Genomic DNA, 144,179 nt, shown 5'->3' with positions numbered 1-144,179 from the left:
GGACTGGTTGGATCTCCTTGCAGTCCAAGGGACTCTCAAGAGTCTTCTCCAACACTACAGTTCAAAAGCATCAATTCTTTGGTGCTCAGCTTTCTTTATAGTCCAACTCTCACATCCATACATGACCACTGGAAAAACCGTAGCCTTGACTAGACGGACCTTTGTTGGCAAATGTCTCTGCTTTTTAATATGCTATCTAGGTTGGTCATAACTTTCCTTCCAAGGAGTAAGCATCTTTTAATTTCATGGCTACAATCACCATCTGCAGTGATTTTGGAGTCCAAAAAAATAAAGTCTGACACTGTTTCCAGTGTTTCCCCATCTATTTCCCATGAAGTCATCCTCAGACCACCCTACAAATTCGCAAAGTAGAGAGGCCCGCTCAGGCTCACCATGCAGAGAGTCTGGACCCCAACCCAAGTCATCTTACAGTCCGGCAATCTTCCAGTTACATCCTATCTTACTTAGGACGATGTCATTCTGCTGAATTAGCCTACATGACCCCTCCAGAATTTAAACTGGAAGCAAGGCCTGTGAAAAGGCAGGAGCTGAGAGACTCAATTCTGTTCCTTAAGTGGCAGCAGCTATTTCCAGTTTCCGAAGGTAACACCCAGTGTTGGGGACATCTGCAGGGTGGTCAGAAGTGGCAGCACGCCCGGGGTGGCAATAGTGGAATCTTTGCTACCTTACTTTTCTTGCACTTTTCATGAACATTGGTTCCAAGTGCATGGCCTACAATCCAGGTACTGCAAGTCTCCTGAAGTTATTTTGAACTACCCAATGTTCCTTCCCCCCCACCCCTTGGCCACATAGCATAGCATGTGGAATCTTTTTCTTTTTCTTTTAATTTTTTTTTAATTATGAAAGTATGATAACACATTAACAGGAGACTTAGAAAATACAGAACAAGATTACATATAGCTTCACTATATATTATAATTTTTTAAGTAGATAAATTATGATTTTTAGTTGGAGTTTCAGTATGAAACTCTCAAAAATTAATAGAATGAATATGCAGAGAAGTTAAAGGATATAGTAGAACTGCAAAGCACCAATTCAACATAATTAATATTCATACAGTTTTCACACAACAGTAGGACACAAATTCTACTCAAGTTTCCATAGACTGTAAACTAGGAGACACTGGAACATAAAACAAGGTGCAAAAACTTCATGGTCTAAAGGTATTGAAATCATCCAGAGTCTGTTCTCTTATCGCTGTGGAATTATGTTAGAAATCAATATCAAAAGATATTTGAAAATAAACCACATATTTTCAAGTGCAATGTGACATTTACCAAGAAAGATCTTCAACTTAGCCATTGAAAGCCTCAATAAAGTAGTTCCCCAACCAAGGATTGAACCTGTGCCCCTTGCATTGGGAGCATGGAGTCTTAACCACTGGACCACAAGGGAAGCTCTCCCCAGTGTTCCTTTTAATAAATTCCCTTTCTGCTTAAATTAAGGACATTTAACCCCTTTTGCCTAAAACTAAAATCTATGACTACTGCACTTACAAAAAGCTTTGTTCCCACTTACATAACATAGGCTAACTTTTCTACAGTAAAATAAAATCTTTAGTGGCTTAAAACAACAATGTTTTCTATCTTGATCACACTTCTTGTGCATCAACTTGGCTAGATTTCCCAAAAGAATTTTTAAAATATTTTGAACTGAATGAAAATAAGCTGTCTTATCAAAATTCGTGGAATGCAACAAAAGCAAGGTTTATAGAGAAAGTTGTAACATTGAATATATGTAACAGAAGAGAAGAAAGACCTAAAATCAATCACCAAGCATCCATACTTAGGAAGTTCAAGAAAAGAAAAAACACAAACCCAAAGAACCAGAATAGAAGAAATAGTGAAATTAGAACAGAAATCAGTAACATTGAAAACAAGAAATCAATTGAGAAAATCAACAAAACGAAAAGCTACTTCTTTCAAAAGATCAGCAAAGTTGATAAACCTCCAGTCAGGCTAACCAAGAAAAATAGACACAAATTAAAGATATCAGAAAGGAAAAGGGGGTTATCTCTCTTGATCCTAATAAACAGATATTATGAACAATTTTATTCCCACAAATTTGACAACTTATATGAAATGGACCAATTTCTTCAGAGATATAAACTACGAAAACTCACACAAGGAGAAATAGACAATTTGAATAGACTTACATATAAATGAAATATATTGAATAAATAATTAATAACCTTCCAAAAAAGAAAGCGCCGGGGCCAGATGGTCTCACTGGTGAATTCTACCAAACATTTAAGGAAGAAAAGGTACCAGCTCTCTATAATCTCTTCCAGAAAATAAAAACAGAAGGAATATTTTCTAACTCATGCTATGAGATCAGCATTGCTCTAATACCAAACCCAAGTATAAACGTCATAAAAAAGGAAGGCGCAATGGTTGGATGACATCTCTGATTCAATGGACATGAGTTTGAGCAAGCTCCAGGAGATGGTGAAGGATAGGGAAGCCTGGCGTGCTGCAGTCATAAAGAGTTGGACATGACTAAATGACTGAACATATATGCATAAGAAAGGAAAGCTAAAGACAAATATGACTCATGAACATAGATGCAAAAATATTCAAAAAGCAAATCCAAAACTGTAAGAAAGAATTATACACATAATCAAATGGAATTTACTCCAGATAGGAGAGCCTGGTTCAACATTTGAAAATCAAACAATGCAATCAACTAACATAAACATAAACAGACTAAAGGAGAAAAATTATATGATCATATCAATAGAAGCAAAATATGCATTTGACAAAAATCCAACACCCATTCAGAATAGAAAGCCTCAGCAAAGTAAAAAGAGAGGATAACTTCCTTAACTTGATAAAGAATATCTATCAATGTCTACAATTAATATTATACTTAACAGTAAGAGACTGGATGCTTTTCCCCTAAGATTAGGGACAAGAAAAGGATGTCTCCGTCTACCCCAATGTTCATTGCAGCACTGTTTATAATAGCCAGGGCATGGAAGCAACCTAGATGCCCATCAGCAGACGAATGGATAAGGAAGCTGTGGTACATATACACCATGGAATATTACTCAGCCATTAAAAAGAATACTTTTGAATCAGTTCTAATGAGATGGATAAAACTGGAGCCCATTATATAGAGTGAAGTAAGCCAGAAAGATAAAGACCAATACAGTATACTAACGTATATATGTGGAATTTAGAAAGATGGTAACGATAACCCTATATGCAAGACAGAAAAAGAGACACAGATGCATAGAACAGACTTTTGGACTCTAAGGGAGAAGGCGAGGGTGGGATGATCTGAGAGAATAGCATTGAAACATATATTATCAAGTGTGAAACAGATCACCAGTCCAGGTTGGATGCATGAGACAAGTGCTCAGGGCTGGTGCAGTGGGATGACCCAGAGGGATGGGATGGGGAGGGAGGCGGGAGGGGGGATCGGGATGGGGAACACATGTAAATCCATGGCTGATTCATGTCAATGTATGGCAAAAACCACTACAATATTGTAAAGTAATTAGCCTCCAACTAATAAAAATAAATGAAAAATAAGTAAATAAAAAGAAAAGGATGTCTCCTCTCACCACTCTATTCAGCATCATATTAGAAGTCACAGCTCATAAAATAAGTCAATAAAAGGACACCAGAGTTACAGAGAGAGAAAAGGAAGAAATAAAACTGTCATTGTTTGCAGTTGACATAATTGTCCATGTAGAAAATTCCAAAGAACCTGAAAAAATCCAAAAAACAAAACAAAAAAAAACTATCTCTGGAACTAGTAAGCAATCATAACCAGGGTTCAGGATACCAGGCTAATATACAAAAGTTGTTTCCCTATATACCAAGAAGGAAGAACTGAAATTTGAAATTCAAAGCAGAATATCATCTAAATAAGCATCAAAAAGTTTAAATACTTAGGTATAAATCTAACAAAATAAACACAGAACCTATACGTGCTGTGCTTAGTCGCTCAGTCATGTCTGACTCTTTGCAACCCAGGGACTGTAGCCCGCCAGGCTCCTCTGTCCATGGGGATTCTTCAGGTAAGAACACTGGAGTGGGTTGCCAGGCTCTCCTCTGGGTAGTCTTCCCAATCCAGGGTTTCCCACTTTGCAGGTAGATTCTTTACCATTTGAGCCACCAAGGCGGGGGGGTGTACTATAAAATCCTGATGAAATAAATCAAAGATGTAAATAAAGAGAGAAATATTCCATGTTCACAAACTGGAAGACTCAATATTGTTAAGATGTCAGTTCTTCCCAACTTGACCACAGTTTTAATGCAGTCCTCAAAATTTTAGCAAGCTATTTTGTGGATATCAATAAAATAATTATCAACAAAATGATTCTAAAGTTTATGCAGAAGACAAAGGAGGGACTTCCCTTCTGGTCCAATGATTAAGAATCCACCTTCCAATGCAGGGGATGCAGGTTTGATCCCTGGTGAGGGAACTAAGATCCCACATGCCACCACGCACGGTGAAACTACTGAGCCCACTCGCCACAAATAGGAGACACTCAAGTGTTGCAACAAAAGATTTCTCATGCTGCAGTGAAGATCCTGCATGCTGCAACTAAGACCTGATTCAGCCAAATAAATATGTAAATATTTTTTAAAAAAAGAAAACAAAAGACACAGAATAATCAACACAATATTGAAGAACAAAGTCAAAAGACTAATGTTATCTGACTTCAAGACTACTCTAAAGTTACAGTAATCAAGAAAGAGTAGTTCTGGAAGAAAAATAGACAATTAAATCAATGAAATGTAACAGAGTTCAGAAACAGGCCCAGACAAATATAGGCCAATGGTCTTTGACAAAGGAGCAAAGGAGATTCGATGAATGATAGTCTTTTCAACAAATGGTCCTGGAACAATTAGACATCCTTATGCAAAAATTTAAAAAGCAGAGACATCACTTTGCCAGCAAAGGTCCATATTGTCAAAGCTATGGTTTTTCCAGTAGCCATGGATGGAACTTGAGAGTTGAACCATAAAGAAGGCTGGGCACTGAAGAATTGATGCTCTCAAATTGTGGTCCTGGAGAAGACTCTTGAGAGTCCCTTGGACTACAAGGAGATCCAACCAGTCAATCCTAAAGGAAATCAACCCTGAATATTCATTGGAAGGATTGATGCTGAAGCTGAAGGTCCAATACTTTGACTACTTAATGGGAAGAGCCAACTGATTGAAAAAAATCCTACTGATTGGAAAAGACCCTGATGCTAGGAAAGACTGAAGGAAAAAGTAGAAGAGGGCAGCAGAGGATGAGATGGTTAGATAGCCTCACTGACTCAATGGACATGAATTTGAGCAAACTCCAAGAGATAGTGAAGGACAGGGAAACCTAGAATGCTGCAGTCCATGGGGTCGCAAAAGTCAAGTCCAAGTTAGTGACTGAACAACAATAACAATGCAAAAATTTATCTGATACAGACTTTCTACCTTTCACAAAAAATTAATTCAAAATGGATCATGAACCTAAATACAAAAGGTAAAACTATAAAACTTCTGGAGGGTAATATGGAAAAAAATCTAGGTGATCTTGGGTTTGGAAAAGAGCTTTCAGATACAATACCAAATGTACAATGCATTAAAGAAAAAAATTGACAAGTTGGACTTTATTAATACTAAGAGCTTCTGATCTGCAAAAGACACTGTTAAGAAATGGAAAGACAAGCCACAGACGGGAAGAATACATTTACAAAACACCATCTGATAAAGGCCTTGAATCCCAAATGGAAAACAAGCTCTTAAAGCTCAACAGTAAGAAAACAAACAACCCAGTTTAAAAATGGGTGAAAATCGCTTCTCGATCTTTTGGCTAAGATCAAGTGTAAAAATGGGCGAAAGATCTAAACAGACATCTCACCAAAGAAGACACACAGATGACAAACAAACATATGAATAGATGTTCAACATCATATGTCATTAGGGAACATTAAAACGATAATGAGATCCCAGTATACACCTATTATAAATCGCTAAAGTCTAAAAGAACCCTGGGGACTTCTCTGGTCCTGTGGTTAAGACTCTGTGATCCCAATGCAGAGGGCCCAGGTTCGATCCCTGGTCAGGATACTAGAGTCCACAAGCCACAGCTGAGAGCCCACAATCCACAATTAAAGATCACGCACTTGACAACAAAGATCCCACATGCCGCAACTAAGACCTGGAGCAATCAAATAAAAAGAAAAGAAACCTGAACAGGGAACTATATTCAACATCTTATAATAAAGTATAATGAAAAAGAAGTCTGAAATTACATATATATAGTTGAATATATATATAAGTGAATCACTATTCTGTACACCAGAAACTAGCATTGTAAATCAACTAAACTTCAGTAAATTTTTTAAACCACAATGTAAGTTACAAAAGAAAATAAATAAATAAACAAATGTTCATTAGCTTATCCACCCTGCCCCCCCACCAAAAAAAATAATACAACCAATCTGATTGACAGGTTAGCAGTTTCTTATTTTTTACAAAGCCAAACATAGTTTTACTATGTGATCCAGCAATTGCACTCCCAGGTATTTACCCAATTGAACTGAAAACTTATGTCCACACAAGACCTGGGCAAGAATGATTTTAGCAGCTTTACTTACAATAGCCAAAAACTGAAAGCAACCACAATGTCCTTCCATATTTGAATGGATAAGCAAACTGCATTCCACATGATGAAATATTACTCAGTGACTAAAAAAAAATAAGTGAGCTAAAAAGTCATGAAAAAATATGAAGGAAAGTTAAATGCATAGTGCTAAGTGAAAGAAGCTAGTCCGAAAGGACTACTTACTGTATGATTCCATCTCTATGCCATTCCGGAAAAGGAAAAACTACAGAGACACTAAAAACATCAAGGACTCGGGACTTCCCTGATGGTCCAGTGGTTAAGAATTTGCCTTCCAATGCAGCGGATGAAGGGGTTCAAGCCCTGGTCAGGGAACTAAAATCCCACATGCTTCAGGGCAATTAAGACCCTGCTACAAGACTACTCAGTACACAGGACGCAATGAAGATCCTGCGACAAAGATGCCTGTGTGCCACCAAAAAAGGCCCACAGAAACCAAATAAATCAGTAAGTACTAGTTTTTTAATGTCAAGGACTGCCAGGAGTTGAAGGGAAGGGAGGTAGGATAAATAGCTGAAGCATAGGGGTTTAGGGCTTCAAAACTCTTCTGTATGATAGTGTAATGACAGATACCTAACGTGCATTTGTCAGAATCCATAAAACTATACAACACAAAGAGTGGGTCCTAATGTAAAATAATGATGTATTGGTGTCATTCATTAACTGTAACAAATATACCACACTAATGTATGGTATTAATAACAGAGGAAATTGTGAAGGTGGAGGTGGTACATGGAACTCTTCGAACTAGCTTCTCAATTTTTTAAAACTAAAATGCTGAAAAAAGAGAAAAAAAAGCAATGGCTTAAAAAAAAAACAAAATATATATACATATATATACATATATATACATATATATATATATGTATATATATTTAACTTTTGGCCAACTTTTGGCCGAATTAACTTTTTGGGTTGGCCAAAAAGTTAATTTGGGTTTTCCCATACAATGTTATGGAAAATGTGAACAAACTTTTTGGCCAATCCTATCCCTTAAACCAACAATGTTTCTCTTCTTGCTCATACTTCATGTCCACATCAGCTTGACTGCATTTTCCTCACTGGGGACGGCCTGTTTGGTGGAGCCTGCTCATCTTGAGGACTTCTCTAGTGGCTCAGACACCAAAGAATTTGCCTGCAGTGTTGGAGACCTGGCTTTGATCCCTGGGTTGGGAAGATCCCATGGAGAAGGAAATGACAATCCACTCCAGTATTCTTGCCTGGAGAATTCCATGGACAGAGGAGCCTGGCAGGCTACTGTCCAAGGGGCCCATCCTGAATATTCACTAAGCACTATGGCAAGAATAATGTAGAAAATCGTGCAATGACTTTCACAGCTTTGCTCCAGAATGGGTCCATCAATTCTGCTCACATTTGACTGTGATCAAGTCATTTAGCCACACCCACCTTCAAGGGGTGGGTGATAAACTCTTACCATGAAGGGGCTTCCCAGGTGGTGCTAGTGGTAAAGAACTGCCTGTCAATACAGGAGTTGTAAGAAACTCAGGTTTGATCCCTGGGTCTGGAAGATCTGGAGGAAGGCATGGCAATCCTCTCCAGTATTATTGTGTGGAGAATTCCATGGACAGAGGAGCCTGGTGGGCTCCAGACCACAGGGTCAAAAAGAGTCGGACATGACTAAAGCAACTTAGCATAGTATGTATGTTCCTAGAAAAAGAAAAATCAGAATACCAGTCATGAGCCCTATTGACTACCATGCCCTGATTCCTATTCCCATCCCTGCCCGATGTCATCAAAAGGACACAGGGCAAAACCCTTGTGCACAGGGAACTTCAAGCCAGTGTGTAAGAAAACACTGATGCTCAAAGAAAGAGCTTCCACCAGCCCTCTAATCCCTGCTGGTGGCCTCCCTCTTCTTCAAGCAAGCTCCACCCACTTAATAGCTCCCACACTCTGAAACCTCTCCTGGAAAACCTAGGTCTTTATTATGAGGCTCTCCCTCAGCTTCATAGCCTCTGTGTCAATTTACAAGAGGGGAAAAGTCCAGAGAGAGACAGAAGGGAGGCCGAGAAGTGTGTTTCAAAAAGCCTTTGTCGGTGAGAAGATCAAGGACCTTGGCCCTGGATTTCACTCCACTGAGGACTGCTCAGCAAGCCGCTTGACCTGTCTCTTCACCTGCCGCCACCAAAGGAGATGACAGGTGACCAAAGGACACATTAGTTGTAAGGAACCGTGAAGTTTTGTTCTGTTCATGGTGGCCAAGAATGCGTTAAACATTCTAAACCCGAGATCAGTGGAAGAAAGGGTGGTAAAAGGGCTACTTGATGTGTGTGTGACAAAAATTTAATTCCAACCACTTTAAAAGAAAAAGGAATGAGCTGGTCTGTGCAACCAGAAATCTGAAAGGCAGGCCTCATTTCAGAAATGTCTAGATCCAAGGATTGGTTTGAAACCATTAGATTTCTCTCTCTTTCTCTGTCCTCTGACTTTGCATTTCTGTGTTGATTTCATTCTCAGGTCATTGTCTCCCATATGCTACAAAGTTGGGCTTCTAAACTTGCACCTCTAAACTCAGGGAGGTCAATCTACCTCAGACATTTCTGTCGGGACAAGAGAGAGACAGAGAATACTTCTTCCATGGTTCCAGCACAAGTACCAGAAAGATGTTGATTTGTCCAACCTAAGTCATATGGCTATTGCTGAGCCAGGCACCAAGGCCACTGTATTTCAGTCACACAGACTGATATGAAATAGACATTTCAAGCTCATGGATTGACATCAAATAAGCTTCTTGTTATAAAAAGTTCTCACCTTCCATGGGAGAAGACAAAGAGACTAATGCTTCACTACCTGAGCCTATCATAGAGGGGGAGACAGACTCAAGAAACACACACACACTCAGAGAGCCTTTCCATCCTCAAACTGCCCACCCTGAGAATGGGTCATGGCTCCAGGATCACCTAAGGCTGAAAACAAGACAGAATGACTCCTCCAGAGGTGGAGCCCTGCTCACATCTTCCATGACCATGGGACAAGCTGTGGACACTCTTTCAGCCTTTCCTTGGTTGAACAGCTTTGCAATATGCATACCCACCCCATGCCCCACCAAGAGCCCATGAGTATCTTGAGGAAAACGCTGGTCTCTATTTTTCTTTGCATTCCATCAGGTGGCTCAGGAATAGTCATTCAACCAATGTTGAATGGATGCCTGGATCTACAGATCCATGGATAGAGAGAATAAGGAGTTGCTAAGAAAGTAGAAGACATGATCCCTGACTCCAGATCTTTTTACTTTGTCAAGGAAAGTCAGAATATCTTTTAAGGGACTTCCCTGGCAGTCCAATGGTTAAGATTCCACACTTGCACTGCAAGAGTTGTGGGTTCGATCTCATGTTGGGATACTAAGATCCCACATGCCACATGTGGGATCTCTTTTCTGGTGTATGTTGGTCCTTTAATGGACCGGAACCTGGTGGTCCAGAGTCGACGATGAGAGAGTGAAAGAAATAAAGAGGCTAATATTCCCTGGATTACGCAGTCAGCTTCCACACTCCAGGGAATCGGCCAGAAATAGATAGAGAGAGATAGAGAGAGAAAGAAGAAAGAAAGACACAGGGACCAAAGCTCTGATGGAGCAAAGGTATTTTAATCAACATGGCGTGGGCATATATACTGTCTTACAAGGTAGTTATTCTCAGCAAAGATAAAGATTAAAATTCCAGATTTATAAAACACAAGGTGATTCCTATTAAAGAGAGAAGAGGGTACTTATCACAATAATGAGAAACTAACAAAGGAAATGCCTGGATTCTTCAGCCCCCGGAAAGGTGTGCCTCTCCTCTTAATTCCTGAATATTCAGGAATTAATAAGGGCCAGAGGATTCCTGACAGGTGTATCCAGAAAAAAGAATATCTTTTAACAGAGCAGATTTACAAGTAAAAACAGCAACAAGGGCAAATTAACCCCATTTGATTTGAGTCCGAGAGTGATCAAAGAATGCCAAGTGACAGAGAAAGCAAAGTTGGGTTTCCACAGTTATGGAGTTCAGTGAGAGACAGCTTTTGCTTCTTGTTTGTGTACAAAACTTAATCACCCCCAGTAATGTGATCCTCAAATGAGAGGGACACATGGTGGATGCAGAGAGCAGCTTGGATGGGAAGGGCCCGTGGCGCTTTGATTAGTACAGAGGAACAAGCCCCACGGTTCTAATTCCTGCCCAAGTCTGGAAGCGTCTACGTCTGCCTACCTTCCTTGGCCACCAGTGCCCTACTCATCTTAGCCGTCTTCCATCTGGGGTTAGGAAACTTCTCCATTGGCAGAGGGTGGAAGTCCCTCCAATCCTTCCTCCTCTGACATATGCAGTCTGCACATTAGCATGGTAATGTCTCGTGCCATTAGTGAGTAATGTGCTGAATAATTAGGCTATGAAAATCGAACGGCAGGGATTTTTGTTTTATTAGCAATTTTCCATCCTATTGTGTTAATTCCATCTTGTGTCAGCCGGCTTTCTGAGTAAACAATGATCACAAGCAGACATCATTTCCCAGCACATTGTGCTGCCGTGGGTGACTTAACAGACCAGAAAATGGCTAAAGTTGCCTTTTGTCTTGCAGTCTCTGCCTTCTGTTGATGTCACAATATCTGCAGTCCCTGGTTTTTTAAGGCCCTGGAATACTCATTTCCTTTTCATCCGCATGTATCTGCCTCTGCCTGTCTCAGTCTAGCTTTATGTCCATCCTTGGTTTTTTTTTTCTCCTTCCTCTTTCTACTATCTCCTCTCCTATACTTCTGTGTGTAGAAGTATCTGTAATGATATTCCACTTGTCCAGAATCTTATCCTATTTAAAGAGTTTTCACATCTCTCTTGCATTCTCTCCCCCTCCCCCTTCATTTTTTCCATACACCTTCTTTTATTTCTTTCACTTTCCTCCCCAGTTGATCTGCTATCTTCTCATCATTCCCTCCTCCTCCCTCCCTCCACTCTTCATTCTACCTAGCTCCTGAAATGCTATCTCTCAGCCTCTCATCACACTCTCCAATTCTTCCTCTCCTTCCTGCTCACTGAGATTCCTAGCTGACAGATGATTAATATTTGGCCCAGCCATGCTGGAAAGTTTAATGCTTTTTCTGTGCTATCCCCACAATCATCAAACATCTGCAAGTTTCTCCCAGAGCTGAGAAAAAGTTCTGTTACTTAGGACATTGTTGATGTCCAAGTTACAAAAGCAGCTGCCAAGTTCCCAAGAAGGATGGTGGCAAAAGATAAGGGCAGGATTTACCTGGGTCACCACAGGGGGCAGATCTGGTAGGGGAGGGGACATGCCTTTTGGTAGCCCTTCTTCCATTCTGCTGCTTTCTCTCTGGCTCCAAACGGATATATATCTGGACTCCTCCAAAGCAGGAGAGTGCTCACTGGCTTTACTCAAATATCCAGGTCAAAGAACTAAAACAACAAGGTCATATCTACTTTGTAAAAAAAATTTTACTGGAGTATAGTTGATTTAAAATGTTGTGTTAGTTTCTGCTGTACAACAAAATAAATCAGTTATATATATATATGTATGTCCACTCTTTTTTCAGCATCTTTTCACATATATGTCATTACAGAGTATTGAGAAGAGTTCCCTGTGCTACAGTGTAGGTCCTTATTTGTTATCTGTTTTATATATAGTAGCGACAGAGGATGAGATAGCTGGATGGCATCACCGACTCCATGGGCATGAATTTGAGTAAACTCTGGGAGTTGGTGATGGACAGGGAGGCCTGGCATGCTGCGATTCATGGGGTTGCAAAGAGTCGGACACGACTGAGTGACTGAACTGAACTGAACTGAAGTGTATATATGTCCATCTCAATCTACTTTTTTAAAAACACATAGTTAAATGCCAGTTACTCAAGGGCTTGATCTATGCATCCATAGAATGCCAGTAACGGCAGGCTGTCATCTGGGACAGCAGTTTGAGACAAGCCAAAGCAATTTATGGTTTTCATAATTAACCTAGAAAATGCAACACAGTTACTCTGCCAGCTAGAAGCATAAATCCTATCCTTTTTATTTTGCCCACTCTTGAATCCTCATCATTCAGCCCCATTTCATTTTCCCTCCTCTATAATGCCCAATATATACATGGCTATTTGACTTCTTAAAAAGTCAGCCTGCTTAAAATTTGAGATTTTAGCCCTACAAAGCCTGGCATGACTCTTGTGCAAAAGAAATCCAGGAAAGATAAAAGGAGCTTTTGAAAGACACCAAGACCAAAAAGGATCTGATATTTTTGTGAACCTCATATACCATATATGATTTTTGTGAATCATAGACCCAGAACTGTATAGTGAAGGTACAAAAGATATGAAAAATATCTTCTGCAGCCTCAAGAAAATGTCAATTAGCCAACAGACTAAGAACAGGTGACTGTTATAATGTGTGAAATAAGCTACTCATAAAATTGTACTTCCAAAAAGAAATAGTTATTGTGGCTTCAGGGAGTCAGTCTGGGATGACAGAAAAGGTAGCTTCGCTGATGCAAACACTAATCACTACTAGAAGGTAGGGAGGCTGGTGGGTGCTCCCAGTTGTGATCCTGGTACAGCTACCTAGCAAACATCAACCCAGGACTGGACCACAAAGATCTTTATGTTTAGTTCACCATAGGCCAATCTTAGAACCAGAAATGAGCTAGTCACCCCCTCACTCCTGCTACACCTTCTTTCTTTCAGCTCTCACCACCTGTCCACATCAAAATATATCCTGCATCAGGCACACAAACAGCCCCTATGCTGACCGCTGCCCCAGCTAAAATTACCAGTCACATAAAACATCCCCTAGCACCCAGAACATCAGCATTCAGCACCATGGCCAGCTCCCGAGGAAGGAGAAGGGAGAGAAACCCAGAAAGGGCAGTCAGGAAAATATAATCATTCTCTCACAGTCAGCCATGGTGCTCTGGTTCTTCCCTTTGTCTCTGATGCTTTTCCCTAGTGTCCACTCAGGACCACGGTGTCTGGGTGTCCGTGAAGACTGACTGCTATTCTAACATATTCACTGATTAACCAGTAGAGGAAGAGAAGGAAAGCTACATTGGTACACAGATTCCTCCCCTCTCTAAGAAGCTGATTGCATTTGACAACAGCCTCAAATCCCTCCTCACCCTCTTCCATTTGATGACTAAGAGAGCGGGTCCTGGAGTCAAGCTGTCTGGACTGTTTCTCCACCTTGAAGCTGTATAAGCTTGGGCAAGTTACATAACCTCCCTCTCCTGCAAAATGGAGGTGATAATAGTACCTATAGCATTGAATTAGTGAGGACTGAAAAATAAAGTGATTCTTTACCATCTGAGCCACCAGGGAAGCCCAAGGACCATACAGAGTACCCCATAAATGGCTTTGTCGTTGTTGTTCCTCTTGTTACTGTTCTTGGTTAAGCATATTCCTGCCTCAGAGCCCACTCATTTGCTATTTCCTAGGTTTAGAAACATTCTCCCAAAATCCTCATGTGGCTTGCTCCCTTGCATCTTTGAGTAAACAGTGAGGCCTTCCCTGATCACATCTTAAAACACAGTCCCACCCTTTCTGCTATACTCCTACCTTCCATTACCTGAAATATAGCACATTCTGACATTTTAATTATTACTGTTATGTTTTTATTTTTCTCTTTTCCTTTTTAAGACATGAGCTCCACAAAGGCATGGATTCTGTATCTCTAGAGACATTAAACAGGACTGGCAAGTCCACGCTCAAAACTACTTGTTGAATGCAACAGTATTAATAATATCAAGATGATTATTCAGGAATTTTTTTCTATTTTATATGGGAGCAAACTGAGACATTAAAAGAATGTGGCCCACCTATTTAAATCCAAGTCTCAATTCTCTTGATGAAGGTGAAAGAGGAGAGTGAAAAAGCTCGCTTAAAACTCAACAGTCAAAAAACTAAGATCATGGCATCTTGTCCTATTACTTTATGGCAAATAGATGGGGAAATGATGGAAATGGTAACAGACTATGTTGGGCTCCAAAATCACTGTGGATGGTGACTGCAGCCATGAAATTAAAAGATGCTTGCTCCTTGGAGGAAAAACTATGACAAACCTAAACAGCATATTAAGAAGCAAAGACATCACTTTGCAAACAAAGGTCCATATAGTCAAAGCTATGGTTTTTCCAGTAGTCATGTACAAATGAGAGAGTTGGACCAAAAAGAAGGTTGATTGCCAAAGAACTGATGCTTTTGAACTGTGGTGCTGGAAAAGACTCTTGAGAGTCCCTTGGACTGCAAGGAGATCCAACCAGTCCATCCTAAAGGAAATCAACCCTGAATAGTCATTGGAAGGACTGATGTTGAAGCTGAAGCTCCAATACTTGGGCCACCTGATGCGAAGAGCCAACTCACTGGAAAAGACTCTGATGTGGGGAAAGATTGAGGGCAGAAGAAGAAGAGGGTAAGAGAATGAGATGGTTGGATGTCATCACCAACTCAGTGGACATGAATTTGAGCAAACTCCAAGAGATAGCGAAGGACAGGGAAGTCTGGCATGCTGCAGTCCATGAGGTCACAAAGAGTCAAACACAATTTAGTGACTGAACAACAACTCAATTCTCAAATGAATCAAGAGCCAACTCTTCAATCTATTGCACCAGAACAATCCATAAGTCAATGTGGTGTTCAGACAGCTCAAGAACGCGAGTTCCTTTCCTCGGGGAGAGTCCTTGTTTAACAGTTCCTCATCTCCTCCATGCACACCCAGAGACCAGTCTGGGACTCTGGGGAGACTGCAGAAGGCTAGCAAAGCTCTAAGGACATCCCAAGAGGGACACTGTAGAATCCTGCATAGCAGGCTCTGCCTGGCTTCAGACCTTTGACATGGGGACTTGTCTAAGGCCAGACAGGGCCGAGCACTGAGAAAGCTGTGCCAGCAGGGTTCAGATACATCAGGGTTCCTCGTCTCCTCTTCTCCCACAACATTGTCTCCATGAACCATGGTGTCATGAACCTCTGTGCTGACCCTCTGCCCTCCAAGGAGGGACCGTGGATGAGAGACCCATGCTCCGCCCTCACCCAGCACATTGTCAACATGGAAGGCATAGGGAAGGCATCATTCTGAATCTCCCACAAAGGAGTCTGCTTCCAAAATGGCCAGAGTCTTCACTATAACCGTTTATGTAAGTCCTTGCATCAGAGCCAAGATGAAAGTGGAGACAGACTTGACAGGGAGGAACTGTCCTAGTTAAAAAGGGACTCAATGAGGATAGAAAAATCCAAATTTGGGCTGCTGTAGCCAACCTGGGCAGTTACTTTTTCCAAACTCTAAGCCTGGAGGGTGAGATAAGACCACTCAGGAAGGACAGGTCAAGGAACAGATGAGTGATGGATGCCCTGGTTCTGGTTTTGTTATGGGAAGGCCTTTAAAACCAGGCATGGTCCAGAAAAACTGAGTCCTGTGAGGAGCAGGAAAATTCACAACCCACCTCCCTCTCCCCATGCCAGGCACAAAAGACATCTTCCACTAATGAGGAAGTCAAAGGAGAATCCCCATGGTCCCAAAGTCAGGGGCTCCACCTCACAGGAAGGAAGACATGCTGTGGTTTGTTCAGCACCAACTCGAGAGCTTGTTCAAAATGCACACCAGGGCTTCCCCTGTGGTCTGGTGGTTAAGAATTCACTTCCAATGCAGGGGACACAGGTTCGATCCCTGGTCTGGGAAGATCCCACATGCCTCGGGGCAACTAAGCCCATGAGCCACAACTACTAAACACCTAGAAACTGTGCTTGGCAACAAGAGAAACCAGCACAGTGAGAAGCCTCCACACCACTCCTAGAGAGTATCCCCCACTCGCCGCAACTAGAGAAAGCCTGTATGCAGCAACGAAGACCCAGCGCAGCCAAAAAAAAAAGGGGGTAATAACTTAATTAATTTTATTAAAAAATTCTAATGCAAACCTGCTGAATCAGAATCTCTGGGGATGAACATTTGGATACCGCTCAGACAATTCTCCTACACCCTGCATTTTGGAAGCTTTGCCATAAATAGTCTACCCTGTTGAAGCAGAATAGTTGAAATTACTCTGGTCAACTTTTTGTGAGGCCTTTCATGCTCTGGACTCTGTGCAAGCAGCTGACCTTCCTGGTATATGCAGTTCAGGAAGCTGTGGGGTCACCTCGTGTGGCCTCCTATCCATACAGTGGCAGGCAGTAGACCCTGATCCATGAAGCATCAGCTGAGAAGCTGTTGCTTGATCCAGCAGAGCTGCCTCCAGAGTTAGAAACCAGCCTTGGCCTCGGCATCCAACTGGAGTTCATTCTCAGTGCCCGATGGGAGCAGCAGGGGGCAGAGAGGGAGGGCCCAGTCACCCTGGGAACACTCTCCTGCTCCCATATCTCACCCCATCCATCAATCTCCTATTTATCTCTCTCTCTCTCTCCCTTCTTACTCAAATACTTGCAGATTCACAGAAGCCCAGACACGCATGTGGAGAAGGGACATTAGCGGTCATCCAGCTCAGGTGCCACTTGATACAGTCCTGTTGTTCATTTCTCTGCTGTCTCCTTCTCTCTGCTACATTGTGAGGTCTGCTCAGGGTCATCCCCAAAAAGGCACATGCTTGTCTGCACTACTTGGCAGCTAAAAGCTTGTTGATCTACAATCCAGAGCCAGTAAAAACCACAGTGAGGATCTTATATATCCAAAACCTGGCACCTAAATGGTTGACAGAGTGGCCTCTACTTCCCCAGGAAGGACAAAAAAGATTCTAGGAAAGTCCAGCCTCCCCCGGAGAATATTGGCAGCATGTTGTCTTCCCTTACACTAGTTTGATGGTTTTCAATCTTGCTTTCAAACTTGTTTCCCCAAAGGCACTAATGCTGGAAGTAGAATTACTTCTAATTTCAGCTCATCACCTCTAACCACCCTCAGGAATCATAGAAAAGTAATTTCTCATGGTCCTATTTGGGGTAGGTATGGAGAGCGGGTGGTCAGAGATCGAAGCCCCTGGCCATCTCGTAAATCTTGGCCTTCATCACTGCAGGTATGTCTAACGTCCAAGTCATGTGCTGTTCTGTCCAGAGCACCCACTCATCAAGGGCAGGGCTTTGTCTGTTTAGGCCGTGGTTGGATCCTTTACAAATACTCAGTGAAGACAATATGCAAGAGCCTAAGAAGCAGAATTTGGCAGTCAGGCTCAGCAAACAGTGCAGATGCCATAGCTTAGAACAGCTTCGCACCTGAACCATGCATGAAAGACCTTGGGCTACCAGATTTGCTTCACGACTCTCACAGAAAACATCAACCAGCACTATCAGTAGCTTAGCAACCTTAGGAGGAAAGTGATGACCAACCTAGACAGTGTATTAAAAAGCAGAGACTTCACTTTGCCAACAAAGATCCATATAGTCAAAACTACAGTTTTTCCAATAGTCATGTATGGATATCAGAGTTAGACCATAAAGAAGGCTGTGTGCCAAAGAATTGATGCTTTCAAACTGTGGTGTTGGAGAAGATTCTTGAGAGTCCCTTGGACAGCATGGAGATCCAACCAGTGCATCCTAAAGGAAATCAACCCTGAATATTTTTTTTTTCAATTATTTTTATTGGTTGGAGGCTGATTACTTTGCAACATTGCAGTGGGTTTTGTCATACATTGACATGAATCAGCCATGGAGTTACATGTATTCCCCATCCCGACCCCCCCTCCCACCCACCCCCCACCCGATTCCCCTGGGTCCTCCCAGTGCACCTGGCCCGAGCACCTGTCTCATGCATCCCACCTGGGCCGGTGATCTGTTTCACCATAGATAATATACATGCTGTTCTCTCGAAACATCCCACCCTCACCTTCTCCCACAGAGTGCAAAAGTCTGTTCTGTACATCTGTGTCCCTTTTTCTGTTTTGCATATAGGGTTATCATTACCATCTTTTCTAAATTCCATATATATGTGTTAGTATGCTGTAATGATCTTTATCTTTCTGGCTTACTTCACTCTGTATAATGGGCTCCAGTTTCATCCAACTCATTAGAACTGATTCAAATGAATTCTTTTTAATGGCTGAGTAATATTCCATGGTGTATATGTACCACAGCTTCCTTATCCGTTCGTCTGCTGATGGGCATCTAGGTTGCTTCCATGTCCTGGCTATTATAAATAGTGCTGCGATGAACATTGGGGTGCACATGTCTCTTTCAGATCTGGTTTCCTCAGTGTGTATGCCCAAGAGTGGGATTGCTGGGTCATATGGCAGTTCTATTTCCAGTTTTTTAAGAAATCTCCACACTGTTTTCCATAGTGGCTGTACTAGTTTGCATTCCCACCAACAGTGTAAGAGGGTTCCCTTTTCTCCACACCCTCTCCAGCATTTATTGCTTGTAGACTTTTGGATAGCAGCCACCCTGACTGGCGTGTAATGGTACCTCATTGTAGTTTCGATTTGCATTTCTCTGATAATGAGTGATGTTGAGCATCTTTTCACGTGTTTGTTAGCCATCTAGGAAATCAACCTTGTATATTGACTGAAGAACTGATGCTGAAGCTCCACCACTTTGGCCACCTGATGCGAAGAGCCAGCTCATTGGAAAAGACCCTGATGATGGGAAAGACTGAGGGCAAGAGGAGATGAGAGCAACAAAGGATGAGATGGTTGGATGGCATCATTGACTCAGAGGACATGAGTTTGTTTAAACTCCAGGGGGTAGTGAAGGACAGGGAAGCCTGGCATACTGCAGTCCATCAGGTTGCAAAGAGTTGGACACAATTTAGAGACTGAACAACAACAAAAACAAATGAATAAGAATCATCTTCTGCCCATGCTAAGATGTCCTGGTAACAGAGTCTCTCAAAAAAGGCTTAAATTCAAGATCCTATTGAGTTAAAGAATTTCAATGAAGGAGCAATTGCTTGGAACCAGAAACTCGATTTCACTACTAACATGCTGTGATCTCCTTGGACTCTGTGTTTGAATCTGAAAAATAAGGGCTTGGTAGTGAGGATAAATGAACTCATGTCTTTACTGCTTATCAGAGCTTCCTGGAGAAATTACGCCCTGCATGCAAGGTCATGATATTAATGACATACTCAGGTGCTTCCTAAAGTTTGGAACTAATATTAAAGGGTAATGGCTAGCTGTTTCACCTCCTCCAGACCACATCAAGCAGAATGTCCTGGCATTAAAGGAATGACCTGCTCTCATCTTCTCTGTATTCTCACCATTCACACTGGCTTCCTGATGGCAGGAGATATTGCGAAGTCAGTTGGTCTCAAGGATATAAATTGACTTCCCAGTTTGGTGAGGCTCACTTTCTCTCTCTCTCTTCTCCTCTCCCCCTTGACTTTGTCCAGTCCATACAGGCAACACCTCAGTAGCTGTTGTCCCAACAGCCACAGTCGCAACAGACAACAGAGTCTCAGCAGCAGAAGAGGCAGCCAGTGAGCAGCACATCAGAAGCTTTCCCTTCTCTTCATTTCAGGAAGTGAGAAAAGCTTACGCCAAGTGATGGCGAGGGGCTTGGCTGCTTTAGAATCTCAGCCCTCCTCCAGGAGCCTGGCACTGGGCACAGAAGTCGCCATGAACACACACACCAGCAGGGCAGCCTCCAGCTGGCCTGGGGGGTAGCACCCTCAGCACTTTTGGGGGGAGCTGGGAAGGAAGGGGCCAGAGCCAGCTTCTGGCTAGAGTTGAGATGCAGCCATGACAAGAGGCGCGGCAGAGCTCAAAGCCATAAGCTAGCACCGTGAAGTTGGACAGAACTTCTAAAAAGGAAATCCATCTGTCTTTGAGACTCAGGGATGGAAAATCCTTTCCTGAAGGTCACATGGTGATGGAAAGGAAAGGCCAAACCTTTCCAAAGGAACCAGGAACGCTCTTCTTCAGAGCGTTGGAAACTGAGACAGTCAGTAAATAAACACAAGACACCAAAGTAACCAGGTTCTCTCAGCCCTCTGGCACTGCCAACCTAAGCCATGCTTCCGGACAAAGCACCCAGCCAATAATACATGTCCTCATAGTACCTAACGAGGCTTCCCTGGTGGCTCAGATGGTAAAGAATCTGCCTGCAATGGGAAACACGGGTTCGATCCCTAGGTTGGGAAGATCCCCTGGAGGAGGTCATGACAACCCACTCCAGTATTCTTGCCTGCAGAATCCCATGGACAGGGGAGTCTGGCGGGCTACAGTCCATGGGATGACAAAGAGTCGGACATGATAACACTTCACATATTGTACATAACATTTGGATAAGACATTAGATTTGCAAAAGCTTTTTAGGAAAAGCTTTATGTGTCAGGACCTTTGCTCAAGGTGGCAGGCCCTGCTCCCCATGGAAGCATCTCCTATCGCTGCAAGCCCTAACATCACTCTAGATCAAACTGCTTCTCCATTCCTTTCCCAGACATCACATCCCTGGGACTCTGGGCTCCAGGAGTGGGAACCCATCCCCACCCCTAACCCAATCCAGACTGAGATGCCTCCTCTGCTCTCCCAGAGGCACTCAGCCAAAACACCTGGGAAGCAAGCACCCAGAGCATGTGGAGGAAGGGGAAGAGAGAATGTGTCTCACAAGCCAGGGGACCAAGGCCATCGGATGGCCTGGACTCAGAGCCATTCCTACCAGTTACATATTCCTGCAAGGGTTTTAAACCTCTGTGCCTCAAATTTCTCACCCAGAAGACAAAGATGGATACATCAGCATTCCAGCCACTGGAATTCCAGAAGACAAAGATGGATACATCAGCATTCCAGCCACTGGAATTCCAGCCTGAGTCCTGAGGGACTCAGGAAAGAGAGTGAAGCGCAGAGCCTAGCAGGTGTCTGGCCCCTAGCAAATGTGTAGTAACCAATGGTACCATGATAAGGCGGCTGGGGAGGGAGGGTGGCATTTCCATAGGACAGGTGGAGTCTTACAGTCAAGGAGGCAATTTTATTTATTTGTTCTTACTGTTGTTGTTTAGTCATTAATTTAGTCGTTAAGTCTGTCTCTTTTGCAAACCCATGGATGGTAGCCCATCAGACTCCTCCGTCCATGGGATTTCCCAAGCAGGAATACTGGAGTGGGTTGCCATTTCCTTCTCCAGGGGGGTCTTCCCGACCCAGGGATCAGACCTGCATCTTTTGCATTGGCAGGCAGATTCTTTACCACTGAGCTACCAGGGAAGCCCATATTTTCTTTATGTATGTATGTATGTCTATATTTTGCTGTGCCTGGTCTTCCTTGCGGCATGTGGGATCTAACCTGACCAGGGATCGTTTCCTGACCGGGCATCGAACCCAGCCCCCTGCATTGGGAACCTGGAGTCTTAGCCACTGGACATACCAGGGAAGCCCCAAAAAGGCAATCTTGAACTACGTGAAGTGTAGGGCATAGGCCCTTCCTATGCCACTTGGTAAATTTCCTAAAAATTTACCTGTGGACACACAACTCCCACTGACTTGGGGTTCCCATTCCCTTATTGAAATGTCCCTTCTTCCTATGATCATCTTTTTTATTTTTTTAATTAATTTATTTATTTTAATTGGAGGCTAATTACTTTACAATATTATAGTGGTTTTTGCCAAACATCGACATGAATCAGCCACGGGCGCACATGTGTTCCCCATCCAGAACCCCCTTCCCACTTCCCTCCCCATCCCATCCCCCTGATCATCTTTTTTAAAGCCCCTGAATCCTAGGCTAGAGGGGCCCTCAGTAAGCCCTTGACCCCTGGGGTCCTTGGTGTAATCCTACTCCAAGAAGAGCAGGCGGGAGACACAGGTTGAGTTTCTCCTCTCCCACACCCTGAGCATCTTCCTCTCTCCTCTCCTGTGCCCTAAGCCTCTTCTTCCCCCAGGTCTCCGATACCTGTTGGGGTGAGCGCCAAGTCTTGCCAGTGCACCCCTCCTTCCATCCTGGGATCCCCCTCCAGAGCCCACACCTGTATTTGTTAATCAAGCCGTGGAGGATGCAGTAATTGCCCGGCAGAAAACACGGGTGCAGATGTTAGGGAGCGCCGGGGCAAAAGCACTAAATGAGATTCTTGTTTTCCAAACAGAGCCCGAGATTTAATTACAGGCTTTCCAAGTGCTTATTAAAAACCCTTCTTTTTTTTCCTTATTGTTTTCCTGCATGGCGCATATTGAATCAGCCACTGCTGTTGTCTTGTTTTTGGAGCGTTCATAAAAAGAACCGATGTGGAAAATTGCAAACACAGATTGTACCCAAACAATATCTTCTCCCTTTGCTGTTCTTTCTGGTCTTTCTTCCTGCTGAATAACAACACTGGAGGTTGTATGCAGCGAACATCCGAGCTCTTTCCCAACAGCCAAACCAGGGTCTTTTTGACACGCAGGCACCACCCCTGCACTTGCCTGAGAAAAGAGTGTGGAGGCGACTGAGCTTCGCTCTGAGGCCAGAAGGGGAAGATCACACACCCCGTCGGAAATGAGCAGAAGACCTGAGATTACAGACCATTAGAGTCAAAAGGGCCTTCGCAGGAGTGGCCATTACATCACCGGACAGGTATGGAAACATCTAGCCAAGAGGGGAAGTGATGGAGCCAAGACAAAGCCATTTCTCCTGCCCAAACAGACTGGAGAACTTTCCATTAAAATACACAGCCCCCTCTTGCTTCTTGGGAGCCTCATGTCCAGAGAGAGCCTTGGGCTCTCCTTTTCAGCCCATAAAGTTCCTCATCAGAAAATGTGGATGGTCTCTGGGTGCCTTTTCAAGGGGAATATCCCATCTCAAGAACCAACAGTGCACCCTGCAAGTCCCATCACTGTTCCAAAAGGAGCTGGTCAAGGTCGCAGCCAGACACACTACCATCAACGTGCTCCAAAGCGTAATTGCCACTCACCTCCGACTGAAGCCATCTTTAGAAAAACTAGCCTGTTCCTGGGCCTTTCTCCAAAAGTTCCCAGGGATAAAATCCTAAGGACACGCTGGGGAAAGAGACTGGATTCCCCCAGTGTCACCAGGTCTCCACCAGTGCCACCCCAGCCATCCTCTCCTGCTTTCCCCACTCACTGCCTCTTCTGATCTGGAGCCCAGCTTTCGAAGAAGCTGCGTCTCCTCACTCTCTGGCATCTTCCCTCCCTGCAGCTCCACTGACAGGCATGAGGAGGGAGGGAGTGTGCAATTAGTACCAATTTAGAGCAGCGATGCAGACACAGGGAAGTTTCTCATGAAGAATGAATAAAATTCTATTCCTTCGCCTGTGTCCCCTTCTCCTCATAACCCACCAGCAGCAGCAGCCAGCCTCCCATCCTCCTTTCTGCTCAATATCCCTTTCAGTGTCGGGACAGCAGGGGAGAGCCAGGGAATGGAGCTGGCCCCCTCCATCCTTGCTCCAGGCGAAGCCCTGCTGAGCTCAGCCTCTGCCCATTAGAGGGGACACCCCCCCCCCCAGCTGAGGAGGGGGCCATGTGACCTGAGACAAGGGCTGAAGCCTTGGCCATGTGACTCCAGAAGAGAGCTCTCGAGTTCTTCCTCAAGATCCTCCTGAACTCACTCCTCCAAATCCTATTTTTCAGCCTCACATGAGGGAGGGAGTTGGGGCAGGAGGAACCAAGGGAAGAGAAGGCGATTGGCAACTCCTAACCCATCCACTCCCAGCAGACCTCAAGGGGCATCCAAGCCCAGTGCCCTGACATGCAGGGCACCTCATCCCTTTAGAGCTGGGGGCCACTCAGGAGGCTGGGCGAAGTGTGGCAAAGCCAAGAACAACTTTGACAGTCTGGTGTCTCTGCTGATAATCTCGCCAGCAGAATCATGAACCGTGGAGAAAGAGGGCTGTGCTAGATGTTCTAGTTCATTCTCCATTGCCGTTTCATCCAGAGCTGGCGAAGCAAGAAACCACACTTCTCAGACCATCAGGTTCTGCCGATCAGATGCATTCCTGCCAGAGCTGGAAAGAGCCGCCCCCGGAGGCGGCCGCATCTCTGCAGAGTTGCAGTCAGGCAAGCAGGGCCAGGCAGACACAGGTGCTGGTGGTGGCTGGGCTCCAGGGCCCACGGTCACATCACCAAGTCAGGAGTAGGCTGGGCTGCGGCGGTGACAGGAAAGGCAACTCTGATGGGGCAGTTCTCCTGCCCAGAGCCTTCGACTTCCTTTAGCTCTTCCAAGGATTTTGTGAAGTCCTCATTCTCTGTATAAAATCCCTTTCTGCTTGAAATACCTAGAGTGGTTTCTGTTTCCTGCCTTAAAGGCTGACTGCAGCATTCCATACATATAGGGTCTCTAGAGGTCTCCATCAATCCTAAAGGAAATCAGTCCTGAATAAGCATTGGAAGGACTAATGCTGAAGCTGAAACTCCAATACTTTGGCCACCCAATGCGAAGAACTTACTCATCGAAATAAGACCCTGATGATGGGAAAGATTGAAGGCAGGAGGAGAAGGGGATGACAGAGGATGAGATGGTTGGATGGCATCACTGACTCAATGGACATGAGTTTAAGCAAGTTCTGGGAGTTAGTAAAGGACAGGGACACCTGGTGTGCTGCAGTCCATGGGGTTGCAAGGGGTCAGACACAACTGAGCCACTGACCTGAACTGAGAGGTCTCCGTATCCATTTTGCAGATGAAGCTCAGAGAGGTGAAGTGACTTCCCCGAGGACCCACAGCAACATCGAGGCAGGGCTGGGACTGGATTCAACCTTCCCCACTCTAACCCAGAGCTCATTTCAGCAGCAGGTGACAAGGAAAATAACTGTCCCTTTAACACAGACTTTTCTCTTTCCCCTAAGTCCTGTCTTCCCAGCTCCCATGGGTGTGTACATGTGAGTCCACGTGTAAATTCCCAGGCACAGCCACGCATCTGCCCTGGCACATCAACCCAGCACATGCAAACACTGAGGTATTTTGTCCCTGATGCCACCAAAAGTCCAAGTGACTCAGCTGCAACCTCAGGGCTGTGGTTCTATTAAAGCTCTTTCAGCGAACAAGCTTTCATTTCATGGACAATTCGGAATCTCCATTCAGAGGAAATTGATGTTTTGCCAGGCTTTTTCCCACTTGAGAGATGGTCAGAACTCAGGGTAAGAGCTGATAAAGACAATGTAAGTCACCAGCTTAGAACAACAAATAAAAAACCTGAACCGATGAGAAGAGTTCCTGAAAATGATGCAACTGAAAACGTGTGTCTCCCTGAGGAAACTGCTAACAGCCCCTCACCTGGGGCCCAGAGCAGTGATTTACCAGTCAAAGATACACGACAGACAGGGTCCTCATCGACCGGCTCCCAGGTGCTGTGGACGTGGGTTTATCAGTCAGGCTCTGCTGGAACTTTAGGCAGTTGTGGCCATGCCTTTGGCTTGGGCAGAGCTTCATTCCAAGAATGGAAAACTCTTGGACATTAGGGAGATGACCATGGCCACTGGAATACCAAACATGAGAAGGATACATGGAGGATGGGGGGGATGGAGAAGGATCCTGCCAGGGAGCAATATATTCGAACTTCAGGGAGTCCATTACTAGTCTCCCTTCTCCAGTTCTTCTTTTCTGATTCCAAGATGAGCTGCCTTGTAAGAATCACTGGCCTGTTACAGGGACGGAGTCCCAGCACTACAAACCCCCAAGAGGGGGGCAGGACAAGCTCTCCCCCATCTTTCTCCCTGCCCAACTGCCCCAGATTCCTTGGCTCCAAAACCAGTCTACAGACCAGGACCATCTCATGGAAGTGCTTTCATCAGATTTTATCAAAGTGAAAAAATAAAAATAAGGGTAATGCAGTATGTGAGTGTGTACAAGGATGCCAACTGTCCTTTTTGGGGCAGAGTTATCCTTCATTCTGAGATTATTCCCTTCCTGGGAAGAGTCCCTTTTTCCTGTTAAAATAGCCTTTCTTTCATGAATTGATCATAATAACAGCAGTTTTGTTGTTAAATCAGTGTTTCTTTTACTTCTTACTAGACAAAAGAAGTCAGTTTGCTCATATTAGCCCTGGATGGTGGGGTTTTTTGTCCACTGGTTTGTGCAGTGTAGAGGCCAACACCTCACCCTTCCTTGCAAGACTCAGGTGCAGAGGCTCCAGGCAGTTTCTGCCATTCTCTCCCCTTAGGGCCCCCCCCTTCCAATATAGCAGGGAGCTGGAACTAGGTGGCTAGTGACCCTAGACAACTTCCTAAGAAAATGATGAGACTGCATTACCCTCAGGGGGGCCCACCTCCCTGCCCACCTCTGCCATTTCCTGCTAGTTCATTGAAAATTATGTCACTTACTGCCCCCAGGGAAACCTCGAATTATCACAAAGGGCTAATGGTGAGTGTGTGAGATTTGAATCCATCTCAAAATCAAGCCTGTCCTCTCTTAAGAAGGCTCTCAATTCCAAGTGAGCACCTGCCCAGCACATATAACACTTATATGATTAGCCTCCGGTTTGCCTCTGCCCAGGCTCCACCACGGCCTGCAGGGTACCCTCTTCTGTTCCCAACTGCCCCCAGCTTTACCCCTGTTTGTAATTCAAATGCAAAATGAGCCAAAGAGAGAACCATCCTGCAGACACACACACACATACCCCTCCCAGCATAGGCTGCAGCCCCAGTCTCTGCAGGTCTCCAGCCAGACTGTGCTCACCCATCACCCCAGGCCACAGGAATGGGCTCTCCATACAGAGGGGTCCCCAGAAACTCAGAAACTGAGTTTTTCCCACCTTCACCCTGCAGCCAACCACTCCAGCAAGCTACAGGGTCACCTCCTACAAAAGGACACTGAGGAAGGAGGCGAACTCCCCATGGGTTGAAAGGAGGAAGAGATTGGGGACTTTGGCGGAGGGGTTCTAACCACTGTCTGCTTCTTTCCCCCAGGTTTTGAAACGCTGTTGGGAAGAAGACTTCCCACCACGATGTCAGCACAGCCAGACAAGGGGCTTGATGACCCACAGGGGGACAAAGGGAGAAGGACCCAGGCAGAAGTCCAGCCTCGCCAGCACCAGCACGGCTGGAGCAGAGTGCAGCACGAGAAGAAAGGGAGATGGGCAGCCCAGGAGGGAAGGCAGGGAGGACATCCATCCCAGAAGTTCACCGCGGAAGCAGCAGATGACTCAGGAGACCCCGCAGAGCCGGGGCCCCGGGGTGACGATGACGTGACCAGTGGGGAGCACTGGAGTGCCCCTCACAAACTCCCCAGCCCCTCCCAGAACACTCTCCCCTGCCTCTGGAGACAGCACTTCCATCTGTCACCCGTCTGCTGCCCTGGGCAGCTTCAGCACCCACGCTGCCCTTCAGCTCTCAGATCACAGACCGCCATGTGTATCCACAGGTCCAGGAGGGCCTGGGCTCACTCTCCATGGTGTCATGCACTCCCGGTTACCATAGTTACCACCACCCCTCCCAACACCTCCCGCAGGTCAGAACTCAGACCTGGCTTTTCTCTCAAGCGGCCTGGCCTCCCTGTCCAGCCAGGCAGGTCGTTGCTAGGCATACAGAACAATTCCAGCCTGTGTTAGGGCGGACTCAGAGCCAAAACTCTTCTGCTTATCGCAGCATCTTTTGCCTCCATCACTCACCTTCAATTTGCCAGGCCAAACCCAAACTTGCTCTGGGTTGCCATGGTAACTCATCTTACAGTCACATATGCCCTGACCCCAGAGCTAAGGGACTAGGCTTTTAAATGTTTGGGATTGCTGTGGAGGAGGACAAAAGGTGTGCTGGACAGTAAAGTAAGAGCACAAATGGAGGGGCTCTTTCTATAGTAAAAAAGGAAAACAAGCAAATAAGAAATAAGACGCTTCTTGAATCTGCCTACTTCCCTCTGGTCCTGACTGGCCCTAGTCTAGTCAACCAGCTCTCTCCCATGGAGTAGGCTAATAGCAAGTAAGACTAGAAAAGCATGGGAGCAGGCTCCTAGCAGGCTCCAGGAGAGGCCCCTGAATCCATTCTCCACCTGCAGCCAAGGGCTGTTTTCTAACTGGGAAGTGTGTTGTGTCAGCCCCTGCTGGATAGCCTCCGGGGATTGCCTCTTGCCCTCTGGTCCCCTCCTGGAGCCAGGCCCTTCATGATCAAGCTCCAGCCACCACTCTGGCCTTCATCCTTGAGCCCCCAATCCCTCCCCTGCTCTCTATAATCCAGCCACCTTGAATTTCCTGTAATTCCCCAAACCTACCTTTCTCTGTTCTCTGAGCCTTTTGTGTATGCTATTCTTTCTGCCTAGAATGCTGATCCCCTTTGTCTAGCTACTTTCTATTCAGCCTTCAGGATGCACCTTAGTTACCACTTACTCCAGAAAGCCTTCCCTGATACTCACCAACTAAGCTGGGTGCCCCTGCATGTTCTCCCATGGCCCTTTATCCTTCCTCTCTTTTTTGAGGGGTCAGGCAGAGTGGGAAGTTGCATTTCACAGCCTGTGGGATTTTAGTTCCCCAACCAGGGGATTGAACCCAGGTCCAACAGAGTCCTAACCACCGGATGGCCAGAGAAGTCTCTATCCTTCCCCTCCTTGAAGATTATCACATGTATTAGCTGGTCTACCTCCCCACCTGACTCGAAGCTTTCCAAAGGCAAGGGTGATGGTGTTTATTCATATCTGTGTCCCTAACACTAAGTACATTGCAGAACACAAGAGCCAAGAAACTCAAGGTGTGAATGAATGAAAGAATGAGTGACATGAAGATGGGAGGGAAGTTTCTGCATGTGTGACTGTCAATATATCACGATTACAGAAAGCTAATGTAAGATTTGCTGACTGATCCCTCTCCAGTTGCCTTGGCTTGCAGAATCACAGCTAAGGCCTTAAACCTGAAAATAATAGACATGAAGTTACTTCCTACATTCTTACAGAACCTTCCAGAAATGTATGAGAAGGCTCTGTCTCCAACTACTCTCACCCCTTCTTCCCTAAACACAAGCAGAAGACAAGAGAGACATCCAGATAACTTTCAGAAATATAGAGTTAAAGACCTGGAGTGAAGAACACTGTGGATTTTTCCTCTCTTTCCCTTTGGGGAGGGGAGGAAGATGTTTCTCTGAATCTGAGTCAAGACAAGGCGGCTCCAAGAGAATCAACTGTGGAGACTGGAAGTGGCTGCAAGAAGAAGATGCTACATCTCGTTCACCCCCAGCAGAAGAAGGGCTGGGTCGTCCCTGGTCTGTTTGGACACCTCTTGCCCCTCCCCCAAGCCCCTAGGTCAGGGACAGCCCAGAGTGCTCTCCTATAGCACCACTAAGGACGATGACTTCTGCTCCTAAAAGAGCAACCCGGCCCCCACCACTGCTCCAACATCTCTGGAGGAGGGCAGGGGAGCGCTGACCCAGATGGCTGGTGAAGAGATGAACTCTACACCAGACCAGACCTGGAGCCCTTTATTTCCACCAAGGGGATGGGAAAGCCAGGGCTCTGTCTGAGATGTCACTAGGGGATGGGAGGGGAGACTTCCTGTATCCTTCTTTGTATCCCTCTCAGTTCAGACTATTCAATAAACTAGTTCCATCAGAAGAGGGTAATTTGTACAACCTTTGGGTCTGGAGACATAAGGGCACTGGGAAGAATGATGATGGAAAAGTCCCTCCCCATGGCTGCAAATGAGCTTCTAGGCTCCCTCTTCCCATGTTTTTTCTTTTTTCTTTCTTTTTTCCATGTTATTTCCATTATAAAACATTCAGCTTCTGAATGAAGGTTCAGCACTGAGGTCAGTCATGCAAATGCGGAATCTACACCAAATGCTGCTCTCAGCCAGCCAGAGAAGACAGAATGGGTGCAGCGTCAGGCCAGGATACTTCCTCCATCATTTACTGAAATGTGTGCTTTGGCATCCTGATGGCGAAGCGTGCAAGCAAATGCAGAATGAACCCGACTCAGCCAGCGCACATGGTACCCCCAGCTCCACTCAGCTTTGGACAAGAACATGGCTCACAGCTGTGAATCTTGAAGTCGCATTTCTGCCCAACCAGCCCCGATCCAAGAGGAAAATTTCATCCCCTTTGGTTTCTAAAATGATCTGTTCTTCTCACTCCCCTCTTTCTGCCTCCAGCTCCTTTGGTCTAAATATTTATGACGTCATGATTCATTAACATTCCTCCCAGGATATCTTTAATAAATACGCCGAGGGGTGAAAGCTCCGGCTTGAATATTAAATATTAAATTTATAAGACATATAATCCTCCTAATTAAGTTGAATTTAGTCTTGTGCATTAGATTAAGAGAGAGAGAGTGAAAAATCGAGCTGCGGCCACCAAAAAGCCCAGGGACTTGGCAGGTGGCAGAGCTGAGTTTTGCCATTTTAAATTCTAGCAGTTCCATCCTCTGCTCCTTGGGACACAGCCCCGGAGCATCTCTGGGGCCAGAGCCAGGTAACCAGGCAAGGCTCAGAGAGCATTTCTTCTTCTCTGTCATCCCTGGTCTCTGCACACAGGTCAGACTCCGATTCTTGCTGCCCATTCAGAGTAACGGGTTCATCTTGCGATGGAATTTGCCTAAAGCATTTTCACTGCTGTTAAGGTCTGTTCCTCTTTGGCCTGTTCATTATCCCCTGAAAAGAATAGTCCCTCCCACAGTACCCCTTCCCACCTCTCAGACCTCCTGGGGCAGTGTGTGCGCCTGCCCTTCTTTGTAGAAAGAGTCACATCCTGTCTGTCACTCGCTCACTAATCACTGTGTAAGGAGGCCCCATACATGTTGAGTCATCGTTCAGATTCTACAAGGAATAAAATAGGCCCTCTAAGGGCTGACTGTCCACAGGCTGCCTCCAGAGTTGAAAAAACTGGGTGACCCGCTCAGAGAATTACTGTGCCGAGTGCAAGCTACACGGTCAGTGGAGGACCAGAGAGAAGCCTTCAAAAGCAAGGCCTGGAGCGGGGGCTTCTGGTTACCTGGCTCCCCGGGGTGGTGCTGTTGGGGGTTATCTGTGCTGAAGGAATTCAGAGTGAAGGGTCAGGAGGAGTTAGGGCAGGCTTCTAGAGAGAGGAATATGCATGGGGGAGGGGGGTAGGTAGGACCTAGAGAGACAAAGAGGATGGAAAGATTCGAAACGGGGTCAGCAGGCATGGAGGGAGACACCTTCCTCGGGCACACTCACTCGCGGGAGGCTTTTATTCCTCCCTAGGGAGAGCCAAGGGGTCGAGGACCAGGGCGGAAGGACTGGAGTACACTTCCTTCTGCATCTTCCAGCGCTTTCGCCCTGCTGGAAAAGAGTGACTCTAAAGAAAACCCCTCACCTCTCTGTGCCCTCGTGTGACATTGCCGGTCTGGCGGCGGCTTTCCTTGCAATCGATGAGAAGCGGCTGCTGGTATAAGCTAGCTTTCACCGGTAATGGGAGAGAAAACAGCCTCTGGCCCTTTCTGCAAAGGAAAAAAGCAGCAGAGTGCTCTGAATTCCAAGTGGAAAAGCAGATCAGAAGAAACTGAGGTGTCCCTGAGACTTTCCGTCTCTGCTTCCTGGGACATGGGATCCAAGAGATCCTTGCTGCTCAGAGCCCGGTGGGGACGACAATGCTGCACTCAGAATAAAACCGGGGAATAGAAGAGCCACCAGCCCTGGGTGGTTCGGGAGTGAGTGCAGGCGGAACTCAGCCTCGATAAGGGCCTGAAGCTGATAAAACCCAAAGAAAATACGGAGTTCTCAATGCAGCAGGGTAAGCAGGATCCCATCTGGGATGGCGCCAGCTGTGACCAGCTGGACAATATTCTAGGAGCTGAGGCTTCTCTGCCCAAGACTTGCAGAAGGATGCCTCTTTCTTGGGCACCTGTTAACGCCCACCCAGAAGCAGCTTAGGTGAAAAGTGGAATCGAGAGTCTGATCACAGCAATGTTTGATAAATATGCATGAAAAGAATGGGATGGAAACACTGCTAAGTGTTTACCATGGTTATCTCCAAGTCATAGACTTTTGGGTGATTTTTATGTATCTTCCCCATCAGCCCTCCCCCTTAATTACTCTATTATTCTTAAGCGTCTGACTGCCATAAATCCTTACGCCTGCGGGCTCTTGTTGCATTTTAAATGACCAGTCTGAAAGCATGTTGTCAATAACTTCCTATGAGAGAGAAAGAAGCAGACAGAAACAGACTGCGACCGCAGGAAGCAGCTCCAGACAGACCCACAGGAGACAAGAGGCTGGTGGCTGGACGCAGGGTCAGCTGGTCAATACCCTTGGAGCCGGGCCCAGCGCTCTCTACCTGCAAGACCGCAGGTGGAAATCACATCAAGAAAGGAAGCCTTTGCCAATAACGGGGAGGAGCCAAGAAGGCCAGGAAAGCAAAACATTGATCTTGAGAAATTCTGCTTGAGGAGCTGAGCTCAGTCTAGAATGGGAATCTGACGTACGGGGGAGGGGAGCAGAAAGGTACAGAATGAGGGTGCATGTGCAGAAGAGTGGGGTGCACCCAGGCGTGGTGGGGTACCCAGCAATTAACCCTGGGAGAGGAAAGCAGAATACGGGGGTGGGAAGGCCTGAGGCAGAGCTGGGCCATTCTCCAGTTCATCCGTCAGGACGTGCTTGCTTGAACCGGGCCACGTGGAGGGCTGGCGAAGCCACCCGAGCCCTTCTGGCATTTCCTCTGACATCCGCATCCATTATGTCTGCTGATGTTCTCAGGAATTGGATTTTAGACTCCTGGGCGGGAAAGGACAGGGATAACAGGATTACAGCATTTCCTGTGACTTCAACACACACACGCCACACAGAGACTCACAGCCGGTGAGTGAGCTCCAAAAGCAGCCGGCTCAGGGCAGCAGCTGAGCCCTCCTTGCCCAGAGTCTCTCCACCGGGGACACGTGAGTGGCCACCCTGCAGCTGTGGCCTCTGCAGTCACCCTGCGGGGCTCCTGGCTCCTCGCAGCAACACACCCCCCAACTTCCAGCCCCCAAGAAGCAGCTGCAACATATAATGAAGGGGGATTGGGGAGTGCCAGGGTTCTCCCTCACCACATATGTTAACTCAGCACTACAGGCTTGGTCTGAATCAAACCCGCGTCTCCCGCATTGGCAGGCAGATTCTTTACTTCTGAGCCACGGGGAAGCCTCAGAAAGCTCAAGATCTAACACTAAATCTATTATTTGGGGCAGAGTCGTCCTAGGAGAAAATGCTCATGTTTTAGGGACCAGCAGAAAGAGTTCTCATGTCCGCAAACAAGCACCATATCTCAGGGACCAAACAACCTCAGACAGAAGTCCAAAAATTAGTGAGCAAAGGAAAGTCAGAGGCAGAAATAGCGATGTTCTAGGGAAAGCAGGGTACAACCTGGGACTCTTGCTTGGGAGATTCTCTGCAGTCAGAAAAGCAGTATGAAGTGGAAAAGGGTCCAACAGAAAACCACTAGTGACCTGAGATTGGAGCTCCTCAGGAAATCCTCGGGGTCTCTTCAATACTGACTTACTCAACCCTACAAGGAGCGAAGATGTCCTTCTGTCTGTGTCACAAGGAGCCCTCACCCAGACTGATGAGGGCTGATGACACCATCAGGCCTGGGGGCTGTCGGGGGTGGGGAGTTGCAATGTGATGTGGGAAAAGGTAAAATACTGGCCCTTGAAATTCTGACGCTCATTCTTGAGCACATCAGAGTCTGAGCTTCCCGGCCTCTCCTTTAAGATGATTATCTGCACTTTCTTGACCCTCGGCCTGCCAAGAGGGATGCCAAAATGAGCCCAGGACTCCCCCTAATTCCTATTCCCATGCTCACTCCCTAGAACCCTAAACAGGAACCAAGATAGGGCCAAGAGAAAGAAGACGTGAGCAGGAGAGCACAGGCTTGAAAGCGAGGGAACCGACACCCCACTGTGGTCAGGCTTGTTCTCCTAGGACCAGAGTTCTCAGAGGGGGTTAGGGCATAATACCTTCTAGCGACCAACAGTGCAGATTTATGGGTTATATAGTCAACACAGAGCTCCCTACTGAACCGGCATCTGGCCAGCTCTCTCTAGAGTTACCACTCATGCTTGCAGGATAAGGCATGACCTGTGTTTGGCCTGCCAACGATCTCATTAGAAAACTAGACAATGGAGAATGGGTCTGCAGTCTTTGACTGTCTGACAGTCATGGCCACATCCATTTGCACTGGTTTAAACTCTCCTCTGAAGCACCAAATGCAGATATACAGACACTGGAAACCACAGCTACCGGGAGTCCGTCTGCCTCTGTGAGTTAGCAGTAGCCCCCCACGTTCACTCCCAGCACCATCCGCAGAGAAGATGCCACGTCCCTTTGCTCCTACTCTCAGCTCTAAGGTTCACCTCCCCTAGCCAACTCCCATCTCTCCATCCTCCACTTGCTGCTTTTTGGGTTGCCCAGGGAAACACCATCACATCCAGAGACCGCCTCAAAATCTCCATCTTGGGACTTCCCTGACGGTCCAGTGATTAAAACCCCGCACTTCCAGGGGAGGGAGCATGGATCTGATCACTGGTCAGGGAACTAAGATCCCACAGGCTGCACAGTGAGGTCAAAAAACAAACGAAAAAAAAAAAAAAAACAGTAAAAGCAACAACAATAAAATGGTCTGCTCTGGATGTCAGAAAAATCTCTCGAGCATCCTAGAGAGGGCAGGCGGGTAGGGGATTATGTCTGGCAGCTGCTTGCCCTGTTTTCTCTCAAATCTCCACTCCAGCTGCCTGGGAAATCTCTGATTAACTCCCACATTGGTTGGCAATTAACCAGTGAGGCCTGGCAGAGCCTCGGTACTGGAGGCTCTGGGATGTCATCTTGCTCTGCTGGGCAGGGGAGGGAACTCACAGGAGGGGGTTTCAGGAAAGCAAGAAGGCCTGTGTTCCCAGCAACGCCTTCCTTCTGGGCACCAAATGCCTAAAGACTGCTGTGATTATTTTTTCTGAGACGTAGCACGTGTCTGATATACTATATGTGTATATGTGTGCATTCAAACATGTGAGCTCACAGACAGAGGAGGGGCATGGAGCATTGTTATTAATACTGTTTGCTGTAATCACATTGCACTGTTATCCAGTCTACAAATAATGATGGAATTAAAATGCCCACAGGTAGATGTGGCCCAGGAGAGAGGTTACCAAAATGGATGGAAACAGCCTTGCTAGTCACCTGATTTTTTACCTATATGCCAACATTCGTTTGGATGCAGGGAAAGCCTTCACACTCACAAAGTCAAAAGAAACCTTTTTGTGAACAAATAAAAGCACTCTAGGGCTTCCCAGGTGGCTCAATGGTAAAGAACGCACCTGACAATGCAGGAGACATGGGTTTGATCCCTGGGTTGGAAAGATCCCTCAGAAAAGGAAATGGCAACCCACTCCAGTATTCCTGCTTGGAAAATCCCATGGACAGAGGAGGATGGTGGGCTACTATGGTCCATGGGGTCGCAAAGAGTCAGACACGACTTAGCAACTAAACAAATAAAGCAAAAGCATTCTAATCAGATGTCTGCTTAATAACAGTTTTTACATTGGCTGAGATGTTTTATTTAAGAATGTTTAGAAGTAAGCACTGGAGAAGGCAATGGCACCCCACTCCAGTACTCTTGCCTGGAAAATCCCACGGATGGAGGAGCCTGGTAGGCTGCAGTCCATGGGGTCGCTAAGAGTCGGACACAACTGAGCAACTTCACTTTCACTTTTCACTTTCATGCATTGGAGAAGGAAATGGCAATCCACTCCAGTGTTCTTGCCTGGAGAATCCCAGGGACGGGGGAACCTGGTGGGCTGCCGTCTATGGGGTCGCACAGAGTCAGACACGACTGAAGTGACTTAGCAGCAGCAGAAGCAAGCACAGTCTTGAAAGAATAGCAGATGATATGCTATAGATAAACTTCCTATTTCATTTTTGAAACAATTATTGGTACTTTATACCTAGACAAGAGAAATATAAATATGATGAGGTCCTTTCGCTATTTTCAGCTTTCAAAAATAACAGTCAAAACTTTTTTTTTAAGTTTTCAAATCAGATATTGAACACCATGCAGATTCTCCCTAAAAAAAAAAAAAAAGAAAAGAAAGAATGAATTAATATCAATTTCCAACAACGTGGCAGATAAGATAGCTGAAAAGTCTCCTGTTAACCAACTACTTAGAAATGCTGGATAAAATAAAACATTGTTGAAATGCTTGGCTGACCTCATAAGAAAGCAAGGAAAATCACCAGAAGAGGAAAAACAAAAGAGGAAGCTGAAAACCAGAGTGGGAAGTGTGCTGAGGCTGTAGCTGCACTTGGAGCATTTCCGGGTCTTGATTACGGGGAAAAAAATAAAGAACTTTGGGCTTGCATAGCCATCAAGGTACAAGGGACAAAGTCACGGGCCAGGATGAGATGTGGAATCATATCTGAAAAATCATAACACTTGGAGAGCTATGTCTCTGTGCAAGGATGAACTAGAAAAAAATCTATGCACTGTCAAAGGAAAATGGCGCAGAGTCTATCTCTCGGGTCCTGGGGACTGGGTATCCAAAAAGTATCTTCATTTTCTTTATGTAATTTTATTTATTTATTGGGCTATACTGGGTCTTCGTTGCTGCGTGGGCTTTTTCTTTAGTAGCAGTTAGGGGAAGTTACTCCCTAGTTGTGGTGTGCAGGCTTCTCATTGCCGCAGCTTCTCTTGGTGCAGAACGCAGGTTCTAGAAACGAGGGTTTCAGTAGCTGTAGCTCCCGGGCTCTAGAGCACAAGCTCAAAGATGTGGCACACAGGCTTAGTTGCTCCACAGCGTGTGGGATCTTCCTGGACCAGGGACTGAACCCGTGTCTCCTGCATTGGCAGGCAGATTCTTTACCACTGAGCCGTCAGGGAAGCCCCCCAAAAATGTCTTTTTTAAAATTTCATAGCCACAGGCTCATCTTACACTAACTACCGTCTCAGAACCGCCCAACTGAGGAAGTCACATAGAAGCGGCCCCTTCTGGCAATGTCCTGAGCGTATGATACAAACAAGTGTAAACCATCTCTAAAAGGAGACACTCTGATATACACCGCACGGGATACCACTGATAAAGCTCCATGACATAAAAGCTGATCAGTCCAAATCACAAAACACAGCAGGAAACGAGAACGCAAACAGGAATCACTGGAAACAGCAACCAGCAGAACCTGACCCTCAGGTGTTTTCGTTCATAGAATGATTCAATACGGCCTGCAAAATTAAAAATTCAAGTTCATTTATAGTGCAAAATAAAGTGTCGAAAGCAAGAAAGGAATCAGGTAATGTTTTCAAGTGGTGTGGGATTTCTAGAAATAAATTTGCTGTCACTAAATTTTAAAACAGTGAAGCCTACTACTTCCAGTATAAGAACTTGCAGAATTGTTGGATAGATTTTTCAACTGAAAAGGAAAAAAACTAAATGTTAGATGCATTTTTTTAAATTTCCTTAAAAATCTCAAAGAGCTGGCAGCTAAGGAATGATGAGATCAAAATCTATGTGACAAAGGGAATCAAGAATCCTGAAGTTACATTTGTCCTAATGGCATTTGCCAAAGTAAGAGAACCTGAATCTAAAGTATGCTCAAATTCACAAAGCTTAGAAGATGAAAGACAAAGCCCAAGACCTCCCAACATGGAAAGTCCAAGAGTGAACCTCTTTCCATAAAGTTAGGAAGCCAAAAGGTTATACACCCAAAGAAAGTAGGGATAAGCCCAGCTTACCCTCATACTCCTAGCGCCTGTAAGAAAAGTTGCCTTGGCACAAAGGAAAGCAGGAGGAAAAAAATGAACTATCATTGAAAACCTGTAACCAGAAGTCAGATTTGCAGCCCACTTGGATTGCTTAATAACCTCAAACAATTAATTCAGTTTAAATAGGTTAGTACCAATAGAACCCACTGGCATATGAAAGAAGTAAACAAAGTCATCTCTGGAAGAATAGACCTTTATTCTGGGGACTCAAAGAAATAACACAAATAATTACCCATAAAAGTATTGCAGCTTACACAATGTAAGTACACAATGGAGCAAAACACTACAAACAAAAATAAGCAGACACAATATACAGCAGGAACAGCCCTACAAAGGCATCATGTATTGAAACTATAGTGCTACATTATAAAAAAATATATATATATATATATGTATTCTTTAAATAAATAAAAGGCTAGCTTGAAAAATTCTGCAGGCTAACAGAAAACTATCTTCCAAATGACCAAGCAGATTTGAGAAAGAACCAAATTGGAACTGTAGAATTAAAGATATGGTTATATGGCTAAGTCGCTTCAGTAGTGTCCAACCCTTTGCAACCCCATGGACTCCATGGAACCACCGGACTTCTCTGTCCATGGAATCCTCCAGGCAAGAATACTGGAGTGGGTTGCCATTTCCTTCTCCAAGAATTAAAGATAAGTTAGAATTGAAAACGCAGTGGAGGACTTTAACAGCAATGTAGACAATCTAAAAAGGGAATTAGTAAAAGAGAAGATATATTTGAAGAAAGCAACCCCATGGAACAATGGAATCAAGATATAAACAGTTTACAGAGAAAAAAAAACAAAAAGTTGGAGAAAACATCCCACACTTACTATCAAAAATCGCCTGACAATCTGCAAATTGACTATTTTTGTTGAGCCTATCAGAGAGTTGAGGTTCCAGGGAAAAGGAGAGTGTAAGAAACAGGAAGAACCCGGTAAAAGGGTAAAAATTTTCAGTTATAACATGAATTACATCTGAAAAGCTAATGCATAACATGACTATAATTAATAATACTGTATTGTGTAATTGAAATTTGCTGAGAGAGTAGAACTTAAGTATTCTCACCAAAAAATAAAAAGATAAACATGTGAAGTAATAAATTTAGTAATTAACTTAAATGTGGGAAACCTTTCATTGTATGCACATATTAAACATTACAATTTTATTTCCCAATTATATCTCAGTAAAGTTGAAAAACCAAAATATTTTTAAATAAAATAATTTGAAATGAAAAAAATTTTTGACAATGACAACATTACAAATCAAAATTTCTGGACACCGCCAGGGGGACATTTCTAGTCTTAATTGCATGTATTAGATAAGAAAGGATGAAATTTTCATAACCACAAAATTGAAAGCTTAAATAAAACGAATAATCTTTTAGCAAAACTTTTAATAGCTGACCCAAGGAAAATAGAATATACACTAGTTGTTAAAGTAATTAAATCAGTGGTTAAAATCCATTTTGAGGGTGGGTGAATCCCTGGGTCAGATTGTTTCATAAGCATATTCTACCAAATCCTCAAGAATAAATTTCAACCTTATTCAAAAAGTTTTTAACAGGATAAAAAGGAATAAAACTCATTAATTTATGAGGCTTCCAAAACTTTGATTCCAAAATCAAACAAGGATAATACAAGAAAGAAACATTTCAAGTGAAACTCATTCACGAAAAGAGATGTAAAAATGTTGAATAAAATTTTAACAAACTGAATCAAATAATGTTTAAAATCATAATACATCACAACTATGTAAATTTCCTCACAAAGGCAAGGAAAATTCAATACTAGAAGATCTACCAACATAATAAATCACATTAAGAGAAGGCAGAAAAAGTACATAATCAATGGAATAAAGACAGGTTATCTTTTGATTAAAAAAGCATTAGGTACTTCAAAAATCATATCAAGTAGACACAGAAAGGATCTTCTTAATAGCCACCAAAAACTTTATCAAACATTGTACTTATGGGGAAATAGAAGAATTTCTTTTTAAAATAAGGAACATAGTAAGAATACCATATTCATTGTCTCTATTGAGCATTTCACTAATGGTATAAAACTGTAAATCTTCACAAATAATATGACTTCCATATAGAAGATCTAAGACTTTTTAAAATAATTAAACTTAATAGGAGAATTCAGCAAAGTTTGGGGATATAAAATTATTATACAAAAATCAGTCATAATCCCACACATCAACATAAAAAAGTTAGAACATTTAATTTAAGAAACACAACTTACAATGGCAAATAAAAGTAAAAAGTATCTAAGACTAAATCTAATAAGGTGTGTAAGATCATTTTTTTAACATGTATTTATTTGTTTGGCTGTGCCGAGTCTTAGTTTCAGCACCCGGGATCTTCGATCTTTGTAGCAGTACGCAGAATTCTTAATTGTGGCATACGGGATTCTAGTTCCCAGACCAGGGATTGAACCTGGGCTCCCTGCAGTGGGCGTGCAGAGACTTAGCCACCAGACCCAGGGAAGTTCCTGCAAGACTCTTTTAGACAAATTATAAAGCACATTTCACACTATTAAAGATGATCTAAAAATGTAAAAAGTACAAAAGGATGAGAAGACTAAATACCATTAAAAATGATTTTCCTCAAACAAAAGTATAATTTAGTGAGAGTCCAATCAAAAGTCCATAGAAACTGACAAGTTCTAGGAGAAGCAAATAACCAAGAACAGCCAAAAATCTGAAAAAGAGAAATCATGTGGGTGGACTTGCCCTCTCTAAAATCAAGGCTACTAATATGGTTATAGGAATCAAGACACTGTTGGCATAGGGAGGATCATCAGGTTAACCAGGGGCAGTCGAGGGTCCAAAGAGAGACTTGTGCCTATAAAAATAACTTGATATATGACAGAGGTGGCATTGCAGATCAGCAGGGGTTAAGAATGCAATATTCAAATCAGAGGTCCTGGGACAATTATCCATATGGAAATATAACTGATCTGGTTGCTGCCTCACATCTTACACACCTACACACAAACAGTTGCAAGTAGATTAAGACCTACTTATGAAAAGCAAAACTTTAAAGCCTTTAGAAATGTTTAAACTATGGGTAAACATCTTGTGACCTATAGTCTGGAAAGAAATTTCTTAGTAGGACACAAAAAGGGCAGGGTGCTGAAGAAAAGACTGATAAGTTCAACCAGGACAAAATTAAAACTTTCAGGGCATCAGATAAACATAATTAACATACAAGTCATAGATATCAAGAAGTTACTTGCAATGCACCTCAAAAATATAGACATTCTATCCATAATAAGAAACTCCTAAAAATAATAAGACAAACCACCCAACATACAAACAGACAAAGAATGAGTAGAGATTCATTAAAGGATATGCCAAAATGCTCAAAAAGCATATTTTTTTTATAAAGTTCAACAACACCAGAAGACAAAGAACACAAATTCAAACCACAGTAAAATTCCATTTCATACCCATCATATTGGCAAAAACTGCGACACTACTGGAGGTGGAGGTGATGTAGCACAATAGGAATTCTGTTATGGTCCTAGGAAAACCACTCTGAAGTACAACTGGGCAACACCAATTATTACACACTAAAGATGTATATAACCCATACCCATGGCCCAGCAATTCCACTCCAAAATATATCCCCTAAAACTCTTCTACATATGTCCAAGAAGACTTTTATTAAATGATTATTGTAACATTGGCTATAGTAAGGAAAAATTGAAATATCCTAAATGTCCATCAAAGAAATGGATAATTGTAGCAAATTAATTCAGTAGAATATGTCACCATTTAAAATGATTAAACTAAAGCGATATATACCATTTGACAAATCTAAAAAAACATATTTCGAGTGAAAAAAAAGCAAGTTGTAGGATCTGCACAATTTGATAGCATGACATCATTTATATAGTTCTAAAATATGTAAAACAATATGTCACATTATTTAAGGATACATTCTATATATAATAGCTTACATCTGCTAACCCCAACCTCTCATTCCATCCTTTCCCCAACACCCTCCTGTCTTGGCGATCACAAGTCTGTGAGTTTGTTTCTTTTTTCATAGATAGGTTTATTTGTGTCATATTTTAAGACTGTGAATTTTACATTCACATATAAGTGATGTCATATAGTACTTCTATTTCTTTCTCTCTTACTTCACTTAGTATGATAATCTCTAGGTCCATCCACATTGCTGCAAATGGCACTATTTCATTCTTTTTATGGCTGAGTAATATTCCATTGCATATATACACTACATCTTCTTTATCCATTCATCTGTTAATGGACATTTAGTTTTCTTCCATGTCTTGGCTGATGTAAGCAGTTCTGCTATGAATTTGGGGTACATGAATCTTTTTGATTACAGTTTTTTCCGATATCTGCCCAGGAATGGGGTTCCTATATCCTATGGCAACTCTGTTTTTAGCCTTTTGAGGCTGTTTTCATAGTGGCTGCACCAATATATTTAATTTTTAAGAAACTGTCAGATTACATTCCAGAGTGGTCCTTTTCCTTATTCATCAGAAGTGTATGATAGACCCAGGTTCTCCACATTCTCAGCAGCATCTAAATTTGTCATTATTTTTTTTTTCTATTTTAGTTTTCCTGACAGGTATGTAGAGATATCTCATCATGGCCTTAACAGCATTTCCCTGACAATTACTGATGCTGAACATGTTTTCATGTACTTACTTGCCACCTCTGTTTCCTCCTTAATGAAATGTCTCACCATATTTTTTGTCCATTTTTTAATTCTATTCCTTGGCTTTTTTGTGTTGTTTCAAGATTTCTTTCTATACTCTGGGCTTCCCTTGTGGCTCAGCTGGTAAAGAATCTGCCTGCAATGCAGGAGACCTGGGTTCAATCCCTGGTTTGGGAAGATTTCCCTGGAGAAAGGAAAGGCTACCCACTCCAGTATTCTGACCTGGAGAATTCCATGGACTGTAGAGTCCATGGGGTCACAAAGAGTCGGACACGACTGAGCAACTTTCACTTTCACTTTATATACTCTAGACATAAGTTCTTTATCAGACATGGGGTTTGCAAATATTTTCTCCCAGTCTGTAATTTATCTTTTCATTCTCTTAACAAGATCTTACACAAAGCAAAAGATTTTAATTTTGATGAAGTTCAATTTATCAATTTTTTTTCTTTTATATATAATGCTTTGGTGTCTTTTCTAAGAACTCTTTGCCAGGTTCTATATTTTCTTCTAAATGTTTTGCAGTTTTATCTTTTACATTTAAATCTATATGTTCCACTTATTTATTATAATTATAGCTAATTTTTGCATAAGGTGTAATAATAAGTCGATTCCTTCTTTTCTTTTTTTTTTTTTTTTTTTGCCTATGAATATCCAATTACCCCACCACATTTTGTTGAAAAGACTATACTTTCTCCATTGAAATATTTTTGCACCTTTGTCAGAAATCAGTTGGCCGCACTTGTGTGGGCCTATTTCTGGTTCTCTACCCCATTCTGTTGGCCTGTGTGTCTATCTCTGTACCAGACTGCATGGCCTTGGTTACTGTGCTATGTGTGGGCTCAGTCACTTGGTCGTGTCTGACTCTTTGCAATTCATGGACTGTAGCCCTCCGGACTTCTCTGTCCGTGGGATTTCTGATGCAAGAATCCTGAAGTGGGTGGCCATTTCCTATTCCAGGGGATCTTCCCTGACCAGGGATGGAACCCACATCTCCTGCATTAGCAGGCAGATTCTTTACCACTGAGCCACCTGGGAAACCCTACGGTGCTATACAGTAAGTCTAAATATATATGACTGGTTTAATATTTTAAAAATCAATCAAACAGTGAAATTTACATACAAACAGACTAAAGAAGAAAAATCATACGTTCACTGATATTGATTCAGGGAAAACACTGACAAATTCAGCACATTTATGATTAAAAACTTTCAGAAAACTAGAAACAGAGGGGCATTTCCTCAACATCTACAAAAAAGATACAATCAACATATATAATAGTGAAAGACTGAATGCATTCCTTCTAAAATCAGAAAGCAAGGCTGACCACCCCCACCACTGCTATTCAACACAATACCAAAACTTTTAGGTAGCACACTAAGGCAAGAAAGGAAATAAAAGCCATGCAGATCACAAAAAGAGAAATTAAACTCTCCCTATGTGCAGCGACGTGACATGATCATCTGGGCAGAAAATTACAGAATCTACTGAAAAGAAAGAAGAAAAGAATTCCTAGAACTAATGAGTTCAGCACAATCAGAGGATACAAGATCAAAATGTGAAATCAACTGTATTTCTACATACCAGCAATGAACACATGGAAATCAAAATTGATATTTTATATATGCCATTTATAATCACTCATAAAGAAATGAAATAGGTATAAATCTTTCAAAGGTGTACAAAATTTACATATTATACACTACAAAACACTCATGAAAGAAATCAAAGCTCTAATTAAGTGACAGTCCTGGGTGTTCATTGGAAGGACTGATGTTGAAGCTGAAACTCCAATACTTTGGCCACATGATGCAAAGAGCTGACTCATTTGAAAAGACCCTGATGCTAGGAAAGATTGAGGGCAGGAGGAGAAGGGGACGACAGACGATGACAGGTTTGATGGCATCACCGACTCAATGGACATGGGTCTGGGTAAACTCCAGGAGTTGGTGATGGACAGGGAGGCCTGGCGTGCTGCAGTTCATGGGGTTGCAAAGAGTCAGACATGACTGAGCAACTGAACTGAACTGAACTGTGTTCATGGATTAGAAGACTCAACATAGCAAGGATGTTGATTCTCCCCAAATTGACACTCAGATTAAATACAATTTCTACCAAAATCCCAGCAAGATTTTTTTGTCAATGTTTATAATTTTTTTTAAATGTCCTAGATCAACCAGTTTTTACAGATTTTGACTGAAAGGATGAGTATCTGTGTGCATGTGTGCACATGTATGTGTATGATTAGGCCTTAATTAGGGAAATACAACTCATTGTTGTGGTTGGCTATTTATGAAGGGCAGGTGGGGCTGGGAGTTAAAAATGTCCTCCTCCCCAGTGAAGCTCAAATTAGATGAAATACAAACCAGAATCACAGGTGAAATAAGGAGGTACATGGACCCCTGGATGTTACAGCTTGAGTTCAGAAACACTTGCACTTTGCCTTCTCTCCCTTCACTCTCATCTGAGGACCGCACGGGAGATATTTCTCTCCCTCGTGGCTGCCTTTCAGCACCAGCTGAGCGTGACAAGGTCCTCAGTAAATTCCAGATTTGACTCTTCCTGTAGTCACTTTACTGCACCCCTCTGTGCTTGACCTGTGCCAAGGTAACAGAGATCCAACATCTACCTGGGCCATTTTAGACCTGCATGGCTCTCTTCCTTGCCTGCACTTTGCCCAACCAGGAACACCACATATTCTTTGTATTCTTCCATCTTCCTCTAACTGTTTTCTGCCTCTACACTCACACTGGCGCACAGGTGTCCCAGTCTCATTACAGAACACTCATTAATATTCACCATGGGTACACTTGCGGGTGTCCTCCCTACCCACACATGTGTCTAGACTTCTATGAATATCAGCAGTGAGAAAGCAGATTAAAAATCAGTGGTTAATCAACAGGGAAGACGCAGGTGGGGCCCAGAGCAACGTGGCTGAGGAGGGCACCTGGAGTGGCTTGACTATGATGCCACTCACAAATCAGTTTGACAGATGATCCTATGAGAAAGTCAAATTCTATTAAATAACCTCTCTTGGTAGTGCTCGGGAATTTGGTTGGTTGATGATCCAAACATAACTCACAAAGTCCACTGCTCACACTTCAATCCAGACCCCCTGATACTGTGTAAACTTAGCCCTGATAAGACCTAATTGAATTCAACAACTCTGCTAAATTCAAGGCAACTTGAAATGCTCTGCAATCGTTTACATGGTACTCCTGGCCAGAACACTGGCTCTGGCTTCACTGCCAGTGGTGGACAGGGTGGCCTGTAATTAACAAGTCAATGAGTACTTGCTGCCTGAGTGCCAAGTGCCAGGTGCCATATTAAGCACATTGGCAGGTTAAAAAAAAAAAAAACAGTTTTGGCCTCTGCTTTTCAAGATCTTACAATCTAATGGTAGGGGAGAGGAACCATCACATAAGATACTGAGAATTCTTCAATAAGGTACTGATGTCTAAATTTGCTCAGAGAGATCCAACATCTACCTGGGCCATTTCAGACTCACATGGCCCTCTTTTTTGCCTGCATCTGGCCCAGCCAGGAATACTGATGTCTACATTTGCAGGTAGGTTAAAAGGAGTGAATAAATGGAGACATCAAGAAAGACTTCATGGCCAGGGTAAGATTTTTTTCTGGGTCTTGCCCTGGCCATGGGATGGCTAGTGCCTCCGTGGGAGAAGAGAAGAATGGATGCTGTCTGAAACAGAAGGAACTCACCAGCCCCACAGAGGGAGCTGGCCAACCAGCTGCTCTGCCCACATCCACAGCTACTCAGGGTTACTCTTCCACAGTGAGAGGGATGTACGTGGAAATGACGGCCACCACGACTCACCCAGGTGGAGCCCCACCTCGGCAGTTCTCCCTGGAACTTAAGGAGACCAGCCACTGACACTTCAGAAGAGCACAACTTGAGAAGCCAAGACTCGGTGGTATGACAGACTCAAGTTCCAACAAGCTACTTTTACTCTCTAAGCCTCAGTTTCGTGTTCCAAATGGGAACCAAATTCACAGGATTGTTGTGAAGAACAAATGAAATGATGTCTGCACACTTCCTGGAACATAACATACACTTCATAAAAAGTAACTCTTGTGGTTGTCTTATATGGTCCACGTTCATGTAGATTTTTAATTTATTTAATTGAAAGCTAATTACTTTACAATATTGTAGTGGTTTTTGCCATGTTCATGTGGATTTATTATCTACCCCCTCACTCTTCATTTCTTCTTGTATTCCTGGTCTTCCCTCTGGAATCCTTTTCCTGCTGTCTGAAGAATTTTTTTTAGTGTCTTAAGATAGGTCTTCAGGTGAGGGGTTCTGTTTTTGTTTACCCCAAAATGCTTTATTTCACTTTAACTTTTGAAGCAATTATTTCCTTTTAGCACTTCAAAGACAGTGTTATGTTGTCTTCTGGTTTCCATCATTTCTGGTGAGAAGACAGCTGTGGATCCTATTTCTGTTTGTTTGAAGGTCACGCACATTTTCCCCTCTTTGGCTGCCTTTAAGATTTTTTCAAATCTTTGCCTTTGTGTCTGGCCGTTTTACTCTGATGAGCCTAGATAATGTGGGTTTTCTTTGTATTTATACTGCCTGAGGTTCATGGTGCTTCTTGAGTCCATAACTTAATGTCTTTCATCACTTTAATAAAATTCCTGGTTATTATTTCTTCAGACATTGTTTCTGCCCCATTATCTCTCTCCTCTCTTTCTGGGATTTTCAATGCATGTATGTTAGACCTTTTCACTATATTCTTTCTATCTCTTATACTTGTTTCTGAATTTTACATTTTTTCTTTAGTCTTGATATTTTCAAATCACTATTCTCTTCATATCTATCAAATCTACTGTTAAACCCAGCTTATGGTATATTTTTCAGCTCTAGAATTTTCCTTGTTTCTGTTTATAGATTTCAGTTTTCTGTTGAAGTTCTCCATCTCCTCATGTAACTTCCTGAATATGTCAATTTTTAATGTCCAGTTCTATTCATTCTGTGTATCTTCTATGGGTTTATTTCTATTATCTCTTTTTTTCTCCATGGTTTTCATCATGTGGTCTTGTTTCTTAAGATGACTTGATTACTTGAAGTCATAATAGTTCTCTGCACAGTTATCTTCCAAACAAAGCCCTCAACTCAACTCATGTCTCTGAATTTGGTTCTTAACCTCTCTCTCTCTTTCCTTACCAAGTGGTTCTAGAATTCTAGCAAGTTTAGGTCCTGATCCTTCAAACATAAAATAATGATGCTATACTTGTATTCCAAATGGTATTTGAGGATCTCAGGAATCAGCCTACCTTTCCACCTTCCCCCTCATACATCCTACAATCAAATGAAGTAGAACCAGTTACCACTGCTGGTGGTTTGTTTTTCTACCCCAGTGCACATCTCAGCTATTTCCAGCACACAGTCTACCCCTTCCGTTCATAGCCGACTATCCAAACCCTGTTATCTAAGTCCCAGATTAAATGACATCCTCCATAATTAAACTTTGACTCCTCAGCCATCTGTATTAATGGCGTCCTTCTCTGAACTCCCAGAGCCTTTTCGTGGAGTGCTGTTTATGCCCAAGTCCTACTTCCACCACCAGCTAACCCCCGGGAGGGTGGTGGACAGTCCCTGTTTTTGTCTTCCGAGGATCCGGTCTCCCTCACACGGCACAGTCGTGAGCTCACCTGACTCTCCTCTCAGGAGCTGCCTCTCCCCACTCTCGGACCACACGGCTTCAGCAGAACTGCTTCCCTCCTGACTCCCAGAACCTGTGAACTTCACCCAGAGAACTAGCGTGGGATGTGGGCGTGGCTAAGCCGGAAAGGCGTCACGTGATGGTCTGTCTGTCTGCAACCCTGAGGAAGCTCCCATTTCACTTAAAGGACAAGCCGAGGAGGCTGTAGATGGATCGTGCCCTCCCCTAGTCCTCTCAGATCTATTCTCCTGCTATTCTTCGCCTCCTGCCCACCTCAGCCACACCACTGCTTTGATCCTCCTCAGACACACCAGGTCTATTCCCGCCTCAATGCCTTTGCTCCATCTGGTCCCACGCCGGACGTCTCTTCCCTCAGACATCCATTTGACTGTCTCCAGATGGAGACCTGCAGGAGGCCGCACGAACCTCACTTTCCTCGCGAGGGCTCATCCTGACTCCCGTTTACAGGTAGCATCCACCACCCAACATTCCTTAAAGCCCCTAACTCTGCTTCCTCTCCTCTTTCTCTCTAACAGACTCTATAATTTGCTTATTTGTAGCTTCCCTGGTGGCTCAGCTGGTAAAGAATCTGCCTGCAATGTGGGAGACCTGGGTTCGATCCCTGGGTTGGGAAGAGCCCCTGGAGAAGGGAAAGGCTACCCACTCCAGTGTTCCAGCCTGGAGAATCCCATGGACTACAGTCCATGGGGTCGCAGAGAGTCAGACACGACTGAGTGACTTCCACTTTCCCCTTTACTTATGTTTACCCCATCTGTACACACACACTGGAATCCAAGCTCCCAAGGGAAGGAATCGTTGTCTGCTGGGCTCACTGATATCCCTCAAGCCTTAGAACGGTGTCCAGCTCAGAGCAGGCCCTGTATACACGTCCACTGACTGCGACATCAATGCGGAATCATCTCCTGTCTCCATAAGCAGCCTTCCTGCATGGCATGCTCCATGTGTGGACTTGAAAGATGCTTCTTTTCAGGCAGGGTGAGAGCTCTGTGAAAGTTCCAACTTTAGGAGCCCCTATGTCTGCTCTCATGGGCAGAGACCGCCCCTCTGCCCTGCAGCCACCCATGCCCACCTCCCCACTCGGAGGGAAATCCTATTAACCAGGCAGAGGAATCAAGTCAGGGAAACAAAGACTTCATCTGGACCCTGGGAAATGGAGATGGAGCTAAATAGAAATTCTATATAAGAGACTTCTCTGGTGGCCCAGTAGCTAAGACCCAGTGCTCCCAGTGCAGGGGGCCCAGGTTCAGTGCCTACTTAGGGAACTAGATCCTGCCTGCTGCAATTAAGAGTTCACATGCCAGCAGCCATGATATTAAAAGATGCTCGCTCCTTGGAAGAAAAGTTATGACCAACCTAGATAGCATTTTAAAAAGCAGAGACATTACTTTGCCAACAAAGGTCTGTCTAGTCAAAGCTATGGTTTTTCCAGTAGTCATGTATGGAAATGAGAGTTGGACTATAAAGAAAGCTGAGCACCAAAGAATTGATGCTTTTGAACTGTGGTGTTGGAAAAAACTCTTGAGAGTCCCTTGGACTGCAAGGCGATCCAACCAGTCCATCCTAAAGGAAATCAGTCCTGAATATTCATTGGAAGGACTGATGCTGAAGTTGAGGTTCCAATACTTTGGCCATCTGATGTGACGAACTGATTCACTGGAAAAGACCCTGATGCTGGCAAAGATTGAAGGTGGGAGGAGAAGGGGATGACAGAGGACGAGATGGTTGGATGGCATCACGGACTCAGTGGACATGAGTTTGAGTAAGCTCTGGGAGTTGGTGATGGACAGGGAAGCCTGGCATGCTGCAGCCCATGGGGTCACAGAGAGTTGGACACAACTGAGCGACTGAACTGAACTGAAAGATCCTGCATGCTGCCACTAAGACTCGGTGCAGCCAAATAAACATTGGGGGGAAAAAAAAACTCTATGTAAAATAAATCTGTCCAAATGTAGTAAAATAAATCTAGGGCCAGAATAAATCAGAGGCTCAGTGTAGCCCAAATGGCCTTTGGTGTCAAAATGCAAATATTCACCAAGAATGCTATGCTTTAGCATTTCACAGGTCCTTTCATAGCTATTATTTCACATTCTCTTCAAAACGGCTCTCAAGAAACAAATCTTTCCCATCCTAGAAGTTGAGGAACTGGTGCTCTAGCAGAAAAGACACCTATAAAGCTGTCCAGCTCTGTGGCGATGCTAGAAGATAAGTCTCGGGACTCAGAGAGCAGAAATTTCCCTTTGGTGTGTGTGAAGCCCAGGGGTGTACATAGGTGTTCCCTGGGGACCTGAGGCCACAGCCTGGACGTGGCATGTCTCCCCAGAGCATCAAGTCTATCCTGAAGTTCATCAAAATAAAAAGTGTTATTCTTCTAGCAAAACAAATGTGGGTTTTGTATAAAGCACAGTGCAAAACCTTTGCATGAATTATTAAGATTTTTAAATTGGACTCATAACAAATTTCCACATTTACAAAAGTCAGCTTTGGTAGCACCATCCCCCAACCCTTACCTGGCTCTTACTAGCCGTGTGACTTTGGACAAATGACTTAACTTCTCTGAGCCCAGTTTTTCTCACGTAAAATGGAATGATAATGGCTTCCTCAAAGGCCAGTGGTTATGAATATCAAATTAAGATACATACAAGAAACTCTGCAACCTGACAGAGGGGGGGAAAAAAATGAAAACATTCATTTTTTATCATTATTATGTGGGAACAGTAGATGAGAACCAAGAAGCCATCACCCCATTAAAATCCCCAAACTCCTACGGTGTCCAATTTAAGGTTTCACTTGAGAAGCAAGAACTGGAAAAGATTTAGAGGATAGAAATTGCAAAAATGATTAGGGATTAAAGAGCAAGATGCTTGAGGAAAGGTTAGAGGAACCTGAGTTTCTTTGAACTTGAGGAGGAAAGAGCTGAAAGAGAGACTTAGAAAGAAGCTTCACAAAATAAAGAAAAAATCTCAGCTGCTGTCCACCTCTACCAGGGCTAGAAGGCAACACCACTCAGTGGGGGAGGGATGGAGGGAGGGGGCCTTAGGCACCAGGGTATCGGTGCGGCTCTAAGGAACCTTAGAACCACTGAGAGAAGAATGGAACCCACTTCCCCGGAGATGTCCTTGAGATCCTAAAGATGGGGTGCCGATGCATGGACAAGGAGGAGCTGGTCCTCTAAGCAGAAAGCTTGGCCACCTGCAGGGTGAAGTCTGACACACCTTGAGTCCAAATTTCCCAGATTATCCTCCCGCTGGCCCTGCCTGGCTGCCTGTGGTTCTTGTCTTAAGCTTTTTATGGTTCCAGAGAATACACGTTATCTGGAAGGCATCATCCTTTGAGTCATTAAGTCTTTTTTTTTTTTTTTTTTTTTTATTATTATTTTTTTTTTTCCAGTGGGTTTTGTCATACATTGATATGAATCAGCCATGGATTTACATGTATTCCCAATCCCGATCCCCCCTCCCACCTCCCTCTCCACCCGATTCCTCTGGGTCTTCCCAGTGCACCAGGCCGGAGCACTTGTCTCGTGCATCCCACCTGGGCTGGTGATCTGTTTCACCATAGATAGTATACATGCTGTTCTTTTGAAATATCCCACCCTCACATTCTCCCACAAAGTTCAAAAGTCTGTTCTGTATTTCTGTGTCTCTTTTTCTGTTCTGCATATAGGGTTATCGTTATCACCTTTCTAAATTCCATATACATGTGTCAGTATGCTGTAATGTTCTTTATCTTTCTGGCTTACTTCACTCTGTATAAGGGGCTCCAGCTTCATCCATCTCATTAGGACTGGTTCAAATGAATTCTTTTTAATGGCTGAGTAATATTCCATGGTGTATATGTACCACAGCTTCCTTATCCATTCATCTGCTGATGGGCATCTAGGTTGCTTCCATGTCCTGGCTATTATAAACAGTGCTGCGATGAACATTGGGGTGCACGTGTCTCTTTCAGATCTGGTTTCCTCAGTGTGTATGCCCAGAAGTGGGATTGCTGGGTCCTAGAGGAGAACATAGGCAAAACACTCTCCGACATAAATCAAAGCAAGATCCTCTATGACCCACCTCCCAGAATATTGGAAATAAAAGCAAAACTAAACAAATGGGACCTAATGAAACTTAAAAGCTTTTGCACTACAAAGGAAACTATAAGTAAGGTGAAAAGACAGCCCTCAGATTGGGAGAAAATAATAGCAAATGAAGAAACAGACAAAGGATTAATCTCAAAAATATACAAGCAACTCCTGAAGCTCAATTCCAGAAAAATAAATGACCCAATCAAAAAATGGGCCAAAGAACTAAACAGACATTTCTCCAAAGAAGACATACAGATGGCTAACAAACACATGAAAAGATGCTCAACATCACTCATTATTAGAGAAATGCAAATCAAAACCACAATGAGGTACCATTACACGCCAGTCAGGATGGCTGCTATCCAAAAGTCTACAAGCAATAAATGCTGGAGAGGGTGTGGAGAAAAGGGAACCCTCTTACACTGTTGGTGGGAATGCAAACTAGTACAGCCGCTATGGAAAACAGTGTGGAGATTTCTTAAAAAACTGGACATAGAGTCATTAAGTCTTTATCACTGTAACTTATTCAAGTTTCTCCTATCAGCCAGGGGAATACTCAGGAAAGGGCAGAGCTAGTATGTGGTGAAAGTTAGAGGAGAGAAAGGCGGACACAGCCTAGCTGAAGACCACCAATGAGCAACGAGGGGAACTCTGCCTGGAGCGGGGAGGGGCCAGAAGACGAACGTTGTTCCCCACCAACCCTGCACTCATTCTGCTTTCAGAAGGAGCTCCGTGAAGGCAGGGGCTTTGAGTGCTGATGACACTATTCCCGGAGCACCCGCTCACCCACCCCCCGCACACTGATGGGCTGGCTCTCGGGGATGCACCCCCCAGGAAGCTGCCAGTCCTCACTGGCCAGCTCTGCGGCTGCAGCTGTGACCTCTAGGGCCCTGGGACCTGGCTCTGAACTGTGCCCCATCATCTCCTGCTCAGGGATCCCAGTGCCGAACCTGAACTGCAGACTCTCCAGGGACCATGCCGTCCTCTCTGTCTAGCCCCGGCCCCCGTCTGCCCAGTGTTCCTCTCTGCCTCTCCCCCAGCTGCGCCTGCCCCTGCCCCTCCTCCCTGTCCTGTCTCTTTCCCTCTCTCTGTCCCCAGGCCAGCCAGCTCAGCCATCCTGTCTCCCTCCCCAGTCTGTCCTGCCTCCTACCTGACCTGTCCTCCTCCCCCAGATCTGTTACATCTCTTCTCCTCCCTGTTCTACCGTGCTACTACATGCCCAGTTCTGTCCCCTGGCTCTGTCCTGCTCACCCTTCTATCCCCACATCTGGAGCACAGCTGGCTCTCATTAGAGGAGGGCGGCTCGAGACTGTTCATGGGGCCTGAAATGGGATGCCAATCCCCCTCCCTAACTTAAAAAAGGGCACCTGGTGCATAGTGAAAGTCGCTCAGTCGTGTCTCACTTTTTGCGACCCCATGGTCTATACAGTCCATGGAATTCTCCAGGCCAGAATACTGGAGTGGGTAGCCATTCCCTTCTCCAGGGGATCTTCCCAACCCAGGGATCGAACCCAGGTCTCCCGCACTGTAGGTGGATTCTTTTACCAGCTGAGCCATAAGGGAAGCCGAAGTGAATGCATGCTACTCTATGAGTAATTTAATGGCAGTCACACAGAAAGCATAAGAGTGGAGAAAACAAGACACCTGATGCCTCATCCAGAATATTCCACCAGCACTGAGTATTCCTTCTCAGGTGCTCGAGAAAGACCAGCCATGTGATTCCTGCTTCTCCTGGGGGAGACAGATCCCCTGAGAGAGAGGCTACCCCTGCCATAACCCCTAGCGAAATCCAGTGACTTAGACCATGGGTCTCAAAAAGGAGACACACTGAGCGACTTCACTATGCACCGGCCCTGTTTTGATGGAGGAAGGGAACGATGACATCGGGAACCAACGACACTCCCCTCGCCCTGAAGCCTTCCTGAGCCTCAAAAAACCCCTGTGTGCAAAACGCAACTGAAACACAAGGTCCACATTGTTCTGTCTCTCCTGCGGGGGTTGGGGATGGGGGGTGGGCCTGCAAATCCCTAGAAGCCCTGGGCCAAGTCCCCTGTGGACAGTGAGCCTCATCCTGTGACAACATCCAGATGCTGAGCAAGCTGGGTAACTGCTGGGAAGGAACCTGTACCACTCTCATTCTTGAATCGGCAGCGCCCAGGAGTGCAGAGGAAGGGAGATGGCTGAGTGCAGGAGCGGGGGCCCTGGAAGTGGGGCCAGGAGAAACCGGGGTTCATGTCAGGAGGGCAGGGGTCTGAACAGGGGGCAGGAGTCCAGGTCAAGGGACCTGCCTCCAGGCTTGCTGGGGTGCTGTGGGTACCCTTGCTGTTATCACCCCCCCTGGGCTCAGCAGGGTGCCACGGAGGGTCCGGCCAGGTGACCCACCTGCCTGCTCCCATCCCATCCTCTGTGCCCACCTGAGCCCCTAACCCTCCACTGGGGCTGGGAGCTCGATGGACACAAGCAAGCCCCTGAGAATGGCATGGGGGCAGGGGGGCGCTCACTGCTGGTCAGCATCATCCAGGACATCTCCTCCCAAGCACTTGCTCCCCAAAAAGGTCAGCACTTGTTTCCGGGGCTGGTTCTCAGGTGGTCCTGCCACGCCAGGCCCTTAGCTAACCCATCACACTCAGCCCAGGTCACCAATTCACTCCTGACCTGCCTGCTGCACGCGTGCTCACCAAATGGGCCTTCTGGTCCCAGCGGGGGAGCGCAGGTGAGAGGTCAAGGTGTGAGGTGCTACTGCCCCCTGCTGGCAGCTTTCAGAATATTCCATAGATTATACCCTTCCATCTCTTCCATGGCTCAGTCGTGTCCGGCTCTTTGCGATCCCACGGACTGACTACAGCCTACCAGGCTCCTCCGTCCACAGGATTTTCCAGGCAAGAATACTGGAGTGGGTAGCCTATCCCTTCTTCAGGGGATCTTCCTGACCCGGGAATCAAACTGGGGTCTCCTGCATTGCAGGCGGATTCTTTACCAACTGAGCCATCAGGGAAGCCCCAGAATATTCCAGGCTGAGGTCAAAGAAGACAGCACAGGCCAGAACAACCTCCCTTCCTCCACTCAGCCTCACCCAGGAAGACACTGGCTCAACGGCTCCACCGGGGCTGTGGGACTGGCCACATCCAGGAGAGGGGCCAGCTTGCAGAGTGGGGACAGGCAGCCTAGAAAATGAGAGGGGGAAGGAGAGCAGAGCGAGGGAGGTCCCCAGCCCCCCAGAGAAGTAACCGTAACAACTCCGCATAGACGTCCTTCACGGGACCCAGAAGGGCTCACGTACATGGATAACCACGTCACATCCGAGCAACCTGAAGGGCAAGATGGGGCAGAGTGGGTTTCCTTCCACTTTGCAGATGAGAAAGGAAAAGGTCCAAGAGGTTGCGACCCTCACCCACATCACAAAGTCAGGTGCGAAATGAGACACCCCCCCCCCCCAACACGGGGTCTGCCTTCCTGGCCCAGGGCTCTGACAGATCATTTAAACAAGTGTTTCGGGGCCCCTGTGAGAGGTCCCAGAACATCTGCGATCACAAGGTCCCATCCTGACAAAAGCACACGCCCCCACTCCACCAAGGCCCAGCTTGTCAGCCAGGCATGGTCTAGGGGAGGCCCGGATCTGGCCACAGTCTGAGTTCTCTGTAAAAGGCTGAAAAGCACCTTCAGTAGGGATGAGCAAAGATCTGAGAACATAGAAGCATCTCAGAGCACGGAGACCACCCCTCCTCCCTGGACAGCCCATAGGATGCAGACATCCTGGGCTAGTGGCTGCAAGGCTGGAGCGCAGATGGTTTGCTTACTGGACATCATGATCCTGCACCAAGTGACCAGCATGGCCATCCCTCAGGAGGAGCCAAGGTCCTTAGGTAAAGGTAGCCAGAGGCTCTGGGCTCTCTGCCAGCCCACATCCTTTTGGTTTGGGAACCTTCTTGTCTACTCCCTGGGGAGCAGAGCATCCCCTGCTCAGTGTCCCCAACCTCCATCCACACTCTCCCCATCCTCCCTGCTTCCTGGTCTCCTGCCTAAGCCGCCTGCCCAGCACTGCCCTCCGCCTCCTCCTGCACCTCCCCCGGCTCTGACCAGGCTACGGTCAAGCACAGGGCTGGTCTTTCCAAGCAGGATTAAACTGACTGGAAAGAAACAAACGCATCCTTCATCATCTCTGCTTCTCCGAGTTGGCCACAAGCAACAGCAAAATGCATCCCACGGTCCAGTCAGAGGAGCAGGTGACAAATGGGCAACTTGCTCATCTCCTGGATTTTTTTTTTAGTGCTCAGAAAGGAGAGGAGGAATATTTATTAGTGAGGAAATGTGACTTGTCGGAGCCTATGAACGCCCCCACACACGTCTGCTCTCAAGGAAGAAGGAAGACAAGTTGAGAAATTCAGGACCTTCGTGAGCTATGGAGTGGTCTCTCCTGGGCACCCAAGCAGGGGCTGCAATCAGATGCTCCCACCAGCTAGAAAGAGGGGCTGCCCGGCAGAAAACACAGCCCAGCCGCCAGCAGCGGCAGCTCTGGGGCTCGTTTCCAGCACTAGGAGCCCCACCTACACCTGCCATCCCTGACCCCTCCCTGCCAACCTGGGCCAGATGTGTGTGCATGCATGCTGAGTTGCTTCTGTCATGTCCGACTCTGTGTGCCCCTATGGTCACACAGCATGTGTGCATGCATGCTGAGTTGCTTCTGTCATGTCCGACTCTGTGTGACCCTATGGACTATAGCCTGCCAGGCTCCTCTGCCCATGGGATTCTCCAGGCAAAAATACTGGAGTGGGTTGCTGTGCCCTCCTCCAGGGGATCTTCCCCACCCAGGGATCATCAGCCTGCAAATGTGCCAAGTCGGCTCCAGAAACGCTTCCAGCGGGAGGCGCCACCTCCGTGGGGACTCTGGGCTCTTTAGCTCCTGCCCTCCAGACATCCACGGTCTCAGGTGGATGTCAGCAGTCTTGGCCTCATCCACTTCCCCCACCCCACCCTGTCCCTTAAGGAGCCGGGGCTCACTGCCCACGCCTTCCTCGGGGAATGGCTTCCAACAGCTAAGACAGCACTCAGCCCCAGACAGCCAGAGGGATGGATGAGACTCCATCCTTGTCCTCACAGAACCTTCACGCCTGAAACAGATGATTGGTGACAAAAAAAACCACATAGCTGTGGCACTTCACCGTTCAGAAGAGTGTTTATGCAGTTATTTCATTTCGGATGCCTAAGGGAGCTGCGGAAGGGCTGGTTTTCAAGCCTCCGCTTCTCGGAAGTGACAACTGAGTCTGAGATTGATGAGGGGGAGGTTCCAACCACAGCCTGACCCCGGGACTTCGGCTCAAAGCTCCGCCACTTGACTGCCCACAACTGGACGCCAGGACAGGGTCCTCTCGCCATTTTGCAGGGGCGGGAGAGGGTTTGATTGACGGAGACACGCTGAGGTCCCGAGATCTGAGGTGTAGAGCCTGGGGTGTGGGACTCTCCACCCACGCTAGCGTCACTCACAAACCGGATGTCCTTCCACCGGAACAACCCAGGCTAGGGAGGGCGGACAGATCATCCCTGTTTCTGAACCATGGGCTGGAAGATGATGGACAGGTGAGGAGGCTGAACCAGCAGTTCAGAACCTGGGGCTCGCTGGCACTGCCTGGGGTCACCTTTTGAATGAACCCTCTGCATGGGTGACCCCGTTTCACAGCATTTCCCAGGCTCTGTATAGCCCAGGGCCTCAGAAGTGCGTCTAGACAGTGTCTCTGAAAGAAGACTTGGCCGAAGACTTCTCCTCCCCACCCTTTCTCCTGATCTCCCAGCCCCGCCAGCCAAGACCAAGTGACCTTCTGGAAGCGCTACAGCCCTCACTGTCCGAGCCTCATGCGTGGGCCTCTCCTGCCCTCTGGTGGACAAGCTGCCCCAGTGCAACCACATCCCCGTGCAACCCAAATGCAGAAATCGCCTTTCCTCCCATCCCCTGGAGAGTCTTTGCTCTTTTCCCAAAGGATGCTGTACCTGGGCCCTCTGCCAGGGCCAGACTGACAGGGAGGGAGCCTTTCTTTCTGTTCCCTCATTTCTATTCCCTTTTCCTTTTCCTCCTCCTGCAAGTGAGGACCCCTCCTTTCTGACCCCTGCACTCAGGGATTGCCTGGGGTGATTGCTGGCACCCTGCCCATGATATGGGTGGGCTTTCCCTGAACTGTAACCCTATCTCTCCAGGTCTCCCTGCCTGGATCTCATCTCTTCCTTCTGCCTGCCAATCTGACCTCCTCACCCACCAAAGGCATGGACCTCCTGTAAAAAAAAAAAAAAGTTGAGCTGGCCCCCAGACGTCCAGCTGTGAGCACCAGCTCCAAGGCTCTGGAATGCCTGTTTCTGAGCCTCTGCTCCTCTGGGTCTGCATGACTTGCTTCTTGGACCTGATTCACCCCACTTCAGTTTAACTGACATGGACCCCTACTTTTAGCAGGCATCTTTCTGGGAGCAGTGGGGACCACAGAGTTCAGTCTGCCAGGGAAGGTGGACATGGGTAAAAGTCATCATAGTAGAGGGTACGGGGTGCTGAACCTTATGAGGACAGTGAACCGGGTGCCCCTGGAGGGGGGCTCTGTGGGGAAAGGATCAGGGTCACAAGCTGACGGGTGACCAGTGTCACCCGAGGGGAGTGGGGCAGGGAGGCTACTGTAATGACTGACATCTACTGGGCACCACCTTTACCTGTGTTATCATCTGCCTTTGTCCTCCAGTTAAATTATTATCCAAACTGAACAGACAACAGTGCCTCAGAACTAGACGAGCTAGCCCCTGGTCACATAGCTACAGAATTATCTGACTCTGATCTCATCTTCCTTGCATCATATTCTGTTGTTTCTCCAGCAAAAGGCAGAGCCCAAGCAAACAAGTGGACCCTGGAGGCTTACCCAGGAATGAGCGTGTTCCCAGAGAGGTGGACACAGAGCTGAGTGGTTTTGTAGTAGTCAGGGTTGCCAAGACCTTCACCTTCAGAGTTTTATGAACAGCGGGCAAAGAGGGCAAGACGAGGAGTGGGTGACCAGCTGTCCCTCGATAACCCTTCTCTTCTTTCACCAGTTGAACCCTGAGTTTATCACTTGATTTTTGGCCACCCTAAGTAAAAACTACATTTCCTGACTCTCCTTGCTGACAACGGGTACCATATGGCTAGGGAGATGTAAGAAGAACTTGTGCAAACTTCTAAGTGATGCTTTTCAAGGAGGGAGCATGCTTTCCCTTCCACTTGCACTTCTTCCACAGACTGGCCTGCAGCTAAGCTGTTATGGTACCTGGTGTCTCATCGATAAGGGCAACATCACAGAACCAGCAGAGTGAGGACCCAGAAGACGCTGTGTGCCAGGCATCGCAGAGCTGCTGTGCTGAAAGAGAAAAGAACTTCTCGGGTGTTCCAGCTGTTGTTATTTATGGTCCCTCTATTGGTGGGAACTGGCAGGGTCTTGGCCAGAGAGGATGAAGTTGGAGGTGAGTGTGAAGAGGGGTGGTGATAGTGGGTCCTAGAAGCCTCCTGCGTGTAAGTCCAACAGGACTTGGTATCTGATTGGATGTGGGATGTGATGGAAATTCCTTGGTGGTCCAGCGGTTAAGATGCCACACTTCCAGTGCAAAGGGGTGAGGGTTCAGTCCCTGATTGGGGAACTAAGATCCTGCATGCTGTGCAGCCAAAGAAAATGTGGGGTGTGAGGATGGAGGACCAGCCTGGCATTAAATTGGCAGCGGAAAGGAGGTATGTGACAGGCTGTCCTTTTCTGTTTCTGTCATTTCACTTTTGCATCCAACTTCCTCCTCAGGCGTCTCTTCTTCAGGACCTCTCCTCTCCCTGGATCCAAGATCACCTTGCCACGACCTCTCCTTCTATATCCTTCACAAGTACTTCTCTCTTTGCTGGAACACCCCCTCCAGCCCACACCACCTTTGCCTGACTGACTCATAGCATCTGTTATTGACTCAATGCAAATATGCCTCCCTGGGGAAGCTTCTCTGACTCCCCTGAACTGCATAAGGTTCCTGTCCTCTGCACTTTCACACCATCCAGCACTCCCTTCTGTGTCACCGTGGACTTGTCTGTGCTGGGAGCGTTTGCTTCACGGTCCATGTCGCTCGCGTCACCAGGAGCTCCTTGGGAACGGAGACCATAAGCATCTTTGGATTCCTATTCCTTGGTACAGTGTGTGTCTTATGATGGGGCTTCAAGAAATGTCACTCTGCAGGATTTCCCTTTATCCTCGTTTCTCAAAATCACCCTCCAGCTTCCCCCTACCATTGCCCTCTGCAGGTTCCACTGTCCAGGTTTCAGCCCTTAAATGCATCGAAAACAAAAACAAGCCAGGGATGTCAGGCAGCCTTCTGCAGCCGCCCCTCCCCATGCTCTGACTCAGAAGTGCCATTATCAAAAGGTAACAGGTTTCTTCTATATTCTTACTCCCCATTTGGGGCAGGGAAAAAAAAAAAAACATGAAACGAGCTTTCTCAAGGATGTTTAACTTGAAATGTTCCATGCCTTAAAATTTAGGTCTCCATTTCAGAAATGATTCAGCCTCAGATGAAAGGGAAAGTTATGAAACAACACACACGTCAAATCTCCATATACCTTTTCCTCCTAATGCAGCAAAATGATACCTTTATCGCCATTCAATCAAAGGCTCACCGAGGGAGATGGGGCTGCAGCAGTCATCATCGGATGTTTCCGGGAACCCCTCGCACCAATCTATTGCACAGCATCACCATTATAAACCCATGAAAAGCTTCCTCAATTTCACTCCCCGTCATCATCAGCCACAACAGATATTTATTGACTGCCTGTTATCCTCAGGACACTATGCCAGGTGCAGGGAAGGAAAAGTTGAGGAGAGATTTCCAGGGGATTGTGAAAAGGGGCACATGTGTACCTTAGAAGTAAGTTATCTGCCTCTGAAATGAGTCTCGAGGGAAAGGAGACAAACGCCGTGGCTTTGATAAAGAAAAATGGTCCAGACCAATGGGCACCATCAGACTGCTCTGCATGCAATTTTGGCAGAGTGCAGAAAAATGATGCCATCATAATTATTCAACTGCACAGTAACCAGGTCGATACGCTACATCCATAACCCACCCCCCACAGCCTCCCGCTTCTCCCCCAGCACCGCCAATACAAGCCAGGCGGCAATGTGTTTCCGCGATTCTGTGCCCCATTCGGTCATGAAAATGTGAGGATTGAATGTATCACTGTTTTGAAGTCAAGAAGATCTACACTTCTGAAAAGGGCCATCTATCTCCAAAATCAGTCGCATGGAGAAGTAAAACAAATGCAACGCTTTTACGGAGAAAAGACAGAACTCTATGGACCCCAAATCTCCACATGCCTTTTTTAATGAGCATGAGAAAATGACGGGAACATCATTGTTCTACAAATGCTCTCTGAGTCACTCAGCGATGTGAAGTCTTTATCCGCTTTTTTCTGAACATTTCTTTAAATCTCTTTCCACCTTCTAATCACTGAGCATCATTACTAGCAAAATATTAAAATTTATCTGCTACTTATTTGTGCAAGAAAATGTAAAGGAAAATTATTCAATATTTTGAATCGGGGGAGTGTATTATGTATTTGACACACACCATTTCTGTGTCAGGGCTTCCTGGGTGGCACAGCGGTAAAGAATCCACCTGCCAATACAAGAGAAGCAAGAGTCACAGGTTCGATCCCTGGGTCAGGAAGATCCCCTGGAGGGGGAAATGGCAACCCACTCCAGTATTCTGCCGGGAGAATCCCATGGACAGAAGAGCCTTGTGGGCTTCAGTCACAAAGGGCCTGACATGTCTGAGTGGCTGAGCACACATGCACACATTTCTGTATCAAGTCTCTCTGCACTAGAGGAAGTAGGCCTCTGCCCCCATTTAGAATGAAGAGCCTAAAAGAAACCAAAAAACAACTGCATCACCCCTAAGGAGGAGAAGACTGAGCCCAGGAAGGCGCAGAGCCATCCCAGTCACAATACCGTGACCCCAAGACCCCACTCTGGGTTTCCTGGGCACCAAGCCAGCTGGAAGTGCCCCTCCCCCTACTCCTCCCAGTGCAAAGTGCCGCACCCAAGCCCGCTTCTCATGGGAATAGTGGGTATCCTCCCTGCTCCCCCCACCCCTTGCAGAGGGGCTGCCACTCCCCAGGGGCCCCAGGTCTCCAGGGCTGAGCAACTGGTGCTCCCAGAAAACTCTCAGTAACAGCTGGAGCAGGAAACCTGGACCCCCCGTGTCAGGCAGTAAGGGCCCCCTTGGCTACTATCAGTCACTCTCACCCTGGCCTCTGAAAGAAGACAGACCCTGGCCGTCGGAATTCTAAACCCATTGTGCACCCAGCAAAGCCCACCCTGCCACGGCTGTTTGGAGGGATGATGGGAGGAGAGTGTGGACTGTGCTTTGTACGCTCCCTTTTTCCACCCCCACTCCCAGAGAAGTCTAGCTCTTAACCTACACCATGTAACATTGTGGGATGGGTACCACTCTTGTTGTGTAACAGATGGATGGGCGCCCAGAGGGGACCTTTCTGGGTAACCATGGTGATACTCACAGAGCCACTATGGCATGCCAAACCATTGGCAGCAATAGATGGGAAGAAAACCCCCCACCCATCTCCCATCTCCCAATCTGCTAGCTTGCTATCACTTACTTCACAATACTTCTGCATAGCTGGTAACACATACATTCCTGAGGGTTCTCCAGAGGACCAGAACCTATGGGAGATATAAACATAGATAGAAAGAGATAGAGGTAGAAAGAGATTCATCATAACGAGTAGGCTCACATGATTATGGAGGCTGGGAAGCCCCAAGATCTGCAGGCAAACTGGATATACAGCAGGTCCCACAGTATCAGTTCCCATCAAAAGCCAGCTGCCTTAAAACCCAAGAGGAGCCCACTTTTCAGTTCCAATCTGAAGGCAGGAAAAAAAAAAATCAATGTCTCAGTTCAAATAGACAGAAGTTCCCTCTTTGCCTTTTTGTCCCACTGAGATCTTCTGCAGATTGGATGAGGCCCACCTACCTTAAAGAGGGCAATCTGCTTTACTCAGTACTAATACAGATATTAATCTCATCCAGAAACACCCTTCACAGGTGGTGCTAGTGGTAAAGAATTCACCTGCCAATGAAGGAGAGGTAAGAGATGCAGGTTTGATCCCTGGGTCAAGAAGAGGCCCTGAGAAGGGCATGGCAACCCACCCACTCCAGTATTCTTGCCTGGAGAATCCCATGGACAGAGGAGCTTAGGGGTCTTTAGTCCACAGGGTCACAAAGAGCTGGACGTGACTGAAGCGACCGAGCCTGCATGGATACACTTAGACATAATGTTCAACCAAATATCTGGACACCCTATGGCCCAGTCCAATTGACACATAAAATTAATCCCCACAGTTACATGTAGTACAGTCATCCATGGGTAGCCCAGGGGAGGTTATTTAACATTTGAGGTTCCTTAATGGAGATACACAGGCTTCCCCAGTGGCTCAGCAGTAAAAAAAAAAAAAAAAAAAAAAAAAACCCACCTGCAATGCAGCAGATGCAGGAGACACAGGTTCAATCCCTGGGTTGGGAAGATCCTTGGAGGAGGACATGGCAACCCACTCCAGTATTCTTGCCTGGAGGATCCCAAGGATAGAGGAGCCTGGCTGGTCCATAGGGTCATGAAGAGCTGGACATGACTGAAGCGACTAAGCACGCACATGTGCACATGATGGGATTACACAGTCAGGCAGTTAGCATGTGAAGCAGACAGGTAGCGTTTGAAATACTCTCATGAACATCCCACACCCAACAATTACTGACAAGCATTCCAGCCAACTTAATCTCTGATCCACACAAACCACTTTGGTTAATTAGTAGAATGAAAGTCCAAAAATATTTTTGTTGCTAAACTGAATGCTCTTCAAGATGCATGCATTGGCTAAAAGACCTCATGGGCATTCTCACCCATGTGTGAGTGGAGGAGAAGAATCCACTGAGCCCGGTAGCCCATGCCTTTCAGAATAGCTCCCAGGCCTTGGGATTCCATTAGTGCTTGCGGAGGTCTGTCATCTGGTCCCAGCTAGACAGCTGAATGCTCTGCTCAAGCGTTGCTTCATCCATCCCAAGTATGTAAAGTGCACAGAAGAAAGCCCAAGGGACAGGGAGCTGGGACATCATGGAACTTACAAAACGAGGGGTAGTAGGGGTGCGGGGAGGCATATCCTTCACCTATCTGTAAATAATAGAAGGGATTGCTATCAACCAAAAAGAACTTAAAATAGCAATGACCTAATTGGCTTGGATATCTGCAACACCATTCATTCATTGCTCTTTCTCCTAAACCACCCTGTTTACCTTCCACTATCATTGCTGTGCTCTCCTCCTCAATGAACAGAATCAGGATTCAAAACCACCCTGACAAGCTAGAATTTGGACTGTGGTTCACAAGACAAAATTTCACCTAGGTAAATGTAAAGTCTCACGTTGAAGGTTACATACTGTTTGCTGCCAAATTGTAGGATGGGTTGGAAAATGGGGTTTGCAGCAGACTTGCATCATAATCTGTGAATGGTGACTTAATAGAAGTTTATCAAGTCAACAGTGAGGACACTCAGAGAAAAAGCATTAAATGTTTCGATGACACCTAAAGATCTGGGGAAAGAGCAATTTCACAGCACTCTGCCCTGGTCAAACCACATCTGGGATATGGCGATAAAATCTGGGTACCATATTTTTTAAGTCATTTTGACAAATGAGAATACATCCAGAGGAGAGTGACCAGGAAAATAAGGAGTCTTAACATTATAAATTCCATTTAGACAAAGAATTCATGAGATTTATCTTGGAGAAGAGCCAAAAAAGGGAAGAGGTATTTAAACATCAAATAGCTGAAGGCTTATTATAAGGAGAGCATTTTGTAGATGAGGAGATAGACAGCAGATGTTTGCCTAAACTGAATAAAGAGTTAAGTGTCCAGCAATGGCAAGTGCTGGCTATGAGATAATTGTTCCCTTATGCAGTAGGTACTGTTGCCACCAGCATCATCACCACCCATCCTTATCCTTACCATCATCCTTATCCTCCTCATTACCAGCATCGCCACATCCCTCTTTCATGCATAAGGACTGAGAAAAGCCAACTAAGTCACTCCATAGCAGGTTGCTCATTAAAAAGTCATTTCCAACACTACCATTCTATTATTTTTAATTATCCAAGAAGCAATCTCTTCTCTTTTCTCCCTGAATGGAGAGAAGAGGAGGGAAGTCAGGGGGCCACCCCGAGGTCTCACATTGCTTCTCCGACATTAGGCAGACTCCTGGGGTTCAGGCCCAGCCTACTGTTCACCATCAGGCACCCTTAGCATGTTGTCTGCCCCTCGAGTCCTTAGGGCCTCACCTGTGAGATGGAATTGCCAAGAAGAAACTCCTCGTGGAGTTCTGTGCAGGTCGACTGAGCTAAGGCAGTTGCTAATATGCCAGTAAACACACAAGAAATGTTAGCTAATTACCATCCACCTTGAACTTGCTGAGCACCACGTGGACACAGATATGGTTCCTATTCATACAGCTTATAATCAAGCCACAAAGCCCTCTTCTTCCGGGACGAAAGCAAATTGAGGGTCTGGAAAACTCTCCAGGGTTTGTTTAGGCCTAGAAATCTCAAAGGCAATGTTTTCCATTCCAGATCCTCAACCTCCAAGCAGCTTCCCCCCAAAGCTGATCAACCTGAAAACACCTGCAGCAAGGACCTCCACTCGGTTTCCCTTCTCCCACTTTTTGAAAGAAAGACACACTTCCTCCCCATCCAAACTGTCAATGTGCTGCTTGATTCCAGGTATGAAAATCCCTAGGGTACCAGACCAAACAGCAAGGTCGAAACATTGGACTATGTGGTGAGAAAATAAGTGACTTGAACGTCCCTGGCGGTCTAGAGGTTAAGAGTCCGCCAGCCAGTACAGTTGGCTGGTCAGTCTCCTGACCAGGGATCGAGCACGGGCCCTCGACCATGAGAGCTCAGTCCTAACCACTGGACTGCCAGGAAATTCCCCTACAACTTCTTTTTAAACACTGAAACTATATCATTTTCTCTTTGAACTCATTTCTCTGTGATGCTTTAAAATAATTTTATGATCTAATGCTTTGCCTTTAAAAGTACTTTAAATCGTCTTATACTTCTCAACAACACAAAGCAACATAAAGTTGGTAGGGACATAGGTTCGATCCCTGGTTCGGGAAGATTCCACATGTTACAGTGCAGCTAAGCCCGTACCCCACAACTACTGAAGCCTGAGCGCCTAGAGCCCGTGCTCCACAACAAGAGAAGCCACTGCAATGAGAAGCCTGCACGCCTCAGCTGGAGGCTGGCCCCTGCTCACGGCAACTAGAGAGGGCCCGAGGGCAGTAACCGAGACCCAGCGCAGCCAGGAAGGAAGAAATTGACTGCATTCAGTTTTTGTCGATCATGATTTTTTCAATTCTTTCCTTGCTCAAAAATCAGAGGAGAAGCTAATCAAACCAAGTGATAGGTTGCGAAAAATAATTTTTGCTGCTGAATCGCCATGTGACCATGTAATTTGGGCTTTAAAAGTTTAAAGAAAATTAAAGAACTGAGTAACAGGTAGCATGAAAATCCTTCTTTTCCAAATCCTCTTATTTATGTGAATGAAGTTGTTCAGTGCTCATACGATAAAAATAAAAAAAGTGAGATATACTGAGTCCTGTCTCATTCAAGAAATAGCAATATCTGCCCAGGGAGACTTGGCCAGTCCCATCCACCTCCTGAAATATTTCCATTTTTTAAATATTTAACTATTTATCAAATTTTGTAATGTATTTATGTTCTTTTGATCCATAGCTTATTCATGATAATTTCAAAAAATAACTCAATACAGAAAAATGTTCAACACTTAAGGATTTAAGATCACAAGAAATACAATTTAACTTTATGTTGCTTTGTGTTGCTGAGAAATATAAGATGATCTAAAATACTTATAAAGGCAAAGCATTAGATCATAAAATTATTTTAAAGTGGTACAGAAAAATGAGCTCAAAGAGAAAATGATATAAAGTTTCAAATGCTTAGAAAAGAATTTGTAGAGGAATTCCCTGGTGGTCCAGAGGTTAAGACTGTGCTCTCACTGCCGAGGGCCCAGGTTTAATCCATGATTGGGGAACTAAGATCCCACAGACCATGTTGTACAGCCAAAAAATAAAATTGTATGTGTATTTTGAATAAATGATGGTAGATATCAAATCTCTACCATTTTAAAAAGTGATGTAACAGTTTTTAATGAACATATTTCAGATACACTGGAAGTTTTATCTTTTGCAATTATTTCAACTTATTTTGAAATTGTTCATAAGGGAATTCCAAAATGTGCTAAAAAACACATCAGTTTTCAAAGTTCTTTTAACTAAATGAGAGAAAAGATCCCTGGAGCAGATAACATTTACCTGTCCCTAAAAGGCTACTGACACATTAACACAACAAATCTGGCCTTCTCTTCCCTTTTCCTCTCTTTCTCAAGAAGCATAACTCCTATTAAGTAAACAGGAGGGCCTAGGAGATTCAGATTCCAGTGAGATGGGGATTAAACTAACCTAAACTTTTCTAGAAATTCTGGGAAAATATAACCAAAAAAGTATTTTAAGTATGGTGGTGGTATAGTCACTAAGTCGTGTCCAACTCTTGCGACCCCATGGACAGAGGAGCCTGACAGGCTACAGTCTTTGGGATGCTCCAGGCAAGAATACTGGAGTGGGTTGCCATTTCCTTGTCCAGGGATTTTAAGTATAGCTGATCTCATAAGAAAAAGTAAGGGCAGATTCTCCAGTGCCAGAAATCAAGTGGGAATCGAAATCCGTGGCTAGTGATGACATTGCTGCTGCTCCCAGTGAACCTGCCCCAGTTAAGTCTGCACCGTTCATCTCAGTAACCAGGACCGTCCTCTATCCAAGCATCAGAAATGACACTTACCTGGTACAAGGGAACCAAGATCCCTGCATAAAGCCAGAACTCTCAAAGAGATGCAACCGCAGTAAAGAGATGGATTATAAAAATTCACTCACTAGTACAGGGAGACCTCAAGGAAACTTATCTGTTCTTTCCTACTTTATTAGAATCAAGTAGAGAAGTCTCAGCTGAGAATTCTAGGCACTGGGGCTATGACTCACAAAGGAATTTGAAATTACACTAGGGATCTAGGACTCTCCAAAAAGAGAAATTAACATGAAACGGATACGTGACCAGAGATAACCCAGGAAACCCAGAAGGAACGTGTACTTAACCCGCAGATCAAGCCCCCCTAGCCCCAACATAAGAGGTCACAATCAAAATTTTCAATTCCAAATTATAAGGAAACAGTCGCCTTAAATAAGAACCAACAGACAAAACAAGTGAGGGTACGAGAAATTTTGGGTTTCAAAATTTCAGGTAAAGGAAAAATTGACAGACAAATCAGAATATTCAAAATACTGAGACACACACAAAATAATTAAAGGTATAAAGGCAACACACACCATTGAAAGAAGAACAAGCTATTTTGGAAAAGATGCCAAAGAAATCTCAGGGCAGAGGGATGGGAAGTGCCTCTTCACTGCCTGGCAACTGTTAAGGCCCCCAGTCGGACAAGACCTGCAGAGGGTCTAGAGAATGACTAAGAGGCAAAGGGAAAACCAGATGGTTGCAAGCCCATCATTCGTGCCATGTAGATACCAGGATGCACCAGGGCTGCTCCCAGAGTGCACCCATCACCCTGCACTTCGGAGCAAAGCCCAGTTCCATCTAATAACCCATCAGCAGGTCCCTCCTAGCTTACCTCTGCTGTTTGCAGAGTTAATAAGAAAAACAGTGGCTTGTTGTTTTCCCTTGTTTTTAAGATCAGTTGTGGGGCGCAGGTTAGTTGGCAGCAGAGAGAGCTGCAGTGCTGAGTCAGCAAAGCCCGAGACTAAGAAGACTCCCCCGCAGTACAGAATCTGCAGAGAAAACGCAGACTCACCGCCTAAGACAGGATCTCAGGGCTCATCCTCTTCAACCTGTGTTTTCCTTGAGAGGAAACTAAGGCCCAGGAAGAAGCAGCTCTCTCCAGGCTCGGCATCCTGTCTGTGAAAGGGCTGAAGCTCACACTTGGGCTTTCCAGCTCTGAGGCCACAGTACAACTGGCTGATCAGGCCTGTGCCCATGGCCAGCTTGCCCTTTCTGCTGCCTCCGTCTGGTGAGGCCCCTCCTTGACCTCTCTCAACTCCGAGCCCTGACGCACCCCTCCTCCATCAGTGCAGCCTTTTAGGCAGGGAGAGAGGATAAGATGGACAGGAGGCAAGCGTCACTCTACAGAGCAGTAAATCATATGAGAATTGTCTGTGTGTTTTTCAGAGATGCTGTCTTAAAGGGGAAATCTGATCAATTGTACTGGTAAAACTTTACTTCAAGTTGTATTCTGTGTGTCCGCGTGTTCAGTCATGTACGCCTCTTTGTGACCCCGTGGACTGTAGCCCCCAGGCTCCTCTGTCCAGGGGATTTCCCAGGCAAGAATACTGGAGTGGGTTGCCATTTCCTCCTCCAGGGGATCCTCCTGACCCAGGGATCGAACTCGCATCTCTTTCACCTCCTGCACTGGCAGGCAGATTCTTTACCAACTCTGCCACCTGGGAAGTCCCAAGTTGCATTCTAGTAAACAAACCTCTAGTAGGAAAACTTCCTAGGGACAGGAAGAGACAAGAGAGAAACCTGAATACCCCCCACTACCATCTTTCAGGCCACCTTTAGGCCACCCCGTCTAGCCTCTCAGCAAGCTAACTGTAATGAAAGAACCTAAGAGGGAGGACTGGAAAAGGAGGAAAGGGACAAAACAACACCTAGGAGATGAGGCAGGCTGCAGCGAACCCACAGACGATCTGGAAAAGAACAAGGCTAATTTAGGCTCCGAACGTGACTGGGAGCCACCAGGAGCAGCTGTTTTCCTGCTCTGTCCCCCACCTCCTCCCATGCCTTGCCTATTATTCACTCCCCCAGGGCCCTCAAAAGCTTCTGCCCGCACCACGGGACCAGCCGGCTCCCGTGTGAGACAGCAGCTTCTCTTCCCTTGGTGACGCTTCTGTGTGGGTCGCTAATCCTAGGTACAAACATGCCATGCAGCACTGGGAAAAAAGAGGGTAAGGCTTGTCCCCCCGGGACTGTGGTCTCGGTAAGGGTGGGCCTTCCCACCTGAGGAAGCAGGTAGGTCCCACCCTCTGCACATGATCCAGGGACTGCAGGGGGCACTCGAAGGACAATGACGTGGGACTGAAGGGCGGGTGTTCCACTAAGGAGAACAGATGCAGGGCCCTTGTTAGCAGCACAGGCTCTGCAGACAGACAGACCTTCTGCTCATGTGGTTTCAGGTAAATGATTCATCTCTCCAAGCCCCAGGCTTCTCATCCATAAAAGGAATGACAACTGCTACCCCCAAAGGGGTACTGTGAGCATTAAATGAGATAGTGCACATAAAAGCACCCAGGTCAGTGCCCTGCATGCAGGAGATACCTAATAAATGTTCTTCCCTCTCTTTCCTTCTCCTCCAGGGGCCAGGTACCAGTGAAGATTTAAAGAACAAACAAATGGTGACTGCAGAGAAAAGTTATGTTCAGAGGAGAAAGGCTACAGACACGAACAAGCATTGGACCAGACAGGTCAAAGAAGGGACAGCAGCCAGACTGAACCAATCTCAGCCCCCTTCATTAAAGGCTGGATAAATCTCAAAAGCATAACCGCAAGAGGAAAGGGCAACTTGCAGAATACACGATGCTATTTGTACACGTTTTTAAACCTATATAGCATTATTATATACTGTTTATGGAAGTATATGTAACTGCTAAACTAAACAAGCAGGGCTCATGGGTATAATCAGAAAGTGACTTCATCATTATCTATTAATGTTTCTTTAAGTTTATTCAGTCAGGCATGTCCTTCCCCTGCCCTAGAATGAAATCTAGACAGTTCTAGTCAATAAAAAATGTCCTGCAGTCAATAAGTCATGTCTAGCTTAGTGTAATCATCATGGTTCTCAACTTTATTTAGTGACCCCATTTATCAAGTATTGTCATAATAATGCCACATAATAAACCACCCCAAAGCTCAGGGACACACAGAAATAGGCATCTGTTTCTAGCTCATAAGTAGGGGGCGGTTTGCTGACTTCGGTAGGGCTTGCTCCAGGCTGTGAGCGCTGATTGGGACTGTTCCATGTTTTTCACTCTTTAGGAGAGCACATTCTACCTGGGCCATGTCCTCCTGATGAGGGCAGAAATGCAAGAGGAAAGTCCTCATTGCAAGTGCATGGCAAGCCATTACTCACATGACATCTACTAACATTCCATTGGCAAGTCACATGACCAAACCCAATACCAGCCCAGTGGGGAAATACACTTCACCACCATGATCAGGTAGTAGGGGGATCAAAGCCATGCTCCCCCATTGCCACCACCGAGCTATCCAGTGGGGAGCAAGGCTGGCTTCTTCTCTCCTTCCCTCCTTGGTGCTTTTGCCCCTCCTGCCCCACGTTGCCAACCCCGGTTCCTGACCTCTCCAGGTCCAAGAAGAGGGAAGTGGGAGGAGAAAGGGGCGGGAGAATTCTCACTTGATATGGGCGGCACCATCTCTGAGCCTTCTCTAAGCGATCATTCACACCACTTAACAAATGGAACAAAACGCAGAATTGCACAGGGGCCACCTGAGTCTATTTTTTTCCAGTCCCTTCTCAGTGCCCTTTGTGTTACTTTGATCTTCCTACAGAATTAAAATTCATAAACGGTGTGGTGTGTGTCTGTCCAGGTTGAGGTGGAACTGTTGCAGGAAGGGGGACCCCTTCCAGGGCCCGAAACTGGGCTCTTGTCTAACACTCGGAAATGAATTGTCCGAGGAGACACATGCTGACAAAGCAAGAGATTTTATTGGGAAAGGGCACCCGGGTGGAGAGCAGGAGGGTAAGGGAACCCAGGAGAACTGCTCTGCCGCGTGGCTCGCAGTCTTGGGTTTTATGGTGATGGGATTCGTTTCCGGGTAGTCTTTGGCCTATCATTCTAATTCAGAGTCTTTCCTGGTGGCGCACGCATCGCTCAGCCAAGATGGATGCTAGCAAGAGGGATTCTGGGAAGTGGATAGACACACGGTGTTTCCTTTTGACCTTTCCCGAACTCTTCCGGTTGGTGGTGGCTTATTAGTTCCGTATTCCTTATCAGGATCTCCTGTCATAAAACAACTCATGCAAATGGTTACTATGGTGCCTGGCCAGGGTGGGTGGTTTCAATCAGTGTGCTTCCCCTAACAGAACCAGGGGAAGCCAACTTGGTTAAAGGCTGAAAGAAACATTCCCAGGAGACCTTCGTGAACACTCTCAAGGGTCCTCCAGAGTTCAAGGATCTAGAGTTCTAGGGCTCCTGGTGACAGCCAACGCATGCCTCATCTGGCCATCACTTGCTCTTTCCTCGGCCACTAGGCTTCTGGAGATGTCCCGGCCTCTATCTGCAGAAGACTCTGCACCCCCTTCCCCCACAGGCTCTCCTCTTGGCAGGTTTGGAGGAGCCCATGCAGCTCTCCTGCCCTTGAGGCTCCAACAGATCTCATGTTCTTCTCATGAACAAACTACAGGAGAGTGGGTAGACCCCAGGGAAGCCATCTCTCCTCTGCTCCAACTTCAAAGCATCTGGTCTTTACTGCCTCCCTCATACACTTTAGCTTTCTCAAGTGAGAGGCTGTGGCCTGTCCACCAAGCACCCCAAACTGCAGAGGACACTAATCAAAGCTTGAGGTGAGAAGCGAGTACCCCCCCACCCCTCCCCTTGGGGTTAAGGGGATAGTTAGATGACATTAACATGTAAATCAATAGACTCTGAGGAAAGCAGATTGCCCTCCATAGTTTGGGTGGGTTTCATCCCATCAGTTGAAGACCTTCATAGAAAAAGACCACCCTCGCCTTTGAAGAGGGAATTCTGCCAGCGAACTACCTGTGGACTCAAACTACATTGTCAGCTCTGCTGCAGGTCTCTAGCCTGCTGACCCACCCTGCACATTTTGGACTTGCCAAACCTCCATGATTGCGTAAGCCAATTCTTTAATATAAATAAATAAATAAACAGACACATCTACATCCTGTTTTTTTCTGCTTCACTGGAGAAATCCAATACCAGGACTTCTCCGCAGATGGGTGAGATGAGCAACATAGCTGGGGGCAGTTTTCTCGCTCTTCTTCCTTGAAAACCTGCTGGGCCAGTTCCTGCCTTTTGCCACAGTGCATTTTATCTCAGGGTCAAGTTCTGTTGCTTTTGGCCCAAGACTGCTTAGAAACAAATGCATTCCTGGAAACTACGCTGTAAATCCAATTGTTAAAAGGCAAACTGTACTTTCCCATGAAAACAATGTTACATGGAATAGTAACTATAGGGGTAATACTCAGCACTCGTGTAGAACTTTGCAAAAGACTTTCCCATATCACATCCTCTACTGCATTTAGTCCTGGGAGGCAGGCTCTGTGCTCTCTTATTGCATGGATAAAGAAATGAGGCTCAGAGAAAAGCTTTGCTCAGGGTCACATGACTATTGGGGATGGCGCTGGGACTCAATCCTGGTTCAGAGCCTTTCCAGCATCTCCTTAACCAAGTAAGGTCTCAGCCTCAACCGCATCACACACACAACAACAAAGTCCTCCAAATGCAAAGATTCCAAAACCTTAGCCTCCACAATCATTTAAAATTATAAAATGTTGCTCTGAAGTCACATAAACCAGGCAAATGAGCATATGAGTTACTCAAGAGACCCTCAAACTATAAAGCAGACATATAACACATAAATAATCGTCACCACCCACCATCAAGCTGCTAACCTGAGACTCCCGTGTGTCACCATCCACGGAAACACTCTCTGAGCGATCATTCACACCACTTAACAAATGGAACAAAACGCAGAATTGCACAGGGGCCACCTGAGTCTATTTTTTTCCAGTCCCTTCTTAGTGCCCTTCGTGTTACTTTGATCTTCCTACAGAATTAAAATTCATTAACGGTGTGGTGTGTGTCTGTCCAGGTTGGGGTGGAACCAGGGGGAGCCAACTTGGTTAAAGTGTGAAAGTCATTCAGTCATGTCACTCTTTGGGACCCCATGGATTGTATAGCCCGCCAGGTTCCTCTGTCCATGGGATTTCCCAGGCAAGAATACTGGAGTGGGTTGCCTTTTTCTTCTCCAGGGTATCTTCCCAACCCAGGAATTGACCCTGGGTCTCCTGCACTGCAGACAGATTCTTTACAGTCTGAGCCACCAGGCAAGCCCTGGTAGACATGGGTGGGGCTAAAGGCGCCATGAAGTGGAGGCTGAAAGGATGTGGGTATCAGAGCTGGGAAGCCAGGAAGGCCAGCAGACCCCTCTCCACTGGGGCTGGCGGGCTCCTGCCTTCCGCCTCTAGCGCTGCTTTCAGCCCAGTCAGGAAACATCCCTGAGGCCTCGGTCCACCCTGCCCCATCCCAGCAGGGCTTTCCTTGCTGACTCTAGGACCTGCCTGGTTTCCTGCTCTGTCACTTCTCTCTTGGGCCCTCGACACATCTGCACATGCAGCCAGGTCCCCAGCTCGGGAGCACCCCATCCCTGGTGGACCAGAAATAAACAGGACGCTATGGGTGCTCAGCATCAATCAGTCTTGCTCTGCTTTGTCCCCTGCCCTTTCCCTCTGCATGTTCCACTCCCAGTTCTGGTTTCTGCTCTATCTCATGGGGAAGAAACAGCTGTGGAAACCAGCCAGACCCCTGTGGTTCCTCCAAACCTGGGATCAGGGGCTCTCACTGCCCAGTGGAGCCTGCAAGGCCCCTTAGCCTGATGCCTCCCACACAGACCATTAGCCCACGGGTCCAGAACCCCAGTTCATTCTTTGTGCCTAGTCTGGGGGCTGCCCAGGCTCTCTGCATCCCTAGTTCTGAACAGCCACCCTACGGCCAACAGCCCATGGGCAAAAAGCCATGGGCACTCCCTCAGGCCACTGGGCTCACCCATCTATGGGCTTCACCATCTGCACCCCTGCCCCTGGGACACTGGGACTGCCAGCACACACCACAGGGACAGGCATGGAGCCTTCTGACCCACACATCAAGCTCCAGGGGCATCTTGGACCAAAAAAGCCTGGGCAATAACTCAGGAAAGCAACAGGAAGGGATGAAGGAGAAACTCCAATGGCTGGAGCTATAGAAGACCTAAAAAGAATGCACATAAAAATAAGATTTAGAGGCTTCCCTAGTGGTCCAGGGGTTAAGACTTTGCCTTCCAATGCAGGAGGTTCAGGTTTGATCCCACATGCCTCATGGCAAAAAAAAAAAAAAAAACATAAAACAGAAACAATATTATAACATTCAGTTCAGTCACTCAGGCATGTCTGACTCTTAGCAACCCCATGGACTGAAGCAAGCCAGGCCTCCCTGTCTATCACCAACTCCCAGAGTTGACTCAAACCCATGTCCATTGAGTCAGTGATGCCATCCAACCATCTCATCCTCTGTCGTCCCCTTCTCCTGCCTTCGATCTTTCCCAGCATTAGGGTCTTTTCCAATGAGTCAGTTCTTTGCATCAGATGGCCAAAGTATTGGAGTTTCAGCTTCAGCACCAGTCCTTCCGATGAATATTCAGGACTGATTTCCTTTAGGATGGATTGGTTTGATCTCCTTGCAGTCCAAGAGTCTTCTCTAACACCACAGTTCAAAAGCATCAATTCTTCAGCGCTCAGCTTTCTTTATAGCCCAACTCTCACATCCATACATGACTACTGGAAAAACCATAGCTTTGACTAGATGGACCTTTGTTGGCAAAGTAATGTCTCTGCTTTTTAATATGCTGTCTACGTTAGTCATAACTTTTCTTCCAAGAGCAAGAGTCTTTTAATTTCATGGCTGCAGTCACCATCTGCAGTGATTTGGGAGTCCCAGAAATAGTCTCTCACTGTTTCCATTGATTCCCCATCTATTAGGCTTGAAGTGATGGGACCAGCTGCCAGGATCTTAGTTTTCTGAATGTTGAGTTTTAAGCCAACTTTTTCACTCTCCTCTTTCACTTTCATCAAGAGGCTCTTTAATTCTTCTTTACTTTCTACCCTAAAGGTGGTATCACCTGTCTATCTGAAGTTATTGATATTTCTCCCAGCAATCTTGATTCCAGCTTGTGCTTCATCCAGCCAAGCATTTCTCATGATGTACTCTGCACATAAGTTAGGTAAGCAAATATAATAAAGACTTTTTAAATGGTCCACATCAAGGAAAAAAAGTCTTTAAAAGCATAGTAAGATTTAAACCACCAGCCCCTAACCCAAGCCAACAGCAAAGGGGATAAAACTGCCCCTGGTCTCTCAAACAGCCTCAGATTTTTGTCGCTGTGACCACGTGAGTTTCACACATACTGACCTATGGAAGGAAGAACTCAGCACCTAATGAAGAGGGTCACCTGTGTGATCTCCTCCACCTCCTAGACTGTGAGGACTAATTCCAGCAGGTCTGGGATTTGCCTGATCTCTGCCTATGAAATCAGCAGTGTCCTCGGGACAGACCCTGGCGGAGGCAGAAAACACACTGATTAATAAGAGTGTTGGTCTGTAACAATGCCCCCAAGGGCTGGGGTGGTTTCTACCAGCTTGTCGGCTTTGTACTTTGGTAGCAATGAGACTGATGGTTGGCAGCTGGTCTCGGGGAGACCCTGGAGGTGCTGCCACTAGGTGTGTCTGTAGAGTGAGGCTTTGCCTGAGAGTCAGCAGGTATTAGAGAGGGAAATGGCAACCCAGTCCAGTATTCTTGCCTGGAAAATTCCATGGACAGAGGAGCCCGGCAGGCTATAGTCCATGGGGTCGCAAAGAATTGGACACGACTGAGCGACTGAACTGAACTGAACTGAACTGACAACTTGCCGTGGCCCCTGACAGAGGGAGGCAATGGGAGTTGGGATCTGACTTCTCCAGACCCCCTGAGGTGAGCAGCCTCTGGCTGTGATGTTATCTCCACTTTGATGTTGTTGCTGTTAATAAATTGTAGGTTTGCAAGCACCATCATTTGCAGTCTTTGAGCCTTTCTGAGTCACTGAAGTTGTTTAGCTGCTCCTGTTAGTGCATCCCCACTGCGACAGATTGAACTGGGCACCCCTCAAGATCCACACGGTGAAGTCCTAACTCCCAGCACATCAACATGTGACCTTATTTGGAAATGAGGTCCTTGCAGATGCAATGAGTTGAGTCATTACTAGAGCAGTGCGCACGCTGGTACTCAGTCCCTCAGTGGTGTCCCACTCTCTGTGACCTCATGGACTGTAGCCCGCCAGGCTCCTCTCTCCGTGTTTTTCAGGCATGAATGCTGGAGTGGGTTGCCATGCCCCCCTCCAGGGGATCTTCCCAACCCAGGGATCAAACCCAGGTCTCCTGCAACTCCTGCACTGGCAGGCGGGTTCTTTTACCATTGAGCCGTGTAGGAAACCCCTACTAGAGTAGGTAGGACCCCTAATCCAACATGACTGTCATCTTTATAAAAAAGGACATCTGAATGTAGGGAGAACTCCATGTGAAGACTGAGCTAGGCTGCCACAACCAAGCAATCATCAGAAGCTTGGAGAAAGGCCTGAAACAGATCCTTCTCTAGTGCCTTCAGAGGTAACATGGCCCACACACCTTGACCTCAGGCATTGAACCTCCAGATAAACTTCTGTTGTTTAATCCACCCAGTTCATGAAGCTTTGTGACAACAGCTTGAGCAACCCAGTACATTTCTGAAAGGTTTTATTACCTCCTTGTCCTGCCTGCAACAAACGCTATAGTCAACTCAGGCACCTCAAGATCTTCCCCTTCTGTATGGGACCTTATGACTTTCACTCTCTTATCCTGATCTTGAGTGGCCTTGGCCTGCAGTGGCTTGAAGCAGGATTTGAGTTCCTGATCTGAGACTGAGGTCGGATCACTGCAGTGGCAGCTAAATCCTAGGCACTAGACCGGTGGTCACTGACAAGGCCCTGGCCCTTCAGCTTTGCGGAAAAGAACTCCCACAAAGAAGGAAAGTAGTGAGACAAGTGTTTACTAGAAGGAATAAAGAGGACAGCACGTGTGGATAGACACAGGTAGACTCAGAGAGTCGCACCCTTGTGGTAGTTTGAATTACTTATATGGGGCATTTCTTCTGGGTTTCCTTTGACCAATCATTTTGACTTGCCTAGTTCTGAGTCCATATTTGATATATCTCAGGATCCTCCCCTACATGCTCACACATCTCTCAGCCAAGATATAGTCCAAGAAAGAGGCCTATAGGTAGCTTAGCATCACTCCCCTTTGGACCTCCAGGAAGTTTTCTAGTCAGGAAGGTCTCCTTGATTTTGAGAATGAGAAGTATGTGATCTTGTTGTTGTTGTTGTTTAGTCACTAAGTCATGTCTGACTCTTTGCAACCCCATGGACTGCAGCCCACCAGGCTCCTCTGTCCATGGGATTTCCCAGGCAAGAATCCCAGGGTGGGTTGCCATTTCCTTCTCCAGGGAATTGTCCCAAATCAGGGATGGAACCTGTGTCTCCTGCATTAGCAGGCAGATTCTTTAACTGACCCACCAGGGAAGCCCAGTGTGTGGTCTATTATCTCTTATCTGGGCAGGGCCCAGCATCCTCTCTTGACTGTCCTGATATTAGGACATGAAATTTGGAATTTGGACATGATATTTTGGAGTTTCTGCCCACAGGGAATGACCCCCAATTGCTCATCCAGCGGGGGCTCATCTTCCTCCTGCTTCAATCCCAAAGCAAATGTGTTCTCTTTTTAGCCACAGGAGAGAAGGAGCTTGTCCATAGCATGGGGGAATGCTACGTACTCTGCTATCCAACAAGACACGCTGATCAGGTTCAGAATCATCGATTCAGATGAGGTGAGGACTTGAGGAGTCAGGTCATAAGCCTTACAATTTATAGATGAGGACTCAAAAAGAATTGTTTTGGCTCTCACACACTGCTCATTCATAGAAGGGATGTGAAAACAGCTGAGGAATTCCGACGCTCACTCCAGTGCACAATCAGTTCAATCCTCAATTTCTTCCCCAGCAATGACTTTTGTCGCCAGCTGCCCTGAAGTGAGGCTGTCTTGCTCATTAGAAGTTAATTGTGTTTAGAAGAGGGACCTTGATTAAGTCATCTTTGTAACCCCTTCTGTCATCTTGGGTGGAGGTGTTGAATAAACATTTTGATTGGATTGATCAGAACACGCTTTCCTGTTCAAAGCTAGCAGATTCACAAAGGAATGAGACGCCAGGCCAGTTTTTTCTCAAAGTGTGCCCAGAGGAACCTTGCATGAGCAAAACATGACTTTTTTTTCCCAAATATATTTCAGTTTTGCAACAAGTCAAATAAAATTTAGTAACAACCTAACTGGTACAGTTTTTCATACCCTCTTTCCTCAGTTCACACGGCTTGGGATATCACTTTCAGTGCAGTAAAATCTACCAAACCTATCAGACTTCAATAAGAGTTGATTCTAAGTTCTAGGTCCCTTGGCTGGCATTCCAATAAAAAAATCTTTTTTGTTCCATGAAGTTGTATGGAACTGCACAGAAAAAGGCACCTCTCACAAATAAATCTTCCAGTTTTTCCCCAGATGTGTTAGAATGAGTTTTGAGGGGCGGGGGGTGGTGAGGGGCTGCACTGGGTCTTTGTTGCTGCACACGGCGGGTTTTCTCTGGTTGCAACAAGTGGGGGCTGCTCTTCATTGCGGTGCGTGGGCTTCTCACTGCGGAGGCTTCTCTTGTGGAGCACAGGTTCTAGGCGCACGGGCTTCAGAAGTTGCAGCAGGCAGGCTCAGCAGTTGTGTTTCCTGGGCTCTAGAGCTCAGGCTCAGTAATTGTGCCACACGAGCTTAGTTGCTCCTCAGCATATGGAATCTTCCCAGACCAGGGATCAAACCTGTGTCCCCTGCACTGGCAGGCAGATTTCTATCTACTGTGCCACCAGGGAAGTCCTGGAGTGAGTTTTCATGCAGCTGGACTCTCTGCCAAACAGTGAGTGCCATCTTTGAGTTGCAGACCTATAGAAAGTTGACCTTGGGAGAATAAATTTATGCTCCTGATCCAGACTGCTGACTTACTTTTAAATGAAGCATTCAAAGCCTCCGCTGCAGACTGTACACTGAGAATTTCTGGGGGTGAGACCAGAAAACGGACCCCGGGTGATGTTTAACCCATGGGAAAGCCTCTGTTCTCAGCTTGGGCCGCACAGAGGAATCACCTACCCAAAGAGCTTTAAAATCCAAGATGCCTGCTCCCCACCCCAGAGTCTAAGTAAACTGGTCTGAGTGAGGCCTTGACCTGGGGATTTTTAAGAACTCCCCCAGGGATGCTCTGTGCAGGCATGATGGCAACCCTGGCACTAAAGCTTTGAGAGACTGAAACATCCTGTGTTAAGAAGGTGACCAACTCATGAGTTTGCACAGGACTCCCCGGTCTGAAATCTCCCCGGTCTGAAATCTCCCCAGTCTGAAAGTTCCATGTCCCCTTCAGTCCTGGGAGCACTGGAACTATTGGTTCTCTAAAAAAGACTTGCATCTACTTGCAACTAAAGACCAACAGGGCACAGAGCCTAACACTTTCCCAGTTAGGCGCCCCTTCCCCACCCCAGCTCCAGCTTCCTCCATCCGTCTCCTTTGGGAACTGCAGTGCTGCAGGGTGTGGCTGCCCCAGGGCTCCAGGCCTGATTTCCTGATAATTCAAAAAGCATTTCCCGGGGTTGGCCTGAAGTTTCTGTTTCCTGTTCTCTCCCACACTATTTTTAGGTGCAGCAGACAGTTCCTGCCTGGGCCTGCCCTACCCACCCGGGTGTCTATCCCAGCCCCTGGAACCCAGCAGGGTGGGCCTGCAAGATGAAGGGTCTGATCCCAGGGGCTAGGGCCCTGCCGTCCAGGGCGTCAGCGGAGTGCCCAGGTGGTACTGTCACCACCCCCATGGCCGGCTCTGATTTTGTGGGGTGTCCCCAGGCTACACTGCTTTTTTGTTTATCTTACAAGCTTTAAAATAGTATTTCCCCATTTCCTTTTCCTTAGGCCTGGCTGTTCTAAGCTTCCTGTATCTTTATGCATCAGTCTACAGCCTCAGTTCAGTTCAGTTCAGTCGCTCAGTCGTGTCCAACTCTTTGCGACCCCATGGACCGCAGCACACCAGGCCTCCCTGTCCATCACCAACTCCCAGAGTTTACTCAAGTTCATGTCCATTGAGTCGGTGATGCCATCCAACCATCTCATCCTCTGCGTCCCCAAAGGCTGAGAAACCCAACAGGAGAATCTATCAAGTAACCCCACTGCAATTACCCAGGGTGGATAGCAAAGCTTCAGGCCTGAAGGGCTGCCTTTGGTCTGTCAAACACTTCCTGTGTGTTAGGCACTGTATTTATTTTCTTTGAGTTCACAGCAGTATCACGAGGTGACAAGAACCTCTATTTCTGGGTCAGGAACCTGAGGCTCAGCGAGGTGAACAACTTAGCCCAGGTCACACAGCAGCAGGGCTGTCACCTGACCCCAGATGGGCTGACTGACAGTCTGCATGTCAGCATTTCCCAAACTTATTTTCATCATTGCCCTTCTAAGAAGACTTTTTAGTCATTCTTTTTTCCCTCTAATCACTCCCTCCCCCATGAAATTTTAATAGTATAGATATACTGCATATCTGTGTAGGTACTATATGGCTACAGAGAAAGACTGTTTTCCTCTTCAAGAACCACTGCATCCCCTCAGGGGTCTCACTCCTGTTAAGAAAGCCAGCAGGGCCTGAAGTCTGACTGATTCCTTCCCTTAGTATTGGATGGAGGTAAAGAAGTAAAGTGAAGTATTAGTCACTCAGTCGTGTCCAACTCTTCTCGATCCCACAGACTGTAACCCACCAGGCTCCTCCGTCCATGGGACTTCCCAGGCAAGAATACTGGAGTGGATTGCCGTTTCCTTCTCCAGGGGATCTTCCTGACCCAGGGATCAAACCCAGGTCTCCTGTATTGCAGGCAGATTCTTTATCTTCTGAGCCACCAGGGAAGCCCAGGTGGAGAAGGGTAAATCCATAAAGAAGTTTCTCCCAAACTAATCCTCCCCAAAACTCCAGTGTGAAAAGAAGAGCTGGTTCACAAAAAGAGCTCGATGTCAAACACGTCTGCGGAAGGCTGAAGGCAGGACCATTCCACCTCCTGGAGAGTCATCTTATCAAAATCCCTGAGTAGCTACTTAGAAACACACCCATTTTATTTTTAAACCAACACATGTTAACTTAAGTTGACCACAAATGTCTCCTCTTTCTCCCTCTGCATTTGAAACTCACGTTTCCATATTAATATTTATAACTTTTTTTTAAACTTTTTTCCTTTTAAAAAATATGTATTTATTTGGCTGCACTGGGTCTTAGCTGCAACACTCAGAATCTTCGATCTCCATTGTGGCATTTGGGATCTAGTTTCTTGACCAGGGATCGAATCTGGGCCCCCTGCATTGCAAACACAGAGCCTTAGGCACTGGAACACCAGGGACGTCTCTTTCCTTTCTTTTAATTTTTGTTTTTCTTTTTTTCTTTGGCCCTGTCACACAGCTTGTGGAATCTTAATTCCCTGAACAGGGATTGAACCCATGCACTCAGCAGTGAAAGCATGGAGTCCTAACCACTGGACTGCGAAGGAATTCCCTCATAAATATTTTTTTTCCCCTCATAAATTATTTTGAATTCATATTCAAAAGAAAGTATGTTCTTACTTTTGAAAATGCTGCTGTAGATACAGAGTTGTCTTCTTTTCTAAAGTGGGCCTTTCTGGTGATGTTTGGCCCAGAAGGTGAAAAAACAGCTTTTTCTGTGATCAGTCAAGGCAGGCCAACGGGTCCACAGAGCTCTGACCATCAGTCCAGAGAACATGCAACACAGACCCAGACCTCCATGCCGGATTCCAGGCAGAAGCAGGCAGCAGAAAGATGTTTTATGATACGGTCATAAAATCCTGGTTTATTTTACTCCATGGTGGCTCAGACAGTAACGAATCTGCCTGCAATTCAGAAGACTGGGTTAGACCCCCTGGGTTGGGAAGATTCCCCTGGAGAGGGAATTGGCATCCCCACTCCAGTATTCCTGTCTGGGAAATCCCATGGACAGAGGAACCTGGCAGGCTACAGTCCATGGGGTCACAAAAGAGTCGGACACAACTACTCGACTAACGTCAAATCCTCACTTATTTGACACAAGCATGTTGCTCATCTTCTTTGTGCCACAGGGAGGAGCTGCTGGGGGTGGGGGCCCCACCATCTGTGTGGTGGTGGTTTCATCCCGAGGCAGGTCCTGCTCTGCATCACTGATCTACCAAATCTTTAACGTCACCCCCACTCCCCCCGCCCTGTACCAGAACCCTCTGGGGACCACAGTGAGGACACAGCCTCGTCAGAGCACTTGTCCTGAAGCAGCCCCTCGACTTGCCCGTCGAGACCCTCGGGGGCAGGAGTGTGTTTATGCATCTCGCTGTCCCCTGTGTCCAGCACCATGCCACGTGCGTTCTGCTGCTGCTGCTAAGTCACTTCAGCTGTGTCCGACTCTGTGCGACCCCATAGACGGCGCACCGAATAAATACTTGTTGCATCAGTAACCAAATGCACACACGAGAGAAAGAATCACCCCCTGAGCATGGTGGACAGCAAGCCCGGCTCCCAAGGAGCCAGACAGCTCTGTTGGGAACAGGAGTTGTAACCAGAACAACACCTGGACAACACACCTACCACTAGTCCTGGTGTCTAATTGTGTAGGAAACCTCCACTGTGCAATTTTGTTAGTCACAAACAAGTCCCTTATTTTTAAAATCCTTGTTAGGAAAAATAAAGCAGCCGGGTATGGGGTGGAAATGTCTACACCCTCGTCACCCAGGCACTGCCCAAAGTGATGGGAATTCTACTGGGGCCCCAGAGGGACTGCTTCACAGACAGACAGCCTCCAGGAGGGCCGGGGTGCAGGCTGGGGTGCCACTGACACACAGTCCTGTCACAGCACCCGCCCCCGGCATCTGTCTCATCCTCACACAGCCCCAGGATGCAGGCAGCTTTGGAGTGGATGTTGTTGCTCAGTCGCTCATGTCCGACTCTGCGACCCCATGGACTGCAGCACACCAGGCTTCCCTGTCCTTCACTAACACCCAGAGCTTGCTCAAACCCATGTCCATTGAGTCGGTGATGCCATGCAACCATCTCATCCTCTGTCGTCCCCTTCTCCTGCCCTCAATCTTTCCCAGCATCAGGGTCTTTTCCAAGGAGTCAGTTCTTCGCATCAGGTGGCCAAAGTATTAGAGCTTCAGCTTCAACATCAGTCCTTCCAATGAATATTCAGCATTGATTTCCTTTATGATGGACTGTTTATCACCCCCATTTATGCTTGAGAAGTTTGGGGAACCTGTGGAGAAACTCAGCCAGCTCAGATGCAGAGGTGGAGGAAGAGGAGGGGTAGAGGAGGAGGGCAGAGGAGAGAACAGAGGACACGCCCAAACCACAGCCCTGAAGAGATGTCAGTCACTCTACCATGTTCGGCCACCAGGTGGCAGGCCCAGGCTGGCTGAGCTGACCACGGTGTCTGGGCAGAGGGCAGCCTGAGGCAGAGGCCGAGGAAAGAGTGTGGGGAAGAGGCCAAAGAACACCACACACACACACACACTCCACAACACCTATGCACCATACATACATACTCCACACACCACTTACCACACACACACGACACCCATGCACCGTACATACATACTCCACACACCACTTACCACACACACACGACACCCATGCACCGTACATACATACTCCACACACCACTTACCACACACACACGACACCCATGCACCGTACGTACATACTCCACACACCACTTACCACACACACACGACACCCATGCACCACACGTACATACTCCACACACCACTTACCACACACACACGACACCCATGCACCGTACATACATACTCCACACACCACTTACCACACACACACGACACCTATGCACCACACGTACATACTCCACACACCACTTACCACACACACACGACACCCATGCACCGTACATACATACTCCACACACCACTTACCACACACACACGACACCCATGCACCGTACGTACATACTCCACACACCACTTACCACACACACACGACACCCATGCACCGTACATACATACTCCACACACCACTTACCACACACACACGACACCCATGCACCGTACATACATACTCCACACACCACTTACCACACACACACGACACCCATGCACCACACGTACATACTCCACACACCACTTACCACACACACACGACACCCATGCACCGTACATACATACTCCACACACCACTTACCACACACACACGACACCTATGCACCACACGTACATACTCCACACACCACTTACCACACACACACGACACCCATGCACCGTACATACATACTCCACACACCACTTACCACACACACACGACACCCATGCACCATACATACATACTCCACACACCACTTACCACACACACACGACACCCATGCACCGTACATACATACTCCACACACCACTTACCACACACACACGACACCCATGCACCGTACATACATACTCCACACACCACTTACCACACACACACGACACCCATGCACCGTACATACATACTCCACACACCACTTACCACACACACACGACACCTATGCACCACACGTACATACTCCACACACCACTTACCACACACACACGACACCCATGCACCGTACATACATACTCCACACACCACTTACCACACACACACGACACCTATGCACCATACATACATACTCCACACACCACTTACCACACACACACGACACCCATGCACCGTACATACATACTCCACACACCACTTACCACACACACACGACACCTATGCACCACACGTACATACTCCACACACCACTTACCACACACACACGACACCCATGCACCGTACATACATACTCCACACACCACTTACCACACACACACGACACCTATGCACCATACATACATACTCCACACACCACTTACCACACACACACGACACCCATGCACCGTACATACATACTCCACACACCACTTACCACACACACACGACACCCATGCACCATACATACATACTCCACACACCACTTACCACACACACACGACACCCATGCACCGTACATACATACTCCACACACCACTTACCACACACACACGACACCCATGCACCGTACATACATACTCCACACACCACTTACCACACACACACGACACCCATGCACCATACATACATACTCCACACACCACTTACCACACACACACGACACCCATGCACCGTACATACATACTCCACACACCACTTACCACACACACATGACACCCATGCACCATACGTACATACTCCACACACCACTTACCACACACACACGACACCTATGCACCACACGTACATACTCCACACACCACTTACCACACACACACGACACCTATGCACCACACGTACATACTCCACACACCACTTACCACACACACACGACACCCATGCACCACACGTACATACTCCACACACCACTTACCACACACACACGACACCTATGCACCACACGTACATACTCCACACACCACTTACCACACACACACGACACCCATGCACCACACGTACATACTCCACACACCACTTACCACACACACACGACACCTATGCACCACACGTACATACTCCACACACCACTTACCACACACACACGACACCCATGCACCGTACGTACATACTCCACACACCACTTACCACACACACACGACACCTATGCACCACACGTACATACTCCACACACCACTTACCACACACACACGACACCTATGCACCACACGTACATACATACTCCACACACCACTTACCACACACACACGACACCTATGCACTGTACGTACATACTCCACACACCACTTACCACACACACACGACACCCATGCACCGTACATACATACTCCACACACCACTTACCACACACACACGACACCTATGCACTGTACGTACATACTCCACACACCACTTACCACACACACACGACACCCATGCACCGTACATACATACTCCACACACCACTTACCACACACACACGACACCCATGCACCGTACATACATACTCCACACACCACTTACCACACACACACGACACCCATGCACCGTACATACATACTCCACACACCACTTAACCACACACACACACACGACACCTATGCACCGTACATACATACTCCACACACCACTTACCACACACACACGACACCCATGCACCGTACATACATACTCCACACACCACTTACCACACACACACGACACCCATGCACCGTACATACATACTCCACACACCACTTACCACACACACACGACACCCATGCACCGTACATACATACTCCACACACCACTTACCACACACACACGACACCCATGCACCGTACATACATACTCCACACACCACTTACCACACACACACGACACCCATGCACCGTACATACATACTCCACACACCACTTACCACACACACACGACACCCATGCACCGTACATACATACTCCACACACCACTTACCACACACACACGACACCCATGCACCGTACATACATACTCCACACACCACTTACCACACACACACGACACCCATGCACCGTACGTACATACTCCACACACCACTTACCACACACACACGACACCCATGCACCGTACGTACATACTCCACACACCACTTACCACACACACACGACACCCATGCACCGTACGTACATACTCCACACACCACTTACCACACACACACGACACCCATGCACCGTACATACATACTCCACACACCACTTACCACACACACACGACACCTATGCACCACACGTACATACTCCACACACCACTTACCACACACACACGACACCCATGCACCACACGTACATACTCCACACACCACTTACCACACACACACGACACCTATGCACCACACGTACATACTCCACACACCACTTACCACACACACACGACACCCATGCACCGTACGTACATACTCCACACACCACTTACCACACACACACGACACCTATGCACCACACGTACATACTCCACACACCACTTACCACACACACACGACACCTATGCACCACACGTACATACATACTCCACACACCACTTACCACACACACACGACACCTATGCACTGTACGTACATACTCCACACACCACTTACCACACACACACGACACCCATGCACCGTACATACATACTCCACACACCACTTACCACACACACACGACACCTATGCACTGTACGTACATACTCCACACACCACTTACCACACACACACGACACCCATGCACCGTACATACATACTCCACACACCACTTACCACACACACACGACACCCATGCACCGTACATACATACTCCACACACCACTTACCACACACACACGACACCCATGCACCGTACATACATACTCCACACACCACTTAACCACACACACACACACGACACCTATGCACCGTACATACATACTCCACACACCACTTACCACACACACACGACACCCATGCACCGTACATACATACTCCACACACCACTTACCACACACACACGACACCCATGCACCGTACATACATACTCCACACACCACTTACCACACACACACGACACCCATGCACCGTACATACATACTCCACACACCACTTACCACACACACACGACACCCATGCACCGTACATACATACTCCACACACCACTTACCACACACACACGACACCCATGCACCGTACATACATACTCCACACACCACTTACCACACACACACGACACCCATGCACCGTACATACATACTCCACACACCACTTACCACACACACACGACACCCATGCACCGTACATACATACTCCACACACCACTTACCACACACACACGACACCCATGCACCGTACGTACATACTCCACACACCACTTACCACACACACACGACACCCATGCACCGTACGTACATACTCCACACACCACTTACCACACACACACGACACCCATGCACCGTACGTACATACTCCACACACCACTTACCACACACACACGACACCCATGCACCGTACATACATACTCCACACACCACTTACCACACACACACGACACCTATGCACCACACGTACATACTCCACACACCACTTAAATTTGGCTTAAAACTCAACATTCAGAAAACTAAGATCATGGCATCCGGTCCCATCACTTCATGACAAGTAGATGGGGAAACAATGGAAATAGTGAGAGACTTTATTTGGGGGGGCTCCAAAATCACTGCAGATGATGACTGCAGCCATGAAATTAAAAGACGCGTGTTCCTTGGAAGAAAAGTTATGACCAACCTAGACAGCATATTAAAAAGCAGAGACATTACTTTGTCGACAGAGGTCTGTCTAGTCAAAGCTATTGTTTTTCCAGTAGTCATGTATAGATGTGAGAGTTGGACGATAAAGAAAGCTGAATGCCGAAGAATTGATGCTTTTGAACTGTGGTGTAGGAGAAGACTCTTGAGAGTCCCTTGGACTGCAAGGCGATCCAGCAAGTCCATCCTAAAGGAAATCAGTCCTGAATATTCATTGGAAGGACTGTGCTGAAGTTGAAACTCCAATACTTTGGCCACCTGATGCAAAGAACTGACTCATTGGAAAAGACCCTGATGCTGAGAAAGATTGAAGGCAGGAGGAGAAGGGGACAACAGAGGATGAGATGGCTGGATGGCATCAGCGACTCAAGGGACACGAGTTTGAGTAAGCTCTGGGAGTTGGTGATGGACAGGGAGAGCTGGCATGCTGCAGTCCATAGGGTCGCAAAGAGTCGGACACAACTGAGCAACTGAACTGAACTGAATACACCACTTACCATACACACACACCACACAATATAGACCATCACTCACCATTTTGGTAGATGCTAACGTCTCCTTCTTCCAGTTCTTCTACCCTCTCTCCCTCCCCTTTGCTCCTCAGTATCTACAAATTCCAAACCTCTCATCATTATCTTTTCCCAAATACTCCTGTCTCGTGCCTCTCTCCCCCATCCACTCCCCAGATATCAGCGTTTCCCTCCCCTCCACATCGTCAGAGGTAAAATAAAACCTCCCGCCAGCAGAACATGTTCTGCTTTGTCAAATGTTTTCTCACCCTCTTTCTCCTTTGACTGTCTCAACAATCCTATGAGGCGAGTATTATTATCACCATTTTTAGAAACAGGAAACAATCTCAAGGGGATGCACTCCTTGCCCATTCAGAGTGAACGAGACCAGAGGCCAACCCTTCAGACTCCCAGAGTGTCCCTTGGCCTCTGCAACCCCCACAGGTGACACCCGACATTCTCACTCAACACTCCCCTCTCTGGACACCCAGAGGCCGGCCCTCTGTGTACCGACGTGCCAGAAGGTGGTGTTGGGGGGCAGGGGGAATGAAGGGTCTCTGCCCCCCGCCAGGACCCCACTCATTTGGAGATGGGTCCTCCACTGGGCCTCCTTCTCCCAAGTCTCTGCCCTCCCAAGGCCAGAGCTCAATTTCTCTGGGGCCCGACACGGAAGGAAGTAGAGAAGACTGAGAAAGACCCCTGAAACTTTAAAAACAGGTGGTTCTGTTGAAATGTGTCCCGTGTGTTTACGTCTCAACACAGAGGTCCCAGGGACCAGGTGTCCTGGCACGCCCTGGCCACACAGCACAGAGGCCAAGACCTCCACTCACGATTCCTCCCTTCAAGCTGTTTTAAGTTCAACAAAAGGGCTCATGCCTCCTTATGCAGGCACCAGGCACCTGCATAAGCACTGCCTGGACACGGGTCTCTTCGTCTGCATCTGCAGACCTCCAGGTGGGTCCTCGCAGGGATGCTCAGAAGCAGGAGTAACACTGAACACCTGAGACCGGGACAGGCAGAGGATGGGATGGGACGACAGGTGACGGGGCAGGTCCCACAGCTCTGCCTCTCTAGGGAAGCCCAGCCTCCCCACTTCCAAACTGAGTCCCTCACAGGCTAAGCCCCTTCAGGGTGGCTTTCAGATCTTCAGGTGTGGATGGCTGCCCCTGGCCTTGGAAAAGGCCCCAAAGGCTCAGCCTTCATCCTAGGGCTGGGACTAGAGTGGGGCGAGCAAGGTAACCAGGGCATGAATGTAGGGGCACTCCCCTGGGCACCTCTCTCATGTCTCCCTAGTACCAGCGAGCTCTCGCCTTCCAGCCCCACGACCACTCTCTCACTTTCCCAGCCATCCTGTTCCCAGGATCTGCACTATTTCTACCTCTGCGTCTGAAAAACGGGAGGCGTAGATCTCACGCAATTGGTACGATGACCAAATGAGATAAAGCTGTAGTTTCCAAGCCTTTTTTAGCTCCAAGATTCCATTGTTTGTTTGTTTGTTTAATTATTTTTATCTCTTGGAACGTTTATCAAAGCACTACAGGTTCATGGCTGAATCCTTTGAGAGGCTGCTCTGTTACACAACAGGGTTCTTAGGGATCAGGAAAGTGACAAAGAACAAAGACCCTGTTTGTGTCCACTTGCAGTGGACATTCCTGGCCATGGGTGGAAATGTCTCAGTGGTGGGTATCCCAGATGTTAAGATAGCCTTCGGCATAGGGTGGGCACTCAATAATGGCCAGTTAGGTCAGAATCAGAATGTTTGCTGAATACTCCATTGACTGATGGATGGATAAATCAAATGTAGTATATTCGTATGATGGAATATTATTCAGCCTCTTAAAATGGACAGCCAGCAACGTGGACATGGACACATAGCAATGTGGGTGAAGCTTGAAGACATCATGCTAAGTGATCTAAGCCAGTCACAAAGACAGATACTGTGTGAGTCCACTCGTAAGAGGTACTTAGAGTAGTCAACCTCACAGAGACTGGAAAGCAGAATGGTGGTTGTCAGGGGCTGGGAGAAGGGGGTGATGGGGAGTTGATGTTTAAGGGGTATGGAGTTTCAGTTCTACAAGAGGAAGAAGTTCTGGAGACCTGTGGCCCAGCAATGTAGAGTACTACTGATGTGTACATTTAAATGGTTAACATGGTCAGTTTTACATGGTCTTTAAGCCACAAGTAAAAATAAGTAAATAAAAATAAAAGAACCTAAGTCAAACAGGGGCCGATCAAATGCTAGGTTGGAAATCTGAGAAGGTGCAGCCAGGAGCACCCCTCCCCCTCCCCACAGTCTCACCCAGCAGAAAGAAAACAAATTTCTAGCAGCCTCAAAGGGAAAGGGAAGTCACAAGGCGCACTGTGGAGGAGGTGGACGGGAGTTTGCTCACGGGATGCTTGAGAGAATGTATGAGTTAACAGTCTGTTATGTGGGTTGAAGGCCTGCTGATGTATCTCCTTCCCAGGCACCAAACTGCAGACATCAGCTTGGTGCTGGTAGACCCTCATCTATTGATTGTCTGGATTTCTGGTTCCTTGTCCTGTGCAAGCCTGGGTTGCATGACCAGGGCTCCTCAACACACTGCCAGGGCCAGAGTTTCCCCTGTAGCAGCTACCTAGAGAGCCCCAGAGAGTCGGCAGCTAAATGGCACCCCCTAATGACTGCACTGTTTCTGTCTACTAGAAGCTACTGCCCTCAAAAGTAGGCATCATAGACCTGGCTTTGGCAGAGCCAGTGCTCTGGCCACGTGGGAGCAGAGTGGACCCATCCAGAAGACAAGTGGTGAAGACATTTCTGAGCCCTTGGGCAGAGCCTGGGCATAACCTTGCAGAGGTGAGCCCATCAGGGTAGCCAGGGGCTGGAAGCCAAGCACCATCATCAAGAGCCTTGGCTCTACCACTTAAGAAGGAAATGCTTCATGAGCTCATGATAGATGACAGACACTTGACTCAGCTGGTCTTAGTTAGACCTCCTAACACCCTAACATGTGGGGGCCAATGCTCCATCTCACAGAAATGGAGACGAAGGCTCTGAGAGGTTGACAGTCATACAGTCAAGAGGGCATGGAGAAGGGATTGGAAATCAAGTCTGCCTCTGAGGACTCAGCACCACGGTCCCATTCTCCACCTGAACCTGGGCAACCAACCGCCATGGCCATCCAGGGCTTCAACACGGTGATTTCACCAGCTTGGCTTCTCTGACCAGGTAAGGTTCAGCTCAGGAAGAGCATCTTCCAGCCACTGAGCAGTAGAAAGTGTCAAGGTGAGGGGGTCGCTGCCAGGCTCTCTAAAACCTTCTTCCTAACTCTCTACCTTTCCCAAAGGCCTGCCGGTTTCCAAACCTCTTCTTCCTGCTTTTCTAGCCTCAGATTCCCCCACCCCCCAACCCCTTCAACCTCCCAACCCCTTGTCTTAGGAGGAAAATGACCCCACACATTGCATCCTGGTCTGTGTCTTTGCTGCTCTAGCTCTGAGTTTTCTCAATCCTCCCTCTTTTCTTCCCTTCTCCAGCCTCTCCTTACCAGCCTGGGATCCTACTCCATTTTCCTACCAAGAACATATCTATCCTCCTCCATCTCTCATTTTCACAGAAGGGAAACACACGATAAAACAGCACTCCAAACAGAAACGGAAGATTCTTGGGCTGGAATCCTCCCAAGGGTGGGCTCAGCTTGGGGGAGGAGATATTCCTGGTTTGGGGGCAGGGAGTCAAGGGTTATCTCTGAGCTGATTGCACTTAAAACTGGCTGCCTCACTTCAAAGGGGCTTTTAGTGCTAGTGTGGGTTCTGGCAATCAGAGCCCATCCGTTGGGCATGCCGAAAACCCGTGAGAAGGAGCAGAGCCAGAGGCCCTGCCACACCAGCCCCTGCAGGTCCCAGGCATAGGACTCAGGCTTTGGGGACAGAACTCAGAGCTATTTCCAGTCATAGCTGGGAATCTGGCCTCTCCTCAGGATGGCCTCTTTTGTGACAAAAGGAGAAACTGAGGCAGAAGACAGGTGGGACCTAGTGCTGGTCCCTATGCTAGGCAGGCAGTACAGGTGCAATGAGGAGGCCCCTTGGGACCCCTGGACCTGTCTCTCTGCTCCCCCCACCTCCAAGGTGCTTGCTTCCTTTGGAGGCTCTTGCCTCACCACCTGCAGCAACACGCTCAACAGAAAGGGGACCAGGGGGACCCAGAATCCAGCATATGCAGTGCTTCACACATGCTTCACACATGGACCCATGTGCTTTGGGTCCATTCTCTAGGATAAATTAGAAAGAATAGGGACTGCCCTGGCTGTCCAGTGCTTAAGGCTTCACCTTCCGGTGCAGGGCGTGTGGGTTTGACCCCTGGTCAGGGGGCGGAGATCCCACATGCCTTGTGGCCAAAAAACCAAAACATAAAACTGAAACAATATTGTAACAAATTCAAGAAAGGCTTTTAAAATGGTCCCCATCAGAAAATTCTTTTTAAAAAATTAAAACAATAATTGATAGCCTTTACACTGAGCACTTATACCAAGGATTTTGCATACATTTTCACCTTTAATCCTCCTAGCCACCCAGTAAGGCAGGTGAAACACATCTAAAAATGAGGGAAATGTCTCAACATCACTAATCATTAGGGAAATACTCATCAAAACCACAACAACATACCACTTCACACCCTTAGGCTGGCTACTATCAAAACACAACAGAAAATAAGTGTTGGCAAGAATACAGAGAAATTGGAACACTTAGGCACCATTGGTGGGAATGTGAAATGGAATAGCCACTAAAGAAAACAATACTGTGATTCCTCAAAAAACAGTATGGTGGTTCCTCAAACAGCTGAAAATGGAATTACCATTGATCCAGTAATCCCACTACTGGGCATATACCCAAAAGAATGGAAAGCAGAATCTTGAAGAGATATTTGGATAGCCATGTTTATAGTGGCATTAACAAGAGCGAAGAGGTTGAAGCAACCCAAATGTCCATCAACAGATGAATGGATAAATAATGGTGTACACATACAATAGAATATTATTCAGCCATCAAAAAGAAGAAAATTCTGACAAATACTACAATAGTCACAAAAAGATAAACACTGTTGGGCAATTAATCTATGACAAAGGAGGAAAGAATATACAGTTGGAAAAGACAATCTCTTCAACAAGTCGTGCTGAGGAAACGGGACAGCTACATGTAAAACAATGAGAATAGAACATCTCCTCACACTATATACAAAAATAAACTCAAAATGCATTAAAGACCTAAATGTAAGACCTGAAGCCATAAAACTCCTACGAGAGAACATAGGCAAAACATTCTTTGACATAAATTGCAGCAATATTTTTTTGATCTGTCCCTTAAGGCAAAAGAAATAAAAGCAAAAATAAGGGACTTCCCTGCTGGCCCAGTGGTTAAGACTCTGAGCTCCCAATGCAGGGGCCCCAGGCTCGATCCCTGGTCAGGGAACTAGATCCCACATGCTGCAACTAAGACCTGGTGCAGCCAAATAAATGAATAAATATTAAAAAAAAAAGCAAAAATAAACAAATAGGACCTAATTAAACTTAAAACTTTATGCACGGCAAAGGAAACCATTGACAAAACAAAAAAACAATCTACAGAATGGGAGAAAATATTTGCAGGTGATATGACCACCATGGGGTTAACACCCAAAACTCTATAAACAGTTCATACAACTCAATATCAAAAAAAAAAAAAAAACACAGAAAACCCAATCAAAACATGGGCAGAAGACCTGAACAGAAATGTTTCCAAAGACGTATGGATGGTCAACAGGCGCGCAGAAAGATGCCCAATATGCCTACTAATTAGAGAAAGGCAAATCAAAACAAAAATATTTTACCTCCCATATGTCAGAATGGCTGTCATCAAAAAACCTACAAACAACAAATGTTGGAGGGGATGTGGAGAAAAGGAACCCCTGCGTACTGTTGATGAGAATGTAAGTTTGACACAGCCACTAATGAAAACAGTAGGGAAGTTCCTCAGACAACTAAAAACTGAACTACCATAGGATCCAGCAATTCCACTCTGGGGTACAAATCCAGGAAAAAGTGCTAATTTGAAAAGAAACATGCAACCCAATGTTCATAGCACCGTTTACAATAGACAAGACATGGAAGAAATCTAAATGTCCATCAACAGATGAATGGATAAAGAAGGTGTGAGATATATATTTATATATACAGGAATTCCTTGACGGTCTAGTGGTTAGGACTCCACACTTCCACTGTCAAAGGCCTGGATTCAATCCCTGGTCAGGAAACTAAGATCTCAGAAGCTACATGGCACAGTCAAAAAACAATACACACACACACACACACATACACACACACACACACAGAGGAATATTACTCAGTCATAAAAAAGAACAAAATATTGCCATTTGCAGCAACATAGATGGACCTAGAGAATACTGCATGTTCATGCTCAGTCGTGTTTGACTCTTTGCCACCCCATGGGCTGTGGTCCATCCTCTGTCAACAAAATTATCCCGGCAAGAATACTGGAGTGGGTTGCCATTTCCTCTTCCAGGAGATCTTCTCAACCCAGGGATCGAACCCATGTCTCTTGCATCTCCAGCATTGGCAGGCAGATCCTTTACCACTAGCATCACCTTGAAAGCTTATACTTATGCTTGAAAGCATTATGCTTAGTGAAATAAGTCAGACAAAGACAAACATACTCTGCTGCTGCTGCTGCTAAGTCACTTCAGTCATGTCCAACTCTGTGCAACCCCATAGATGGCAGCCCACCAGGCTCCCCTGTCCCTGGGATTCTCTAGGCAAGAACACAGGAGTGAGTTGCCATTTCCTTCTCCAATGCATGAAAGTGAAAAGTGAAAGTGAAGTCGCTCAGTCGTGTCCAACTCTTAGCGACCCCATGGACTGCAGCCTACCAGGCTCCTCCGTCCATGGGATTTTCCAGGCAAGAGTACTGGAGTGGGTTGCCATTGCCTTCTCCCAAATATACTCTGAGATATCACTTATATGTGGAATCTAAAAAATAATACAAATTAATATGTATGCAAAACAAACAGACTCACAGAAACAAAATTGTGGTTACCAAAGAGAAGAAGAAAAAGGGAGGGACAAATTAAGGGCATGGAATTAAGAGATACAAATTACCATGTACAAAATAGATAGCAATAAGGATATATTGTATAGCAGAAAATAACAGCCACTATCTTGTAATACCTTTAATAGAGTATAATCTGTAAAAATACTGAATCACTATGCTATGTATCTGAAACTCAAGGAATATTGTAAATCAACTCTAATTTTTAAAAAGATAAATATGTTATGATTCCATTTATATGACACATCTGAAGTAGTCACATTCATGGAAACAGAAAGCAGAGGGTAGCTGCCAAGGGCTGAAAGAGGAAAGAATGTTCAATGGGTCCAGAGATTCAGTTTTACAGAATGAAAAAGTTCTGGAGACAGGCTGCTCAACAGTGTTGATATGCTTTACACTACTGAACTGGACACTTCAAGTAGTGTTAATCTCTCAGTTGTGTCCAACTCTTTGCAATGCCATGAACTGTAGCCCGCCAGGCTCCTCTGTCCATGGGATTCTCCAGGCAAGAATCCTGGAGTGGGGTACCACTCCTTTCTCCAGGGGATCTTCCCAACCCAGGAGTCGAACCTGCATCTCCTGCATTACAGGCAGATTCTTTACCATCTGAGCCACCAGGGAAGCAGTATAGTGGTTAAAATAACAAATTTGATGTCATGTGTACTCTACCACAATTCAAAGTTTAAAAATGAGAAAAATGAAGTATCTAGAGTCTCTCCCCAGGGGCAGAACTGAGATCTGAGCTCAGGTCCACCCGGGGCCAGAGCTCATGCTTTTAACCACCCAACCTCCCAAAGCCAAGGGCCTCTGTAGAGTCGGCCACACTCTCTTGCTTGTGCCCTTGGTGACCACGAGCACTTCTGTCCTGGGTGACACCCCTGCTCACTGCACAGTGTCGGGCATGTGCACCAACCACGTGCCCACACTCCAGGCTCTGTCCTGGCACAAGGGCATGATGGTGAATACAACAGTCCCTGTCCTCCTGGCATTTACAGTCTAGGGAGGGGAGCCAGATGGTAGGCATGTAAACAAAGAAATGTCCAAGAAGATGACAGACACTGGTAAGAACTCTTAAGGAAATAACCACGAACCACGAAGGCAAGTAACTGGGGCTAAGAGGAAAGAACAGATGGCCTGAGCCAGATTTGTAGGGGAAGGACTCCCAGGGGAGCACACATCTTAATGTGTCCTAACAATTGACTTGGGGAGGCTATTCCAACCACAGGATACAGTCCATACAAAGACCTTGAGCCAGAACAAGCTGCAAAACCGAGAAACGGATGGCCAGAGGCAAAGAGGACAGGGGATTCACAGATGGGGTGGAAAGGGCAGGGCTGGGTCACCGGGGCCCTTGTTGGGTGTCCTGTCCTGCATAGCCTGGGTTTCCCAAGGGCCAGAGGAAGCAGTTGGAGGGTTGCAAGCAGGGGGTGAGGTGACCTGATTTTTGCTTTAGGGATAACTCAGGGGTGTTTTCTTTGTGAAGTTCACTTTTCCTTGGGGGTGCATCTAGCCTCTGCTCCATCAACCAGCAGAGCTCAGGGCTCAGACCAGGACTTCTCAGAGTAATGTGCTCACACTGCCTGGCTCTTCTGCACATCTCCCCAGTGGGGAGATTTTCATTGGGCCACGTTTGGGGAAAAGTGGGGCTTGGACACAGCCCCACTCACCCAGAGCAGCTGAGAACTGCTCTGAGCCAGCACTGGGGTCGCTCATCCTGTCTGGTCCCAGCCTCAGCTTCCTCCATCTATAATACGGAGTACTGAATGACTTCTCCAGATTGCTCACCTCTAACAAATTATGATTTAAGGAGGGACACAGGCACTGATTTTCCCAAGTTACAAGGTACTCTTTCACTGAAATGAAGAGTTTTAGCATCGTCAGATTGAGTGTACTAAGACACTCAGGAGAGTTGGGAGCTGTCCTCACAAGAGCCAGCTGATGTGCAGAGATGAAGGTTCTGAAGTCCCTGATCACTGACTCAGTGGACATGAGTTTGGGTAAACTCCAGGAGTTGGTGATGGACAGGGAAGCCTGGCATGCTGCCATTCATGAGGTCGCAAAGAGTCGGACACGACGGAGCGACTGAACTAAAGTCCCTGACCACTGACAGACACACAGAGAGTGCCCAGGTGCTCCACTCCTGCCCTCCAGGGTATCAACCCAGGGTCCCCAGTGCTCACCCTGCCATTGGCAGGAGCCTGGACTCCCAGGATTTGAAGACTCATGATGATCACACCGGCTGCCTTCTAAGACCCATCTAGGACTTTCTGAATTTTTTTGGCCATTTCTCAAGGCATGTGGGATCTTAGTTCCCCAACCAGGAATCGAACCTGCATCCCCAAAAGTGAAGCACTGGAAGTGCAGAGTCTTAACGACTGGGCTACCAGGAAAGTCCTTGGGCCTTCTGAAACCACTTTATCAGCTCCTGTGTGCATGTGTGCTAACTTGCTCTGTCGGGTCCAACTCTTTGTGACCCCATGAACTGTAGCCCACCAGGCTCCTCTGCCCATGGAACTCTCCAGGCAAGGATACTGGAGTGGGTTGCCGTGCCCTTCTCCAGGGGATCTTCCCAACTCAGGAATCGAACCCGTGTCTCTTAGGTCTCCTGCACTGGCAGGCAGGTTCTTTACCACTCAGTTCGGTTCAGTTCAGTTGCTCAGTCATGTCCGACTCTTTGCAACCCCCAGTCTTTACCACTAGTGCCATCTTATCAGCCCCTAGGCCTGACATAACAACTCTTCTCCACCTGCTCAAAAGGTCAGAATTCCATGGGGAGAAGCAATGCTTCTGCTCAGGCAACGTTGACAAGCTCCTCGTGTGCTTAGACAGGGCCAATCCTTTGCTCTTCTCTGAGCCTGAGGGACTCGATCTGGGCTCTCCTCTCTCTGACCCCCAGTCCTCCTGCCAACCCCGTTCTCTTGTTCCTACAATGGCCACCCTGAAGACTTTGGGCATGGGGACTTCCCTGGTGGTCTAGTGGCTAAGACTCCATGCTACCAATGCAGGGGGCCCAGGTTAGATCTCTGGCCAGGGATCTAGAACACCCATACCACAACAAAGAGTTCACGTGGCACAACTGAAAATAGACCCCTCCGGCCTCAAGTAAGACCTGTTGTAGCCAAACAAATAAATTTTTTTTAAAAAAGTGTTTCGGTATGGAAGTCTCCCTCTTCAGCCCACCAGTCCTCTCACCCAACACTCCCTGGAGTGTAAACCTCACACCTCTGCTGAGGGAATCCAGACACACCTCTAGCCCTCACCCATGCGAAGACCTGACTCATTGGAAAAGACCCTGATGCTGGGAACGGTTGAAGGCAGGAAGAGAAGGGGACGACAGAGGATGAGATGGTTGGATGGCATCACTGACTCGATGGACATGAGTTTGAGCAAGGTCCGAGTGATGGTGGTGGACAGGGAAGCCTGGCGTGCTGCATTCCATGGGGTCGCAAAGAGTCAGACATGACTAAACTGAACTGAGTCCTCATCTAGCTCCTCCTGGTCAGGGCATGTCCTACAGATGCTTCAAGCTTGACTGACATGAAAATAATTCCCATGGATTCCCTGATGGTCCAGTGGTTAGGACTCAGTGCTTCCACAGCAGGGTGCATGGATTCTATCCGGGTCAGGGAACAAGGGTCTCATAAGCCAAAATAAAAAGAAAATAATTATTTCCTTCCCAAAACTGGCTCCTCCTCCTGGGTTCCCAAAGCCCTGAAAAGCCACATCACTTGGCAGCCAGACATCCATCCTCGTGGACTTTACCCCTCATCACCTCCGGCAAGATGCTATCAGTTTTACTTCCAGCGTGTCTCTCACCTCTATCCTTTCCTCACCATCCCCACCACTGAGACCCTCTCTCGGGTTTCCATCATCTGTCACCTGGACTACTAAAGTATTATCTCACATGGCCCCTAAACCCCCAAATCCACCCAACACCTACCACCAGAGGTGTTTTTCCAAAACACAGCTCTGATCGTGTTATTTCTTTGCTTCAAAATCATTCCTCTTTCCCCATGGTCTTCAAGCCCTTTCCAATCTGACCTCAGTCACCCTTCAGGGTCCATTCTCACCATTCTCCTAAGCACCCTGTGTGCGTGCTAAGTCATTCAGTCATGTCCAACTCTCTGTGATCCAGTGGACTGTAGGCCACCAGTCTCCTCTGTCCATAGGATTCTCCAGGCAAGACTACTGGAGTGGGTGGCCACGCCCTCCTCCAGGGGATCTTCCTGACCCAGGGATCAAACCCACATCTCTAAGTCTCCTGCACTGGCAGGCAGGTTCTTGACCACTAGCATCACCTGGGAAGCCCCCCTAAGGACCTACTCATCTTTCCCTAAACATGTCATGCACTTTTCAGGCATGTTTTTCATGCTGTTCCTCTGCCTAGAATCCTCCTCCATCCCTCTTCCACTAGGCATAATCTAGACTCCATTCAAATGCCTTCTCCTCTGAGGTGCTCTCTCTGCCCCTCCCAGCTCCATTCTGAGGGGTCCCCCTTTCCTCTGGACTCTTATCACCTTTCCCTTTCCTTTCAGCAGACTCAGTCTTGGTCCCTTTCCGGTGACCTGTTCCACCAGCCTGGGGCTCCTTAACGAGGCAGGTCCCACCTCTACACACCCCCCCCCAAGCTCCTCTCAGTATTGAGCACATCAGATATTCAAACACTGGCAGAACCCAATTCTTTCATTCATACACTCTTTTAGCCAGTCAATAAATATTTATTTACACTGAACTCTATGCAAAGCATAGTTTTAAGCCCTAGGTGTACAAGGAAGCTTGACCTAGAATCTGCTTGGCAGCTAAGGTGTATACACTCCTACTTCTCCTTCCAAACAAGTGAGAAGGGTCATGGGAAGGTTGCAAAGATGACAGGGGCTCCTTGGAGGGCAACATTCCAGCACAGGTGCAGCCTTCATCCTCACGATCCAAGTAGCCCACCAGCATGGATGGCTGGCAGCCAGTGCTGAATACCAGCATCATTTTCCAGTTTTATTCTGTCCAATCAGCTGCTGACTGCCAGGAGCCTCACAGAGTCTTCAGATCCCACCACCCTTCAAGGTCCCAGATTCCATGACTGTTGAGAATTCCTCCCTGCCAGCCTCTCTCACCGCCCCCCCCCCCCCACATACACTCCTAGAGCACCCACTCTTCTGCTTCAGCTCCACCCATTATTTTCTATCTATTTGTCCTGCTATTTGTATCAGTCAGCATCCCAGCAAGAAACAAAGGGCACACTCTAACTGGGATAACTGTGGGAGAGTTTTTTAAATTAAGAATCTATTTACAAAGGTATGGGCAGGTTAGAGAGGAACAAGAAGAAATATGGCTATACCCCAAGGCCACCAACAAGACGTCTATAACACCTTTAACTGAAGGGACGAGGGGAGGGACCATCACTGGATCCCGGAAGGAGAGGATCAAAGAGGATCCCAAGCAAGCAGAGCCAGCTTTCCTAGCCAGCACCCAGGCTTTATTACCACCATCCTCCCCTCGTCTCCCATGCCCACAGCATCTATCCATCCAATGTCCTGCACCTTCAGAGCCAGAGAGGTGACCTAGAGCTGGAGCTGCTTCTTGCAAATGCCGATGCTGACCCAGACTCTGATGTTCATCAAGAGGGACCCGGCCGCCCAATGCCAAGACGCAGTGTCGGCCACACAGATGTATTTGAATTTATCGTCTTCATCTCCTAACTCACGTAGGCACTCTGGGTTTTCCCCCTAAGACTGCCCCAGTGCCTGAGTGTGGAATATGGGGGCCATGTTCCCCTTTTCTAGGGGTACCCATAGTTTTCTATCCATGAAAACAAATCACCTGTCCAGAGAGGGAGGCTGGGGGAAAGCAGCCAGGGGAATTCCAGGCTCCTTACAACACCATTTGACATCACTCCCCAAGTTGTACCAGGAACGAGGAAGCCAGTAAGTCTGCTTGAAGCTTCTCTAAACAGCAGAGCTCTGGAGACAAGGCAGCTCTGGCCGCAGCCCCCACGTGCGATCTCGCACGGGGTCTGGGGCTTTGCCCTTTATCATCATGTCAGCCCGCTGAGAGCCCAGCCTCATCAGAGCCATAAACAAGGAGTGGGGGTGGAGGCAGGGGGGTGATGGACTGCTTTTTTGGCAGCAGAGTCAATTAATAAGGAAGTTTAAAGGGGCATTGTGTTATTCCACTTATGAAAAGAATGTGACCTGGGACCACAGTTCCAGGTACCTGCTCTCAGCAGCTCTGGTGTTGCTCTGGGTGATAAGGGCGGCTCTGGGGGAGTGAGGATCTGTCTGGTCTCCTGTAAGTGGTTTTACTGAGCAGCGGCAAGGAAATCACAGTCAGCAGGTTCATCGGAGCCCTCTGCCATTCCCCAAAAGCCCCAGGCTGCCCCTTACAGGTCGAGCCCCCCCAAACTCCCACCTCCAAGAGGATGCCCAGACCTCTGCGGCATGTCACCACCTGTCTACTCTGTGTCCTGTTTTCTGTCTTCTAAGATACGACCAAGCCCAGTCTGGTTCCTAGTTCTGTGCAGATGTGGCCCTGCTAGGCATGAGGTTTGAATGGATGGACTACACTACACCAGCATCAGCCCCTGTGCCAACATCAGTGCAGAAGCACAAGCAACTGGGAAGCCGCTTGAAGGCATTGGAGAAAGAACAGTCTCACATACGGACTGATGCCTGCAATTCCACCATTAGACAGTCATTCCTTTAACTTAAACAGTGAATTTTCAGGAGTTCTCTGTTCTGGGGGAGGGGCGTGTTCCTGCCACCCCTTCCCGCCAGGTGGCCACATGTTCATTCCAGAGACAATGGTCTTGTCCTTGCCTGGAACACCTGAGTCCAGGCACAGAGGGGATTGTAGCGTGCTAGTGAGGAAACACTGCTATAGGCTGGTCTTATCAAGACTAAGCACATATCACATCGAAACTAAAAGATTCTGTGGAAAGAGGAACACCCAAGGATCCGCAGCTGTGGATCCTCAGCTGTGTGAACTTGAGAAGGTCACTTCTCTCTGAGTCTCAGTGTTCTCGACCCTGAAATGAAGAGGAACATGAGTGGTCCCCAGGCATGCTCCCAGCTCACAGACACATGGCGTGTGTGGGTCTCGTGCCCCAGGACTAGCAAGAGGCAGGGTCCTGGCAGGTCCGGTGCACGTTGAAGGCGGCATCCTTGCGCAGCTCAAAGTACTCATCAGCTGCTCCCAGGCCTCTCCCCAAGTCTTCCCTCTGGTCCTCAGGCCCCTCCCCAGCCTTGGGTTCCATTCTTCCTCCTGGACCATGCAGATGTGGTCCTCATCCCAAACGGTCTTCTAGCCTTCTGAGTTCAGACAGGAGCAAGGTCTTTGGCCACCAGGGTCTGTCCTTTGCCTTGAGGTTGGACATGACCTTCCCAAGAAGGTCCCCTCCAGTGCCCCTGGAAAGCCAGATCCCTGAGCATTAGGGGAACAGCTGGGCTCCCAGGACCGCAGGGGCCCCGCCCTCGGCTCACCCCTTCAGCTCCACCCCTCAGCCCGTGCTCTCATCATCTCTCCAGCAGCGGCTCCAGAGCTGGGAGCCTCTCTGCCCCTCCTCCCTGCAGCCCCATGGGCTTTACCTTCAGCACCTCTGAACCCCACGCTCTGGGATTGTAAGACCATAACCTCCTCTGGGCAGGGGAGCCCCACTTCCCACGTGTTCCTAGACCATCACCATCCCCTGCTCCTTTTCTGGTAGTTCAAGGTCACGTTAGTCAAAACCTCAAAGTATGAACTTTTTTCCTCATTCTGGTCAACAGCTCTACCACACTGGGTCCCTATTTCATTCCCATAAAAGCTCCTGACTCACGGGAGAGAAAGATGCTGAACAAAAGCCACCCTAAGCTTTCCATGTGAAAAGGCTCCACGACAATCCTTGGGCAGGACATCAAGGTCCTCGAATCACCCCCCTTCCAGAGGCAGCAGCCATCAACCCCAAACTCCAGGACATCCCAAGAAAACCCTAAAAGCCAACATTTCTTGAGCACAAGTGGCCCAGTCCCTGGGACTCTCTTTTTCTAGAATCACTTGGATAAAGGGGAGGATAGTGGGTTCTTTTTTCTTAATGACTTTCTTGGTCTTGCTGTGTCCTGGGTTAGTATCCTATCCCTTTGCCACATGTCGGGGTGGTGGGAGGAGGTGATGGTCATTCATGGGAGGGAGGCCTGAGCAAGGCTGATGTCTGGGAGCTGTGTTTGCAGGTGTGCCCTGCCCTCAGAAACCACCTACACACACCATGTATAAATGTATCAGTGCCCGAAAACAGCTGTGATTTTGTGTTTGCCAGTGCATCATAATTCAGCATAACTTAGCTCCTCTAAAGGACTTAAAGAAAACTGAGCACCGAAGAATTGATGCTTTTGAATTGTGGTGTTGGGGAAGACTCTTGAGAGTCCCTTGGACAGCAAGGAGATCCAACCAGTCTGTCCTAAAGGAAATCAGTCCTGAATATTCTTTGGAAGGACTGATGCTGAAGCTGAAACTGCAATACTTTGGCCACCTGATGCGAAGAACTGACTCTTTGGAAAAGACCCTGATGCTGGGAAAGATTGAAGGCGGGAGGAGAAGGGGGCGACAGAGGATGAGATGGCTGGATGGCATCACCGACTCAATGGACATGAGTTTGAGTAAGCTCTGGGAGCAGGTATGGACAGGGAAGCCTGGCGTGCTGCGGTCCATGGGGTTGCAAAGAGTCAGACACGACTGAGCGACTGAACTGAACTGAACTGAAAGGACTTAACACTTTAAAAGATTATTTTTCCAATGCCACCTCAGCTAGAACCCGCACTCCAGGATGAAGTAAAGTGGCTTGACCCAAGTGTAAAATATCCACGTTTAAAACACAGATGTGATGACTCGTAATCAAATTTGTTTATATCTTTTTCTTTCTTTACTTCCTTCGTTCCTTCCTCCCGTCTCTCCTTCCCTTCTTAGTTTATCTGTCCAAAGGAGGCTACGATCAACAATGCAGCTAGCTGGTTCTCCAGTTCCAGAGCACCAGCAGGAAGCTTAGAAAGATGAAAGAACAGGAAAGAAAATACCACTTGAGTCATCAATATTCTGAAGAGAGTTCCAAGTAGTTACATAAATAGGTACCAAAAGTTTACACATTTTAGAGTCTACCCAGAGTGGGATATTAAGAGCAAACTGGCACGTGGAGGAGGTCCCTGATCTCAAGAGTGTCATTAGGGAGAATGACCACCCACAGACCCAGGGACAGAGACACGGCCCCTTCCCTCGGTGGACCACAGACTCAAGCCAGGACGGCCCTTCCTACGTCCTCAAGGACACCCAGAGACCCTCCAGCCTGATGCAGCCAAAAATCCCCTCTTCCAAACAGCTGAATATCCGCCAAATGCCTCTGCCTGGGCCTGAGGGTCAAAGTGCGGAGGGTGGTATTTTTTAATCTTGTTGCCTTTCTGTCTCTTTGTTCTTCCTTGAGCCTAATTATCTTGAGAGGTCTTTAATAACTGAGCTGGCCTGGAACATTCCTCCTCCCCTTCTTCCAGATGGGTTTTGCCATCCCACATGGGTTTTGTCTGTGGAGGAGGAATGGTGGAGTCTTATGCTGCCCTGAGGGCCTCCTGCCAGGGCAGCTGGCCCCGGTTTGAGGGAGCTTGGGGAGAGAGGATCCTGGAGGCGCCGCTGAATCCATCAACCACAGGAAATGAGATGTTAGCAGAAAAGATCTGTCCATCAACACGTCTGCCCTGCCCTGAGCATGTCAGCGCGCACACACACACACACACACACACACACACACACACACACACACACCCATGAGTTCTCCAGCTTACACGGCCTGAGTCACTGTGTCCTCTAAGTTGTTGGGGGGGTCTGCAAAAGGCGTTCTAGGGTGGAACATGCCAAATCAGCCCTTTTCCTACAGCTCAGGATGACTCTAGGAACACACTCCCACGAACAAGCTATTACCTACACCAACAGAGAGTCCCCAGCTGGTCAACATTCAAGTGGCAACTATAAAAGCATTCTCCTGAATGCTTCGAGTCCAAGCTCGTTCTGCTCGCCACAAGATAGGCCAATGAATCGCAGACGAAGTGTTGGGACTAGGAAGGGACTTGATTACAAAGCTGGCTGACCGAGAAGCTGGCAGGCTAGCGCCTCCAAACAACCATCTTGTAGGGTCCTGGTTGGATCAGAGATGGGGCGGGGGATGAGGAAACAAAGTAAAAAGATTGTTCAGTTCTTGCAAATGTCCCCTAGAATGGCAAGCCTCAGGCAGGAGAACGTGTTAGTGTCCCTTCCTTACAGTCCTTGGCCGGTGGGTGGTCCAGAGAAGATGCAGACCCTTCAGTATGCCTACAATAACAAAGGCGGCAAGCTGAGGGTTAAAGTCACAGAAGCAGATCCAGCACAAATTCTAAATTAACACTTCCCGGTTACAAAACTATCAGGTTTCCTGTCAGTCCAGGTGGGGGAAGGGAGGTTGGTGCGGCCAAGCCCACAGATGGGACGCTGTGCTGGCAGGGAGGCACCGAGGAGGAAGCCGGGGCCCTACCCCAAGGGACCCCAGGCTTTCAGAGGGGCCACGGTGTACACAGCAGGCTGCCAACAGGGGCCTAGCAAACCAAATTCTGCAGGAGCATCAACAAGGGGGCCGGGGGAGGTAACCGGAGGGAGGAGGCACTGGAGCGGAGCCTTAGCCTCTGAGGAGCCTCTACCTTCTCTCCTAGGGCAGCAGACCCCGGAGTGGAGCCCCAAGGGGGACAGGCCTGGCTGGGAGCAGCTGGACCACAAGCTAGCTGAGGGCTGGTGAGGCTAGGCAAAAAAGCAGGGCCGGATCAAGAAGACTTGAATATTGGGATGAGAGTCTGGATTTCATTTGCTCTAGGAAATGGGTTTCCAGCAGACTTTCTAATAAAGCACAGACCCTAGAGGCTGACTCTGTGTGTCTGTGTGTCTGTGTGTTCATCGTTCAGTCGTGTACGACTCTTTACAATCTCATGGATTGTAGCCTACCAGGCTCCTCTGTCCATGGAATTTTCCAGACAAGAATACTGGAGCGGGTTGCCATGCCCTTCTCCAGGGGATCTTCCCACCCCAGGGATCAAACCCAGGTCTCCTGCATTGCAGGCAGATTCTTTACCATCTGAGCCACCAGGGAAGCCTCCAGACGCTGATTGCCTGGGTTCAAATCTGAGCTCTGCCACTTACCAGGTATGTGGCCTTGGGAAAGATATTTAACATCTCTGTGCCTCAGTTTTCTCATCTGCCAAATGGGATAATGTGCTTCATCAATTACAAGATACACACTTTTCCCCATGTTTTCAAACCTCTCACATCATCTTAGAATCACTGGTTAGGTGGCCAGAATAACACAATTGTCTGCAGCTATGTGTGCATATCAAATATTGCAGAATCATTTGGAAGAAAATCCACACTTTTAAGAAATTCAGCATCACTCCTAACAGCACAGATAACTTATGTGAGAGAAAAACAGATCCTGATGATTCTGAGCTTAAAAGCAGCTCAGAAGAGTGGAACTCTGAAGATGTTCTCCTGTTCAGGGAACTGGAGTCTCACAAGCCATGTGGCATGGCCAAAAGAAAAGAAAATCTAGACATTTATTGCACCTATAAATTTTCTTAAATATTCACGAGACAGACATATGATCTTGAAAATGTATGTAAGTTCAGTTCAGGTCAGTTGCTCAGTCGTGTCTGACTCTTTGCGACCCCATGCACTTTCAAATTTTCTTAAATATCACAAAATAGATATATGATTTTGAAAATCTGTGTGTAGACAAGTCTAAAAGAGCTCTTTCATTTAATATAAAAGAAAAATCTCTAAGTGATAAGGATACACTGTGTCATCATTTTTCTTTCTTAGTGGGCTACAAAAATAAGATATATGTTACACTTAATGGAATCTTCAAGTCCATGAGATAGGATTATAACCATATATCCTCATCAGATTGTTAGAAGGATTAAATGAATTGATATTTATAAAGCACTTAGAAGGGTGCCTACTCCATAACAATTTCCATATATGTACTGTCAAGTAAATAACCGGATCTGTGTTTTAGAAATGTTCCTGGCAGGGCTCTACTTTATAAAGGAGGACAGCAGGGGCACAGAGCAGGTGCCTGCAGTGGTCTAGGGGAGAGCTGATGAGAGCCCACATTAATCATGACCATGGGGATGGAGAAAAGTGATGAGAGGACTGGGAGGAATTTTGGAGCTGGTCCTCGCACATCCCTTTCAGGATGCGTGTATGACAAAGAGGGAAGAGGTTAAAACATCCCCGGAGGTTTCTGGCTGGGATCACAGAGTGCTGACCACACCTGTGATGAGAAATTAGAGAAGAAGGTGTGGGGAAGGAAGGAAAGACTAACATGCGGGGGACACTTGGAGTGGGGACTTCTGTGGGACAGCCAGGTAGAAGCATCTGACGAGAAGCCGGGAGTTAAGGCTTGGTGCCCAACCGGCACATCCAAGACTGTGGAAAGAGCAAAGGAAGAGAGCGGGCCAAGGAGAGAGGGCAGGAAGGAGGGACAGAGGGAGAGAGGGAGGAACGAATGAATGACAGACCAAGAAATGAAGGGACAAAGGGGAGCTGAACCAAGTCTCGCCCACCACACACGGTGTAAGTCACCATTACCATTGGAACCCTCACCCCATTCTCTTTAATACTTGAGTTATTTGCATTGTATCGTAGTCTCCCCCGGCTAAGCAGCAAGCTGAGCTCAGGGAGCACGTCTCCTCCCGTTTGTAACTCAGGGCTCAGCCCAGCCCCCTGCACCTGCCGGCTCTTCCTTGAGTCTCTGTGGTACCACATCCTCCAAGGGGAAAAGCCTTGAAGCCTCGTCCTCTGGTTCACTGGCCCTGCACTCTGCTCCCTCAAACCACGCTTGGTGACTACGAGACAAAACTGGTTGAGAACCAGAGTGGATCAGGAGGAAAGATGCAGGCTTCTTGCCAGCATCCACATTCAACCAGATGAGGAGGGAAGAGAGAGGAGACCCAACCAGAAAGGAAAAGACAATGCAAGACACGATGGCTGAACACAAGACGAGGAGAGAGAAATGAGAACATTCCAAGCGTTGGCCATTGCATCTGCCAGGAGTCCCTGATTGCTGTCCCCTGCTGTGACCTCAGTGTCCCAACCCCAGGAATCACCACCTCCAGGCTCCCAGGGCAAGTGCTCCAGGCTGTGTCTCTGGGTGGGTGAAAAGAGACATGACCAGGAGCTAGGCCGCAGGGCCGTCGGCCCCCCTGGCTGGGACATCCAGAGCCAAGCTCCTCACCTCACTGGGCGGACTCTGTCTCCTGGTCTGGCCCGTGAGAGGTGGACAGAGTGGACGGTGGCTCCTCCGTGACCCTGAGCCTCCGAGTCTCCCTGCCCTCTCCTGTGCCTCCCTCCATCACACAGGAAGCGCTAGCCGCACCTCACCAAGTCACCTTCCTGGTGCTTTGCCAGCACTTTCCAAAGGTGGACTTTGGTTTGGGACCTGCCATCCTCTCCCAGTCACTGGGCCTCTATTTCTTTTGTACCAACCAACCTCCTCCGGGCTCAGCAGTCCATACCTCAGCTCTGCCTCCCAGACAGGGTGGGTCTCAGCCAGTCATCAGGGTCAGTCCTCAGAGTGCCTTTCCTGAGCGCCCGGGGAGCCCCCCACCCATGACCCAGAGGCCTGGCCACCAGTCCCAAGCATGCCCCTGTGATCACATCATTGTTCTGGGTGAGTCACTTGTCCAGTTCAAGGGAAAAGTTTAAAAGGCGCGTTTCGGGCCATCCCCGGGGACATACCCTCCGCCTTTCTGGGGGGACAGCCCAGCCTGCCCGGCCTGCACCCTGGGGCTCAGGTTGACAAGGCAGGCGAGGAAGGGGCTGGCCCGCAGCAGGAACTGAGGCCTGATAAACGTGAGCCGGCAAGAAGGGCAGCTGGGGCGGCCCCGCACCAGGGGAGGCAAAGGGAAACAGACGCGGGGTGAGGCCAGGGAAACGGCACCCCGCCCTGCTCCACACCAGCACTTTCCATGGGTACCCCGGGGATGGATCCAGGTCTATTTTTGGTCACTGCCCACCCCCTTCCCATCCCAGGCCCATCCCAGAAAGGCTGGGTCTGGTCCCTGGTCAGCGCCCTGGCCTGCCTGGCCTGGTCCTCGTGGCATTCCACCCCCCCATGGAGCAACGAGACCTTCCAGAACCCCCGGGAATGTTCCACTGCCTCCACCCCACCCCCGGCCCTCATCCTTTCCTTATCTGCTGCCAACTGAGAGAGAACAAGGTCACCTGACTTCATCAGAGCTGGGAAGGGGGAGCCGAGACACTGAAAAGTAGGGACACCCAAGGTCACCAGGAGACACAGAAGGCCAGGGCCTGGAAAAGGGCAGCCATGACGGTCCTCAGAGATAAAGGGGCTTTACAAAGAGACCCTGGAGCAGAATTCGAGTTGGAGGGACACTCATAGGAGAGAGGAGATTCCACGGAGACATTCTGGAAGCCGAAACTGAAACACAAAGCTTCCTAGGGAGGCGGAGGGCGGCAACCTGAATGGCGGGTCTGAGGAACGAGAACCCTGCAAGGCCCTGAGACTTGCAGGAAGGGCTCCTTGGAGAGCAAAGATGGGCAAGCCAGCCCAAGTGCCAGTTACTAGGAGGTGAAAACCTGGGGAAGACCCAGAAGAAGTGAAAGAAATACAGTCCAGACTTTGGAAATGGGGCAGAGGACTGAGGCTCTCTGTGGGCTTAGCTCAGGGAGATACCTATAAGCAGAAGTTGATTTTTTGATGCAGTTTATGTCTTGGCACTTGGTTGATCCAGTTATCAAAACTCCACCTCCCCCAGGCATGCTTCCTGATGTGCAGAGACCATTTTTTGTTCACCCTTGTTTCTGCTGACAAAGTGCTCAGTCATGTCCAATTGTTGGCGACCCCATGGACTGTAGCCCACCAGGATCCTCTGTCCATGGGATTTTTCCAAGTAAGAATAGTGGAATGAGTTGCCATTTCCTTCTCCAGGGGATCTTCCTGACTCAGAGATCAAACCCAGGTCTCTTGCGTCTGCTGCATTGGCAGGTGGATTCTTTACCACTAGCGCCACCTGGGAAGCCTTGTTTCTAACTGTGATAACTTGACATATGTAAGAAACCCATCAGAGCAGCTGCCAGCCAGCGCACCATGCCCAGGACCTCCAGCTGGGTTTGTAACCTAATCAGCTCCCGGTCCCAGGAAATGATGCGAGTGAGCATCAAGTTAAAGAAAGAAAAGCCCAGTTTAGTCAAGTCAAGGGTGTGACCTGGGGACTCAGGTGACCTTCCTCTCCCTGAATTCTGGTCCTAATGAGGGCTCTGAGCTGGCTCCCAGGTGGAGGACACTGCCCTGGCTGCCGGCTGTTTTCCGAAGGGGAGCAGCTGGGCCCCGCTGTGTTTTCAGAACACAACATTGCCTCTGGCGTCAGCAAATAGCACCAGAAAGTTTCATCAGAAAATCAGAAACCAGGGGCTAAATAAATAAATATAAAGGAACCAAGGACAGCTCCCTCTCATCACTCTAATTAAAAAAAAATACAAAAATTAAAAAAACACACAGCCGACTCTGGTCAGCTTTCTGCTGCTCCTTGGTGCCCCCTACCCTCACACACACACACACACACACACACACACACACACACACACACACACACACACACACAGGCTCACAGGCATCAGGGGACCTGCACAAAGGTCATAGCCCGGGGCCAGGGGAGATTTCTTACCCCCAAGTGTGGCTGCTGCTCCTAGGTGCCCTCTCCCCCTTCACCCCGTCAGCACTGGTATTCACATTCTTTCCAGAACCTGCCCAGGCTGGGTCTCTACCTCGGTGTCTCCACACCTGCTGTCCTCAATGGCTGGAAAGCCCTCCCATCATAAGCTCTCACCTTCGCTCCGTTCAGATGCTGCTCATAGATCACCCCCTTCTCTAGGCCCTCCCTACAGGCCTTATCTAAAATAACACCTGTGTGGCCGGCTGCCCTCTAACCCTTTATTCTAGTTTCGTTTTCTTCAAAACACCCATCTCTCCATGAAGCTAAGAGTCTCATGTTTTGCTGGCTTGTTATGGGTTCACACTCAGCCAGCCCCGACTCCTCCCCACCCCCACCACCCTCACCCCCAGCCCCACACATCTGAACACCCCACAGACAGGGACTGCCATGCTCACTGTGGTCCCCCAAGCTGCTTGAAGTGTCAGATCCACAGCGAGCTTTCAACCATAGGTGTCTACTGAATGAAGTGCTTTTCCTTCCATGCCAAGCTGCCTCATCTGACTTACCACCAGCATCTGCGGGGCTGTTTCCTGTCAAGAGGGCTCCTACCCGCTGCTGTGACGAGGCCCCTACGGGATGGCAGCACACGAATGGCCATTATGCTAGCCTCCTTGTGTCAGGCCCTCTGCTAGCTTCTCCATGTGTATTAGATCTTTCATTCCAGGTAAGAACCTCATGCTTTCAGCAATTCTGGCTCCACTGAACAGGTGAGAAAACCAGGACTCGGAAAAGCAACTTTTAAGTTGCTGAAGCTCATTGGAGTACTCCAGGAGAAAGCCTGGGCTTAAAATCAGATCTGTCGGACTCCAAACCTCAGCCACAGAGAAGCTTTTTCGTAGGACAACATTAGAGTGACTGAACTATCCCCACTAAAACCCCTCCCCTCCACCCCCAGCCCTGCATCAGTGAGTATCAGCCCACAACCCAGGCCCAGGGAAGGGCACTTTTCCACTTTCCCTACCCACAGCACCCAGAGTGCTGAAGGGGTTAATGGGGCTTATCTCGCTTCACACCCAAACTCCCAAGTGGAGGTTAACCAATTTCTTATCTCAGAATTGTCTGCCAGATAGCACGGCGCAGGGGCCCTCTCTCAGACCCTCCACCCTTTCCCTGAAGCCGATAGCCATCTCTCGAACTTATCTCAGTCAGAGGAGGAAACTGTCAGCCCAACTTTGTCAGCCCATCGCAGCTGGACTCCCTAGGCCCTGCCGCCTAGGACAATGGGGCGGGTTTCCGGCCAGGACGGCAGCAAGATGTGGGGAGGCAGGGCCCCAGGCCGGCCCGGGGAAGGCAGAATTCAGTGCGCTAGCCTGGCCATCTATTAGACTCCCTGCAAGTCTCAGGGACAAGTCACTTCCCCAGGGGGGGTTGGGGGGGGGGGTACCTTTATCTCAAAGGGACACAGCTGGGAGCCCTTAGGGAAAGGTGGTTTCTCAGCCTTAGTGAGTTTCCTCTGCCCAGCTCTCTCTCCCTCTCGGGGCACTTCGCAAACATCCTCTCGGGGAAACGTTCATCATACTCTGTGAACTAGGCGCTTTTGTTTTTTTAAGTGTAGTTGATCTCAACTTTTAATGATTTATTACTTTAATTTTTTTTTTTTTTTTTTGGCCACACCAAGCAGCCTGTGGGATCTTAGTTCTCCAACCGGGGATCGAACTCACACCTCCAGCACTGGAAGCACAGAGCGTTAACCACTGGGCCGCCAGGGAAGTCCCCAGGAGGTACTTGTTCGCAGTTTACAGAAGAGGAAACTAAAGATCAGGGGGTCAGACAACTCCCTCCAAGTCACTTCAGTGCTGTGTTTCTCATGTCGAGGAGAATGAGTTCAGCTCTGCCATCTGACATCCTTTCCCTTCCCCACCCACACAATGAGGGGTTCCGGGCTCTCTGGCACCTTCCCCGGGGGAATGAGAATATTTGTGTTGTCTACACAGCCCACCCTGGCCCTGACCAGGCCACCTGCGGCTCAGCACCCTCACAAGCGTATGGAGATGCTGTCCTGTCCAGTCCTGGTTATACAATTCGTGCTTCACACAGTCTCCCAGTTCTGAGGGTTCTGGAGTCTCTGGGAACAGCCATCTCACCACCCACAGTTGGCTCTGCGGGGGAGGACAGGATGGGGATCTGGAGGTTTGAATTTTAGGCTCAGTTCTGCTGCTCCCCAGAGTGTGATCTCTCTGTGCTGGATGTTGGGAAAACTGCTCACTTAGAGATCCTCAGAAGACCCACAGTGAGCTAGAGACCCCAGGGCCACTGTGGGTAAGGTGCCCAATGCTGAGCTGGTGAAAGAACAGTAGAGGCAGCACTATCCGGAGGGTGAGGAAGGACATTTGTGACGTCAACACTGGCTGAGCGTCGTCCTGCTGGGGACGTTGAAGCAGAATAAGTGCCCCGAAAGGCCCCAGGTTGAATCCGGGCAGAATAAATCATCCTGGGATCCAGTCTACCCAAACATGAGTTATGCCATTCAGTCCCTTGCCTCCTCTGGTACAATCTCCATGACCATGCAGACTGTTTGTTTGAACCTCACAGACCGCAGAATCTAGCTGATCAGCCGATGAGGCTCAGAAAACACACAGAAACCTTGAAGACTGCTTCCAGCAGAAGGAACAAAATCACCTTCTTGTAAGACAACATCATCTTGAAAACTCTGTCGAGAACCATGTGGACAGATTCCAGGGCTCATTGTTGAGGCTGAAAGTTCAATTGTTGCTGCACCCAGACCAAAGATCCAGTTGATTTTTGTAGGTGGGACCCTGGTACCCCAGCAGACCCTTGGAGGTTCCTGTCGACTCTATTTTTGTCCCCACGTCTGGGAAAACTGACTAAATTTCCTTTTATTTGGAACCAAGCCCGACTCTGAAGTTGGGTGGATGTAGCCACACTTCCGCACCCAAGTTTCCGTAGGTTTGAAAACAACGCTGGGTGTTGCAGGGAACAGCTGTGTTAACAAGCACGGTTCTTATCTGTCCCAGCCTAGTCCTGCCGGGGTGTCCTGGAGGGCCAGGGCACTGACTGAAGAGTGGCCAGCCACACCCGCTGGGGCCAGAGTTACAAAGAGGCTGGGTCATCAGATAAGGGTCTCAGAGCAAACCCTTAGAAAATGACCACAGGAGTCACTTCACTAGCAGAAGAGACTCTCCCTTCCAAAACTGCCTCCAGACCTCCTACCAGAAAGATCAGCCTGATTATCCTCATACTGCCTGGATCACATCCCTCCTCAGCCTTTCAACACCCGAATCTGAACTGGCACAGGTTGGACACGGTGGGCATCATTCCCACTGTCCGTGGCCCTCTTTGCCCAGGTTCTGACTTTCTCATCAACTACCAGCCCCCAGAGGGCAGGCCCCTATCTGTGTCCTCTTCCAGAGCGTCTAGTGAAAATCCACACTGGCCCCTTTGTCAACACCGGGGCCTCTCTGCCTCTGCCCAGCTGCCCCATAGGTCCTCGACCCTGGCTACACATCAGAGGCATCTGGGGGGCCTTGGAAATTACTACGGGCTCCTCCCAGAGGCTCTGATGCGACTGGGACAGGATACAACTCAGACGCTGGCATTTTTTAAATGTGCAGCCAAGGCTAAGGATCTCTGCTCTAAAGTGTGAACACAACTTGGGGGGAGAGACTGGTCACTCTAAGAGCTGGGAGGTTGAACCAGATAATCCAGGCGGGACATGATAACCTCCTCACGGAGCATCTTTGCAGAAGCAGAGAGATTGATATTGGACGTCATCAGACTGGGGCTGCAAGCTTGGGGAAGGGCATTAGCCCCAGAATAGAATCTTCCTCCCTTGCAAGGAAGGGATTATGACTTCTGGGCACAGGAGAGATTAAAGTATCTACTAATGTATGTGGCATGAGAACTGGTCAGTCAAAACAGGTCACTGACCACCAGGATGGATGCCTGCTGAAAGTCAGCCCAGCTCTGAGCTGTGTGTGCTCATCCTTTCAAACTTTCCTCAATAGTCACTACACAACAAAATTTTTGAGAATATAAAAGTAATGCTTGCTCGTGGTAGGAAATGCAGGAAAACATAACCAAAAATCATCCGCAGTCTACCATCTGGAGACAATCACTGTGAGCGTACACAGGGTGCCTCTCTCCCCTCACTCTCAGAAAGCCCCCCCATGCCTTGCTCCGCTCAGCTCCAGCTGGTGCCTCCCACTGACAGGCCAAGAGTCCTACCTACAGTCAGAGGAAGAGCATCCATTGGCCCCCGAGCCTCTCCAGGTCACTCCCATCACTCATTCCTCCTGAGAATGCAGGAAAAGGCAGGAAATAAGAGCACCCTCAGAAAAGAAAGGAAAAGTGAGTAAGCTGGGTGGGATGGGACCACCCAAGGGCAGACTGAGTCAATCAGCAAATATTCCCGGAGGGCAAGGAATCTGGGGGGATATAAGACATGACACCCGAGCCCCACCACCGCCCTTGAGAACGTCACTGTATAATTAAAGCAACCAGACAGCTCCCCGCCTCTGCCAACCACGGAAATTAAATGCGTTAATAACTATGAAATGCTTAGAACAGTATCTAGAACATAGTAAGTGCTCTCTAAATGTTTGCTGATAGTCTTACTTTTTATGACCCAAGACGATTGGCATGTACTTTCCAAGAGAGAGATAAAGATCAAAAGGGCTCTTTGTTTGGAGGGAAGAAAGATTGTGGAGGGTGTGGGGGGCGGGGATGGAGTCCCAGATCCTGGGAGTGGACGAAGCCCCCAGCCCTGAGCTTTGGCAACATGCCAGAAGCCAAGCCAGGGCACACGAGAACTTGGGCAACCTACAGCCGGTCTCTCTTCCTCCAGCCCTTTTCTTCTTCTTCTTCGGCATCAGGATGAAGCAGGCAGGATGCACCTACCTAGGCAGGTTTAAAAAAACGGTGCCCGTTGTTGGCTGGGTAAAAGCTGCTGGCTGCACACTGAAGGGGAATCCCCAGAAGGGATGTGGGGGAGGATCTGGGAAAGGCCCCCTCGATCTTGGCAAGCAGAGGGGGGTTTTAGAGTCTGAATGGGGAGCAGCAAGGGACGAAGGGGCTGGCAGCCCAGTGCCTGGGAACAGGGAGGCAGGGAGGGCCAGGATGTCTACTGGGTAGGGAAGGGAAGCCTGACGCTGTGTAGCTGGCTCACTGGCGTGTGACCTGCACAGAACCTCCAAGACAGTCCACACTTCGCCCTGGGCTCAGGCTATGCCAAAGCGCTAGCTGACCCCAAGCCTGGCACGGGTGGCCAAAGCTCCCCCAGGGCTCCTACGGAGGCTCACAGAGGCTGCTCTTGATGTTCATTTCAAGCCCGTCTGGGCTCCAAGGGATAAACCAGCAGAGGAGGCAGAACCAGCCTTATAGGATGTCCGGGGGGGTGTCAAATCCAATGGGGGCTACGCAGCCGAGGTACTCAGGCTGATTCACACACAGAGATGTTTATGTGAAGGACTTCAAAAGGAAACCAAAAATTCCCCTCTAAGTACATGTATTATCGTCTTGTCACTCCATCCGCTCACTCACTGGGTGGTGGATCTTGGAAACTGGGCTGAGTGAGGGATGAGCCCACAAACAGTGCCTTTGATCCATCCTTATCTACCCTGGAGGGACGGGAGGCCAAGGGCCCAGCTCAGCCCCCTCACCTATAACTCATACACTCTGGCCTCCTGGCTCTGGAGGGGCTTTGGTGGTGAAACCTCGGTCCTAGCCGGTACCAGCCACGCCCTCCACCCAGGCCCTGGGGATTAGCGCGTGGGGGACTCCTGCATTCCTGCGGACCACCTCCCCTCCAATCCCCAGCCGGTGGGGGTGGGGGCTGCTCAGGTTTCTGTGGGCCCCAACCCTGAGGCAGGTCACATAGCATTTCCGCTGGAGAAGAGAGGAAGTGAGACTGTTTCTCCCCTGGAACCTCAGACCTTCCTCTGAGACAAGCCCTTTCCCGTGGCTTCCGCCTCTGACCAATCCCAGTGAGTCAGTCCCAGTGACTGGAGCCAGGAAGCGCCCTCCTTAGCTCCTAGCAGACCCACCTCGGCAGCTCTAGGAGAAAATGACCCAGGCAACAGCCCCGGGACAGGCCTGCCCCCCGCCCCCCAGTCCCGTATTCCCAGCAAACCTCAGCTATCACGGCTCCCTAGCAAGGCCATCATTGCCCAGGATAAGGACATGCATTCTATACCCTGTTCAACCCTGAGTTCAACTAAACGCTGTGCCTTTAGTCTTTGTGAGCATGCACGCGTGCTAAGTCACTTCAATGGTGTCCAACTCTTCGAGACCCCATGGACTGTAGCCCACCAGGCTCCTCTGTCCATGGAATTCCACAGGAAAGAATACTGGAGTGGGTTGACGTTTCCTTCTCCAGGGGATCTTCCCGACCTAGGGATCGAACCCACATCTCTTACATCTCCGCACTGACAGGCAGGTTCTTTACCACTAGCACCACCTGGGAAGCACCTTTAGTCCCTAGATCCTGGGGGTTGACAAAGGAAGGTCTCTGTAGGGAAGGGACGTGTCATTTCCAGGCTACTCTCTGTTCAGGACCTATTTCTTCGGACTGTGGTTGGCAGGAGGAGAATGTGTCCTGGGCCCAGGTCTCACCCAGTTCCAACCTCTGTTATCAGCTGCCCCATGTGCCAACCCCACAGTGGGGGTGTTGGCAGAAGATGGGCTGGCCCCTTGGCTGCCCAGCACACCCCATACCTGCTGAAGGCTCCCTCCATCACTGCTTTCAGAAATCGAGGAGACGGCCCAGCTTCACAATCAAAGGGCTGCCTCCCTTTAAGGGCGCCCAGTTAACATTTTATCTCTGGAGATGAACAGGGATGGTAACATCAGTGTGGCTACCCAGGGCTCAGAGTGAAGATTGTTCAGGGCTTCTGTGAATTCTGGTTTGTGCTTCTGTGTCAGGAGCCCCAATGCTACCTCCTATACGACAACCTGGAGAGGTGGAGGGGGCAGGCACAACTGTCTCCATTTCATCCACAAGAAGATAAGAGATGGAGAAAAGTTTTGTGGCTTCCCCGAGATCTCACTGCCGCTACATGACAGCCAAACTGACCCTCCAGCTCCTGGCTCTTGTCTGTGACCTGCATGCGCTAGGGAAGCGAGGCTGCCCGACACAGTTCTCTTCTCTGGCTCCTCGGGGGACTCCAGGGACAGGAGGGAGGGCATAGCTGCTCCGTGTGAACCTCAAGGATGGGAATACTCCTGGACATCCACATATCCTTAGAACCATTCGTTCACTCACCAAATATTTATTAAGCACATACCCTGTACCAAGCACTATGCCAGGAGCTGGTGGCAGAGATGCCACTCCTTTTGAGATGAAAGTGTGAAAAGATTTCCATCTAAAATAGACCCGGAGGATATTTTAAAAAAAAAAAAAAATGGAGAATCTCACACATGCACCCTCAGAAAAAAAAACTTGAGAACTGGGAGACTGGTTTCCCCATAAATGCCTGATTTACAGAAAAGAGAGACTTATCTCCTGACCAAAAAGCCAATGAACTCACTGTGGGACTCCGGCTAGACCGCCCCCTCTTTGTACTCCTTGCCTGTAATAAATCCGCCGAAACTGCCGCTGATGCGGTAGCTTGCTACCAATTGTGTTTTGCAAATTTGCAATTTATCTGCTATTTCCTGAACAGACAAACTCAATTTCTAGTAATTTGAGCTTGCCTCAGCTTACCTCTTTACTTAGATCGATGGGAAAGACAGAAGTTAAACTGCTAATGCCAATAAAGCCTCTGAAATGGGAGTCTAGTCTAGGAGCCAAAGGAAGGATTCTGGGAATAAGTCCATTTCAGGAGACCCTTGAAGGGTGAAGATGAGTTACCAGGCCATGAGGAAGAGCACAGACCCCCTCATCACCCAGGTGGAGATCTTTAGCAAACCGGTCGGATGAGGGGGGGGTCGAGACTGCACACAAAGACTTAAAAATTATTAGCCTTTATATATTATAGATGACAATCAGTCTTTCCGTGTCCCCAAATCTAACCATCTCCCCAAAGACCCTAAGTAAGAGTAGCATACAAACAGTTTTTTAAATAAGTTCCCTGTTTCTGTTACTGACGCGGGTTCTTGGTCTCTTTAATCAATAGAAATTGGTAAGAAGCTAGACAAGAAGTACAGGCCAGGCTTTACTGGGACTGGCAGCATGAGGAGAGAAAACAAGTCACAGGTTCCCTTGCTTACTCCCAGAGTAGGGGTGAGCTGGTCCCTTAAATGGGGTGAGGGTGGAGGGGTGGCTTAGGTGGTCTGCCCACCCCCATGGTGGTGCTGTGAGCAGAAATCACAGGGCAATTCCTTGCTTTCACTCTGGGCACCTCAGAAGAGACAGTCAGATTTTGGCCGTTTTGTATCTTGTTTATAATTTGCCCCAACTGCACAGGCTCACATGCAGTTATTTTTAGTCCCTTATAGTTTCTTTGTATTCTATTGGTTGAGAAGCTTGTCCAGGTGCAAGCACTGAAGCAAGGGTGTGGGACTCTAGCTCCAGCCTATCTCATTTCTAGTGCCATCAGCTGGCCCCACTAAACTCTTTTCATAGGAAATTCTATATCCAGTGGCCCCATCTCCAAGGCTAGCATTCTGCCTGGAGTCCACCATTTCCCTCTGCTGCCTGTATCTCCATCCAGCCTGGGTTTGCCTCTCTCTTCCTCTGTTCTACCCTCACACCAGTGTAAGAGCCTCCCGTCATGAGCTGAACTTTCTCGTCCCCCGTGGCTCCCTTGAGCCAACATCCAGGTTCTCTCCTTCCTTTTCCGAACCCGGCACATGCCCTTTGCTCTCAGGTCCACGTTCCCTGCTCTCCACTGCTCTGTGTAGCACTTGGGATTGAGTCCTGCAAACTATGTTTCTCAAGATCAATTGAGAACCTCCAGACCTGGTTGTTCCGTGAAACTGGAGAACAAGGTAGGAGAAAGAAAGAGATGAGGGCGTTTCTCCCCGCTCCTCTCTGTTCTGGGTGGGGTCTCCAGCAGGAGCTATGCCTCATTATTATTTTCAGCTCCCATCAGGCAGCCCTGTGACCCAATAAACTGGATTTGCCTCTTGGTGGATGACTAAAGACACAACCAAGCCAAAGATCAGAAAAAGGATGGATTTATGACCTTCGGCAAGTAAGGAAGGAGAACACCAGGGATCTTTCCCAAAGTAGTGACTCCCCAAACAGCCAAATTGGGAAAGCTTTAAGCTAAGAGTACAACCGTATTCATGAAGGGGCTTGAGCGGAGAATTCAGCATAGAATTGGAACAAAGGTTGAAAGAGTCAGTAGAAGTTACCAGAGTAAGAAAAGATTAACATCATCATCCCTTAGGTTTCAGTAGATCTGGTGCTTAAGCTCTTCAGGCTAATCTTTACCATTGAAACAGAACCGGAGTCTTTACAACTGATACATTATCTTTGCTATTCTTACTTCTCTCGCCTGATAACAGTTGTTTGTCCCTGCATTCTTTTGTTCCCTTAAGATCACTGATTACTAAGACTATTCAAGAGCAAGCATTGTGGCCAGGCTTAGACCACAAAAAATGGCTTCAGTCCACAATGGCTTCTCTTATGTCAAGAAAACCGTGCCTGGGTTCTCTTTCTCCAGGGTCCCCCTGCCATAACTGCTTACAGCCCCTGACGGGATCCCAGACCCCACTAGATGTCCCTGAGTCTGCGCTATAATTGCCAGATTGTCTTCCTTCATGATGTGAGGTCCCAGAAGGAAGCTCTGGTTCAGGGCTGCCAGAACACCACCCCCGTCCTTGTTCCTCCAGTCTCAACTTCCAGTGAAGCTACCCTCGGGCTTCCTCACCACTCTCTGGCCTTACTACAGTTCCAGCGATCTTGTGTTGGGCTACCTGCGTTATGTTCCCTCTTTTGCAGTGCTTCTCAAACTTTTCAGTTTTAGGATTCCTTTCCATTCTTAAATATCTTTTGTGATCTTGTAATTTATAATGAATATATATTTGTTCTTCATTACCTTTCCTGGCACAAGGCTTGGAATTTCCCAAGTGAAGAGAGCACAAAACATGTCTTTTGTTATGGTAACAAGGTGACTTTTGAAAAGGCCCTAAGGATGGGGGCTGGTTGCTACGTTTTGCTAGTGGTCCAGATAGCTGTATGTGTGTGCTCAGTTGCATCTCTTTGGGATCCCATGAACTATAGCCTACCAGGCTCCTCTGTCCATAGAATTTTCCAAACAAGAATACCGGAGTGGGTTGCCATTTCCTCCTCAAGGGGATCCTCCCAATCCAGGGACTGAACCCACATCTCTTACATCTCCAGCACTGGTGGGAGAATTCTTTACCACTGTGCCATCTGAGAAGACCAGTTCAAATAGGTAGGCTGTGCCAAACCATAAATACCATGCACAGTCTGAGTGTTAGAGGGTTCTACTTGGCACCTCGAGGCTGCTTCCAACTGGTACTGCTGTCACCTAAATATGATCTAACAGGATGGAGCATGGTATGGGTTTCAGCTGAAGGAGAACTGACCAATAGGATGTGGGATGTGGGCAGAAGTCAAATGCTTCCCAGGTGGCTCAGTGGTAAAGAGTCTGCCTGCCAATGCAGGAGACGTGGGTTCGACTGAGCATGCACACACAGGACAGTACCTCAAATGCCTTGCAAAGTGCTGACACATAGTAAGGTCTCCATAAATACATGTTCAATGAATGAATAAATAAACTCTCAGCTCTGTCAAAAACAGACAATGTGATTTTAAACAAATGACTTCATTTGCTCTGTCTTCATTTTCATCTTCTCTGCCTGTCCCGCAGTAAATGAGAGCATGAGCGCGGCATTATCCATTCCCTCCCAGGGCCAGACTCCATGTCAGGAGAGGAGCCCTGGCCACCAGACAGGCAGTGTTGGGAGACACAGAAGAGAAGAACTCAGCTGTTGCTGCTGCTGCTAAGTCGCTTCAGTCGTGTCTGACTCTGTGCGACCCCACAGACGGCAGCCCCCCAGGCTCCCCCGTCCCTGGGATTCTCCAGGCAAGAACACTGGAGTGGGTTGCAATTTCCTTCTCCAATGCATGAAAGTGAAAAGTGAAAGTGAAGTCACCCAGTCATGTCTGACTCTTAGCGACCCCATGGACTGCAGCCTACCAGGCTCCTCCGTCCATGGGATTTTCCAGGCAAGAGGACTATAGTGGGGTGCCATTGCCTTCTCCAAAAGAGCTCAGCACTCCAGACCAAAGGAGCATGGGCATCCATGGGCAACTTGAGAGACAATGCCAAGAGTGAGGCACGGAGGTCTTGCAGGGCAAGCGACAGGGCCTGACCCTCACGCCCTGTACCCTAGAACCTCCTTCTGCTCCTGTGACTCCCCCGAGGTTAAAAGAAGTGGTTGGGGAAAAAAAGTGGTTGAGACTTCTCTGGAGATCCACTGGTTAAGAATTCATCTTTCGAACAGACTTTGGGACTCTGTGGGAGAAGGCGAGGGTGGGATGTTCTGAGAGAATAGCATTGAAACAAGTATACTATTCAAGGGTGAAACAGACCACCAGCCCAGGTTGGATGCATGAGACAAGTGCTCAGGGCTGGTGCACTGGGAAGACCCAGAGGGATGGGATGGGGAGGGAGGTGGGAGGGGGGATCAGGATGGGGAACACATGTAAATCCATGGCTGATTCATGTCAATGTATGGCAAAAATCACTACAATATTGTAAAGTAATTAGCCTCCAACTAATAAAAATAAAGGAAAAAAAAAAAAGAATTCATCTTCCAAAGCAGGGGATGCATGTTCAATCCCTGGCCAGAGAGCTAAGATCCCACATACCTCGGGGCCAAGAAGCCAAAACATAAAACAGAAGCAGAATTGAAACAAATTCAATAAAGACTTTTAAAAAAAATAGTCCACATTAAAAAAAAAAAAAATGAGCTAGTTACAGAACTGCAGAGGGCTTTCCCCAGCCTCTGATTCCCAACTGTCTGTCCAGAAACCTTCCAAACACAGTGCCTGGGACCTGGGACCCAATATGTGGCCTCATTCAGTCACTCATGAACTATGATGCACTGGGTACTGTTTGAAATGCTGGGACATAGTGGCACATATACTAGTCTGTGCCCTCATTCAGGTCTGGGAAATAAGTGCAAAACAGCTGATCTATTTCAGGTGGTGGTAAGTGCCGCAAAGGACAGCTGGGGTAGCTAGGGGAGACGCGTCCACCCATCATCATCTCCTGGGCTAAGATTCAGGGAGGGACTGCCAATGAGTGGTGGGGGGAGAAAGAGAAGGAAGGAGGAAAGGAAGAGAAAGTGGTTCGCAGAGCGGGGGGAGGGGGGCCCGGGGGGTCCTGGCACAGGGCTGGGGGCAGACTCGGCCTGCTCCCCCCAGCCGAGCCCTGTCAGAGGCTAAGCGCTGCTGCTTTCCTGGGACTCAGCTCAAGTTCATCCTCTCTGCCCCCTGGCTTTTATCCAGGAGGCCTCCTGCCCTGAGCCTGGGAGCTCCTGAGAGTCTGCCAGCTGCCCCTGAGGCCTGGGTGGGGCCCCCAGGGGAGACTTTTGAAAGAGATGGGTCCCCAAGAGTGACAGCTGAACATGAGTCCACTAATGTCCCCAGAGGACCTGGCTGGGATTATTCGTTTATTTCTGATGAAAGAGTGAAAACACAACAGCGTTTTCCTTGGAAATCAAGGACAATGTTTGACCCTGTCATTTTGAGAGGTCTCCAGGGCTGCTCCCCAACTCTCCAAGGTCTGCCTGTCAAGCTCGGAAAAAACTGAACTCCAGGGATCAGTGAGTCACCACTGCTTGACGGTGACATGGCCCAGCTCTGGGAGGGCAGATGTGGTGGGGGACTGACTCAGGGCTGCTGTGGAGACAGGGGCAGGGGTGTGTGTGCTGGGGGCGGGGGGTGCGGGGGAAGGCCAGGAGAAACAGGCCATGGCTGGTGTCACACAGCTCCATCCCCGAAGGCCACCTGCCGCTCCATCTCTACCCCACAGCACCCAAGTCAGCCTTCTAGACTCCTTTGTCCATGAAGTCTTCCCAGATTCTCTCACCTGGATGGGAATACTTTGCCCATTTGTTCATTTATCAGCAAACATTTACTGAACCGTCCACGTAGCAGTGGATGTGTGCTATGCTAGTCTCTCTCAGCTCTTTTGCGACCCCACGGCCTATAGATAGCCTGCCAGGCTCCTGTCCATGGGATTTGCCCGGCAAGAACACTGGAGTGGGTTACCATTTCCTATTCCAGGAGATTTTCCCAAGCCAAGGATCAAACCCATGTCTCCTGCATCTCCTGCATTGCAGGCAGATTCTTTACCGCTGAGCCGCCAGGGAAGCCCGTAGCAGGGGATATGGAAAATTAAAACAATCCTTTCTTTAAGAGGATCATATTCTACTGGAGCAGATAAGGAAAAGAGCTGAAAGAGTGTTATATGCACGTACATATGCATGTCTATACATCTCACATATGATGTTGGGAGCACGTGGGAGGCAACATCACGCAGCCTGGGCTGTGTTTGAGGGATGATGGGATCTTCCAGGCAGAAGACAAGAGTCCTTACAAAGGAACAAAGAGACATGGGATGGTCCATAAGAGTGGAAATAGAGAAAACACAGTCACCTCCTTAACCTAATGAGTCCTAAATAAACCATTGGCCATAACTTGCTTCCCCAGTTTATATTAACCAAGGACTTCAACATATCTACTGGATCCACATTCGATACACCATTAACCGTGACTGCAAGTGGCAGAACAGAGGCCTATCCCCTTGTTCTCATTCCCTGTCAAATTTTGGTGGGGGAGGGGTGGGAGGCATGTATAACAACTTTCAAATGTAGTAGAAGGTATCAAAGATCGAAGTAGAGTGACCAACTCTCCCAATTTTATTACTGAAGGTCCCATATCCCTGGAAATCCTTTGGCCCTGAGTAAACCATATCAGCTGGTCACCCTCGGAAAGGAGACAGGGAACGTCCATGGTGGTCCAGTGGTTGAGACCCTTCCCTCCCAATACAGGGGGCACAGGTTCAGTCCCTGGTTGAGGAACTAAGATCCCACATGCCACACAGCACAGCCAAAAAATAAATGAAAGAAAGAAAAGAAATGGAGACAGGAGAAGACAGGAGAGGAAGCCAGGGTGAACTGATCTAGTAGCCTCCTTGTTGAGGTGAACGTCAGCTGTAGGTGGACAGAGGATATGTGTAAAAATGGGGTGCTCAGTCGTGTCCAACTCTTTGGGACCCCATGGACTGTAGCCCACCAGGATCCTCTGTCCACAGAATTTTCCAGGCAAGAATACTGGAATGGGTTGCCATTTCCTTCTCCAATGTACAGGGAGGGAGACTCTTCCTTCGGAAATGTTTAACCCATCATGCCCCCCCCCTCCACTGTCACTCCCTTCCTGGTTCCTCCCGGGCAGTTGTCATCTGTCTCCAACTTGTAGCCTCCACACAGCTCCCCCAGCAGGGTCACACTTCCTCCTTACCTCGCACTGACCCCGTGGAGGGCACGCTGGGATTCAGGGTCCTTTGGAAAGACCCAGTGCATCTGGTATCTCCTCCGGTTCTTGTAGCACAGGCCCCAGTGGGGCTGTCTCCAAGACGCTGTGTTTAACCCGTTCTTGTCCTGCATGCCAGCGCACTCCCTGCACACAGCAACCCCATCGCTCACATCCTGGGCCCCCCACCCCCCGCTGCAGCCTGGAATTCTGATAGGGGGTTTATTTTTGTTGTTCAGTCACTCAGTCATGTCCAACTCTTTGTGACCCCACGAACTGCAGCACATACTGCAGCATGCTATGCTCCCCTGTCTTTCACCATCTCCTGGAGTTTACTCAAACTCAAGACCATTGAGTCGGTGATAAGAGGGTTTGGGGGCAGCTTAAACTCTGGACAATACAACTCTTTGGGTCTCCCCTATGAAAGGAGGCCTCTAACAACCCCCACCCCACTCCTGCCAAGGCAGGGGCGGGCGGGGCAGCAATGTTGTTCCACCGATGCCACGCGTCCGCCAGACCCGCAGGCCACCAGTCACGCTCAATGCCGCCTCTGTTGCGAGGTTGCTCGTGAAAAGCCCTGTGTTGGGGCTCCCGGCTCCAGTGAGGTCCTGATACAAGGTCTCCATTCATGTCAGGCCGGCCCTCCTCGGCCACACAGGCAGCCCCTGCTCCCGGAGGAAAGTTGCCCGGGGTCGGGATATGGGAGGCATGTTCCTCCTGGTTCTACAAAGGCCAAGTAAACGATACCCGGGTTCTCTCTGTCTGCCCAGGGCTGCCTGTCAGCTGCCGCCTGAGGAATCCTGCCAGGGTCTCCAGGTCACAGGTGGACCTCTGGGGAGCCCACTCTCTCTGCCAACAGCCATCCAAGCTCCTGGCGGCCACGACATGAAAGGAGAGGACAGACACAACAAAGCAAATGAAAGCAACTTTCTTGGTTCATCTTTCAATGAGCGAAGGGAAGAAAAACTGCTGTTGGCAAGGTACCTACCCCTACCGACTAACAGGATCAGTCAGATCAAAGGGAGGGGCTGCTGGCTGGGCCTGTAGCAGTTAGAGAGCCAGTTAATTGACTTCTTCTTTTTTAAACCATTATTGAATTTCTTAAAGTCCTGCTTCTGTTTTATGTTTTTGGCCACAAGACATGTGGGATGTTAGCTCCCTGACCAGGGATCAAACCCACATCCACTGCATTGGAAGGCGAAGTCTTAACCACTGGACACTAGGGAAATCTGCCAGCTGATTTTGGTTTTTGAAGCTCACTCAGCATGGCATGCTGCTGAAACCAAGCAGAGCCTCTGGGGCTCTCCAGGAAACAAATGGCTTTCTATGCCCCCCCTTTCTTGTTCGTCGGAAAAGGGCTTCAGCTTCCTAGGCCTTCCCTGAGTTCCGAAAGACAGATTCAAACAGTTACTAATTAGAGGAGGGAAGGAATGCAGAAACAAAGGAAAGGTAGTCATGCTTTCTTTCTTAGAAGCATGCAGTTTGGGGCAGAGTCCTGGTTCCTCCTCAAGAGATATACAGAATGATCTGATGCAAATATCTCTGAGTTCTGCGGGAATGAAGGCCCCCAACCAGGTGGAGAATGGTTACTTCAGGCTGAGCACAAGCACGTGGACCTCAGACTGGTAGGAAACAGAAGGCTGATAACTGAGATTCCTGGAACATCACCCCATTACCTATGCACCAAGCAATCTGAAGAAGGTCATACAACCCACAGCCCTCACCCCAAATCTGTCTTTAAACACTCTTCCCTGAAACCCATGAGGGAGTTTGAGTCTTTTGAGTATGAGCTGCCTGTTCTCCTTGCTTGATTCTCACAATAAACCTGCCTCTGCTCCAAATTCTGATGTTCTGGTGGGCCTCACTCATTTTGTGTCCGGCACACAAACTTGGGTTCCACCACACTACCCTGCAGAGCATTCATGCAGTGGTTCTCAAACTGGAAAGTGCATCAGAGTTACCTGGAGGGCTTGTTGCCACACAGGGTTGCCAGGCCCACCTTCAGTCGATGGTGCAATAGGATGAGGGTGGGGCCTGGTCATCTGCATTTCCAGCAAGTGCGCAGGTGATGCTGATTCTGGGATCAGGAACCTCACTTTGGAAACCATCAGGAGAGGATCTCCTCTGAACTCAAGGAGGTTACCAATCATTTGAGGCCAATATACATGTGAGTTCCCAGAGACACTCCCAAAGCCAAAGCTACTAAGAATGCAGTTCAGGGCTCTGAGGTCAGGCCTGCCTGACATCAAGGGAGGAGGTGGGACTGTTAGGGGAAATACTGACTGAAACTGCCCGCCCTGGCCAGCACCATAGTAACCATTTGTGTGAGTTATTTTATGACAGGAGGTCCTATTAAGGAACAAGCAACTAATAAGCCACCACCAAGCAGAAGAGTTCAGGAAAGGGAGAGAGGAGATACCACACGTCCTACCACTTCCCAGAATCCTCCCTGGCATCCATCTTGGCCGAGCAATGTGTCTGTCACCAGGAAGGACCTTAAGTCAGAGTGGTTGGCCAGAGACAACATGGAAAACTAATCCCATCACCATCAAGCCCGAGACTTCCAGCCAAGGGGCAGATCAGTTCTGGGTTCCTTTTACCTTCCTCCTCTCTGCCTGGGTGCCCCTGCCCAATAGCGTCTCTTGCTCTGTCAGCACGTGTATTTCCTCAGACAATTCATTTCCAAGTGTTAGACAAGAACCCCCTTGAGGGTTCTGGAAGGGGGTTCCCCTTCCTGCAACAGGGCTTCTCAAAGAACTATTAGGAAAAAGTGACTCGAGCTAGATGGAGAACGTGATAGGGGCGATGAAGCAGCAGGGAGTCTGTGAAGTACCATGTTGAAGTGGGAGCTGGGGGGAGGAGAGGATGGGCGGTGTCCTCCGTGTTGGATGGGAAAAGAGTCAAGGACGTGAGGACACCGTTCAGAGGGACGGGTGGGATAGCGGCCAAGCAAGGAAGGGCAGCCACATTGAAGGACATTGTGAGGGGTGAGTTGTAGAGGCTGGGAAGAGAGGACCCTTGAGTGCCACACCAAGACCCTGGGCCAGATACTGTGGCCAGAGCGTGCTACTGTGGGTTTTAAAGTTGGTGCTGGCACGACTAAGTCAGCGATAGAGCAAATTATTCTGGCAGCCAGCAGGGAGCAAGGAGAGCCTGGGCAAGTCTATAAGTTGGTTAGGTCAAGGCAAGCCATGAGCTAGGTGATTTCCCTTATATTGTCATTGGTGTGGTCTTATGTGGGTTCTGTAATTCTAAAAGTGTTATCACTACCAACCCCTCCTCCAGCAGGTATCTGTGGGTTGGGATATTTTCTGTTTTTCTCACCTTCTGAGGGATCACAGGGACTCCCAAAGATTCTGCTGTCCTGCACGGGAGGGACAGGAGATTAGTGTTAAATAAACAGGTAATGAGGGTTGCTAGATGGTCGCCCACACTACCAAGGGTCCCAGAGCATTGTCACTCCCTGTCTCAAAGATGTTTCAAAATGACAACTCCTCAGGCTCTTTCCCAATCTTCTTTTACTCCTTATGGTGTTCTGGAAGCTAATTCCCTTTCTTTTTTTAAAAAAAAATTATTTAATTGGAGGCTAATTACTTTACAATATTGTAGTGGTTTTTGCCATACATTGACATGAATCCGCCACGGGTGTCCATGTCTTCCCCATCCTGAACCCCCCTCCCACCTCCCTCCCCATCCCATCCCTCAGGGGCATCCCAGTGCACCAGCCCTGAGCACCCTGTCTCATGCATTGAACCTGGACTGATGATCTATTTCACGTATGATAATATACATGTTTCAATGCTGTTCTCTCAAATCATCCCACCCTCTCCTTCTCTCACAGAGTCCAAAAGACTGTTCTTTACATCTGGGTCTCTTTTGTTGTCTCACATATAGGGTCATCATCATTCAGCCTCCAGAGGGGAAAGAGAAAAGAACCCTGAGCCAAGTGAGGGGTCCTTTTACAGGCCTCGGGCATAAAGTGAAAATGTTCGCATTGCCCCAGAGTAGGTGAGGTGCATCCATCTCCCTGACCCGCTATCATGGCGGGTGGGGCGGGGATAGAGGGGATGGAAATGGGGTGGGGGGGGCAGAGGGTGGGGGAGGGGTCGGCGAGCCAGGCAGAGACTGGGCTTCCCGGTGGAAGCCACTCCCCAGGCCCACCCTACCATCTGGATTCACAGAAGTATCTTCTTACATGAGCATGAGCAGGAGGTTGAGCAGGGAGGTTCCTAATTTCATTTCTCCTCAGACACAAGCTTTTAGCGAGTGGGCAGCACGCCAGGAGAAGAAAGCTGCCACCCCATCCTCAGCGCCCATGGAGCTGAGCCAGAGGCTGGGGGAGATGCTGTTTGAAGGAGGCACTCTGGAAATTCCTCACATTTTTTGGCCCTTTGTCTCTGGGCATTGAGATGGAGATCCACGTTTTACTCAGAAGCGAGCTCTCGGTCACTCCTTTGCATTCAAAAGGAAGATCCTAGCAGAGAGCCCGAAGAATTCGGTGGCTGTTTTCTCATCTCAAAGACCAAACTGAGTTATTTGGGGGGTGGGGGAACTGTGGGGAGATCAGTTTTTCTCTTGCTCCTTCTTCACTCCATTTCCCCCTCTCATCTCTGGCCCCGCCCCTGGCCCAGGTCATCGTAATGCTTGTGAGGCTGCTTTCTGAGAAGAGCTGTCCTCCAGGACTCTGAATTCTCAGGGGGCATCAGAGACACCCATGAGCCAGCAGACACAACTGGGAGCCAGGCCGCCTGGGTTCTGATGGCTCTGCCAGACCTCAAGTCAACCCCTGTGGACCCAATGTCACATTCCTCCCCTCTCCAAACACAGAGAAGGGTTTGGCCTTGTCCTCTCACTTCCCATCCCTGGAGTGGTGAGGAGACCAAAGGGGATAGTCAGACCTTGTCGAGTGAACAGCACGCATAAGGAGCAGGAACACCATGGCTAGGCTCCAATAAGAGATCAACAGGAAGCCCCCTTTGGCTGGTGATTTCAGACGCCGAGTACCCACAGCCAGCAGGGCTTTGGCAGTTGTGAACCACATCCCTCCGATATCAATTTGAGATCTGAACCCATGCCCCTCTCCCACCAGAGGCCATTTTGCATGCTAATCAACCGATTCACAAAGCTGGGGAGGAGAGGAAGTGGGGTGGGGGGAGGAGCGGGGGTCCCTGCTGTGACTAAAGGCCCAGCCTGCCCCTGAATACCGTCAGTTGCCTTTCTCAGCTCACTTCTTTCCAGGACTCCAAATCACCCATGCTCTGAAGCACTTGAGTTACCACATCCCTTTTGTGGCCAAGATGAAGTCTTCATCAAGGAACCACAGGCCCCACCGGAGGAGGGATCCTGCAGATAAAATGAAGCAGACAGTTCCATAGTTGTGGAGTCAGTGGACAGTTCTCCGGTACTTCTTCAACCAACCCCTCTCAGAGACCCTTGGACCTCTTGTCAGGTTTTGTCCCCACAGACCTGATCTTCTAAGAAGTTTTCAAAAACGATCTAAGGTAAGGGCAGCAGCTGTTGGTAAATGAGTTTGTCAGGTCACCACCAACTCATTGCACAGTGTTGTTGTTGCCCAGTCATGTCCAACTCTCCGCAACCCCCAAACCTGCAGTACACCAGGCTTCACTGTGCTCCACTATCTCCCAGAGTTTGCTCAAACTCATGCTCATTGAGTCAATGATGCCACCCAACTCATTGCGCGACACCAGGCAAATCACTGAACCTCTGAGCCTGAGTTTTCTCCTCTGAAAAATAAAGGATTGGACAAGAAGACCTCCGAGATCCCTTCCAGACATGACAGCCTAAGTGTGAGCTCCACATCTTACCACAGGGACTCCTCCTCTTCACCCCTCTGGTTCAGGTGCTGGCCCTCCCTCTGGGCCTGGCTGTGGCTGGAATCCAGTCTCTAATTCCTTCCTGGTCTCAATCCTCATGTGGATGGCTGCACAGTGAGAACCACAGACAGAGGACGGCCACCCTTCTGTGCAACGTGGGCTTCCTAACCAAACTGTCCGCTTCTCCAGACACTGAAGGTATCACAGTGTTCCCCAAGGGGGTCCAATTCTCAATGCTGGGGCCATAAACACTGAGAAATCATCTGAGTTCTGGCAACATCTCCAAAAACTTGTCCACACCTACCTGCTTTGGGGGGTTTGTTTTTTGTTTTTCAACTTTGAAGAACATATTTTCCCAGGGAAAGGGATTGTATTGAATTGCCTAGTCATAACACTCCCCTTCTGGTCTCTGAAGATGTGCTCCACAACTATTAATATTTTACCACGACATCCTGAACATCCAGAAAGTCAGTTGTGCTAGACACCCCTGCCCTCCTGGATGCAGTGTTCACTTCTTTACACCTGAGTCACAAGCTCTCTTCAGAGCTCCTTGTGTTTCAGTGGGTGTGAGTGAGTGTGCCCCTAAGTGTGTTGTGCCTCTCTGTACATGTCTCTCTGGGTATGTGTCTTTTGGAGATCTCTATCTCTATCTCATGGTCTGTCTGTCTGTGTGCATGCCTGTGTGTTATCTGTGTCCCGGATATCTAAGCATAAGTCTCTCTGGTCATTGTATGGATGATCCTGCTACTTCAGTAGACTGATCCTATTTTCTCCTTCCATCAGCAACTGAACTTCTCAAGTTTTTTCCTGCAGGTAGCAGGTGGAGGCTGGGCCCTCAGAGGCAGCTCCTATTCTAAATCTGTGTCTTCCTGGAGGTCAGAGTCAGCAAGCCAAACTTCAAAAAACACAAGTCTAGGGACTTCCCCTGGTGGTGCAGTGGCTAAGACTCTGAGCTCCCCATGCAGGGGGTCCTGGATTTGATCCCTGGTCAGGGAACTAGATCCCGCATGCCACAGCAAAGATCGAAGATCCTGCATGCCACAGCTAAGACCCAACACAGCCAAGTAAAATAAATATTTCAAAAATAAAACAGATGCTATGAAAACAACAGCACAAATCTAACACCAGAAGCATCTGTGAGTGGTGTACATTTCATCAAAGTTTTAGTGGGATAACAGAGAGATTCTATCAGACACCACCAAATTCAAACAAGCCCCCTCATTGGACACCTTGCTCTCTCCTCAGAACTCTTCTGAAAGCATCACTTTATCATGCAGTTTACACTGGAGAATGAACAGGCTGCAGAAGACTTGCCACAACAGCAGCTCCCTTTGAAGAGGCCCTGTTGCACCACATGAGCCATGGCAGATGGGCCATAGTTGATTGGACAAAGCGTGAGCACCTGACAAGGGTGCTGCCTCTCTATTGGTCAGCCAGCTGTCCTATGAAATAGCATAGGCCTTTATTGTTGCGGTTCAGTCACTCAGTCCTGTCCTACTCTTTGCAACACCATGGACTGCAGCATGCCAGGCTTCCCTGTCCTTCACCATCTCCCGGAGCTTGCTGAAACTCATGTCCATTGAGTCAGTGATACCATTCAATCATCTTGTCCTCTGTCATCCCCCTTTTCTCCTGCCTTCAGTCAGGTGGCCAAAGTATTGGAGTTTCAGCTTCAGCATCAGTCCTTCCAATGAATATTCAGGACTGATTTCCTTTAGCATTGAGTGGTTTGATCTCCTTGCCATCCAAGGGACTCTCAAGAGTCTTCTCCAACATCACAGTTCAAAAGTATCCATTCTTCGATGCTCAGTGTTTTTTATGGTCCAACTCTCACATCCGTACATGACTACTGGAAAAACCATGGTTTGGACTAAATGGACCTTTGTTGGCAAAGCAATGTCTCTGCTTTTCAACACCCTGTCTAGGTTTATCATAGCTTTTCTTCCAAGGAGCAAGTGTCTTTTAATTTCAAGGCTGCAGTCACCATCTGCAATGATTTTAGAGTCCACAAAAATAAAGTCTCTCACTGTTTCCACTCTTTCCCCATCTATTTGCCATGAAGTGATGGGACCAGATGCCGTGATCTTAGTTTTCTGAATGTTGAGTTTTAAACCAACTTTTTCACTCTCCTCTTTCATTTTCATCAAGAGGCTCTTTAGTTCTTCTTCGCTTTCTGCCATAAGTGTGGTGTCATCTGCATATCTGAGGTTATTGATATTTCTCCCGGCAATCTTGATTGCAGCTTGTGCTTCTTCCAGCCCAGCGTTTCTCATGATGTACTCTGCATATAAGTTAAATAAGCAGGGTGACAGTATACAGCCTTGACATACTTCTTTCCCAATTTGGAACCAGTCTGTTGTGCCATGTCCAGTTCTAACTGTTGCTTCCTGACCTGCATACAGATTTCTCAGGAGGCAGGTCAGGTGGTCCAGCATTCCCATCTCTTTAAGATTTAAGAATCACCACAGTTTGTGGTGATCCATGCAGTCAAAGGCTTTGGCATAGTCAATAAAGCAGAAATAGATGTTTTTCTGGTACTTTCTTGCTTTTTCAATGATCCAGTGGATGTTGGCAATTTGATCTCTGGTTCCTCTGCCTTTTCTAAATCCATCTTGAACATCTGGAAGTTCTTAGTTCATGTACTGCCGAAGCCTGGCTTCGAAAATTTTGAGAATTACCTTGCTAGTGTGTGAGATGAGTGCAATTGTGCGGTAGTTTGCATATTCTTCGGCATTGCCTTTCTTTGGGATTAGAATGAAAATGATCTTTTCCAGTCCTGTGGCCAGTGCTGAGTTTTCCAAATTTGCTGACATATTGAGTGCAGCACTTTCACAGCATCATCTTTTAGGATTTGAAATAGTTCAACTGGAATCCCATTACCTCCACTAGCTTTGTTCATAGTGATGCTTCCCACTTGATGCCCACTTGACTTCACATTCCAGGATGTCTGGCTCTAGGTGAGTGATCACACCATCATGATTATCTGGGTCATGAAGATCTTTTTTGTATAGTTCTTCTGTGTATTCTTGCCACCTCTTCTTAATATCTTCTGCTTCTGTTAGGTCCATACCATTTCTGTCCTTTATTGTGCCCATCTTTGCGTGAAATGTTCCCTTGGTATCTCTAATTTTCTTGAAGAGATCTCTAGTCTTTCCCATTCTATTGTTTTCCTCTATTTTATCTGAGGTTATCGATATTTCTCCTGGCAATCTTGAGCCCAGCCTAGAACTAGTGATACTTGAACCAGTCAAATTTTCCTGCTTAGGGAATTTGGATGCAACACAGACTGGGCAGCCAGGAGATTGTGTGTGAAAAAGGTGGAATGACACAGAAAGAAAAGCTCGGACAGAGAGAAATCCTTCCGTCCCTGGTGGCAGAGCAAAGTTGGATCGCTGCGCTCCTGCTGATGAGAAGCTATAGGTCCAAGCTATCCACCCTGCGTTCCCAGGACCTGCCTCGCAGGCCTGCAGGCCACAGTGGAGGCCTGATAAAGCTTGTAAAGTGGGGCTATATGCACTCCGGAACCACCTCCGTGCGCTGAACCACAGTCCACAAGTTTCCCTACGGGTTAGATGTGCTGTTCGTGGGATCTCTGGTACCCTTCCCCGAGTCACAGTCTGTGAAATGGAGACCCTGAGGGAAGTGTGGTTTCCTGATCTGAGGCTGGGAGGGCACATACCTCCGGAGAGGGTTTCCTTTCCCACCGTGCCCATCTCAGACCCTCAGTGAGGACAGTTCCCCACCCTCCTCACCCCCAGCGCCCTTTCCAGAGACAACTCTGAGTGATGAGGACCATTCTCAAGCACCTCCTATTGTGTCGGGTCCCATGAGTCCACTCCACCCCATGCGCTCCACTCTGACTGGGCCGTATAGTTCGAGGGGAGTGAAACTGGAGAAGAATGTGTGGAAGTTTGCAGCTTTCATCTCTTAAACAAATAGCAAATTCCTTGGGCCGCTGCTGCTGGAATTGAACAATGATGAACTGGGGGGAGGCTCTACGGCGTTACCTTAGCAACGCCCAGGCTGTTTTCAGGCAAGGGCTAGTAAAAGATGAAGGAGAACAAAAATAATAAAGGGACGAGTCTGGATGGGGTCCAGGAATGGGGGTCTTTTGGCTGAATGTGTGTGTTTTACGGTCTGTGGTGTTTTCAGGCCTCCTTTCAGCTAAGTTTCCTCTCGGCTCCCCCAGTGCGTTCCACCGTCAGTGAGGCCGTCCACTAGAATACTAATGGGAGGCCAAGGAAAAACAGCGTGCCATGTTAGGGCCGGGTTAGGAAGGGAAAGACATCACGGCTGGGACCATCTAAGCAAGAAGTGATGTGTGTGAAGCCTGCCTGCCTGGCTCTCAAAATCATGAAGGTCAAGGGAGAAAGAGGGCGAGGTTCTTCAAAGGTGACCAGTGCCTGGGCCTTAGGTAGGACAGAGGCCTGTATACTGGCAATCCGTCAGACCCTTGCCACTCACAGTGTGGTCCATGGAGCGGTGGCAGAGGCATCACCTGGGGAAATACAGAATGTAGGGCTGCCCCAGGCCTCCTGACGAGGGTCTGCATTTTGACAAGACCCCAGGTAATCCCTGTGTGCGCTGATGTTTGAGAAGCTCCAAGTGGGCCCTCAATCTTTGTCTCTCCCAGGTTCCTGTAAAATCTGCCTTTGTCATGTCAAAAACAGGCATATCCAGTTTGCTGATATTGCATTTTGGTGTTTATTTTTTAACACTGATTTTTTTTGGGGGGGGCGGGTGCTGGGTGCCAAGCTATGTAGCTTATGGGATCTTAGTTCCCTGACCAGGTTTGGAATCTGTGACCCCTACAGTAGAAGAGTGAAGTCTTCACTTGATCTTAGCCAAAAGACCGAGAAGCAATAGAAGAGTGAAGTCTTAACTGCTGGACCCCCAGGGAAGTTCCAACACGGATTTTTTGTGATGATAATGGCAATGATGATGCTGATGATGAAAATGACATTAGATACTGTTAGGGGTTGAATTGTGTCCCTCCACCAAAAGGATATGTTCAAATCCTAACCCCCAGGACCTGTGAGTATGACCTTATTTGGAAACAGGGTCTTTGCAGATGAGATCAAGTTAAGATGAGGTGATTAGGATTGCCCTAATCCAATGGCTAGTGTCCTTATAAGAAGAGGGAGGGTTTTCGCTGGTGGTCTAGTGGCTGAGACTCCATGCTCCCAATGCAGGGGATCCAGGTTCAACCCCTGGTTAGGGAGCTAGATCCCACATGCTGCAGATAAAGATCTTGCATGTCGCAACTAAGACCTGGTGCAGCCAAATAAATAAATATGTTTGAAAAAAAAAAAAAAGAGGGAAATTTGGGCAGCAGACGCCAGGGGAGAATGCCATGTGATGACAGAGGCAGAGATTGGAGTCACCTTGCCAGGAGCCAAGGAATGCCAAGGATTGCAGACAGCTGCCAGAAACTAGCAGAGAAACCTGAAACAGATTCTTCCTCTGAGCCCCTAAGGAGGAACCAACCTCCCAACACCTTGATACCAGAGTGTGAGATGGTCAATGTCTATTGTTTTAAGCCACCTAGCTTGAGATACTTCGTTAAAGCAGCCCTAGGACACTCATAGAAAAACTTTTCTCTCCTTTTTTTTTTCCTGAAACTTTCCTTTCTTAAAGCACTTGCACATACAGTAGTATCTTCTGAAAGCAGAGGCATTTTATAATAGGCACTTAATTCAGTCTTTCAAATAAGTAAATCCCTTCTTTTACTTCAAGAGATCACAGGCAGTACTATAGCTAGACCCAACCCAGGGCTGTCTCATGCCTGGAGGGCTTGTAAAAAAAGGACTCACAAGGCCTGTGGACCTATGCATGCATGCCTAGACCTGGGCAGCTGCCTTTGCCCCTCAGGACACTGAATAAGAGGGAAGACTAGTGCCACAGGACTCACCCATCTCCATCTTCACCATCTACATCCCACAGGCTCAAGGTGACATCAGCAGGGTGTGTCCTAGCCCCACCCTGGATACAGCTCAAGTAGGCATCTGTCTGATTATCCTAAAGCTTGTATCTGAGTTGTTGGATGTCACCTCCATAGTGACACTTTCCCAAACCCCCCAATTTTATTTTCCTCAAAACACTTCATGCCATCCATAATGTTGCTGCTTATTTATTTAAGCACTTTTATACCTCCTAACTCCTTGTGTTAGAATGTACATTCTGGTCCCCAGCATACAGCCTTGCCCTTGACCGTTTCTCAATAAATAACTGGAAAAGAACCTGTTCAAAATATTACATCACGTGCAGGTTTTGTTATTGTTGTGCGGTGCTTAGTCGCTCAGTCATGTCTGACTCTTTGTGACCCCATGGACTGCAGCCTGCCAGGTTCCTCTGTCCATGGAATTCTCCAGGCAAGAATACTGGAGTGGGTTGCCATGCCTTCCTCCAGGGGATCTTCCCAATCCAGGAGTCAAACTCAGGTCTCCCGCATGGCAGGCAGATTCCTTACCACCTGAACCACCGGGGAAGCCCTTTCTTGTTATTTAGTCACAAAGTCATGTCCAGCTCTTTTGCAACCCCATGGACTGTAGCCCACCAGGCTCCTCTGTCCATGGGATTCTCCAGGCAGGAATACTGGAGCAGGTGGTCATTTCCTTCTCCAGGGTATCTTCTCGACCCAGGGATCGAACCTGTGTCTCTTGAATTGGCAGGCGGATTCTTTACCGTGGAGCCGCTATGGAAGCCCTCACGTGCAGGTACTGACACCGGAAAGAATGAGTCAAGTCCATACCCAGTCCACGGAAAGATGGCCGTGATTATTTTTTTAAATGTCTCTTCCTTTATTTATTCGGCTGTGCCAGGTTCTAGCTGTGGCCTGCCGGATCTTTAGTTGCGGCACGTGGGATCTACTTCTCCGACTGGGGTATTGAGCCTGGGGACCCCTGCATTAGTAGGCAGAGTCTCATCCAGACCACAGGGAAATCCTGGCTGTGATATTACTGAGGTGAGGGAGCACTTTGCACATCGACACACATCATATGCTTCTGGTTTTGAATATATATCCCAAATATATATTGGGGAGGGGTGAGAGTCCAGAGCCAGGGACCAGGGCCAGCTAAAGAAGATGGGACGTAAGGCAGAGGCTTGTGAGGACAGAGAACTTGCCAAAATCACATCACAGGAGGGATAAGCGAGGAGGGAGACCAAGGACAAATCGTCCCTCCATCAACAAGGGCCAAGGGCCAACCAGGCCACAGGTCAGGGGCTCTCTCCTCTCTTCTACTCCTGGTGACATTGAATTGTGTGATTCTAGGAGGGTGGCAGCTGGTAGGAATCTGCAGAGAGCTTCTGTTCCTATGTGACACAATACAGGAGTCCCAAAGGACTGCGAGGACTATTCTAGGCTGAAAACCAACAACGGAAGTGATGACAAGTGGGTGGAGCTGCTCCCTCAGGTCGGGGTGAGGGTAGGTCCGGTGGGTGGGTTAGCACAGTAGAGTGTAACCAGGGGATATGCCCAGAAGGCCAGCCAGGAGCGGCTTATCTTTCCACCCACCACATCCATGACAAAGGGTTCACACACACCCATGCATGTGACCGGGCGGGGTGGGGGGGGGGACAGGGTGGGGTGGGGAGGTGTCTCTCTGCTTCTCCGTCACACAAAGGAGAAGCAGGGGGGTTCCTGTCCTCAGGGAGACTGTAGTGTGACAGAGGCTTTGAGAAGCCCAGCACAGAGGTTGGCGGGGAAGCTCAAGAGTGGGGGGAATATATGTATACTTGTAGCTGATGTATGTTGTACCGCAGAAACCAACAAAACACGACAAAGCAAATATTCCCCAATTCAAAAGATATTTCCTGGGCTTCCCTGGTGGCTCAGTGGTGAAGAGTCTGCCTGCCAGGGCCAGAGACACCGGTTCGATCCCTGATCCAGGAAGATCCCACATGCTGAAGAGCAGCTGAGCCCGTGGGCCACAATTATTGAGCCTGTGCTATAGAGCCTGGGAGCCACAAATACTGAGACCCACATGCCCTGGAGCCCATGCTCTGCAACAAAAGAAGCACTGCAACGGGAAGCCCATATGCCACAACTAGGGAGTAGCCCCCACTTGCCACAACTAGAGAAAAGCCCATGCAGTAATGAAGATCAGCACAGCCAAAAATAAATAAATCAATAAAATTATTTTTAAAAAGATATTTCCTATGATAAACCATTATGGAAAAGAATATTAAAGAATTCATGTATACATATAACCGCATCACTTTGCTGTGCAATAGGAATTAACAACATTGGAAATCAAGTATACATCAATAAAAAAATAAATAAGAAAAAGTCCAAAACAAGCTCTCCGCCACCCACTGCCAACTAAGTTTTAGGAAGGAAAAAACCACCCCTGCCTGCTACCACCTCCCCTCACCCACACCCACCCCCCCCAAAATGGCAATTGTTTTAGGAGTGCCTTCTACAAATTTTCGACACTTAGCCAAACTGCTCTTCATTACACAAGCCCAGGCTCCTCTGCTTTGGGCCTTTGTTCAGCTTCTAGCCGTTTTCTCTGAGTAAAAGGGCACCTCCCTCCTGCTTTCCGCTAGTCTCCTTGGTCCAGACAGAAGCAGCTGGGGGCTCCCATTTCAGCCAGCCCCGAGGAGGCTCTGGCCCCTGTGTAGGGCTGGCCTGGACTCTGACCTTAGCTGTTGCACTGGGTGCCTAAACCTCTTAGCCTCCGTGTTCTTGTGCATAAAGCATTACAGCAGGACCTCTCACTAGGATTACAGGCATCGGTGCACATAGAGACCACCCCTGGTGCTTTTGAGTATAAAAGATGCTCAGTAGAAGTGGGGGATTGTTATGTCAGCACACTGGACATCGAGGAGGAAATAAAGACTCATGAGCCAAGGTTGCAACCCACCTGGCAGAGTCCAGCCTTCTGCTTGGAGAAGTGACAGACCTGCAGGGAGAGAAACCAGGAGGGACGTGCCAACAGTAACAATTCCAGGCGGCACCTTGGCCTCACGTGCTCTCAACCCGTGACTGCAGCACCCAGCCTTGCCCAGGTGGCATCTGACAGCACCTGTCGGAGGCACCTGTGACCATTCTGCCCCAGGGCTCCTTCGTGACCAGGAGAGCCCCTCTGGAGACTCGCACAGATGATGAGATAACTTTGCCGTGATGGGAGGCGGGAGCTGCTTGATAAACGCTGTCCCGTTCTTCCCGAGGGCACAATTCCGAGACCCATTCTCTGTGCTCCTCAGAGCTTCCCCGCACAGCAGCGACCCGCCTGAAAAGGCGTCCTTGGATTGGCCTGCCCTCCTTCCCTGTTCACTCTCTTCACTCCTCCACTCCTGTGCTCTGGGATCACTTCCCTAAATGTGCCCCCTGGATCCAGGTCCCGAATCCAGGTCTCAGGCTTTCCCAGGGGCACTGAGATTAAGACAGCAGGGCAGTGATCAAGGCACAGGCTGGGGCTGCGAGCTGGGGCAGGAGTGGCCCCCGCTCACCTCCTCAGTGCATTAGTCAGGATGTCCAGAGAAAAAGAACCAATAGGATGTGTAATGTATGCAGAAGAGGGGATTCATTATAGGAACTGGCTTATGCCATGACAGAGGCTGAGAAGCCCTGTGATCCTGTCTGCAGACTGTAGAACCAGGGAAGCTGGCAGGTAACTCAGCCCGAGGTCGAAGGTCTGAGGATGGGGGTGAGGGGTGAGGGGGCCTAGATCCTGGTCTTGGTCTTGAAGCCTGAGAATCAGGAGCACCATGTCCTATGCCTGAGGACAGGAGAGGGTGGACATCTCAACTCAAGCAGAAACAGCCAGTCCATTGCCTGTTTGTTCTGTCCAGGGCCTCAGAGGGGTTGGGGCAGCCCCACCCACATGGGTGAGGGCACCTTCTTTACTGAGCCTACTGACTTAAACATTGGGTTGGCCAAAAAGTTCACTGGGTTTTTTCCATAAGATGTTAAGGATGCCCATCCAGGGCAGAGGGCGTGGACGAGGACAGCGCCAGCCGCGCATCGCGCTCAGTGTCTGGGGGCTGAGGCCTCAAGGACGAAGGTGCTTTCAGAGATGGAGAGGATGGGCCGGCTCTTCCACAGAGAGGAAACTGCCTGAACGGGGACCCAGAGACAGGAAAACCCACGCCTATCAGAAGAGACGGGAGGCCCCTGGAAGGAGGGCAGTCTCGCCAGCGGGGCTCCAAGGGCTTAAGCTGAATCCTGGAGGCTTCCCGAGACACCTTGAGGCATCTGGACCACGTCCCATGGAGCTGAGAGCCTCCGCTCCCACTGGGCGATACAGGCTTAGCTGCGTTTTCAAAGAAGTTGGGGAGGGGTGGGTGGGCTGGGCCAGGAGACTACTCCACGCACCTTGAGCATACACACCCCTCTCACACAAGCACTGCACACACACACCACCATCCCCAGACCCACACTGGACACTCACACATACACACACCACACATGCACACATCCTGCCCACACACACCGCACACACTACACACTCTCACCCATACCCCAGAACACATACCACATCCACACACACTAACCCACACATGTACATTACACTCACCTGTCTCACACCCTCCACATCTACAACCACCAACCCCGCACACGGCACTCACACATACACATACCCACTACACCACACCCTCCCGCACACACATGCATAGCACTACAAGGGG

The 144,179-nt window shown here is 47.8% G+C and overlaps 1 long non-coding RNA gene across 3 annotated transcripts; it reads right to left on the bottom strand.

The window, feature by feature from the left end:
* Nucleotides 1-52,171: 52,171 nt before the first annotated feature.
* On the bottom strand, nt 52,172-113,384 carry LOC133072888 (uncharacterized). 3 transcript variants are annotated; one of them, XR_009696822.1, is made up of 5 exons: nt 113,250-113,368; nt 83,294-83,577; nt 64,107-64,271; nt 63,234-63,297; nt 52,172-52,519 (listed from the first exon to the last, which is right to left on the bottom strand). It is a non-coding gene; the product is annotated as an uncharacterized LOC133072888 (long non-coding RNA). The 3 variants fall into 3 exon arrangements; XR_009696821.1 differs by lacking the exon at nt 83,294-83,577 and having other exon boundaries at nt 113,250-113,356; XR_009696823.1 differs by lacking the exons at nt 64,107-64,271; nt 83,294-83,577 and having other exon boundaries at nt 113,250-113,384.
* Nucleotides 113,385-144,179: the final 30,795 nt, after the last annotated feature.

The sequence above is a fragment of the Dama dama genome, chromosome 18 (assembly GCF_033118175.1).
Source record: "Dama dama isolate Ldn47 chromosome 18, ASM3311817v1, whole genome shotgun sequence".
NCBI lineage: Eukaryota > Metazoa > Chordata > Mammalia > Artiodactyla > Cervidae > Dama > Dama dama.
This window is presented reverse-complemented; position numbering and strand designations above follow the sequence as displayed.